Source organism: Chenopodium quinoa, unplaced genomic scaffold (genome assembly GCF_001683475.1).
Source record: "Chenopodium quinoa cultivar QQ74 unplaced genomic scaffold, ASM168347v1, whole genome shotgun sequence".
In the NCBI taxonomy this organism is placed as follows: Eukaryota; Viridiplantae; Streptophyta; class Magnoliopsida; order Caryophyllales; family Amaranthaceae; genus Chenopodium; species Chenopodium quinoa.
Genome location: NW_018743669.1, coordinates 926,329 through 1,065,191, shown reverse-complemented (window position 1 = coordinate 1,065,191; position 138,863 = coordinate 926,329). Strand labels below are relative to the sequence as shown.

General features: G+C 35.4%; 21 protein-coding genes and 1 long non-coding RNA gene across 27 annotated transcripts in view; 10 read left to right on the top strand and 12 right to left on the bottom strand.

Moving 5' to 3' along the window:
* LOC110683459 (SMR domain-containing protein At5g58720-like) overlaps positions 1–5,986 on the bottom strand; it is a 9,857-nt gene extending 3,871 nt beyond the window's left edge. Inside the window, exons 1-4 of the mRNA XM_021859837.1 lie at positions 4,985–5,986; positions 3,872–3,897; positions 840–934; positions 259–503 (exon numbers count right to left, since the gene is read on the bottom strand). Coding sequence (XP_021715529.1) covers positions 259–503; positions 840–934; positions 3,872–3,897; positions 4,985–5,555 — 937 coding nt within the window. The 5' untranslated portion in view covers positions 5,556–5,986. The remainder of the gene's footprint in view (positions 1–258; positions 504–839; positions 935–3,871; positions 3,898–4,984) is intronic.
* Positions 5,987–7,844: 1,858 nt separating this feature from the next.
* On the bottom strand, positions 7,845–12,524 carry LOC110683457 (inositol 3-kinase-like). Its single transcript, XM_021859835.1, has 2 exons — positions 9,710–12,524; positions 7,845–8,382 (listed from the first exon to the last, which is right to left on the bottom strand). Exons 1-2 carry the CDS (start codon positions 10,571–10,573, stop codon positions 8,086–8,088), a joined length of 1,161 nt encoding a protein of 386 aa, XP_021715527.1. The 5' UTR covers positions 10,574–12,524; the 3' UTR covers positions 7,845–8,085.
* Positions 12,525–12,659: 135 nt separating this feature from the next.
* On the bottom strand, positions 12,660–16,958 carry LOC110683458 (nudC domain-containing protein 2-like). The gene is made up of 5 exons (XM_021859836.1): positions 16,697–16,958; positions 16,446–16,594; positions 16,278–16,326; positions 15,469–15,611; positions 12,660–12,929 (listed from the first exon to the last, which is right to left on the bottom strand). The coding sequence occupies exons 1-5, from the start codon at positions 16,860–16,862 to the stop codon at positions 12,849–12,851; spliced, it is 588 nt and encodes a 195-aa protein (XP_021715528.1). The 5' UTR covers positions 16,863–16,958; the 3' UTR covers positions 12,660–12,848.
* Positions 16,959–18,411: 1,453 nt separating this feature from the next.
* LOC110683455 (vacuolar cation/proton exchanger 3-like) lies at positions 18,412–23,562 on the top strand. 2 transcript variants are annotated; one of them, XM_021859833.1, is made up of 12 exons: positions 18,412–18,553; positions 20,207–20,484; positions 20,646–20,713; positions 20,833–20,861; positions 20,948–21,144; positions 21,296–21,514; positions 21,676–21,798; positions 21,895–22,011; positions 22,113–22,166; positions 22,272–22,388; positions 22,497–22,596; positions 22,953–23,562. In XM_021859833.1, exons 1-12 carry the CDS (start codon positions 18,478–18,480, stop codon positions 23,009–23,011), a joined length of 1,437 nt encoding a protein of 478 aa, XP_021715525.1. In that variant the 5' UTR covers positions 18,412–18,477; the 3' UTR covers positions 23,012–23,562. The 2 variants fall into 2 exon arrangements, with proteins under 2 accessions (XP_021715525.1, XP_021715526.1); XM_021859834.1 differs by having other exon boundaries at positions 18,432–18,553; positions 20,194–20,484; positions 22,953–23,557.
* A 5,410-nt stretch (positions 23,563–28,972) lies between these two features.
* LOC110683454 (3-oxo-Delta(4,5)-steroid 5-beta-reductase) lies at positions 28,973–30,509 on the top strand. The gene has a single exon (XM_021859832.1). The coding sequence runs from the start codon at positions 29,214–29,216 to the stop codon at positions 30,369–30,371; it is 1,158 nt and encodes a 385-aa protein (XP_021715524.1). The 5' UTR covers positions 28,973–29,213; the 3' UTR covers positions 30,372–30,509.
* Positions 30,510–30,631: 122 nt separating this feature from the next.
* On the bottom strand, positions 30,632–42,041 carry LOC110683453 (ABC transporter G family member 31-like). Its single transcript, XM_021859831.1, has 24 exons — positions 40,948–42,041; positions 40,400–40,520; positions 40,218–40,306; positions 39,381–39,465; positions 38,732–38,894; positions 38,344–38,420; positions 38,093–38,237; positions 37,323–37,624; positions 36,943–37,224; positions 36,219–36,535; positions 35,968–36,128; positions 35,423–35,526; positions 35,186–35,336; positions 34,982–35,044; positions 34,736–34,863; positions 34,310–34,642; positions 33,901–34,191; positions 33,735–33,818; positions 33,277–33,410; positions 32,957–33,184; positions 32,317–32,488; positions 31,886–31,973; positions 31,421–31,587; positions 30,632–31,290 (listed from the first exon to the last, which is right to left on the bottom strand). Exons 1-24 carry the CDS (start codon positions 41,280–41,282, stop codon positions 31,024–31,026), a joined length of 4,287 nt encoding a protein of 1,428 aa, XP_021715523.1. The 5' UTR covers positions 41,283–42,041; the 3' UTR covers positions 30,632–31,023.
* Positions 42,042–43,261: 1,220 nt separating this feature from the next.
* On the bottom strand, positions 43,262–47,818 carry LOC110683452 (protein DAMAGED DNA-BINDING 2-like). The gene is made up of 11 exons (XM_021859830.1): positions 47,453–47,818; positions 47,227–47,317; positions 46,402–46,529; positions 46,089–46,211; positions 45,872–45,960; positions 45,617–45,737; positions 45,323–45,414; positions 44,831–44,960; positions 44,374–44,622; positions 44,087–44,283; positions 43,262–43,876 (listed from the first exon to the last, which is right to left on the bottom strand). Exons 1-11 carry the CDS (start codon positions 47,660–47,662, stop codon positions 43,669–43,671), a joined length of 1,638 nt encoding a protein of 545 aa, XP_021715522.1. The 5' UTR covers positions 47,663–47,818; the 3' UTR covers positions 43,262–43,668.
* A 4,032-nt stretch (positions 47,819–51,850) lies between these two features.
* LOC110683450 (dehydrodolichyl diphosphate synthase 2-like) lies at positions 51,851–57,388 on the top strand. Its single transcript, XM_021859825.1, is given in 4 exon segments — positions 51,851–55,150; positions 55,834–55,901; positions 56,591–56,696; positions 56,699–57,388. Coding segments are annotated over 4 exon segments (975 nt in total). The 5' UTR covers positions 51,851–54,736; the 3' UTR covers positions 57,086–57,388.
* Positions 56,183–64,397, bottom strand: LOC110683451 (RING finger protein 141-like). 2 transcript variants are annotated; one of them, XM_021859829.1, is made up of 8 exons: positions 64,288–64,397; positions 64,034–64,145; positions 62,531–62,681; positions 62,324–62,390; positions 61,873–62,107; positions 60,862–61,305; positions 57,929–58,041; positions 56,183–57,162 (listed from the first exon to the last, which is right to left on the bottom strand). In XM_021859829.1, exons 2-6 carry the CDS (start codon positions 64,102–64,104, stop codon positions 61,098–61,100), a joined length of 732 nt encoding a protein of 243 aa, XP_021715521.1. In that variant the 5' UTR covers positions 64,105–64,145; positions 64,288–64,397; the 3' UTR covers positions 56,183–57,162; positions 57,929–58,041; positions 60,862–61,097. The 2 variants fall into 2 exon arrangements, with proteins under 2 accessions (XP_021715521.1, XP_021715520.1); XM_021859828.1 differs by having other exon boundaries at positions 56,183–58,041.
* LOC110683311 (aspartic proteinase CDR1-like) lies at positions 57,972–60,870 on the top strand. Its single transcript, XM_021859658.1, has 3 exons — positions 57,972–58,038; positions 58,192–58,297; positions 59,205–60,870. The coding sequence occupies exons 1-3, from the start codon at positions 57,972–57,974 to the stop codon at positions 60,604–60,606; spliced, it is 1,575 nt and encodes a 524-aa protein (XP_021715350.1). The 3' UTR covers positions 60,607–60,870.
* A 2,138-nt stretch (positions 64,398–66,535) lies between the features above and the next one.
* On the top strand, positions 66,536–88,579 carry LOC110683446 (villin-1-like). 2 transcript variants are annotated; one of them, XM_021859821.1, is made up of 24 exons: positions 66,536–67,298; positions 68,575–68,680; positions 69,034–69,135; positions 69,237–69,336; positions 69,582–69,650; positions 69,785–70,021; positions 70,873–71,050; positions 71,327–71,459; positions 71,723–71,888; positions 72,227–72,377; positions 72,465–72,550; positions 72,633–72,788; positions 73,179–73,247; positions 73,539–73,607; positions 73,687–73,824; positions 74,589–74,717; positions 76,410–76,557; positions 76,698–76,708; positions 85,834–85,974; positions 86,761–86,886; positions 87,130–87,189; positions 87,312–87,531; positions 87,722–87,885; positions 88,155–88,579. In XM_021859821.1, exons 2-24 carry the CDS (start codon positions 68,625–68,627, stop codon positions 88,266–88,268), a joined length of 2,823 nt encoding a protein of 940 aa, XP_021715513.1. In that variant the 5' UTR covers positions 66,536–67,298; positions 68,575–68,624; the 3' UTR covers positions 88,269–88,579. The 2 variants fall into 2 exon arrangements, with proteins under 2 accessions (XP_021715513.1, XP_021715514.1); XM_021859822.1 differs by lacking the exon at positions 69,034–69,135 and having other exon boundaries at positions 66,537–67,298.
* A 452-nt stretch (positions 88,580–89,031) lies between these two features.
* LOC110683448 (non-specific phospholipase C1-like) lies at positions 89,032–93,205 on the top strand. The gene is made up of 3 exons (XM_021859823.1): positions 89,032–90,400; positions 92,021–92,197; positions 92,530–93,205. The coding sequence occupies exons 1-3, from the start codon at positions 89,299–89,301 to the stop codon at positions 92,841–92,843; spliced, it is 1,593 nt and encodes a 530-aa protein (XP_021715515.1). The 5' UTR covers positions 89,032–89,298; the 3' UTR covers positions 92,844–93,205.
* A 139-nt stretch (positions 93,206–93,344) lies between these two features.
* On the top strand, positions 93,345–95,743 carry LOC110683449 (ammonium transporter 1 member 3-like). The gene has a single exon (XM_021859824.1). The coding sequence runs from the start codon at positions 94,123–94,125 to the stop codon at positions 95,509–95,511; it is 1,389 nt and encodes a 462-aa protein (XP_021715516.1). The 5' UTR covers positions 93,345–94,122; the 3' UTR covers positions 95,512–95,743.
* Positions 95,744–96,218: 475 nt separating this feature from the next.
* On the top strand, positions 96,219–100,736 carry LOC110683444 (zinc finger CCCH domain-containing protein 42-like). Its single transcript, XM_021859818.1, has 5 exons — positions 96,219–96,597; positions 96,733–96,842; positions 96,945–97,132; positions 97,886–98,044; positions 100,045–100,736. Exons 1-5 carry the CDS (start codon positions 96,425–96,427, stop codon positions 100,561–100,563), a joined length of 1,149 nt encoding a protein of 382 aa, XP_021715510.1. The 5' UTR covers positions 96,219–96,424; the 3' UTR covers positions 100,564–100,736.
* Positions 100,737–100,978: 242 nt separating this feature from the next.
* LOC110683445 lies at positions 100,979–102,518 on the bottom strand. Of its 2 annotated transcripts, XM_021859820.1 has the most exons (3): positions 101,994–102,518; positions 101,652–101,837; positions 100,979–101,561 (listed from the first exon to the last, which is right to left on the bottom strand). In XM_021859820.1, the coding sequence occupies exons 1-3, from the start codon at positions 102,225–102,227 to the stop codon at positions 101,532–101,534; spliced, it is 450 nt and encodes a 149-aa protein (XP_021715512.1). In that variant the 5' UTR covers positions 102,228–102,518; the 3' UTR covers positions 100,979–101,531. The 2 variants fall into 2 exon arrangements, with proteins under 2 accessions (XP_021715512.1, XP_021715511.1); XM_021859819.1 differs by having other exon boundaries at positions 100,979–101,837.
* A 7,911-nt stretch (positions 102,519–110,429) lies between these two features.
* LOC110683310 (protein NRT1/ PTR FAMILY 5.10-like) lies at positions 110,430–112,323 on the top strand. Its single transcript, XM_021859657.1, has 3 exons — positions 110,430–110,547; positions 110,631–110,848; positions 111,016–112,323. Exons 1-3 carry the CDS (start codon positions 110,430–110,432, stop codon positions 112,321–112,323), a joined length of 1,644 nt encoding a protein of 547 aa, XP_021715349.1.
* Positions 112,324–113,161: 838 nt separating this feature from the next.
* Positions 113,162–115,083, bottom strand: LOC110683309. Its single transcript, XM_021859656.1, has 2 exons — positions 113,658–115,083; positions 113,162–113,586 (listed from the first exon to the last, which is right to left on the bottom strand). Exons 1-2 carry the CDS (start codon positions 115,081–115,083, stop codon positions 113,162–113,164), a joined length of 1,851 nt encoding a protein of 616 aa, XP_021715348.1.
* A 1,258-nt stretch (positions 115,084–116,341) lies between these two features.
* Positions 116,342–117,488, bottom strand: LOC110683443 (pleckstrin homology domain-containing protein 1-like). Its single transcript, XM_021859817.1, has one exon. It carries the CDS (start codon positions 116,881–116,883, stop codon positions 116,452–116,454), a length of 432 nt encoding a protein of 143 aa, XP_021715509.1. The 5' UTR covers positions 116,884–117,488; the 3' UTR covers positions 116,342–116,451.
* Positions 117,489–118,126: 638 nt separating this feature from the next.
* On the bottom strand, positions 118,127–121,778 carry LOC110683442 (probable NAD(P)H dehydrogenase (quinone) FQR1-like 3). 2 transcript variants are annotated; one of them, XM_021859815.1, is made up of 4 exons: positions 121,753–121,778; positions 121,556–121,649; positions 120,201–120,466; positions 118,127–118,663 (listed from the first exon to the last, which is right to left on the bottom strand). In XM_021859815.1, exons 1-4 carry the CDS (start codon positions 121,776–121,778, stop codon positions 118,438–118,440), a joined length of 612 nt encoding a protein of 203 aa, XP_021715507.1. In that variant the 3' UTR covers positions 118,127–118,437. The 2 variants fall into 2 exon arrangements, with proteins under 2 accessions (XP_021715507.1, XP_021715508.1); XM_021859816.1 differs by lacking the exon at positions 121,753–121,778 and having other exon boundaries at positions 120,201–120,478.
* Positions 121,779–122,515: 737 nt separating this feature from the next.
* Positions 122,516–126,030, bottom strand: LOC110683440 (anthranilate synthase alpha subunit 2, chloroplastic-like). Its single transcript, XM_021859812.1, has 10 exons — positions 125,580–126,030; positions 125,282–125,460; positions 125,001–125,190; positions 124,608–124,756; positions 124,312–124,427; positions 123,984–124,230; positions 123,726–123,785; positions 123,481–123,633; positions 123,126–123,203; positions 122,516–123,011 (listed from the first exon to the last, which is right to left on the bottom strand). Exons 1-10 carry the CDS (start codon positions 125,773–125,775, stop codon positions 122,691–122,693), a joined length of 1,689 nt encoding a protein of 562 aa, XP_021715504.1. The 5' UTR covers positions 125,776–126,030; the 3' UTR covers positions 122,516–122,690.
* A 107-nt stretch (positions 126,031–126,137) lies between these two features.
* Positions 126,138–130,280, bottom strand: LOC110683441 (general transcription factor IIE subunit 2-like). Its single transcript, XM_021859813.1, has 5 exons — positions 130,122–130,280; positions 129,373–129,657; positions 129,034–129,165; positions 128,813–128,929; positions 126,138–126,766 (listed from the first exon to the last, which is right to left on the bottom strand). Exons 2-5 carry the CDS (start codon positions 129,655–129,657, stop codon positions 126,425–126,427), a joined length of 876 nt encoding a protein of 291 aa, XP_021715505.1. The 5' UTR covers positions 130,122–130,280; the 3' UTR covers positions 126,138–126,424.
* Positions 130,281–132,340: 2,060 nt separating this feature from the next.
* On the top strand, positions 132,341–132,876 carry LOC110683439. Its single transcript, XR_002503612.1, has 2 exons — positions 132,341–132,472; positions 132,584–132,876. It is a non-coding gene; the product is annotated as an uncharacterized LOC110683439 (long non-coding RNA).
* Positions 132,877–138,863: the final 5,987 nt, after the last annotated feature.

Genomic DNA, 138,863 nt, shown 5'->3' with positions numbered 1-138,863 from the left:
ATACTTAGAATGAACATACTCACTCATGCCAGGCAGAGGAACAGAAGAAGATATAGCACCCAAAGAGCATAAACAATTGTAAAAAATGAACAGCAAAATCAGTAACGAGAAGATTTGACCATTAGGTCCATTACCCCCAGTCCACCACAACCGCATCGCGCCCCCCCCCCCCCTCCCAAACCAAAAGGATAAATGCTAACTTGCTAAGTATTCCGGTCTTCATAAAATGAAATGCCAGATAGGTAGCAATTTATATACCTTGGGTGTTCAATTCTCGTGCAATAAAGCTAGAAGGACCAAGTTGAACTCGCTTCTGTGCAAAAGACTCCATTTGTTTCGCAACATTCCTCCAGTTCATGGTAGATGGATCTTGCTCTGAATTCTTAGGAATATGAAACAATGATTCTAAAACTTGTCGTGGTAGCTCAGGTCCATCAGATCTCAAACTTGATGCAGCTGGATTACTTGAATGATCAGAGCAGGCAAGAGCTTCTGCATAACTCCTGAGGTCATAAAAGATCATTTTAATCAGATAACCTTGCAAATAAAGAATAGTTCAGACACGAAGATAAATAGAAAAGAATAAATCAGCATATACAGAATAATTAGGAATATAGAATGATGAAAAGTACATAAATTTAAACAAGATAGCATTCATATCAAATCACAAACTTATATACAACTTTGTCATACTGAACATTTCAATAGATAAGGAGAAAAGGGACCACCAGCCCTGCCATCTAAGTATCTAACAGAGCCAATACATCACAAAGGAGCCACTACCCCATCATTATTTGGTGGCCTTTTAGGTGGTAATCAACAAGGAGAGAAGTATATACCTGCCATTAAAATCAAGGAGCCGTAAATTATCCTGGAAGTCACCTTCAGAGGAATAAGAATTTGAATCAGATCCCCTATCAGTCAGTTGCCAAAACTATTTCAGACGAGCAAACAAAACATATTAGTATTTATCAGAGTGCAGTTACTGAGTTAAAGAAAAAATATATAGCCCAATAGGGCTTATAGCTTATTACAATTCACAAACATGGAGTTTGCAAACATAAAAAATTACAAACATAGAATTCGTAAACAAGGCAACATGTATAGGACTATAGGATATTAGTTGAACACTAAACCTGACTGGCTCATGCCAAAATACAGGTAGGAAAGTACTTGGAAAAGTATGAATATTAACTCATTTATTCCAGCTTTACTTGAAAACACACACACACACACACACACAAACTATATTCAACTCTAAAGACCAATTGAGGCATTTCAATATTGCTCTCTCTATTAGTTTGTGACAGGTAAAAGAAGGCAAAGCTGCATTTATGTCTAGAACTCCCCAGATCCTGCTCAAGAAGAAAATATGATGAGCTGTTCTTACAAATTTTGACAAAAAGGAAAAAATAAGACCACCTTGTATATGGAATACCTAAAACCTTAATTGGGCTCTGCAAAGGTCACTAAAATTAATCTTTACCACTCAACACTTGCAGGATATTGTTTCCCAAAGGATGAAAATAACATCATTTTGCAAGAGATATAGAGAAGGGAGTAAACAGAAAAAGAGACAGCACACCGTTCTTTGTAGAAAGATCCCACATGCAAGCAAATAGACAAATATCAGAATTCGTTTTGAATGTAGAGATGCTTCAGTACCCAATAATCATTCAATACAAAGAAAAAAAAAAAGGCAATTTATCAGACAAGCAGGCATGATGCTTCAACCACAAAATGAAGATATAAGGTAAAATCACTCACACCATCAATACAATCTAAATTTCTTGAATATTCGGCACTGCTTTAACTAGAGCTAGAATATTTATCACAGCCAGATGATTCACAAAAAGGTGCAGATAGATCAAGCAACACCTCCAGTGCCGGCAAAAGATTCAAATTTTATTGAACAAGCTGCAAACCAACATGTTATAAAGCTAAAATGATACTCCCTCTCTTTGTCTAGAAACAAATTTCAGTTTAGATTATTGGTTGAACTTGGAGAAAAACACATTACCAGGAAATCAAATCTCAGTTGCTATCAAAATTTTGATAACAGTTAAAATAAACTTAGAATTTATTCATGTTCATGTGATTCTATCTACTCTGTATAACGCTATTTCATCACAGGTCAGAAGTATATTAGATTTATTAATATTACATCAGAAAGGTATAAAATAGATATCAACAAGAGGTCAATCGATTGATGTGTGTTGGTATATATGTATTTTGCTACTATGAATAAAAGCAGTTAACAAAAAATCTGACACGATCCATGTTCTTTTCTAACTAAATAGAGATATGTTGAGTTTTTTTTTTGTTTCAGAACTTAGTTCTCAAGATAGTACCAACTTGTTTCCATCATATTAGTAAGGGGGGGGGGGGGGGTGGGGGGAAGGGGTTGATCAACAACAAATATGGGTACATTTCTCCAGTAAATTAGATAATCAAACTGAATATGAGCAAAAACTAGATACATATGTTCAGAAGGTAGTACAAAAAGTCAGCAGGATATAGGCTGTGTTCACTGTCAGTAACATCAAATGCATTAAACCCTCAAAAGTATTGAGTTGGAACGTACCTCTATATAAAGAGTTTATTTATCCTAGAAGGTGGAAAATATAACTTCCATTAATATATGGCATAATAAATGCTAGGGAATGAAAACCTTACGAAACCCTTATAGGACCTGTTAGATTTCAAACTTTAACTGATCAGTTGCTTCCCTCCTCAAAGTCAGGAACAGGAAGAATGTGTAAAAACCTCAGGAACAGGAAGAATATGTAAAATAAATGTGCAAGACCTTATGGGGAATTGGGGTTCCAAATTCATGAAAACCTCAGGAACAGGAAGAATATGTAAAATAAATTCGAGAGTATAGGTTACTATCAGAGTAAATTTAGGAACAATTTTAAATTCTCAAACTACAGCCTTAACATTTACTTGACCAGCTAAATCATAAAAATGGCACTATTTGGGATAAGATAAGGAATCCCCAAGTCACTCTAACATTAGGTTCTTCCTTTGAAAGTTATTGTTTAATAGGAACCCAAGGCTCAAATATAACCCAATCTAAATCATACACTTTCTGACCTCAGAAAAGAAATTAAATCAATCACTCATGTATTCAGACTTGCCTAGGCCAATTGACATCTAAAAGTTATAGATAAATCCCTACATCCACCCAAGACTTTAAATCTTGGTTTAGAATCAACCTCACCAACACCAGATCTGTCATGGGCGTTTTCCCTTGGAATGTCATCTTCATGTTAACCATCTGGCATATCTGAACTCTGGAAAAGATGAAACCCCAAGACACTAACTGCCAAAAGCATCTCTTCTATAAGGATTGGTACTTTACTCCCCACCAAACCCAGTCCTAAAAACAATGTTGATGCTACATTTTCAGGTGAACCACTTTAACATGAACTGATTGCAACAACGGAAACTTTACAATGGACAGTTCAGCAGAAGTGGACCAGCTGTTTCACATTCTCAGACTGCAAACAGGCACTGGAACTCATAAAGGGACCAGGAAATTTAATCAATACTAGAAATATTGTTACTGCAATAGTTCAAGTGTGCTGGACAAACCCCAGGACAGAGTTAGATTTGAGTAGGTCAACATGTAAAATGTGGTTTTAAATGGGGTCATAAAAAATGCCAGATTGATAGGTTTAAACTTCAAGTTTAATCAACAAAATAGCGAAGAACAAAATTTTGTTCATGTTTCTAATTGATTGAATCAACACAAACTACAAAGGTAATTATAAGGCACTCAGCATGCAAACAAATGCAATTAAAAAACAGCTGGAAAAAGAAAGCCAAAGACAACTAAAAGTATTCTAAATTAAGATGCTAAGGATACCTTCTCAACATCAAACCCACAATTACCTGCAATAACAAAATACACAACTCTTTTAGTATAAGGTGGCTACTATCCACAAGGATATTTATTTAAGATGCCCAAAAGGGGGAGGCATGAGGATAAGCAATCAAGCTTGACATCACACAAATGACATGCCCCATATTCATAACAATTGATGAAGAGAGAATAAAGTGAAAACAAAACGGAATAGACTAGATAGTCATCAAAAAGTAAGGTTAATTTTAAAATGATGGAGGCTACCTTTCATATTTTCATTATTTAGGCATGCAATATAACAAAATATATAAATAATATATAAATCAAAATTAAAAAATTTGTTTTACAAAAAAAAAAAAAATCTACCCAATTTTGACCCCGTGCCCAACAATTAGTTAACTCACATCCTTTCCCAAAGAACCAAAATGAACAATACAGAACAAAGAAACATGATCCAAAAAGACTTATTTTGAGAGCCTTGATGACCTACACGGACAAGAAAATCTGTAACATAATTACATAAGTGAATATTATGTCCCTTCAAAATCCAACTTTAGGAAAGGTAAAAGAGTGACATGATGAACAAAGCATATGTTGTTAATATTGTTGAGTGATCCCCACAATTGTTGTAAACCATCAAGCAGGGAGATGCCCTAACAAATATTTGGCAAAGAAAACCCTCTTTAATCTGCTCCTTGTGGCCTTGTTCAATTCACATGTACATACAGATTTTCTTCCATTATTTACAGATTCCCAACAAGTTCAATTAATAGTTCATAACAGGAATACACATGTATGTAACACAACATCCCAGGCAAGGAGGAAAACTGCAAAAAGCAATCATCTAAAATCCCCCTTCAATCCCTACTAGATGATCATGGTCTGTAAGTCTGTAGCTCATGATAGACAATTCACTTATAAGAGCTAATGTCCACTTTTGTAATCTAACAGTAATTTTACTCACAATCAGACCCAACAAATCCAGCAAATAACATAGATTAAGCATAAAAGAACGGACAATCAGACCAACAATTCCGAAAACAAGTTTTAACAGTTGAGCAAACAACATCATCATATATAGCTTAAATTATGCACAACAAAGTACAGAAGACTCACATAGCACATCTCTAACAACACCCATGTTGAGTTCACAATCGTCTCCGAGCATAGAACAGAGAAATTGCTCTGCCTCCTCCATATTAGCCTTGGCACCACCCAATCCTTTTTCCTTGACAAGATCCTTTCTCGAGCTCGAGGATACATAATCCTTCCCGAGAACCGCCGAAACCGTTCCTGTAGTAGCCACCATCCTTTTTCCTCTACTCCCCCTAGAACTCCTAGTCCTAGTGCTATCAGAAAAACTGCTTGGTTCCGGTAGACCCTCAGACGAATTCGAATTCGAATCCAATCCAAAACTTAGAGATGAACTAGAACAACTAGCTTGAAAAGCCTCAGAACTTTCTGATAAACTACATAGAATTTCAGCAGCTTTGTTTGGATCACCATTAGCTTCCTTATAAGCTGCTTCAGCTTCTTCAACAGAAGTCAATGAAAATGCTTCCATCAAACTAATTATGATCTTTTCTTCCTCACTCTCATCATTCGTTTTTTTGGTATTTCCAGAAATACTGCTACTTTGCTGCTTTGAAGGTTGCGCTCTTCTCTTCTTCCTCTTTGATTGCTTCATCTCTATTCAACACGAAGATTAATTTAACTGTACTGAACTTAGGGTTTAGGATTCGTCGACAAAATCAAAACAATTGAAAAAAAACAAAATCAAACTCGAATTCAACAACAGAATTTTAAAAAAAATTAGGGTTTTGCCCCCGATGAAAAACTATCAATTGGGGGAAAAATCGAAAACCCAGAAAATTGAAACAAAAATTGCAAGGCTAACGAGGAAGCAATTCAGCAGAGGAAAGCGGAATGGAAAATGAGGGAACCCTAATTGAGAAATCGATTTGGGGGAAATTAGAAAGAACAGAAAGATATTTGATGGATTCCAAAAATTGTTGGTGACGGTTGGCTGCCATTATTGAAGGGGGGTTAATATGCTTTTGAGGAGAAGATGAGAATGTCAATTAAAAAGTAGATTTTTGATCAAAATCCTACTTTATGCTAATTGTGGCTTAAACGGTGTTATTTAAACTCAAAAATAAACATGACCAAATACATTGGATTAAGGACTCTTAACAACAATTAACCGTTTTTTTCACCCTTATGAATAATTAGATAAAATATCTTTTTTGCCCTTATTGATTGATGTATATTAACAACCATAAACTAGTTATGAACAAAGCATATGTTGTTATGTTGTAAATTTAGGAACAATAAAACCGTTGAGTGAGATGATAGAACAAATTAATTTTTTATATGATCTTTTGAATACAAAATATAAATAAGGAGTATATTACATATGACATTATGAACAAAAAAATTTAATTAGAAGAAAACTGAATCATAAATTACAACATAATATGCTTTGTTCATATGACATTATGAACAAAGCTCAATTGTTTAACAATATAATTGTTTGAGCTTGAAAGGAGCCGCTAGTGAAAGCTAAAGTAGAGGTTCTATACATAGAATCTCTCATGGTATTGAGTTATTGACAGTTCCCAATGGTAATAGGCAGCGGTTCTATATATAGAACCTCTATTGGTATTAGCGGTTCTATATTGTCAAATTTCAAACCTAGAAACCGATCCTACGTGGACGGTATTGTGGAAAATAGTTTTTAAACCGACTTATATATGAAATTAATTTGTATTTTAGCATTATTTAGGAAAACCACTCATAAAATTGATCATATTTATGGAAAGATTGACAAAATCCCTTTTTAATAGCAGCATCAAAAACCAATACAAGTAATTCTTATCGCACAATACCATTTTCATTTGGAAAATGCTAATGAACGCCCCAGGGGCGTTGGATAAGCTAGTTAAAAGTAGAAAGATTAAATAAAAACTAACATTAATTACACCGATCGACGCGTGATTTTGTCATGCTTTCCCAAATTAATACCACTTTAGGTAAGATTTTAAATGGTTATCCAACACCCCGGGGGCGTTCGTTAGCAAGATCCTTTTCATTTATCTTACCTTTGAAGGTCATAATTTATTAAGATAGAATAATGGTGAAATTTGAGCTTTGATTACTCACTTCATACACTAGACGGGCAATTTATCTTTGTAAGAACATGTATCTTAGTAGATGTATCCTTGTAAGTTTCCGTATTTGAAGGAAAGAGTGCAATCAAAGAAATAATTGGTGAGTACAAGAGTGCTTTGATCAAATTGAACCTTGCTTTCTATAGAACTTTATTACATTAACATAACAATTAGAGAAAGCAAAATGTAGAGCATCTCCTTTATAGGACAACCCAAGTACACAATCTTGTTTGGTATCGTAGAATATACACCGCATTACGTACGAAGGTTGTAAACTTGTAATGACTGAAACAAAGAAGAATTTAAGTACTTGATCAAAGGTTTCGTGTAGAGAGCAGAATTCATGTTGTGTTCTCTAAGCAGAGCCTTCCCTTGTTCCTCCAAAAAGATGCTTTGTCTAACATTGCACATGTTATCTATGCAGCTCTAGTAAGACTGCTCCATGGAGTTCGACAACAGAAATAACCAGCATCCAATATGAATCTCAACATCAGGAGGATTAGGTCCGATCAACTCTACCATCATCTAGTCTAGAGGACTAACCGATGAAGTCAAGCCCGTGTTTCAACAGTAGTTTTGATGATCTTAACCACCACAAAACCTCTAAATATCACCAAAACCATACATGTGATATGAGATTGGGGCGTTTTGTTGATTCCTGTAAATGACGTTGTGCCTGCCTGCCTGGCAATAGCAATCATAGCACAGATTTCCATAATATTTTGATCCTTGTTCATATACAGTATTTGCTATAATCTGTCTGCTAATTACTCAGTTTGCATTCAGTAAACATAGGAAACAGGAAATGCATCAGTGGCAAGGCATCATAACACCTCATTGAGATTAGGCATTTACAAATTACAACAAAGAAACGGGATTCCGTTTCAATTACAAAATTTTCTAATTATGAACTAAAGTGACCTATTTCAGACTTTCAGAGAGTATGATCTAGTGCCCCAAATTATTCTAAACAGGATTGCTGCATTACAAAAAGATGACCAGCAAATTACCTAAAAGAGGAAAAGAGAGCATATGCTTTGGTGTCTATCATTGTGTACCTTTGAGGGGTTCAGCTGCTTCATCATATACAGGATCATGCAGGAGACTTTGCCCATTACACTGATGCTTTACACTGTGATTTACAGATGTAGTCTTAAGATTTTGCATATCTGGTAGATCCCTTCTACATTCTTGTACAGGCAAAGAAAATGTGTGTCTGATAGCATTAAGGGACTCGTGGAACTGCTCGTGACCAAGTGGTTTTGAAAACCAAAGCTCATTTACATCACCAGCTCGGTGTTGAGCACACTGCAATGATCTTCTTTGAACCTCATCTTTGACTCTCTGAGAATGAAAATAAGGACAAAAATTGTAAATAATCATATTGTCTTTCTTTTTCTTTCTGGCAGACAAAGGAGAATGGAACTATATGCTAAATATAGAGTATCAGCAAGTGTCCATAAGTGCTAATGCAAAGCAAAAGATGCTCCTAATGGTCCAACTTATAAGGTGCATGCTTTATATACTAACGGAAAAGCCAATGAAGCATTAAGATACAGTAATTATAAACAAATCAAAAAGCAGTATGTATCCTATACTCATGTTGATAAGAGGCAATATACTTCTGCAACACTTTCAATGGGTATGACAGAAACTGTGACATGGGAACACAAAACAGTTAAGAAAAATGTGATTGGGTGATTACATTGTCAAATTGTCTACATCATTGGATCATTCAAAGAAGCACAATTTGCCACCAAGTTAAGAGGAGGTGATAAAATAATTGCCAAAAAATTCTATGCTTTTGGTCCAAAATATATACCTATGACAAAGTGTCTAGTTACCAACACAAGTACTTCTAGTGGAATGTATAATCCCAGAAACATAGTTTACAACAATTACATAAAGTATAAAGAATAAATAGCCAGGCTCTACAGATAGCATCAGAGCTCATAAGAACCAGCTTGATTGAAATGCCCCTAATGTAGGGATGTCAGTGGGGCGGGTCGATAACACAGAGATCAGTTTCATCAGTCAGTCTCACATAACTTATCAGGACACAGGAACATAGATGCAACTTTAACATATGCCATCATCTCTGAAATCCATAACCCATCGATTATACTTGCCAACACATCTAATCTCAAAACCCCTAGCGGCACAACCAGCCCAAAATGACATTGCATAAGCAATTAAGCAACTCTGAGAGAGAAATTCACCATAACTTCTTTTCTCAAACACAAATTAATCCTAAACCTCATTTTCGTAGCATTAATCAAGCTGCCATTAGTGCAAAGCCTATTCAGTATTCAACTGTTCACCTAAACACCTAGCAGAACATCTCTGGAACAAGGTAACACCTAAAGAAATACCCTAAAAACTTTTCATATTCCCCAGCTTCTCTCTCCATTCTTTTTATCACTGTCCAATTCGAAGTCTTACAAATCCCATTACACAGCTCCATTTCAATAAACATGTAAAATAACTAGGAAATGAGTCAAGGTCACTAATGGCATGCTACCATTAGTCAGTCAACATATAACAACAAAACATTATACTAAACACAAATACGAAGAAGAAGCGTACAAATATTAATGCAACAACACAAACAATTCAGAATCAAAATCACAAAGACATACTACTAAATATGTTACAGAATCAAATTACACACCTGCAACAACTTGGAATCAAACTTAGGCAACCCAATTTGAGAAACAGTCAAAGACCCAAAAAAGTTGCCTAACAAAGCAGCATCAGGAACAGCTAAACCAAGAGAAAGCCCAGCAACAAACCCACCTAACAAACTATCCCCAGCACCAGTAGGATCAATCTGAATCGTCGAAAACGGCAAAATCTCAACCTCCCCATCTTTCCAGAACACTTTACAACCCTTCTCACCATAACTCACAACCACACAACACATCTTCCTGACCTCCTCAACATCCATAAACTCAGCTTCTTCAGCAGAAGCCTTTAAAACCCCAATTTTAGATAATAAAGGGTAAAATTTAGTCTCATTCAAATTAATCAATCTAACAGTACCATCAATTTCATCAAATTCTCTAATTAACCCTTGAACATCAACAAACACAACATCACAAATCTCAACCAAACCCTCCAAAGTTTCAGGTAAAATCTCCCCTCCCACACCAACAGCCATCCCAAAATCAAACCTTTTCCCCAAATTAGAGTTGGGCAACTCAGTGGGTCGAATCGGGTCACATGCAATGACCCGTTTAAGGGTCCGATCTGAAACGGGTTGCCCATCATTTTCAGGGAAATTAGAGTAGAAATGGGCATGAAAAACGGTGGTTTTTGAAGTATTAGAAACAATTGGAGAGCAGAAAACAGAGTGATTGTAACTAAAATCAGAACCAACAATTGAAATACAATCACAAGGAATTGAGAGGAGAGAGAAAATGTTAGAGATGAAGGAAGCAGCACCACCTAAGGATTCTGCAATTACGACGTCGTCTTTGAGGAGGACATCATGACAGTAGTTGCCTACTACCAAACTACGGCGGGGGAATCCCATTAAAATGGGGTTTGATTTGGTTTGGTTTTTCTGGGAATAATTAGAGAAGATGATCCAAAATTCCAAAGAAATTGATTTAAAAAATGGATTGGAGTATTTATATATCTGCGTCTGAGTTTCGTTATTGCCGTCTGTCGATATGTTCTGAAATTCTGCGCGTACACGGATTCTGGTAAAGTGGTAAAGAGTATCAAAACCGATTTAGGAGCATAATAAAACTTGCTTTTTTAAACACCAATTAATAATGTTTAGTTTTGTCTTAAATTGCTAAATGAGGTGAATCCACAAAGAAAGAGACACATAAGATGATTAGCTATTCTTAGTAACAACTTATAAGATGTGTTCTCATAAAAATGGTTTTTATATAATGGAACTATATAACACTTTTTTGTGTGACTAGTTACATCGTATTAGAAGGTGATACACATTAAAACACTGACTAGGTAACCCCTGATCGATGGATAACCCCTAACCAATCGAGTAAGTCCTAACCAACCAAGTAACCCATAATCGATCGAGTATTCCCTAACTGATCGAGTAACCTCTAAGGCCCTAACCACATAACCCCGGTCACACCATAAAATCTTTGCTCATTGATTTGTGCCAATTTTAATGGGGGCAACATTATCTTTGTTTTTGATAGTTTTTTCCTCTCTAATTGGAATATTGGAAGATAATAATGGGAGTATATAGGCCAAGTGAAATACTTTTTTAAGAAAATAGAAATGTTTTTCACTTCCTAGTTTGAAGTATATAAATCACGCTAGCATAAAGAAAATTATACCGAGGCAATGAGAGTAAGGAGCTTAGGTCTTGAATCGGGGGCATAATTTGAAATAATTCCACAAAGGAAGAAACCTTTGAAGATTCCATTAGTAGAACAAGGAAGAACACATAGAATTGAAAGGTGTGACTTGCTCTAATAGTTGTATCAGTTGTACATCATTAGATGAAAAATTCTCTCTCCTACACCATACATTCAAATTTCACGTGAAACTAAAGAAATTACTTGATCATGTAAGAAAAAGGTGTAAAAATAGTAGAGTACATCCTATCATTAAGTACTACGTGTCTACCTATTATAATAAGCTAAACCTCTAATTTTACCAGATTAGTTTAGCTTATCAACTTTAGACTTTGACTGATTGGCAGCATTTATTCAACGAACCAGCTATCTTTTCGATTAGTTTCGTGACTAGATTCTGTCAAACCAAGCGAGTGAGGAAACTGAGGAAAACAATGGAAGTGTTAACGAGTATACTACGTGATACAAATACAAGGACACAACTCAAAGATATAAAGGTGCCCAACTGCCACTTGTTAAACAGAGTCTATATGCGATGCAAACAAAACAAGAAAAGAGGGAAAGGGGGGGGGGGGGGGCAAAGTATGATACTCTGTATTCATTATTGATGGAGAATTCCTTCACGCAATTTGTTCGACATTTCCTCACCTCAGATGCTTTAGGATTGCCCCTCGTGAGGAGGGGGTCCTAATTCTTTCTTTTTTTCTTACCTCACCAAAAAAAAAAAAAAATGTTCGACATTCCCTTAAACGTTTATCTAGATTGCATATCAAGCACCCGAAAGTACCCAAAACAGTGCCCTATTTTGGTGCACAAGTGAGGGGGTGCTTGTCCACTACACGCTGGGGCCTGGGGCATGACTCAGTGCAAGACCAATGCCCCAGCCCCCCCAAACCCCAATTAGCCCTATGCAAATCATACTCCTGGTCTCCTGGACACCAATCCCCCCCGCCTCCCCAAAACCCAATCATCCCCGTGCAAATCATACTCCTGAACAGCACAGCATACTATTGCATATTTAGTATATTGTGGATTTCATTCCCTTCACAAGACAACAATAGCCATTTAACACCAAAGAGGCACTCTCAAGTATTCTCTCTGCCAAAACACCTGCATCTGACATATCCTATACAACCTTACTATTCTGGATGACATAAATAATAGGACAACAATACAAGTCTACAACTGTCAGACCAAAGAAAAGGTTAGTTTTGCACATTAACATGATCAGGTAGAGCAATGTCAAAGGAACAGAAAGACCAAGCAAGCCAACAACAATAATGAGCCTTGAGAAACTGCTACTGATGATGAATAACATAAGTTAGCATTACTTAAATTAGTTACTATCTGGAATCAAGCCTGCCCAATTGATGATTACAGTTAACATGAAGAATAAGAGTCATTTATTACTGACATTTATAGGGCTTCACAAATTATGCAGGTAAAACGCTCGCCATGCAAGATAACCACCTAGTGGATTCCACCCATGAATGTTCTAGGATCCGGACAATTCCCGCTAAAGTCTGCTTGCGAGAAGTCAAAACCTGGGTTCTGCAAAAAAAAAAAAAAAAAAAAAAAAAAAAAAAAAAAGAATTAAGACAGCTGAGTAGTGAAATGTACCATGGACCACACATCACAATTTTGTTTTATTGAATTGAAAGATATGGACAAAGTGAACAATTGCATCAGATAGGGTATACATGCAAAAAACATTTGAAAGTCCTACAACAAAACAAGACATTCAAGAAACTTGAAAGTCACACTATCTAACCAGATGAAAAAAAATCAAGTCTTTTCAAATAGGGATCACAGATGCAAAAAATATCCTATTCTAACAAGGGGAATATAGGAGCACATGCTGCAAGGCAAGCAATAAAAAGCCAAATAAATGACATGACACAATAACCAAACACAATTATATCCTTGCAATACACAGAAGGGTAGAGTGCAAGGCTTTCTACTTAAAGGTAGAGAAGTAGGGAATTGAAGCAAATAGGCATAATTACATCCAATGATTCTATATAGCCCTTACATCCAATGGGGATTGTAAATATAAACATTCATGTATCACCAACCTCACCCGGCCAAGCCTCGCATTGAGAATCATGACCAGGTACAAGAACGGTAATTAAACAAAATTAATCCCCCACCCACATCAAAGACATATTTACTTTGATAGGTCCTCAAACCAGCAAATTGATCAGGAGAGCCACTAATATAGAAAGACAAGCCAAGATCAATATATCATCTATCATAATGCCCTTTCATTCAAAAGATCACTCTGTTCAACAGATCAAGACATGCAATGGAGCATGATAAAAAGATGTACCAATACTGAATCCAACTGAAAAATATTATAAGCAAATATGAGAAAATTTTCACCCCTAAACCCTAATGATGGACATAACAATAAATTGATTGTCAATGCTCTTAGTCATAAGTCATAAAAGCAGCCTTAGGCCAATGCATTATAGCTTAAGTATTTAATTTAACTTCTATATCAATTAAATCTATTAGTGATTAAAGTAATTCCATTGTATTTTACTTTGTAATCCCTCCCCCCAACCCAAAGGGCCTAACCCCACCCCCAACCTCCCCCAAATAAAAATAAAAAACAATTATTTCACATGATCCGTGCCCACCCCCCCCCCCACCCCAAAACAACCTGCCCCAAATAAAATAAAAATAATAATTACTCCCTCCGTTACGAGTTACTCGCAACAAAGAGGGAGTTTGCGGACTCCTAGGCGAAATATCTTAAGTGTGATTATTGGAAAATAAGGGATGTGCTTAGTATTAATCTAATAAAAAAAATTAAAAAAAAAAACCTAAACACCAAGTACCACAACCACGAAACCACCACCACCTAGCAAAACCACAACCACGAAAACATTACCAGTCAGCGCGCCACCAACAAAACCCAGCACCACCACCACGTGCGAAGCCGCCGAACCCACTACAACCCACCACCACCCACCTCGAAACCCACAACCCACAAACCTAGACCCACAACCCCGAAATCCACCACCACGAACCCAGACCCACAACCGCCGAACCCACTACAACCCACCACCACCCACTCCGAAACCCATAACCCACGAACCCAGACCCACAACCCCGAAACCCACCACCACGAGACCACCCACGAATTCAAACCCAGAAATTCGAACCCACGAAATTCAAACCCAGCACCACCAAACCCTGAAATTCGAACCCAGAAATTCGACCCACCAAGCACCAAACCCTAAAATTTGACCCACCAAGCACCAAATCCAGAAATTCGAACCACCAAATGCACAACGAACTCAGAAAAAGTCAGATCTACAAAAGGAAGAGAGAGAAAACAAAGGTGTCGACAAGGAAGAAGACGACGGCGGTGATTTCCGGCGTTAGTAGCGATCGGTGGTGGTGGTGGTTGTTGCAAATGAAGGTGATGGTGGTGGTGGTGGTGATGGTGGTGGTGATGATGAAGAATTTAGATGGGAGGTGATTAAATCAATGTTAGGGTTTAACTTAATAAGATAAAATCAATAGTTTAATAAGGGTGTTTAGGAAAAAAAGTAAGGGTAATGTTGTAATATCACACAAAAAAAACTTACCATAAAAGGAAAGAAATAAGTTTGTTGCAAATAATGTGTACCGGCCATTTTTAGTAATTGTTGAGAGTAATTCGTAACGGAGGGAGTATTTAACATGATCACGGAATAACAGTAAAAAAATAAAAGATTTAAACAAGCAATGAAGCAAATGGTCACCCAAATAACAGCCGAGCAAGTTAGTTTTAGAAGACTTCAACAAAAAACAAAGCACAATGAATTCTATAAGCTTAAGCTGAATAAGTGAGATTTACACTCTATTGTTCTTGCATTTTTAGCATCATATTCATTTTCAAAAAAATACAAATAAAAATAAAAAAAATTAATTAATTAAAAAAAAAAAAGCCAAGTTCACATTATTGCAAGAATTCCACTTGATACGGCTTTACTTGATAAGCTCCACAGTGACACACAATTTGACAGACAAAACTGTAGCTAGCAGATGTACAAGTCTACAACTTGAAAAAACTTAAAACAGGATTAAAGTAAATGACCTCTTCTTGAAATCGCTGAAGCATCAAGCGCTTCTGCTCTTGATCTGCAGCGTAAGGATCCAGCTGACCTTGACCCACGATTGGTGAAGACCATGTCTGTCCTTTGTCCCTCTTTTGCAAGGTTATATGTAGTGAATCATCCTCTAGCATTCATAAAGAAATATCAGCAACTATGTACAAAGTGCAAATCTAACACTCAGACAATTAAACAAAATACTTGCATTAACTCAACCAAACATATTGTACACATTCCTAAAGAAAGCTAAACACAGCTGTATATACATATTACATAATTCAGCAAGAAGGATCCTCTGAATATAAGCATGCTTCACAGCAGCACATATGCATGCTTCACAGCAGCACATATATCAACTTATGCACCTAGTAACAAGATACCAATACAGCTGAAGCCATAAGAAAGAAGCTTTTTACCAAGCTGCTAGGCTGTTATTTGCTAACATAAAGCGATACACTGACCAAATGCCCGACCAAGCCCAAACATCACTAGGCACACATAAACTCATACACAAGTATTACAGCCTTTTCATATGTTTCACTTGACATGTCAAGTGTTTGGACTTTCAAGGGAACAAATACAATCTAGATAGAATACCAATACAATAGTTCGCTAATTATGTGATTTAGTTTACTAAGCATAATATTTCTCAGTTCAAATCATATTAGCACCTCTTCATCACAGCACACTTCAACTAATTCTCAGTAAAGATCATATGTAATTCACTAAATTATCATAATAAAAAACCAAATCAAAGCAATAAAATTACAGCTCACAAATATTATATACATACCCAAAGTCCAAAAAGAGGAATCAGTCTTCACAGGATGCTGCAAATCATGCTGAAAAAAAAAATACATAACAAATTCACATCGTCAACAATCAAACAAGAATTTCCATTTGAAATTTTAAAAATGATTAATCAACTAAAAATTCATCAAATTAATGCAAAAATACTAACATTAAGATAAGGAGGATTGCCTTTGATCCCAACTTCAACATGCTTAGACTGAATTTTGCTATAAAATAGCTTCGTCGGCACATTAGGAGGTAGTGCAATGTACATATTAACCTCATCTAGGGTTTGATCCCATTCAAAAACCTTCTGACCTAAAAAATTGTGATTAATTGAAAAATTGAAATTCCAGCCAGTCAAAATTAATCAATCAATTCATAAAATCAACAAGAATTGAAGAGAGTGAAAAGGATTACCGTTGTGAACGAAGGCGTGGCGCTTATCGGGGGCCAATTTTTCAGCCATAATTTTTTCGGAAATTAGGGTTCCGGTGAAGAGGTGAGATGAAATTTGGGCGTTCCCGGGAAATAATATGAAATTCTTGATTATTGACGATTGATAAGTTGGGGAACCAAGAATCATTCTCTCGAATTTTTCGTATTCTTCCTTTATGAATGGTCTTCTATTGTCTAAATGCCAAGAAAAAAATAAAATTGATTTGATGTTTGGTCGAGTGGTAAGAATTGTATTTTGTACTCTGTATTTTATTAAGAGCAATTTGAATTTTTGAAAGTTCAAATTCCTTTTAACTAGAGTCAAAGTAATATGAAAGGTTTCGATTTATTGCAAGTCCTGAAAATTTAATTTTATCTCTATATAATTGCAATTTATACAATTTTCACAATTGCTCCGATTTGAAATCTTTTATAATTCAATCCAACTCATAGACTAGGCACAACGAAAAGAGGATGTTAAAGGGTCATCATCATCAAATATTTCTAATAAAAATCGAAAAGGTTGAAAGTTTCATTCTTACCACTACGTGACTAATAGTGTCAAGGCATCCTCTATGAATAAAAATTATGCATATTGATTCTTAATTTTACATATTGTCAATATTATTGCATGACATCAATGTTATAAATATTATTCCATTGTTCTATGTGCATAGACACAATTTCAATCATACAGAAGTTACATGTCTATTTGTTGGGTTAGTATAAGGGTATAATTCAAAACATAAAATCAAATCTCATCTACATCACTTCCCTTTGTAACTCACATTACACGTTTTTAAAAAAAATCAATTTAAATGTCTACTATTTTAGTAGGCCAACATATTACAGGCATTACCTTAGATCTTATAGAGTAACTATAGCCTGCTACCAGGTATGAGCTTATAGTTGTCCATACCACAATATAAAATTATTTTTTTTTTTCCTTTTTTTTTTCCCCTTTCCTCTTCATTTCTTCCTCCCGTAAACCCTTTCCCCACCTCCATGGATAGCTCCCATTTTCGGCCAAGCCTCCGCCCACCACACCTCCACCTCCAACAACAAGTTACCACCCCACCAGCCACCACCTTGGTCGAAAACCCAGAATCACGCAACCACCTCCATTATAAAAACACTGGAAACGAACCGCCTAAAAAACATAATCCAAAAGCAGAAGACTGAGCAATGCTATGGAGTATTTTCGCTGACTTTCATGGTCTTCAAACATAGACAAGTTTCTTGTCGACTTACGACTCTAGTCATTAAAAAGGGTGAATTCTATGCTGGAAATTGTATGAGTTCGATCGAAATTGACGACGTTAATTGTTTGTCGGTGCTTAGTTATTATTGATTTGTATAATGTTATTATTGGTTTGTATAATGTTATTCTTGATTTATATACTGTTATTATAGTGTTGAATATTGTTATTAAGAGAAGAGAGACTACTTTTTAACATGATAAGTAATACGCGAAATTACATTTTTGTCACCGATAAAGGCCCAATAAGCCCATATCTGATAGGCTGATAGTGGTCTATCACTACTCCAATGTTACATCTAAAGTTTAACCTTCCGATATCAAATCTCGTCGACACCATATTAAGTTGGCGCACCCGTAAGCCAGGCCCAATTCATAAGCGGGCTATTAAATTTTTTGACTTGACAGATCCCAACAATTTTTTATTCCAACAATTATCTTCACTCCCACAAAATGAAGCTTTCTGCAGAGTCATTATCAACTTCAACTTCTTACTACCTGAAAAATGGAAGCATACACGAGGTTCAGCATCAGCTATATTACCCCATCTTTATCAGGTTTTTCATTTTCAACTGTATATGGTAAGTTGCTATCTTTTAATTTGATTATTTTGCACCATAATTTATTTTGTATTTTTGTAAATTTTGTTGCTAATTAGTATTATTTTTGCTCATAATTGCATTGTTGCCTGTACTGTATAAGATTCTTCAATTGTGATGGAAGTTTCAAGTTTGAAGTCGTAAACTATACTACTCATATGTTTTGCTGGATTTTACAGAATTTCATAATACTAACAAAAATTGAAAAGGGTTGTTATACTTTTTAATTTATTGTTTTTTTCCCAGAAAATTCTTGGAAATTTCTTAATCTATAACTGTTAGTGGTAATGTATGTGAGAAGAATACTAAGGAGTATATATTAGAAACAAGAAAGGGTTTAATAAGATAGAGATAAGCCTTTTCCCTATTTTTAGGATTGAAACAGGTTAATAGTGATAGTTCTGTGTCTTTGTAATACTAGTTGTCTAATTTAAGGATGCACCACATTGTTGGCGGAACTCCCTCACAACCCCTAAACACGAATCGAGGAATTGGGCAATCGTGAAAAAATGACAAATGAGCATAAAATAGCCTTGGAAGTATAACGGGGATATGGTGAAAACTGTTGTACCATGAAAGGCATGGATGTTGTAAAAAAACAAGAGTTGTTTTCTTAAGATCTTTTATAAGCTGATATATGCTTGTTTGGACACTTGAACCACATTAATTTTTGTATGGTTATGGTCTAGGATGATTTACTAGTTGTTTGGATAAATGTAGATGCCTTTAAGCTGATGATTAAGTGCAATGTAATGTAAAGTAACTTAATTTCTCCCAAGGGGTTAATAATCAAATTGTTCGAACCCAATGCTTTTGTTATGAGTATGGCCAATTATGAAATGATGTGAGAGTGTTAATGTGTTATGTTATACTCTTATTTTGGCATAACTAGTGAAACTCATTGCACATTTTTCATTAACTTAGCTAACTTATTCATATTGTGATTAATGCTAATTTCCAAAACATAGCCAAATAATCCAAAATTGCAATAAATACATAAGATAAACAAGCTAGTGGTTCTAGAAATCTGTAGAGGTTCATTACAATTACGGTGTAGTGTATAAGTATATTAGTATTGTTAACTAGTGAAAAAAGAGATCGATGCAACAAAATGTAAAAGAGAAGATGTTTTTGGTTCATAGTTCATTTTATATAAAGGTATTCCCTATTAATTGCTCTACCTGGACAGAATACATTTTGTTTGTATTTTAGACTACATAATGTAACAACAACAACAATAACAACCAAAAATAAAAAAGTAAAAATGATCTGGATGAAACTTACAAGCACATATTTAGCTTTAAAACATTTAACAGTGGATTAGTGTAACATATGCCTTCAATAGCATATTTTAGCAACTATGATATAAGGAGTAGGAGAATCCGATGGCAAGAAATGGTTTTAGACTGTGAAAAGCCAATTGCAATCGCCGCGAGATTTTTTTACCCAAATTCATCCCCAGGAAAGTTCCAGGAAACTGCAAGTTTGTCGCTACTGGTCTTCTCTTCAATCACATTAGCTTAAGCCTAGTAATTTGTAACAATTGTAACAGCCCAAGAAGTTATTCTGCTTGCCTCATTGTCAAAAAAACAAAAAATACTGCTAGTCTAATATTTACGTAGCGTAAGTGTGTAGGGATAGTCAAGGATATGGACTCCAATGAGGCATGGGATGCAGAAAATGGAATCATCAGTGACTCAAGCAACGAGCCTAAAATTATCAGGACGGCACATAGTTTGTCATCTTCATTGCTTAGGAAAAAGTCTGATGTGGCCCTGGGGTTGAACATCAAGTCGTTGTTGGTTAGGAGAATTCTGAAAAATCTTCAAGATGTTATCCTTGGAACCAAGATTTGTGCTCTCTTTGTGGCCATCCCCTTCGCTATAGTGGCCAAATATCACAATTTTGGAAGAGTAAGTGCACTTTCTTTGGTAGAGATTAGATAAAAGTTTGGATGACTTATAAAAGCCAATCCGATTTTAGGGTATTAGGGATTGATTTTATTTATTGATCGATTTTGTCATTCCAAAAACTTATTTTAAAATTAGTTCATTGCGATCTTGCATCTTAACAGCCCTGGGTCTTTGCTTTGAGTTTAATCGGACTTGCCCCTTTAGCGGAACGAGTTAGCTTTCTTACTGAGTATGTTACTACTTAATCGTAATGAATTTATGCTTCAATATGCTAAGAGTATATATATTCAAAAAATTAATGTGATTGTCATTTTCTCTCCGTGTCTCCTTTTGCATGTCAAATCCAAGGCAAATTGCAGATTATACTGGCTCAACAGGTACTAGCTGCTCTGAATGGCAATTGGCATTTATATCTTTCATTTTGCTATCATGAACAAATCAATTACTAAGTGCAAATTGGCAGTTGGGGGGCTGCTAAATGCAACTTGCGGCAATGCAACAGAACTCATAATAGCTATATTCGCACTCCACCAAGGGAAGATAGCTGTGCTGAAGTACTCTCTTCTGGGATCAATTCTTTCAAACCTTCTTCTAGTTCTTGGTTCTTCTCTATTTTGTGGTGGCTTGGCCAACATGAGCCAGGAGCAAAAATTTGACAGAGTAATACATTGAAATCCATTTTCGCTATTTTTTTTAAATGATTTGGCATGATGCGTGAGGCTGGCATATCATAACAACTTAAATTCATGCGCTTTCTTATCTTCTTACCCCGAAACAGCCTATGATTATCCTTTTCTCTTTCTCATGACAGAATCAAGCCGATGTAAATATACTTCTCCTCTTTCTTGGAGCTCTTTGTCATGCATTGCCTTTGTTTACTCAACATTCTGAGGATGCTGCAGGGACGGCATTCTCTGCTAGCTCCATACTCCTGCTGTCAAGAGTGAACAGCATTGTCCTGCTCGTGGCTTATATTGCATATCTGTTCTTTCAGCTGAAGACTCACCGACAGTTGTTTGATTCTGAAGAGGTGACTTTATTATATGTATTTGGTATGTAGCTTTTTGTACAGAACTCCTGGTTTGTAGCTTGTGGTATCTGGACTATCTGCCCCTAAAAGAGTACAACAGACATAAAAGGAGTCTAAAAAAACTGAATACTCTGCTGACTGATGATCGCAACAATATGCAGGAACCTGATGATAATTGTGAGGATGAGAGAGCAATAATTGGTTTTTGGAGTGCATTTAGCTGGTTGGTAGGCATGACAGTAGTGATAGCTTTGCTCTCTGAATATATTGTTGGCACAATTGAGGTACGAAACTACTCTGAAGCTTTCTCTTGCACTCATCTTCTGTACTCAAGTTTATTATGCCCAATCAAAAACTTAACCCCAAATACATTGAAACAGGCTGCTTCGATCTCCTGGGGCATTCCCATTAGCTTCCTCAGCATAATAATGCTTCCTATAGTTGGGAATGCAGCAGAACATGCAGGTGCAATCATATTTGCTTACAAGAACAAGCTGGTATGATCCTGACTGATTTATATTTCTCTTGAAATTCATGATATATATAGTACTTGCATTATAATTTTGTGTTAACTATGTGCTGTTAATTAATCTGACAGGATATATCTCTGGCAGTTGCCCTGGGCTCTGCCACCCAAATTTCAATATTTGTGGTAACACTTAAAACTTCTACATAAATAATGACCACATTCAATTCCTTTATACATCATATCTCAATTTTTAGAATGAAGTCCTAATACAAGAGCCTGCTACTATAGGTCCCCTTATGTGTGATTGTCGCATGGATCATGCATATCAAGATGGATCTCTCCCTTAGCGTCCTGGAAACCGGTTCTTTTGTTGTTTCAGTACTCGTTATAGCCTTCACTTTGCAGGTTTATTATCTACTTTGATCATTCATTTTTTTAGTCACATTGCATCTCTCTTTTGCTTCAAAAATTTTGGCTTAAACTCAGACACTGCTAGCTGCTACTATTAAACAGGATGGATCATCACATTACATGAAAGGGGGTGTTCTCCTCTTTTTTTACACGGTTATTGCTACAAGCCTTTTGGTCCTTCCATATAAAACTGATAACGATGGTAAGTACACTACAAAATCCACAATTTTTTAGCAAGGCAACTGAGAAGCAAACCATATGTAAATTAGAAAATTGCAAAAAAAATCTTGACAATGGCAGTCATCTATATCATCCTTGATTCCTCTCATTTAATTTTAGTTGCTGTTTCTTGAAAAGTTAATCATAAACCATTAGTATTATAGGAAATGTAATTATCTTTCCAAACATTCAATAAAATATAGTATGCGACTCTATTAATTCTAGATGGGACGAGAAGTATATTAAGGGTTAATACTTTGTACTTGGTATATTGTAAAATGTAAAGTAGTAGTCCATAAGATTTAGTACTGATATGCACTCTAAAAAAATGCATGCTAGATCAAGCGAATTTCATTGGATCAGGACTTATATCGTCAGTTGGATTTGCTGGTGCCTGATAATTTGAGATGTCAACTCTGGTGTCTCAAATAAAAGATTGTCCATTGTAAATTTTTTAATTCTTGGAAAACAGATATCGAATCTGAAAATTTTCTACTGTAGATTTTAATGTATGCCAACTACATTGGAGTTGCAACTTGTAATCTATCTGATGATATAAATGTGATTCTGTGGGTATAGCTTGAAGATTTTAGACGGTATCAAATAAGTAATGATTCTGTTGGTATTAAACTATACTCTAGTGGCTATTGTCCCAAAATAAAAAAATCTCTAGTAGTACTATTTGGAAATATGCAAAGGACTTGTTTGGTAATTAGTTGTTAGCCAACTTTGGGACGATTTAAATATGAAGGGAGTGTACGGCAAAATATAGCTGTGAAAGTATCTGTTAGATGTGAAGCTAGATGTTAGCTGTCAGCCTGTCAACTAGCTGTAGGCTGTAGCTGTGAAGATAAATAATTTAGGTATGCGTGTTCGTTAAAGTAGCAGTTTACTAGTTGTTACATATGTAATTCAATATTTTATATTTAAAACTATAGATTAAATTTCCAACAGCTACCTCAAAAGCTACATCTAACTTCAAAAGCTAATATTTCTAGTTTTTCATAAAAGCTACCTCTACCACTAAAAGCTATTCTAACCACTATTTTGTCAAACATTCACTTTTTTTTGTTAAGTAGTGGTTTGACTTGATCAAACCATGAAAAGCTACTCAAACACTAGTGCCAAACACACTAGAAAAAGTGTTTTTTTTTTTTCTTCTTCTTTCAATTTCAATAAGTTTAGAACAAATTCCTACGGAACATCTTTGTAAATAATAAACAAATCAATCGAATAATTAATAATACTCCCTCCGTTCCATAATGATATTCCTATTTAGAATTTATTTTTAATTTTTTTATAAAATTTACAAAAGTTTTATAATAATGTGCATAAATAATTGAATGTTAATTATTAAATATGTTAGCAGTCCATGGGAAAGAGTGCATGTAAGTGCAGCTCCATAACACCAACTAATCTTATATTATAAACTAATAAATCTACTCGTTTTTGACTTGATTGCCAGGAGGATTTAAACTTGAGCTACATAATTTATTTATTTTTTAAATGCAAACATTATTATTTTTTGGTCATATAATTTAGTGGATGAACATTGAATAAGCCAAATCCCATCTTATAGTATTATTATTCGTGAAGTAGGAGCAGTTATTGCTCATGCAATACATTGTTGCAACTTTTATGTCTCAAAAATTAGTGTCTTACCATGCATATTTCCAGTTATAACAACAATTAAATTAGTATAAACTTCAAAGTTGGGTTAAGATTAATTAAAGGAAGATAAATTCTTGCCTCCTTATTGTCTGCCTTTCAAACGACAGTTCAAATTAAAAGGTCATCAAAGAGTAACAAAGGTACTAAACTACTCGTTAATTAGTAGGTAGACCTTGGTCAACATACTCAACGAGTGTTGCTCCATTAAAACTACGTAAGTTAACTGATACAACATACAATGGATAGCTTAGTTGTCTTAAAACCTCTATAAAATGTCACCTCATATGACAAAGTGATATACGAAACCAAAAAAAAACAATTAAAAGAAATTAGTTAAGCAAATGATAACACTTTATAAATTTTTTAAAAATAAAAATACAAAATATGTAAAATATATACTGGGGAGTGTTGCATTACTACAGAACTTATCTAAATGTTGCAATTGAACAAAATCAAATCTATACAACGGAATTTTATTATTATCTGCAATGCCCTTGACAGTTGTATTTTGAAAAAATTGTATCATTATCTTGTTATCGCTCACAACACGATATTCATTCTTGTTAGGTACAACAGAAAAATATCGAATTGTGTAAACTATGCCTTTATATATATATATATAATATTAAAAGATAATATTTTATACTTAATTAATTTAAAATGGGAAAATTCATTCGCCAATTTTGCTTACGTGTCATTTAAATTAGTTAATTTAAAAAGAAATTAATAATCTCGCCTTTTTTTATGAGGCAATAATAATCTCGTATTTAATTGGCTACTACTAAAATTTATTATCCTATATGACGTGTTGAAAAAAATCAAATCCTACGTGGCTCTTTAAAAACTCGGGAAAAAACTCCCCTTTATATATACATGGCGCGCTGAAAAAAATTAAATCTTACGTGACTCTCTAAGAACTCGGGAAATTCCCTTTATATATAATATTAGATTTTTATAATAGAGAGATTTTTTTTTTATGAGAAAATAATAGAGGCTTCTTGAAGATGCATTATTGATTTGTAAATGCTAGATAATATGAAACTCCTCGATTAGAGTGATTTCTATTGATCAATATTTATAGGGTTACAATGAGAAACCTAATCATATTAGGTAACTATAAGATATGTACAGATATCAAAGATAATCTTATACAAAATATATCCTAAACCTAGGATGAGAATATTCTATGGATATTCTCTATCACACCCCCGCAGTCAGAGCGGGAGAAAATCGGATGCTCAGACTGGATCTGAATCACGCATCGAACGGTAAGGATAATATAATAACCCATGATCAAAAGAGAAAGTAGTAGAAATGTGCCGGTGATGACGAGAGAAGCAACAGCCACGACCTACATAGAGTAGAGATAAGCACTGCTAGGCCGAAGGAGAAGGAGAAGAGCCGCACACAGACTTGGGCTAAGTTGCAAATCTAGAGAAGAAGAAGCTAAGGAATCAAACCATCATCGGAAAAAAGACACTACACTATTACGTGAAATCACAGTTGAAGAAAAATAAATAAAATTGCGCAAGAAAAGATTAAATCCCACCGCTTGAAATTAATCAATTCTCAGAAGAGAAACCAGGTAGCAAGAAATAATACTCCACAAAGATTCCAAGTGCTGCAACAATAAAAGGAGCTAACTTGGTAGCAAAATAGATGTGCAAAAGTTGACCTTATTGTGATATACCACCACCCAAACAAAATCTATGTGATTTTGTGTTAAAAAAAACCAATGAGGCAATGTAAGAATCATTGTTGGTCATGGGGAGGTGGAAATAGAGTGCAGCACATGGAGTAGGTTGGCAGATATGGTTACTGCCAGTAGTGGGAGGCGGTAGTGTATGCGATTGCCAACAATGATGGAGGAGGCTTTCGCGATTGCTACTGTTGGTGGGAGGCGCAAGGTTACATAAAGATTCTAATTAAAAAAAACTTTGAGAAAAGAAAAAAAAAATCTATATGTGTGTTTGCGGAAGCATAAAAAACTTTGTATATCCCGCCGGTGGGTTTAATTTTCTAACCTACTGGCAGGGTGAGAATTTTTGTATATAATCCCAAGATCTAACCTAAGCTGTGATACCATGTCAGAGAATGTAAACTCCTCGATTAGAGTGATTTCCATTGATCAATATTTATAGGGTTACAATGAGAAACCTAATCATATTAGGTAACTATAAGATATGTACAAATATCAAAGATAATCTTATACAAAATATATCCTAAACCTAGGATGAGAATATTCTATGAATATTCTCTATCAGTAAATATAGAAAATGATTCATTTATTGTCATTTGATCACGCTAATAGTAGTAAAGAGCGCATTCAAGGGCCTCATAGTTAGGTACAACCGTCAACCGCACAAGCAAATACATAATAATGGCAATTTTGTAAATAATGACATTTTAAGAGTATTACTGAGAGACAATATTGTACTACTAAACATTCTCATTAATACAATATATGATTTCAGTAGTACCAAAAACACTTTGGGTAGTACAGAAAAAAAAAATCTCAGTAGTACTAAATACTAAAAGGACTTTCAGAGTTTCAGTAATACAAAAGGTTTTATGCAATTTTGTTTGTGTCTAATAGTGATTTATTAGGACTTTCTCACTGTTGCTTACTCACTGTGTTCATTTGTTGGGATTATTTTTATAATTAATTAATATATGATCCATATTTTATATTTTGAAATATGTTAAACAATCTTTATAAAATCTCACCCTTATGATCCTATACTATAGATTATAGAACGTTGTCCCGCCCCACATGGGAACACTTAAATATCGCTTTTATAACTTATTAAAGTCATCTTGTTAATAAATACACTCGTTTTTATACAAGATAGACTCTTAAAAAAGGCTTCTTCACATTTATGTAATTTTAGTTTAGTTTAGCTTCAATCAGTCCATTTCAGTGCACTTCAACACCTAATTTCCCTCTCTTATAAAATATTCATTTTAGCTCAGTTCATTTCAGTTCAGCTCCAATCAGTTCAGTTCAGCTCAGTTCAACATGCCCTAAGTAATTGCGAGGGTTGAACTTAGTGTCTATGTGAATCCAATATGCGTGTTAGAGTGTATAATTTGTATAGACATAATTCACAAAGTTTTCATGAAGATTTTGATCATTCAATTTCTAGGTGTATATTAGAAGAGTCTTCTCGAACATGCATTATTATTGATTTTGTAAATATAATAATGCAATAATTATTGTCATTTGATGATCACATTAATACCAAAGTACTGTATAATTTATTGATTTTTACTATATATTGACTTACTTCACTGTGTTCATGTGTTGATGACTATTTTGATTAATTAATTAACTAATATGACCAATAATTTACATCTTAATAAAACGGCATGATCCACTTTTTGTCTGGTGTGGAAGCTTCATAAGAGTTTCATGTTCCAAATCACCACTTAATTACAACGTATTTAGAAGTCAACTTAGTCCAAATTGCCAAATTGTGCAACTAGATTAAGATAATTAAACATGCATGCTGCTCATGTTAGAAACAACGACAAATGAGCTAGTAGAAGCTGTACAACAGTGTGAAACCATCAAGTTCCCTAAAGTACAGATTAAGCTGTCCTGTAAAGTGTAAAGTTTTGTAAACCTCACCTAAAGTTTCATTAAGAGTAGTGTACTACGGACGAACTTACTCTTGTACTGTTTTACTTGTGGCCGTGGCCGATTTTGTGCCAACACTTTTTAAAAGTAGGGTTTGATTGAGAAACAAAAATCGTTTATCTATTGGCATTTACATTTTGTTAAATATGAGCATTTATTTATTTTATGAAAATGTCATGCTGATTTATTAATCATGATTATGAATTGGGGCTTCCTCGTTCGTTTTAATCGGACGTACTATTAATGATATGTATGATACTGTAGCACGAGTAAAAATAAATTTTAGTCGGTAAAAATAAGATATTGTTCATAATACCTTCATTATTGGAATTGAATTAATAGCAAGATTTGACGTGCTCAACTTGCTAGAATGGTCTGTATACACCCTAATTGTGGGGCAAATTGCCCATCTTCACATCCTGTAATATGGGCTTTTGCTCGTCACAACTCAGACTTGCTAATAATTTTGAATGGCTTGTAATCAGCCACAAAGAGGAGGAGAATAAAAAAATGCTGAATTTATTGTTTTGCCAAGTTGAATCTAGATTATCGGAAAACAAGTAGGGTCACTGATTAGTATAATATGACACATGTTACTTCCAAATTTCAACCATTTAGTTGGACTAACAGACTTTACGTCAAGACTTATAGTTATGTTACACTACTAGTTTAAATTATTATACAATATTATAATATCGGTGATTTTTTAGAATAAAGGACATAACTAAGGTTGCCAATCTCGAGTCCAACTAAGTCAATTTTGAGGAAATTTAATCAATTCTTGTTCTTTACTGGTTTGCTAATCAAACACAAAATGTTTCAACTTCACTGAAAGAGTCAAAGCTGATTAAGTGTTCCAGCTTGCTTAATACTTCAGTAAGCTAAAAATATGGTTAAAAATTGAGTTATGCTGTAAAAATGATCAACATTTTTAATTACTTAAAGGAGTATTATATTAATACCGTCCATGTTCACATGAACACTTCAACGTAAATTACAAGGTTGCATAAATCTCCAGAATAACTCATTCCTCAAAAATAGGAGAACCATTAATAATAAGATGATGAGTAGGTACTTAAATATTTTATATTTTTATAAACAAAAACTTAAAATTATTATAATGATTAAATAATGATCAAGTGTAATGTTTATTGCCTACAAATAGAGATCCTACTCATACAACAAGTCCTACAAATCAGAAAAACAACTCATTCTTACACAACTTCAAAAACCATACATAAACCTCTTCCATTCACCCACCTTTTCTAATCTTCTGAAAACAAATCAAAATGGCCCTGAAAAAATCCAAGCAAGATCACGGAGGAGCTGCTAAGAAGCGAGTAGCCGCGATTTTTGGTGTCACGGGGCTAGTAGGGAGAGAGCTTGCTCGGAGGCTAAGCTCGAAGTACTCGTGGAAAGTATATGGCATAGCGCGAAGAGAGGAGCAAATAAGCTCTTTAAAAAACGGCAGTAATGATTACAACTTCATTTCCTGTGATCTTCTGTGTCCTTTGGATACACAAAAGAAGCTGTCTTGTTTAGAAGATGTGACTCACATTTTCTGGGTTACTTGGGCTAATCAGTTCCCCCTTGATAGCCCAGAATGCTGTGACCAAAACAAAGAGATGTTGTCGAATGCGTTGGATGCAATGCTACCGAAAGCCAAGTCCTTAAAACACGTTTCTCTTCAGACAGGTATGAAGCATTATGTTTCATTGAGAGGTCCAAATAGTTTAAGAGATGTTGATATCGCGGTATATGATGAGGATTGTCCTAGAGCTTCTATAGGGAATAACTTCTATTATGTACTAGAAGATTTGCTTGAGGAGAGGCTTGCTGTTAATAAGGTAGCATGGTCGGTCCAAAGGCCTGGTTTGATTACAGGGTATTCAAGCAGGACATTTTATAATTTTATGGGTTGTCTTGCTGTTTATGGAAGTATTTGTAAGCAATTGAATCTTCCTTTTGTGTTTGGAGGATCAAGGGAGTGTTGGGAAGAGGCATGTATTGATATCTCGGATGCTCGGCTAGTTGCTGAGCAACACATTTGGGCTTCTACTGATGATCAAGTATCCTCAAGCAGTGGCCAAGCCTTCAATGCCATTAACGGGGTTTGTTTCACATGGAAAGAGATATGGCCGGTGATAGGGAAAAAGTTCGGCCTAGAAGTTCCTGAAAACATGTTTTCCAACGATTTTCTATATTCCAAGGCTATGGCAGACAAGGCTGGAGTTTGGAGAGAGATTGTGGAGAAGAAAGGTTTGGTGGAGACAGAGATGGAAGAATTGGCTAACTGGCCATTTTTGGACATCCTGTTTCGATCCCCCATGAAGTTACTAGGAACGCGAGCGAAAGCTGATCGCCTGGGTTTCAAAACGAGGTATACAGCGTCAGAATCAATTTCGTATTGGATAGATAACATGAGAGATGAAAAATTGATACCTTAAGGCAGAGCCCGAAATGTAGCCAAACTTTGCATATAGAAAAGAAACAGAATTGTACGTATTTACAGCAGTAATGTGTAATAAGTTTCCTGCAAATTCCATATCCTGCATTAATATTCTAAATAAATCCTGATTTCAGCATAGCAGAATTCTCCTTTAATTGATGTTCAGATGGCTATAAATACGTGCATATATAAATCCTGATTTTTTAAGGCATAAACCTCATTTTATAAAACTGACTAGAAAGGGTTTTGTATTGGGTTAACTGGGACTACAAAGGGCAATAATGGAGACGAGATGGGTCCTAAGTCTCAAAATACCGCCTCCTTTCTCTTCCTAAAACAAATCTATTAGCTAAGCTAGTTGACTTCTGTGATTGGCATGAGATCCTAAAAATTGTCAGATGTGCCATATTGCTTCTGTAAGTTTCAAGCAGAAGCATTTGACGTGCCTATGCTAAAACTCTGCCTGAGAGATGAAACATGAAGTTGGAATTGGATCCTCAGTGATCCAAGTATAAAGTCCATCCGATAATTCCTTACAAGATTCATGTTTGTCTGTCCCCTATACTTTTCTCTTGGGCCTCCTCTTCTTTGGCGACTTGTAAAATTTTAATCTTTTCCTCACCAACAGTGGCCAACAAATGTGTTTGTTCTCATCTTTTCTGGAAATTCAGGAATCTGATAGAAGCCATAAAGGCGCCAGAAAAAAGGAGAGAAAAGCCAATAAGAACAACAGCTGATATACCAATCATTTCAGAGTTAAAGCCATAATGGAGATCCAGATAATCTTTGACCGAGCCCTTAAACCCTTCTGTAATGACGATGGTCTCAACATCAGCAAGCTGTGATGAAATAAGTCCACGTAATGTCCATGCCACAGGGCAGATGTAATAGAACCAAATCCACCAGCCAGGGATATACTAACAAATGAGTAAAAAAAAAAGACTTAGTACAAGATGTATGAAGTACATAAAATCAGAAGCCATGATGCCACCTAGCTTGACAGAAAAAAAAAATTGGCAGCAGTAAAAAGACGGAAACAGCACTTACACTCTTGGGAATAAGGAAGCCAGAAAATAGATTCCAAAGTGAGTAAGATGCAGAAGATATGACGGCTGCCATATGCTGCGTAGGTGTAAGGCTGACAGCCATCATTCCATAAAAGGTGAAGTAAGTGAAAGTAAGGAATGTAAAGACAAGGTACAGCAGAAATTTCCCTGCAAAACACACAATTGAATGTCAATAAATCTATCGGACCTCTTGAGAATATTTCAAATAAATGTTCGCTAATTGAGGTCTGCATTATGTTGTTAGTTCCAAATAAGTGTTTTTAATAAGATTGCAAGAGCAAAAAGTTGGCTCTAGCAAGCAATTAAACAGTTTCATAGGTTTAGTGCACCCAAACCCAAGTAAAATTTTCTGCAAAGCAAGGCCTCTTGAGAATGAGAATTAAAGAGGAAATGTGATAAAATAAATAATTAACTTAAAATGTGATAAAATAAATAATTAACTTACTTATTGTCTTTTCAAAACCAATCATGAAGTAAGTGATGATGCCATATGATAATGTCTGTGCAGCAATATATGGAATTTCCACAAGAGCCTGATTCAAAAAAATATGGAAGCAAATCATTCAATCTGATACATTCCGGGAGTATAAACAGTATCTATTTGATACTCATTCATCTCATCAGCATTAAGGAAATTCATTCAGTGACAAGAGATACTTCATATAGGTTTTCAATTCAGGTTTTATAACTTAAACATTTGTGATGTATCATCCCAAAAAGTTGTTGATTCATTCTGGCATACAACCTTTGGTGCTTATATCTATGCAAGTGTTTGTAAAGCTACATCACATAGGCGATCATGTTGTTTCTCTTATAGTTCTCAGAGAGTGTCCCAAGCATCAACCATGAAAAAATGGAATTAGTCATTAAATGTACCTGAGCAGCTGCATAAGCCAGAGGAGAGTACATTCCTGCAGCCTTTTCTCTGTAGAAAACTGTTCTCTCAATGGATATAACTGGTTGTACTGAAGAAGCATTGCTGACGCCCAAGAACAAACATGAAGAATGAAGGGCTCCCATGATTGTAAACAAGTTGATGATCGAATCCCTTTATGTTATAAGTATACAAGTCAATATGCATATTGTAAGAAGCCATTGTACTGTTAAAAACTCATTTCATACAAAAAAGGAATCATTAATACTGGAAGAATATTCCATGGTTCTATGAGAAAGAAACTGTTTGTAATTAGATAATCATTAGAATTTAGGTAAACAATCACAATCAGATTACAACACTGACACACCTTAGTGTTTTAAGCTTATCTTATGAGAATGGACTTCTACATTTTTTATTTTTTTTTGAATAATAAAGTATACGGTCCTTATATTCAATACAGGCATGTCTGTAAATTGTAAATTAGAGATTAGTTAATTAAAATAGTTAAGCTACTTCTGTACTGTAAATTTCTATAAAATTATTTTTTGAGAGACAATAATGCTAGTATATAAATCCTTCAAGTATAGTTGGTAGCCAAACATTTGTATGTGGAGATGGAACTGGATGAAAAGAACCTACCTTTTTGAACCAATATCCCAGAATATGGAGCCAAGAACCAGTCCACAGATTGTAGCAAGAAGGAATCTCACTGCATTATACTTTGGAGATCTCCAATATACAAGAAATTGCTTCTGAAGACAAAGCTGAAACTGGGATATGATATCTTGAGAGAATATTGTATTAAAATGTAATGGTTTTGATCCAGGTGGTGGTATACTCCCTTGCTCTATGAAAGCTTCTACCTCTCTAGAAATGATAGAAAAAAACATAGGGAAAAACAAAAGGTGATAATGAGAACACAAATTAGCAAGCAAAAGAAGCAAGCACCCAAAAATTACCTGAACTGATTGGAGTTTTGATAAATGTTAGCAAAATCTTGACCAAGCCTTTCTTCAACAGCAGGGGTAGTAACCTCAAGCATCCAAGTTGCAGGATTATAGCCATCAGGAATGGGAGGGATTCCATCTATTCCCTAAGAAATGAAAAATACCCCAAATTTCAATTAAATCTTGTTGAACAATATATTAGTTCAGGCTAGAAATTTTGTTGATTGCATTTAGTGACTATATTTCTACCCCATTCCTCTAGTTATTGCATACTCAACCCAGTCTGTAAAAAGCATTATGCATTTTTTCTGACTTAATATAGTTTAGTTCTATGAATAATGAAACCTTATTTTCACCCCAAAAAAAAAAAAAAAACAAAAAAATACCATGAAATTGTACTTATAATTCACCTTTCTGATCACTTGAACAATGAACCAATAATCTAAAGTGAACAGAGCTGAAACCCATACCTGAAAATAGTCTATCATAATGCAGGAGTGAAGTCCAAGTTTTCCTCCATATATAACTTGTCCACCACGTTTCATAAGAAGCAACTGTACAAATGGTAAAGCTAGGTGAAAATAGATTCAGATTGCAAAATCCTTGAGTGTAGATAGTGAATGAGCATAGCCGAACCTCATCAAATGCTTCAAATATGTCAATGCTTGGTTGATGTATAGTGCAGACCACAGTTCGTCCTGTGTCAACAGTATTACGGACTGTTCGCATCACTATAGCTGCTGCTCGTGCATCAAGTCCTGATGTTGGTTCATCCATAAAAATTATAGAAGGATTTGCAACGAGCTCTACTCCAATTGTTAGTCGTTTCCTTTGTTCTGTTGATAAGCCAGTAGTACCAGGCAATCCCACCAAAGCATGTTTGAGACTATCAAGCTCTACAAGCCTCATCACTTCGTCAACAAACTCCTGCAATCAAATTATAGCTTGCTATTAATAACAGGCTAAGTGCTAACTAAATTAGGATGGACACCAGGCCATGTCAATGAATAACTCTGCGAGTCAGAAATTCGGTTATAGAACTAACCTTTTTGGTTTCTTTACTAATTTCTTTTGGAAGACGAAGTGAAGAAGAGAACCAGAGAGACTCCTCCACTGTCACTTGAGGAGAATGAATATCATTCTGTTCAACATATCCTGAAATTCTGGCAAAAGTATGCTGCACTTTTGGATAGCCTGAGATCCTAATGTCTCCTTTGATGTATCCACCTGTTTTTCTTCCCGCTAGCACATCCATCAAAGTGGTTTTTCCTGCTCCGCTTGATCCAACTAATGCAGTTAGGACTCCTGGTGAAAAAACTCCACTCACATTTGCCAATAGCTGCAACTTCGTTTCTGGTACACCTTTTTCCTTCATAGCCTAAAATATATGCAGCAATAAGAATATATGCAGCAATAAATGATAAAGTTTTTTGAATATAAAAAAAAAAGATTGGAATTTGGTTTTTATTACTTTTGGCATGTCAACAAAGTAATTGACATTATGAAATGTCATACTCAGTGGTTCAAATGGAAGAATCATTCCCTTATTTTTGTCTGGTCTGGGAGAAACTCCATTTGAATTGAGAACCTCATCTTTGCCTGCATGGGAAGTAAACAAATTAAGGGACTGCAGTACTGTTTTTTTTTTAAAAAGGTATTATATGCTTGCTATCAAATGGAAGAGTCAGTTGGATGTTTGGAAGAGAATATGCTAGACCTTTATTGGGTGCACCATCGACTGAGATGTCAACTGGGATCACAGTCTGAGCTTTCTTTAAAGCTGCAAAGAAGTACATATAATAAGCAACTAAATTGCAACCAATTTACTTGGCTTGCTAAAAGAAAGCATAATTATGCGTTCAGAGCCATAGAATTTTACAACCCTTCCCAAGGTAAAGCAAATGGAACATTTGGCACTTACGATTCAGGTAGGCCAAGGCTAGAGTAACTATGCAGTTGAAAAGAAGTGCATAACATAATAACACAAAAATTCCAATCCAGTACCAACGACCATCTGTTGGCATTCCATGCAACTCAAGGACATTCTTTCCAACTGTAGTGTTTCCTGAGGGCTGGAAACTTATATAGGTTAGTAGTCCCTCACACATATAAATACTGTGCAGAGGGATGGAAGTGGAGAGACGATATAAGAGGGTACCTGCATCCATCTTGGTGCTGTAAATTCGTTTACAGAAACTGCATTTTGAGCATAGGAAAGGGGCGATATCCAGTATGCCCATGTCCACCCAGGTTTTATCATATCTAAATGTAATGATGTCAGTAAGAAAAGCTATCCATATACATATATATATATATATATATATATATATATATATATACATATATATGTATACATATATATATGTATATATATATATATATATATATATATATACATATATATGTATACATATATATGTATATATATATATATGTATATATACATATATGTATACATATATATGTATATATATATATATATGTATATATACATATATATATACATATATATACATATATATATACATATATATACATATATATATACATATATATATATATGTATACATATGTATATATATATGTATATATACATATATATATATATATATACATATATATATATATATATATATATATATATATATATATATATATATATATATATATATATATGATCTCATAGGGAGTCAAGGGGCTTACTTTTTGGAAGAATAAAACCACCCAAACAGAGTACAGCAAGCATTGAAGCTGAAGAACAAGTACTAGCAATGACCATATCTCTTGCTAGTGTAGCTAACATCCGAAAAAGACCCAATGCCATTTGATGGATCACAAATAGAAGCAGCATGAAACGGAAAAACCTGGAAAAATCAGAAGAAAAAATATTGCACATCTTATATTAAGTAGTTATAGCAATTAAGTCCTGAGAAAGTTTCATTAGCAAGATATACCTTCCAGCTTCAGGAGTAAATCCAACCAAGAAATATACAACGCATGACCATACTACAGATTCGATGATTGAATATGGAACACGTAGAGCCCAGCTTGAAAGTGACCATGCCCAAGCAGGATAGAAACAGTTGTCTCTTTGCTTGTAAAAGACTGGGAGTCTAAATATCATGAGAGACAGCTCGGAAAGGCCATTAAACAATATATGTACGGCCCCAAAGAAAAGGCAGGACATATACAGATTTCCGTAAGTCACATCTGTAGCATGTAGCCTTGTTTTGAAAAAAGTTGTTCCTGTGATTAACCCCACAAATGCGACCTACCAACAAGCATAGAGATAATGAAGGACAGAAAAGTGATACATATCAAATATTCCACCAGAAGGGACTTCAATAGACTTATCAGGTTTTTATTGAGTGAACATCAGGTCTCTTCATCCAAAAAAGAGATTGATTATGCAAGTAAATTGGAGATTTATGCACCAAGGAAACATACTAAATAAACCATCATTTTAATACATTTGGAACAGACAGGTAAAGAGAGAACATACTGGTTGAGAAACAGACTACAAGTATAATGAAAAGAAAGCATGCAGCTTGAGACGATGTTTTATACTTTGTATGACTTCCTACACTATAGCTACAATGGATATCATAGAAACATTATACTTGAGGTTATAACTGAAGTAAAATATTCTATCATAGTAAATGACAAGATAAAACATACTTGACAAGTTCGGAAAATGTAGAGGAAACTATGCCTTCGGATCAATAGAACTTCTCTTGAGAAACAAGCCTTAAAAAGCTCCAATTTCGGTACAGCAAACATTGTTCTGGACAGAGCTAAAGGATGACTCCGCGATTTCTCATATGGAGCAGATAGAGTATCTTCAACAGTCTTCCCAAATCTAGAAGTTTTGAATGCTTCAGCAATTTGTTCAGGACGAATGAACTGGTAAGGCTTTGAAGGATCCGCCCAATACTGCTCTTGGTCCTTCTTAGAAGTAACCTAGAGTAGCAGACATTCAAGAAGGCTACTATATTGAGCAAGAAAAACCAAAAAAAAAAAAAAAAAAAAAAAAAGAATGATATTGATTGGATAAATACCTCTTGTAAAAAATCTGCCACGCCCTTACGAGGGGGCAATCGAAAGCCTATTGATTCAAAAAATTCCAACACATCTGTTCGAGGACCATGATAGACCATATTCCCTTCTGATAACAAAATCAAATCATCAAAGAGTTCAAATGTTTCAGGCGCTGGCTGAAGAAGAGCCATGAGCACAGTTCCTTCCATTTGATGAACGAAGTTCCCTATGCATTTCACTATCTGGAATGTAGTTGAGCTATCTAGTCCAGTGGATATTTCATCCATGAAGAGAGTTTTCTTAGGCCCAACAATCATTTCTCCTGCATACAAATAGCATCAATCATTATTTCTTTATGTTCCTATCTTTAACTACCTTATTGATTTAAACTAAGATATCTTCACATAAAGAACACAAAATGTTAAAAGTCCAAACTATTCCATGTTCTTCCCTTGTTTCTTCTTTGGCTCAATTCCACTTTTTCACATAATGTTGGGAAAGTTTTAAATTCCAAATTAAAATCTCTCTAATATTCTTTTTCAATATTTTGCCCATAGAGTACACAACTACACATGTTGCTAAGATATCCTAACTTGTAAAAATAAAAACAAGTTGCAAAATATGAAATTTTAACTATATGAGTTTAAAATTACTCACATAACAGTTGCATAGTGCAAAATGTGAACGTTATCATAAGTCTGAGTTGCAACCTAGCTAAAGGCAAATTTGTAAAGCCATACCAAGGACAGAGATACATGGAAAAGAAAAGGTGAGTGAAAGATTTGACAACCTGAAGTAACTCTCTTTCTTTGACCACCCGAGACACCTCGATTCATGTCATTACCAACAACTGTATCAGCACATACATCAAGGCCAAGAACTTTGAGGAGGTAATCTGTTGAAATGCTGTGCTTATTTCCACCAACTGACAGTGCCTGTAGATTTCATCATATATTCTTATTATTTACTATATAGTACATATATTGTTAACTAGCTCTATGCAGGTGGCACATACATTGTCAATTCGAAAGCACAACTAACCTTCATAAACGCGTCAATTTCTGGGCTTGGACGTATATTTGTTTGTTTCTCCAATCGAACAAGTTCCTCCATATATCCTGCAAAGCAAATGAAAAACGAAAATGAAGTAAAAATTCAAAACTTCATGCTACATTGATAATATAAATCTTAAAGATCAAATCACTTCCCGACATAAAATGATAGATTACAGATACATGAAATATGACAACTTTTATTTACAAAGTGAGGAAATATAAATTTAGAATTTCCATTTCTTGCACAACATGAAGCACATAAAGTAATTTCAAACATTAGATAGACCTTCATTATAGATTAGAATTTAAATAATCAGTCTGACATAACAATTAAGTATATTGTTCATTTTATTGATACCTGCACCAAATTATACCTGAAAAGGATTCACTTGCTCCTTGGCAGCTAGCAGCAAAGTCAAAAGTTTCTCTCACTGTTAGCTCGGCAATGTGATTATCTGTTTGACCTATGTAAGCTGAAGTTCTTTGCACGCAAAATTCACTCATTTCATGGCCATTGTATGTAATTGTTCCACTTTTCTGTAGATGTAAAAGTCAATAAAGAATATGTATGGATACTATTAGTCACAATAAACTAAGAAACATTTATTTTTATAACTAAGACACTATAGTCGTTCTGACAGTACAGTTACATGAAGGCAAGATAACCAAGAAATGTAAAGTGTAGAAAATGTTGTGGTATAGTTGACCACTCGATAATAGTTTCAAACTTGCTAATCTCACCATAATTATTCCACATAGAAGTAAAGCAAACGTTTAGAATTATATTATGCTATCTCATAGACTGTTTAGATGCATGACAAAGAAGGGGTACGGTATGCATGAAATGCTACCATAACAAGTCAACAAATAAATCAAACCAACAGAATTTGAGCTACCTATTGACAAATGATGAAAGCTAGCCTAAATATTTCCACTGATTACTAGGATAGTTATTGAAGTAAACTAGCAATAAGTATTTATATAACATGAAAATTGCCTTATAGTCGAACAGGTGGTGTTCACCTTTAAGCTACTGTCAAGCTTTCCTGCAAGAGCCAGTAGCAGGGTAGATTTGCCTGCTCCAGGAGGCCCAAGAAGCAATGTCATCCTGAAAAATAACCGAACTATTAATTAATGAACACAGCTACTACTACCAAGACCACTTTAATAATAAAAATAAGTCAGAAAATTTTACAAGCAACAATAAACCAATCTCCTGGATACAAATTTTGTGACATCTTGAAAACATCTTGACATTATAAGGTTTTGACTTGAATTGATAAGATAGGTATGTCATAAACGTTATGAGGTTTTGACTTAATAATTAGATTGATTTTGGAATAAACACAATTGAGATCGAGCAATTAATTCAGATTAACAAGTTTAGTGACTCCATCCCCCATCACCTTCAATTCCTCTTTTTTCAACTAATTTTCATCATGTGATTTCTTATCTATTATATTTATACCACAAGAAACCTACATAATCCTAAAAGTTAAAAATAAAGCTTACAAGTTCTCATGTTACATGGGACACTCTTGGACACCTCCTAAGGATGTACTTATTACGCATTTTTAAGATGTTTGACGTGTGTATGTAATTCATGTTGCACTTGTGCTCATTGACAAAGATGCAAATCATAAAAGCAAATGTTAATACGGAGTAATATAATAAAATTAAACTACTCGATCTTACTCCAAATAACAATAAAACCACATAACTTTCGCACCATCATCTAATGCGTATGAAATCAAACAACTGGGATATGTAAACTAATTATACATTGCTAAAATAGCCTAAACATTTTAATTTTACTACTGTACAACTTTAGCAAGAAATTGCTAAATAAAAGTAGATTACCTCCCAGGCTTGAGATATCCACTAACATTATTCAAGATAGTTAATGAATGTCTTTCTGGACGATATAGCCTCAAAATTTTCAATATCGCCTGTAATTAAAACAGATATAATCAGGAATTTAGTGCCTGAAGTTTCTATATTCTCGTTAATTACATAATTAATTACTGGAGATTAGAGAAAACCTCAATTTTATCACGGTAAAAATTAATCAAAGTAGGCAAAGCTCGTTTGCCAGTCATTACTGCCGCTGTGATATTCAAGTCCTTAAACCTCACTTCTACCTTCGGCAATTCCAATCCAACTCTGCAATTCAACATAAATTCAATGAAATTAATGCATGTCTTCGGAAAGTGCAAAATTATGAAATTCAATTCCAGATTACTATAAATTACTCCAGAATTTAATTAATCCTCAAATTCATTTAAAATAAGTTCCAGAATTCTATAGAAATTATCAAACGTTCGAAACATTTATTCTGATTTTGATTTTCCAACAAAAAAAAAAAAAGGGAAAACCTAAAAGGATGAATAAATATGATTATGAAGCATCTTTCACCGCCAAAAATATATTTGCAGAATTTTTTGAAGGAACTACAAATTTGCAAAAATTATCTTGCAGAATTATGGCAACAATTATTGACAAAATAAATTCCTTAAAAATTTTCGATTAAAAAACATGTTCTGATATTTGATTATACAAACAAATTAGGGCTAAACTATCATCAAAATACCTTTTAAAACGTTTTTTAACACCAGAAACAAGCTTATAATTATCCTGTTCAGCAGTATCAAGCGCCTTCAAAACAACCATTTCACGACGATTACGATCAAGCTTAGTAACATCAATGGTGGAAATCAATTTATCACCTCCACCGCCATTATCATCGTCGTAAATAACAGCGAGTTTCGTCCGTTTAACAGAAGGAAGCCTCTCAAACGCAGCCCAAATTAGGTCTTCTTCATCTTTAGCAACAGCTTCAGCGTTAGAAGGTCGACCAAACGACGATTCTAACTCGCTATTACTCAGTTCTATCTCGAAGAACTCGCTGCCATTAGAGGCCGCCATTGTTATCCACCTTCAAGCTTTTTTCTCTCTCCTCTCTGAATTATTTTCTCTCTCTAGATTTTTTTTTTTTTCACTGTTATTTTGGAAATGAAATTGTGTAAAATTAGGCTTATGAAGGTTGCCTATATATAGGGAAGATATTAGAGAGTGAGGAAGTATGTAGTGACGTAATAGTGTATGCAATCTCAGTAATCTGGCTCTTTGCTGTCAATAATATTTATTTTTCCTTTTTTGGTAAAATAATTTGGGAAACCCGCGAATTTTTGAAGGAGGATTTATGAAATTACTAAAATAGCCTTGCTATGGTTTGTTACGGTTTGACCACTTTGACGGAGATAAAATTTGGTGCATACCAGCGTAAAGAGATTGGGGAACGAGTGTGAAAGCCATTATGATATAGAATCAGCATATAGAGATTGGAGTATTTCATTTGATTTTGTTTTACTCCTTTCGTTTTTAGCTTTTGGTGCACCCTTTTATTAATTTTAGTCAACTCAATACGTCGTGATTAGTCCAATTACTATTAACTTTATGTGATCTCTAATACACGTCTTAAGTACCTTTTAATATTAGTGGAATGTAAAGAGTAAACTTTTTTTTTTTTTTGACAATAGGAAGAGTAAACTTTTTACATAGTATGTAAGTTATATAAGTATAAATAACCATACTTGACCATTTGTTTAATAAGAATTCATGTGATATTAGTATTTTTTTTACACTACTTAAAAAAAATTAACGAATTAAAGATAGAAATTTAATATTTACAAAAATAGTAAATTTATGAAGAAATCTCATGAAAAAAGAGTGGCACAAAATATTTTTATCCAAACTTTCACGAGTTACCCCTAAATCATGTATTCAATAAGGTTATACCACATATCTTGTATATATATTAGCACATATATATATTATGGTATTTAAGTGGATGCTAAATGACTTGATTGTGTAAAGTCTTGGAAATGATACTTAAGAGTTAAGACTTGGGCATTATTGGTTTATTTATCTTGCAATTCTCTCTAAGCCAAAACAAGATATGAATTACGTTAAGCTAAAATAGAGAAACAGATAAGAATGTGAGACGAAATGAATAATATAAAGGAGTACTAAGATAAAAGGAACAAAGGAGTGAATAAGGAAATATCCTAATTTTTATTGAGAGCCAATATCAAATCATTCATATATACCAAATATACATTTTCTATGATAACTCTTCAAACTTAAAACATGTGCTCAAAAGTTGGAAGTTATAATTCTTCCAAGTTGAATGTATGTTGTATACATAAATAGACTAAAGAGTCATTTAGAACCTCAATTATAGTGACGTAAGGTAATATCTCACCAACAACAAAATTTTCCATTATCTAAAAGGTTGAAACCTTCAAGCAAATGCATTTCTTGAAATGCCATCGTTTTTGTGGTGTATCCTGTATGTTAGCTATATGAGCATATTTCATGATCATCTTCCTTACTTATAGTGATACTGCCTAGTTTCGGCAACATGTAATCAACAAATTGATAACTCTTATGAATTTATAACATTCATGTAATCGACAAATTGATAACTCTTATGATTTTATAGCATTTTAAGACCGTTATCATTTTCGATACAATATACTCGTAAGTGATTGTCCGTTCAAAAATAGAGTTTACTCATGGAATAATTCCCCAAATACCATCTAGAAATAACGTATGTATTAATCCAACTCTAGAAAGGTCTTAGGGTCTTGTTCTATACACCTCGATTTTACAATTTTATTAAAATATAAGGTAGAGGATACGTATAAATCTATCATTTAAAACGTATCTTGACAACATACAACAATTGGTCGGTGCCTACGTCCTGTACATATGATGAATGAACCACAACCCTCGAACAGAGGCAAAGTCATATCAGTAAACTAAGAGGAAGATGACACCAGGTCCAAAAGTGATACCAGCTAAAATGGCCTGAAGTAATCAAACCTGATGCAACAGTTAAGTTAAAGAAAGATGAAAAATATATACGTTATCTAATTATATTCATATATACAACAATTACAACCCACTGCATTTGCAGCTCATCTTATAAGCAAAATGATGAGGCTGATATAGCAGGCAACATAGAAAAGTTACACTAACCTAACCATTTTAGGCACATAATGTATAAGCTAGTTGCAGCTTTCTGCATTCCTATAATATTTGAAAAGCTTGTTCAACGTAACAGCAAATTGAAAATGGTTCTTCTCAGAAGAGCCAATGCAGCTTCATAACAAAAGAACTTGTTCACCCAGTTGAAAAACCATAAAAAAAGTTCAAGGACCATACTTTCGGTCTTATATTATGCTTAGCAGCAGCAACTCTTACCCTCAGGAGTAAGGAATGAAAGTTCAACAAGACTTCAGAAACTTCACCTTTTGACTTTTTTGGAGGCAGATGACTTTGTTTTGGACATCTTACCCTTAGATTTGAACGATTCATCATCCGATTCATCACTTTCACCACCAAATTTCTTTTTTCGTTTACTGTCGGTCTTCCCACAGAAAACAATTGTTTTCTTTTCATCGTTCTGTTGCACATCCTCAGCTTTATCCTTAGGCCTCCAGATAAATAAAGATCTGAAAGACAATACGATCACCAACTATTATGCTTTCCATACATACTAGAACTAGAAATTATCACAATGATGCTTTATGTTCATGAAGATGAAACCCACATTCTAAAGCATAATTTTTATTTCTTTAATCTACATGCTACACTATAAGAATGATAGATAAAAAGCAGAAAGATGACGGGAAAATCTGAGGGGATGGCCACCTAATACAAACCTTGAACTACCAGACGCCAGAACATCATCTCTGGGATGCAATTTATTAACAGGACTGATGGTCGTGATATTTGGGTCAATCACCTCAGCAACTAATTGCCCTGTGCTCACATCTATAAAGTCAATAGGATGCAGAGCAACACCATTATAGTTCTCACTGATGTAACGTCCAATAACAGCAAGAGATTCTGATGAATCCTGCCCAAAGGGGAAAAGGAGGAAGTATAACTAAGTCAGCAATGCCTAAAGAAAAGTGTGTAACTTAATGAAAAAAAAAAAAAAATCAACCTTGGGATCCCATTCAGCACGAAAAGCAGTCAAGTGGCGGTTGAAATCGTGGCTATGTACAATTTCACGGCTTGGTGACTCCATATTGCCATATATTGAATCCCAAACACGAATACGATTGTCCTGTGCCGTAGTGAGAATCTTACTCCCTGTATGCGGAGAAAAATAAGCAGAATTGACTACTCGCCGGTGTGCAAGGTTGCCAAGAGAAGATCCAGCTTCTAAGTGGCGGAGATCCCATAAGCGGGCCTGAAATGGTGCCAAACAAAGTAGAAAACACATTGGGATGAATATCTGAATTAACATAGATCAAAGATCACTTCTTACAGTTAAAAACATAACGAAGGTTCCATCCACTTGAAACAAAAACTAAGGAAAAAAAAAAACCACTAATGCTGATGTCCACGAAGCAGATGAAGAAAGAAGTCGACAATTTGAAGTCTAAGAAAAAACTTACAAAGTGATCGTTTCCACAACTCAAGAGAAGATCTGGCTGGATAGGGTTACAATGCAACCCTACAACCTTGCTACCCTTTTTATGTATCAAGACAGCCTCCCTTATTTTATCCTTTGTACGCTTATCCAACCTATAAGTATGGCATGAATATTATTGGCAAAAACATTTATGAACAGATAAAAAATTCACTCATTCATAATATTCATATATCAAACAAAGTTAAAACTACAAGATTATCAGAATTACAGAGTACTACAAAAATAAAAATTCACAAAAGAATAGTCACAAATCACAATAGAAGCTGTCTTAACATTTTTTTTTTATAAAAAAATACTACGATTTTATATATGTACGAACTACATAGTACCAGTACTACATAGAGTCCCCAGGTAACATGAGTGTTTTCCTATTCAAAAAGCTACATGTCACAACTACTAACAATTCAGTACTTCCCACAACTCATTCAAACGAAAGAGTAACAGATATACTTACATGTACATATAGCCGAAGTTATCAGCAACTAGAACAAGCCCCTTCTCTGAGTTGATATCTAAGCCATACAACATCCGCCAACTGCTTGGACCCTACATGTGTTCATGCATCCCATTAATCATGTATGCCTAACTATATTAGCTAAGTAAAAGCACGGTAACAAATTTGAAAAAGAGATAATGAAAAACTGCTTGGGCGTGTTGTCAATTCTCATTGACTTCTGAATGCCATCATAGCCAAATGCAAGCACATCTAATCAAAATAAAACAGCCATCAATTAAAAAAATGACATACATGCCAGCCATTAGGATTTAGGTTCATCAATGATTCTGAGATTCCAGTTTCTAAGTCAGTGCAGCTAATGGTTCCATCAGAGGATGCACCAAATATAGTTCCATCATTGACGGAACTAAATCTGCATAGCAGAATAAAATTGTCACAACCACAAGATAATAGAAAAGTATAGCTTACTCATAATAAAGAAGGCCACTAAAACAGAGGAAGTGTCAACAATGATGCAAAAGATCCAGCTAAGACAATGAAATTAACCTCATAGTGTTGAGTAAGCAAGAGTGAATATTTGTATAAACTCTTTTCTCGTATACTTTATCATAATCCCAGACTCCAAGTTGACCTTTCTGAAGAAAAAAAAGGGATAGAAAGATAATACATTAGACATCACTAATACAGTAATGCAAATTAAGCAATAGCAATAATCTACGACTCTATGGAGTACCAATTAGAGATTTTAAAGTTTGAAACTAACCTTATCACCCGATAAAAGTATATTATTATTAGTCGGATGGAATTCCAAACATGTAACTCGTCTACTATGGTATCTGATAACTGCTCGTGTCACTTGATCTGGTATAAGAAATCCTGGCTTGATCTAGATTAAACCCAAAAAGAAAACGAAAAGGAAGAAAAATTTATAATCAATCAGTTTGGGCTGCCAATATTTAAAAGCTTAACCAACAATCATAGCATACAATGCATAGAATTTCCATTCCCACCAAATAAAACCAATAAACCATAGGATTTAAGCTACTAGAAGAGTGCATGTACTACAAACAACTTACAGCAGGTACGTGTGGCCTAAGCTGGCGTTCGAAAATATAATCCACTGAATGACGAGTACTTTTACGAGGAGCTGGTATGACACCATGCTCAGTAGCAACACGGTGAGGGCAATTCATTGTTGTATGGCCTTCATCCACGATACACAGAAAGACGCGTTAAAAACTCAAAACCATCAGCAAACTACTACTCAACTCTACCTTACCCCATCCCGACCCTCAAAGGCTCAAATGCCAAAGCAATGAAAATTCAAAGGACCATTGAAGGAAAAAAGAAAAGGACATATTACTGTAACTCTTTCATGACGAGGATAACCTTGAAAATTCATTTGGGCCTAAGTCATTGAACAAAATACCATTTGAGAAATCCTAGGAAGTGCAGGAATTCAGGGTTGTTTGTTTGGCACAATCATGGGAAGTTGGCAAGTTGCACTTTCAGAGTTCTAGGAATAAGTGAATAACCATTTTGGAGTTTCGGACAAGATTAACAAACGGCTTACTCTAATACTTTCAAAATATAAAAAATAAAATAAATAAAAAAATCTACTGAGTAGTTCAAAAGCACACCAAAAATTATCTGTAAACACTCAACAAAAGTGTTAACAAATTACTAATTCATACATTTAAATTCAAACCATTCAACATTTGAGTGTATTGCACATTACAAAGTTCCATTTTGCTTTGAGGCGGGAAAAGAGATAAGTAAATTATTGGATAACATTCAATCCGCCAACAAAATCAACACATTAATATGGTAACATCATACATTAGAAAATACATTCAAACTTTAATAAACTCCAACATAAAAACCACCAAACGAACACTTACCAGGCAATTTGCAAAGAAAACAAGGCTTCATTGGACAATCAATATAAGTAGCCCCTTGAAACCCAGCTTGATGTCCTGCCTTCTTACATACCTAATCAACCCAAAAACACAAATAAGCAAATATTAAACCCAGAAAATTTTCAAATTTTCAACAAAATCTTAAACCCTAAAGTAGAATCCCAAATTAAAAATTGGGAAAATTTTATAATTACAAAAAAAAACTTACTTTGCAGAATTTTTTAAGAGAAATAGTAATGGGTTTTTTCTCTCTACTCTTAATATCTTCAATTGGTTCATCAACTTCATCTTCTTCACTTTCATAAACGACGCCGTTTTGTTCATCTTCTACTTCTTCATCAGAGGAGCTTTCTTCGGAATTTTCATCTCTCTCAATCACAATCTTCGGCGACGCTGCTCTCCTTGTTCTCGGGGGCATTTTCGTCAATTTCTATTACTGCTAATTTCGCTTTCAATTGGAGTTTCAGAGGAGAGAGAAAGAGGGAGGAAGAGGAAGGAGGGGGACAGAAAGAGGAACAGCAACCGCCTTAACTTGGGAAAATCAATTGCGGTTGGAATTTACTGTTTTACCCTTGGTAGTTACGGTAATGTTGGTAGGGAGAGGGGTAAAAAGGGAAGAATGTATGTTGAAATTGGCGGGAGATTACGTGGCTTGGTTGCAACCGTGCAGATTGAGACCAACGACCCTCGGCCTCATTTCATGTAACGCCCATTCATCTTTTTTTGAATAAAAAAAATTGCAAATGACTCTACAGTTTAATTTTAGTTCACTTCAATTTAGTTTCTAATTTCGTTCTCTCATAATCAGTTTAGTTCACCTCAACTCAGTAAATCATAATAGACCCTTGAAGTTACTTTTAATCTTTTAGTAGCCATATTTTTAAAACTGTATGTGTCACATGTTTGGCCCTCTTCTTTTGAGTAGTTATGGTAAGTTATGCTTTGTTGACACCTTGTGTTTCGAAGCTTAAAATAACATGACATTATTTTTCTTTATTTTCTGATAATAAAAGTCTATCAAGTATTGTTGTTAGAGATTGATTGGAAAAAATATAAAATTGTCTTTTGAAATGAGATATTTTGTTCTTTCATTTTCAAAAGTTTCACTCAATTTACAATTTGAGCTATATTTGAAAGTTAAACTCACTTTTACATATTTTTTATGTTAAATCTTATATCACGAATTGCTAACTTTATAAGCTCCAAATAGTTCGACTCTTTTATGTTTTGCTAGCTATATTCATTTATTGTAAACTTTTACTTGTAAAACTGTTGAATGAGTGTAAAGTTTAAAAGATTGATAAAATAAGATCCGAGAGAGTGAATGGAATTAATTAAATGAATACGAAGTACAAAGTATATATTATGTTAGACACCTGAATGGTCGAATCTTTGTCAAAGTTAGCATCAGAGCATTCTCTGTAAACTTTTTTGTTATAAAAGCATCGAACGTCTATTACCAACATTTTCACGATCACTAAGACCAAAAAGATTGTAATAACATGCATGTGATCAATGTAATTATAACGCATTGTGATTAACTAATTAATAATGCTTCATAACCATTATTTACGAGTTACGAGTTTACAGTTGGAAAGAAACAATTGAAGTACTCCATTGTTAGAAAGATCAAAAAGATTATCAAATCGAGTATCATCACGTACTCAAAAGTTTTGAAATGATAATGACATTCATGAGTAACGTACATTTTATGAAAGATAATTAACGATTAACATGCATCTGATGTGTGCCCTTCGATTTGGCTCTCTTATTGAACTCACCATGTCCATAATACATCTAAAAATTGTACCAAAAAATCAATATACTCTGTATAATATAATTCTACTACATTGATTTGATTCATTATGAAGATTTAATTGGCTAGCAAATAGCAATATAAAACTTGCACTGCATTGCAAACATTTATCATCATGCAAACAAAAGTCAAGATGGTTACTTAATTATAATAATCGCAACATTTAGACAAAAATAATACATAAATATAGAACTTAAAATAGTGTACAATTCTTTTAAAAAAAAATAACTTGTATTACACTAAGGGGGCGTTTGGTTCGCGCAGGGGAATCGGAATGAAATGAATCCAGGGAATGCAGGAGAAAGGAATGGGTTGACCCTGATTTAGCCTGGTTGTTTGGTTGCATCCAGGAAACGGAATGAACTGTTCATTGATTCCCTTTGTGACTGTTAGGTTCAAGTCAGGGAATGAAATTGTCATTTTTTAAATTCCTGTATTATATGATAAACCTGTGAAATCATGAATTAATACTTGAAGACCTTGTTATGAAAAAGTTAAGCAAAAAAAACTATAAAGACATTATAAAAAAAACTATAAATAACATTTTTCATGCTCCATTGATTACAAATCCAAATTATCACCTCATGGTGAAAATAATACCAAAGTACTTGTTCATAGATAAAAGTTCATACCAAAAGTATTCTAATAATATTGACATTCAACCAAAGTCTTTGCCAATAATCCTTCCTAATACAAAACCATACATAAAACCATAACATAAAATTTATTTAGGCACTACCATCACCGCTTCCTCCAAGAAGACTCTTAACATAAGCACCTTTCAAAGCATCCGGACACTTTGAAAATATCATGAGCTTGTTAGGTTGTGCGGTTAGAATGTTAGCCACTTCAAAAACTTGGGTAGGAGTGACACCTTCAAGATTAAAAGAGAGTAGTTCCTCTAGCACTTGTTCACTCTCGTATTGGAGTTGGTTTCTTAAGAAGAACAACATGTAACTTTAAGATTGCTAACAAACAAGCATGAGATTGTCTACTAATAGTTTCACCACTTCTATAAAAGTGAGCACCCATCATTCTATTTTTCTTATGGTGAGCTAATGTGTATAAGAAACCCGCAACCATCTCTTCCAAACATGTGTTTTTAGTTTCATTTAATCCGCCAATATCTCTAACCATTTCTAAAAGTACACCAAATGTGAATCGATTTATACGAAGATAGTTCCTACACAAAGTGTCACTTTCTCTAATCATTCTATTCAAATTGTGCAATCTCATCTTTCTTCTAGTTTTTTTATCTAGCTTTAGAGAATGAGAATTGTATATAGTTTTTCTCATTGTGTACCATATCAAATGTAGCAACACAACACAATTAATCATAGTAATTATGAAACGAATAAAGTCCCAATTTCTCTTCCTTTTCAAAGAAGTACCAATTCGAGCCATTTTCTGTAGAAAAGAAAATCAACAACACTATATCATTGACAAGTTTCAACCTAAACCAATATATACATGTATATACATATGAAATCAATATTGTACAACACATACTACAATACATCTCAACAATTCAAGAAACACTGCCTTCTTTCATACTTCATACTTGTCTACTACTTGTCTACTATACAAAATATAAACTCAGGCAGTTTGGATAACAAGTAAGAGAAAGACATGGCAACACCTTTGTTTGGATAACAAGTAATTGGAAGGAAAGGGAGGGAAAAGCAAGAACTTGTTGCATTTACAGAATGAATACAATTATACAAGCCTTTTTCACAACACAACACTACCATTAATACTTAAGTATTGAAAATTTACCTTGAAAAAATGAATGCCAAGCACAAGCATATCTTACTACAAACATAATAATGCCCATAAAAGTGAAACAAATAGACAATGTTACAAGCATAATTCAAACTCAGATATAGCTACTCAAAATAGAGATGACAAAATTAGCAAAAACCTTTCTACATAAGCATCTTTCCAGAGGAAACCATAATTTTAAATTTGAAAGGGCACATTATCTCCAAAAAGTAAACATGATGGACCAACAGAGGAGGAAGAACCGGGCTTCACAGTCGTGGTTAAGAGTTTTCAACTATAGCTAGTTGGACACTATAATTTGAAGACCACACATCATATCACAGTACAGCAAACAGCATAAAAGCTACAGGGGAAAGGCTAAATGCTACATGATGCCTATAAAATTATCTATCTACTACCAAAAAATTGGATACGATCGTATGAAAATATTTGATTTAGTTAATAAAAATCAAAATTAAATTAATGATGTCACTAACATTGCTCTGGAGTCCAGAGTAAAATCATAAAAAACTCGTAAGTTGTAACACTTACAGAAATACTAGAATACTTCCCACTCAAATTTCCATAGGGAACCAATTTATTGATCCTACTTCGGCTACATGTTCTTCCCCATAATTGGTTAATATATAAGAGTGTATCATAATGTAATTGCAGACTAGAAATAAGATGCCAACATTATGCTTTCATTATTGAAAACGGAATTCTCCACCCATGACCCATTTTTAGCAAGTATCAGAAGTTGCTACAAGTAGCAGAACATAGACAAACAGTTCAAGTAAAATTATCTGAAGTAGATAACATCTCAACACAATTTTAGCAAAAGTATCAGAAGTTGTTTACAAGTAACAGAGCATAGATTAGGGTATTATAATGAAATTTAAAATCAATCTAAAGATCAAATCTACCTTGAACAAACACGAAAATAGCGAGTTCTGAAGTTAGGGTTTACCTTGAACAAGCTGACGGTGGTCGCTGACGGTGGTGGTCGCTGACGGTGGTCGCTGACGGTGGTCGCTGACGGTAGTTGCTGACGGTGGTGGTCGCTGACGGTGGTCGCTGACGGTAGTCGCTGACGGTGGTGGTCGCTGACGGTGCTCGCCGAGAGGAGATGAAGAAGTGGGTAAAGAAGAGGGGTGCTCAGAGAGAGGAGATGAAGAAGTGGGTAAAGAAGAGGGGAATGGGAATGCAAAAGTCAGGGGGGGTAGGGAATGAGATTAGAGGGATTTTAGGTAAAGTGAAAAATAAAAAAGGGTAAAGGGAATGATTGAAATGGAAAAACAAACGACAAGAAACGGAATCATTCCCATTCCGTTTCCTGAAACCCCCAAACCAAACGCCCCCTAATTAGTTTAATTCTACTATAAAACAAAAACCTAGCTAGTTCATCTATTGAAAATTAAAGGCAACAAACACTACTAAACGAACGCAGCAATAATGTTTTCTTTTCACAACCCTCTTACTACCACCACCCCATTCCCCACACACTTGCACATTTCTCTCCGACCATCACCTCCTATGAAAGGATCATTCCACAAGCTTTTATCCACCACCTCGGACGTGGGACGGCCACCCGCCTTGGCGAATGAGGAGGTGGAGCTGCCACCAGGGCTACAACGAGAAGCAATGCCACGACACGTGGCCGTGATAATGGATGGGAATGTAAGGTGGGCTAAGCAGAGGGGGTTGCATGGAAGTGCAGGACAAAGGTCATTAACACAAATGGTGGCTTTATGTAAAAAATGGGGCATCAAAGTTCTTACTATCTTTGGCTTTTCCGTTGATAATTGGCGTCGCTCCAAAGTTGGTAACTTTTCCTTTCTCATCATTATCTTATCTGTTATCATATCTTTAGCCTTGCACATTTTGATCCTATATTTAAGCCTAGCTCGCACCAATTAGTACACTTCGGACACCATTCAAAACCGTGTAACACCACTAAGGTCCTCTAATAAAAAACGACTTGAAGATCCCTTGAGACGAGAAGATCTAGATTTTTTTTTTTTTAATTTTTTTTATTTTATTTTATTATTATTATTATTATATGACATTTTGGTAAATAAATCAATAATTTTATACCGTCATCATCATTATGAGGCTCGCTTTTAAGAAAAAATTATTGGTTTATTTACAAAAAAGTCATATTGTTTATCACAGAGATAAACTTAAATTATGAGTAAATGACTAGTTTTTACTCTAACCAAACTCCATAATTAGATAACCAATCAGCCACATGATTAACTTCTCCATAACAATTTCCAATGGTGACCAAATGTACAATGAGAGCTAATTATATAAGCTAATTAAGCTTTAATTTGTACATTATCAGTGCCGCATATCCAGTTTAGGTACGACCAAACAAACACCAATCACAAATTTCAAAGAACGTGATTAATTTAATTATGGACCATCAAATTTTAATACAAATTATTAACCCATTGAAATATCTAATCTAGTTTCGTTCCTACTATTGAGGAAGGACTAAATGACTAATACATCAATTTCATTCTTTAATGTACTACGTGATTATATATATACACACACACGGAGGCTAGGTGATTATATTTTTTTGTCTGGTTTTGTTTTTGGCATGATGATTATAATGAACAATGTTTTAATGACTGAAATTCAACCATAAGATTTTTTTTTTTTAGGAATTCAACTACTTTGTACTATTCCATATTGTGTTTATAATGCTTCTTATCAGTACTGTAATGTTTAATGGTTTATATTACCATTTATACTCCGTATTATTTGTAATGATTTGAAATAAAATATGTATAGAAATTGTCTAATTAATGTAGGTAGTACAACACGTAAAATACTGGACATCATATGGCCCAACTATCCTTAGCCCAAAAATAACGGGAGTCAAAAAATGCACCTCCCAAAATTAATGAGGGCTCGGCCCCACAACCTCACTTATCAAATAAAGAAATTTTGCAACGTGATAGTGTGATACTTCGTAATATGCGATCAATTAATCAAACACCTCATCCAAAGTCTTTATATCTAAGATTCTTTCAAAAAAATAAGTATTTATATCTAAGATTAATAAAGAACATGTGTTTTAATATTCTTAATTAATATTAGCAGTACAAATGTACAATTCAATTCAATTCTTATAATTCTTATATGTCTTCTTGTGAATTCAATTCAACAGGAGCATACAATTTTTCCTATTCTTTGTCCTGTTTTCACATCTTAAACTTCTAAAACTTCTACATATATGATAGTAAAATATAATAGAATGTATCATACTTGTATAAATTATCAATGTGTTCTAATGACTTTGTCGTTGTTGTCACAAAGGATGGCACTTCTTGTTGTCATTGACCAAACCGTTAAAATTGAGTTTAAAGAAGGCTGGAGGTGCATTTCATGCGACCAAGATGAAATTGGATGTAGGATGTGAGAAGTGGACAAGTGGTTGAATCTCATTAGCAAAACACACCATGAAAAAAAAAAGAACCTACATGAGTTATGTATTGCCACTAACATAATTTCAAATCACACAACATTTATAAATTTACTCTGTATGGAGTATGTAATTTCGTATAAGTATAAATTAGTAAATATAACATGTAATAAAATTGATGTGCACCACATACTAGGATATTATCACCTCTTTTAAACATGTGGGCATAATTTTTGAAGTTACTAAAAATTCAGAAAATTAATGCCTCATCAAATTTTTTAAATTAAAGAAAAAAATTGGCCACTTAATTTAAGAATTTGAACGAATTACGCTACTTCAAAAACACCTTCCTTTGACATTGACCTTAGTAAATTGTTAGTTTAAATGTGGCGGCAAAATCAACTAATTTTGCACAATTGTTTCAACAAATAAACCAACAGAATCAGTCCTCAGTCTTCTGAAAAACAGAGCCAAAAAAAATGTTATCTCTCCATCTTTCACCCACAACCACTTTCTCTCTCCTAAAATCCAACCCTCAAAAACCCACAAATCAATTCTTCTTACAATTTCACCCTTCAAGTTCTTCTTCTTCTTCATTCTCCAAATTAGATAGGCTTCCTTTCGCCACCGTCTCGGCGGCTCCCACTATGGGACCCGCCGTGGCGGTGGAAGAGGAGCTGCCACCGGGGCTGCGGCACGAAGCGATGCCGCGGCACGTGGCGGTGATAATGGATGGGAATGTGAGGTGGGCTAGGCAAAGAGGGTTGCCTAGTGGTGCAGGGCATGAAGCAGGGGTGAGGTCATTGAGGCGGATGGTGGAGTTGTGTGGGAAATGGGGTGTCAAAGTTCTTACTGTCTTTGCTTTTTCCTATGATAATTGGGTTCGCCCACAAGTCAGTACTCTTATCCCTTCGCTCACCTACTTGCCTCGGTTTTTTTATATGACACGTTTTGATTATACATTGTGAATCCAAATTGAAATATGATCATTTTTATTTAGATTTATTTAATTATTATATACTACCTCCGGACCAAAATTATTCTCGACTTTGGAATATTTTATATTTCACAAATAGTACCCCACACTTGCGAGTAATTTGGATCGGAGGTAGTATTATAACTTTATTTTCAGTTCAGTTCAGTTCCTATTAGTTCAGTTCTTAATTTCTTTCTCTTATAAAATATTCAGTTCAACCGAGTTTCAATAAATTCAGTTCAATTCGGTAAATCAGAATAGACTCTTGGTACTAATTGATGATAAATGTTGATTCTTTGAAAAAAAAAAAAGCGTGCCAATTAATTAGAATAGAAGCGCTTAAGTAAATTTGTTTAATGTTTGTTGTGTTTTTGTATCATAACTTATGAAATCATATACTTGTACATGATAATGAGATTGATAGTGTGGAGAAATCGGAAAACAAACTTAATGTGATTTCACTAGTTTGCTACGAATATTATGGAGTATTAATTTGTTTTATATTTTAGGATGTTAATTAAAATTATTCCAAGTGTGATTTTGTTGGACTAATAGTGGCAACTAACCCTAACCGAAATTAACGGGTATTTCCAAATGCAGGTGGAAGTTGATTTTTTAATGAGCTTGTTCGAGAGAGGAATTAAATCTGAATTAGACAACTTTATCAGGTAGATCCTTTAATAATGTATAAATTTTGTACATTTGTAGGATCTAAATGTCCTACGTTGTTCATTTCCCCACATCTTGATTAGGAAGTTAAATTATGTAATATGGATGATTTTGGTTGGGTTTAATTACGATATCTTGATTATTAATAGGATTCTAGTATGTATATTGAAAACGACTAATTGATTAGATGCAAAATCGATTCAATATGATTTGTGTCTCATTTTATTGACAGTTTAGGATAGTTCCTACACGATCAAACAATATTATTTTTGCAAGATTATTTGGGCAGAAAACTCATTTTATCTTCAAAAAAATTGTGGTTCACCAAATAATTATATTAGTTCAGAGTTTTTAAAAATGTTGTCTTTTTTTTTTTTTTTTTTGGTTTTTACCTGCCCTAAATTGCTCTCACCTAATACAAAGACTTGTGGATTAAGACCCTTTTGTCTTAGCATCTAAATGACATACTACTAGAACTTTCTTTGCTCTCTTGAGCCTCGACTCTCGACGGTCTAGCCACTTCCAATCATTGTCACCATTGTGCATTGTCAAAGTCATCATCACCTTCGCGATTATAGATAGAGACTACTAGTGCTGAATTTTATTGAAATTTAAGATCAACCACGAAAAAGGAAAATAATATGAATCAGATAAGACTTTGGTTGGCTAATAATATTTGGTTGAACAGGCAAGGTATCAGGATATCAGTAATTGGAGACACTTCCAAGCTGCCCAAATCCTTACAAAAATTGATAGCTGATGCAGAAGAGACCACAAAAGATTATACAAACTTCCAACTAAAGATTATACAAACTTCCAACTAATTGTTGCAGTTAGCTATAGTGGGAAATACGACATCATACAAGCGTGTAAGAACATCTCTCAGAAAGTGAAAGACGGTGCTGTGGAAGTGGAAGAGATTGATGAAGGGTTGATTGAACAAGAACTCGAAACTAACTGTACTGAGTATCCTTACCCTGACCTGCTCATAAGAACTAGTGGTGAGCTGAGGGTCAGTAACTTCTTGCTTTGGCAACTGGCTTACACTGAGCTGTTTTTTGTGAGGGCTCTTTGGCCTGATTTTGGAGAAGAGGAGTTTATAGAGGCCTTGATGTCGTACCAGCAAAGAAGTAGACGTTATGGTGGGAGAGATTTACAAGAATCAAGTGCTAATAGCCGATGATAATGATGAAAAACTTGCAGATAAAAGAGGTTATTCTATATAATCGAGCTTAATTGAGAGTTGAAGCAATACCCACCCTGCAGAGAAGATTGTTAAACATGCAGATAATTGGGTGTATACTGTAACTATGGGAAAAAGAACAAAAAAATTCCCCTAGACAAATATTTTGAGATCATAAATACTCTTAATGTAAACATAGACGAGAAATAACTGCATCTTGTCCTAGAATAAAATTCTTATGTATATAACTATATAAGTCATAGTAATAACATGAATTTGGTATTAAGAGCCTGAGGCTCCTACCTATGGCAGTATGACAGAAGTGTGATTTTATAATTTATCTCTGCCATACCTGATTATGGCTATAGAAAAAGAGTAGATATCTTTATAGTTTTTTCATAGCTGGTGGTCTGATCCAGGCCACGGCTAGGAAATCCAACCGAGGATATCAGGCCTGATCATACGCGTTCAGCTTTAACTGTTTTCTGAGTTATTTCTCTTAATACTTGCTGCTCAATTTATCAGTTTAAGCATTTACAGCAAGAAGTGCAGTCCTGACATAACTAATACAGAGTTCGCTCCTTTAACTGGTGGAAAAACTCATTAAGCATAGTATAGGTTTCAAACACATCAAAAAGTTAACTAATTATAAGGAACCTCATTCCATCTGTTAATTAATCATTCAGTCAAACAATTTACATTGCATCCTATTATATCTAATCATTCAGTCAAACAATTTACATTGCATCCTATTATATCATGTTTCCCTTGTATATTCTAATAATCTTTGAGCCTACTATAACATCAATGAATGATATATTGATCAACAAAAACTAAGCATACCTCCACCACCTTCGTTCACAGCACGTTTGATCCATCACACTACATGGGAACACAGGATGCAGCTTTTGGTTCTAGTGTCTTCCTTGCATCCATTGCTATATCAAAAGAGAGTCCTGTTATACAAAATTACAAACCTTAAAACCAAAACAATAAGCTTCATATCAAAAAGTTTCTAGCAACACTTCCCAGTTCAAAGTGGCTTTGTTGCACACTAATTAGAACTCATAATCTGTCTCGTTTCTATTACATTACTACCTATGCAGGAGAAACAGAAACATGGAGTATGAAATTAATGGAAAGTTTTACACAGTTTGCAGCTGAAGCGATTCAGACTTTTCACAATGAAGTCTTCAGATGTGCAACTGATAAGTTAGGCCATCGGATCCTTTTTGTACATTCCTGAATAAACATCTCATTTTCACTGGCTGGATGCAAACTGTATCAATCACACAAGTTCTTTTTGATAATTTACACGAAATGATCAAAACGGTAGATGATTGAAAACAAGGCATATCTAAAGCTCCAAGTTTCCATGATAAGGTATTGATTTCATTGAAATTTAGGGGTAAGATTTTAGTGGATGCAAATACTTCTAAAGCAACTTCATATTTATAGCTTCTTGTTACTTTTGTCTTTTTAGCAGAAGGCTTGGTCCATGCGTAGCACGAGGGCTCTTAAAGCAGGATCATACATGCCAAAAACATGCTGTATAAATGAGAAAGCTAATTAAAAATCAGAAACTGTAGGAAAAAATCTCTTACTTGGTATGTGTTACAAGAATTACAGAAATATGGTATAACTGGCAATGTAAGGCAATACTCAAACAAACAAGTTACTAGTTTAGTATCTTCGAAAAAATTATCTTTTCTAAAATTGTAATAACTTATGACAAGGCATGCAATCTATATGAAAATGTTCATATATAAACTTCTCTTTTCAAGACTGTCAAAGCTTACTGAATCCAACTTAACTCTGTTACCCAAAAATCAGAAAAATGGTTCTTTCTGTGAATTCATGTTTTACAGAACTAATTAGTTCAACCCCCTTTTAATTTTATTTTATTTTTTTAAAAAAAATTCTAGTTAAAAGATTGGATTTTAAAAAGATTGTTGTATTAAATACACCAGCAAACTTTCAATGATGAACAAAGTTACTGAATAGCAAGTACATCTGTTGTATATGTACAAGAGTGTGCACCTTTTAAAAAAAAAAAAGAGCTGATTTTAAAAATAAAATAGCATCATAAATTTAAATGCTTCAATGCATTTTTTCACAGTGCTTTAAATTGTCCATCAAAGTTCATCATGTTCTTCTCCATTATCTTTCTGATTATAACCTTAATCAACTCCCTTGATCAGTGTTTCACCTCATCATTATATCCCCCTGCAGAACCCTCTTTCAATCCGCCAAGGAATGGCGATATCATGTTCTCAGCGTCCCTCATCCATCGTAGCTCACCAGAATCCCCCTTCTATGACCCGAACTACACACGAGAGAAGCACATACAGGATGGGGTCCACACCTCTGTAGCACGAAGCCGCTACTTCAGCCAACTCAATACATTGACAAAAGACTACGTCGCAGCCCCAGTTTCTGGCTGGAACTTGCTTATGAAATACACCATGGGAACACCAGCATTCAATAGTTATGGTATCTTTGATACTGGAAGTAGTTTTACCTGGTTCCAATGTCGCCCTTGCGTTCATTGCTATAAGCAAGGAAATTATCCGATTTTTAACCCACAAAACTCATCTACCTACCGACATGTCCAATGTAAAGACCAACAATATTGTTCCATGGCACCTGGACATTCATGTGGAAGCTCTACTACTGAAGACCCTGACTTTCCCTTCTGCGTCTATCATGCTTCCTACATGGACAGATCATCAAGAGGAGTAGTCTCGACGGAAACACTAATTCTGTCAGCCGAGAATACCTCAAGGACCTTGAGCAACATGGTTTTTGGTTGCGGTCATGACCACCACGATAAAAGCCATAGTCCAGGAGTTGTAGGTGTAGGCAACAATAGTGTCTCCCTCGTTCGACAATTAACTGTCTCTCATTTCTCTCACTATGTGTTCGCCAATGGGACGCACATACGGGGGGTAGCACACTTTGGGCCTGGAGCATTCACATCAGATGTTGGGATGACAACACCTCTTTTACCCAATGATTATGGCCTCTACTACCTAAACCTAACAGGGATCAGTGTGGATGGAACAGAAGTCAACCTTCCAGATGGGATCTTTGAGAAATCTATAGATAAGAACGGAACAGAAGTCGGATTCATCATTGACTCAGGGGCCTCATATACAATGCTTCGAGCTGAAGCTTATGATATCTTGGTAAGTGTTATCATGGATTTCATGTCTGGGCAAACCCCCGAGAGCACTGAACACTTCGAGTTATGCTACAGGGATATCAGTGATGCTCCAGAGGTGGTTTTCCACTTTAATGGCCTTGACTACATGTTATGTGATGCAAATTTATGGATAAGACACTCAGGACTATATTGCCTGGCTATGATCAGGCTCAAAGAAAGCGAAGGTAAGGTATCGCTACTAGGATTTCACCAGCAAAGGAATGTTCACATTGGGTATGATCTGGAGAACAACTTGCTCAGCTTAATCTATACAGGAGCTTGTCCTGATGATGCTGCCGATTTTCTGCAAGGGTGAAGACAACATTTGCTGTATACAATAACAACATATAACACTACAATGACAAGAAGTTGATACTGAAAGCAGAGAATTTAAAGATAGACCAGATCCCAGTGCTTAATATCTCACATTTAGGGGTGTTGGCATAATACAGATGTAAAGAACTGAAGTCCTCTAAATAATCAGGGGAAATCTGATTCTTATGCTAGAAATTGCCTAAAAATAATGATAAAAACTGGTATAATGGTCTTAGCTCGAAACAAAAGAGAGTACTTTGGTTAATGTTTTTATTAAGTCAATTTTTCCCCTCTACATTGAATCACTTGCAAGAACTTGATCAAAATTCCATCCACCAATTAGCTTTAATCTGACAATCATAGAAAATAAGAACTTCATGTAAAACCAAGCAAAAGACAGACAAAATGAGAATGTAAGAAACACAAAATTGCTATCTATTAGATTATATATTGAATTAACTGTACATTAGAAACTTCCAATAAGCATGATAATTAAATGTGCCAATCATAGGATGTAGACCCAGGATATGGATCCACGAGAGGTAACTTATCTAAATAAATGAACAGCCGGTTTAAATTCTCCCTCATGATAACTGATAAATCAACAACATCACGGTCGCCTATGAAAATCCAAAGGTCACCTGACTTGACTCCTCTTAGACAATCTCGACAGAAAGGGCAAGACTGAGACCGAATAGACCTGCATTGAATAAAGGAAGAATCCAGCATCAGATTCCCACATCTTGTCATGGTGATCTGAAATCTTAAATAACAGAATGAGCACTCCCAATTGATCGAAATATCCAACATGACAGCCAAAAGGTCTAATAATGTAACACAATAGCTTTCATGACTCAAAAGATGTATTTGGCTGGACAAGAAAAGAATGTTCTTAGAAACTGCGATTAGTATAGTTTCCTAATTCTCAATATCCCTCCCTTCAGTCTTCCCCCTTAATTTTTACCTCTTCTCTCACTATCTTTTTTTTTTTTTTTTTTTTTTTTTTTTTTTTTATAATTCTGTACAAAAAAAAAAAAAAAAAAAAAAAAAAAAAAAAAAAAAAAAAGATTGGAAAGATGGGTAGACAGACAGTAAAAAAGAAATCCAAGGTACCAACTGCAGATCACACAAGGGCATGAGCTATAAAGAATGGTTGAGTGGTCCGGAGGTCTGATCCTCTGATATCTGCACTGGTTTCTCCCCTTTCAGCATAGAGCTAGCAATATAAGACAGATCCAACAACCGAGAAAGAAAACAGAGAGCTTACCAGTCTTTGTAACACTTGAAACACAGAGAGTGGTTGCAATTAGGGAGCACACCCTTGTCATTATTTTCCATGCATATGCCACACTCCGCTTCTAGCTCGTCTTCTAGCTCCATTGATTCAGGCTTCTCACACGTATCTGCTCTTCTATACTTCTGGGCACAGACTTCCTTTTGTTTTCTATCGTCCAATTCTGTAATCCCTTTTTCCAGTTGCAGCAGGGAAGGGAAAATCACACCTAACACACCAAGAAAAATAATTAGAAGCTCATTAACTTCAAAACCTTACTAACTGACTGCCTATCCCACTTTTTCCCCTCCCACTCACACCCCTCCACAACCAAGGAAAAAAAAGGGGCAGTAAAAGGGAAACCAGAGAAATTGAGAAAAGAAGACATGTGCACGTTGAGTATCAACTTGGGCATGTATGGTAAACATCTTTATTTATGACTCACCGTAAAACTGTCGAATGCTTGCTTTCTTTTCATGGACAGACATCGTGGTTTCCCCATCTTCATAAGTCTGCACAACAGCCAAATTGTGAATTGGTGACAAACTCCAAGCCATAAAGGGTATTTTAATACTTGGAAATTTTGACCTTAAACTGACTAATATACAAACTGTAAGAAAAGAGGTGATTGTAAGAAGATACTACGTATTACCATAAAAATTAGAATTCTGAGTAGCCCTAGGGCACCAGCAAGATAACAGTCAGTCCACTGAACAAGGAAAAGAAATAAGTGAGCTGCTGGGCCATAGGATAGTCTCATCTGGAAGCAAGCGCCATCAGGCTGTCTTCTGTACCCTGAAGCACTAAGAGAAAGAAAGAAATAGGGTGTGAGACAAGTTCAATTGAAAATTCAGCATACATCTTACAGAGCATAGTTGGTTGCACTGCATGGGACCAATTCAATGACATAATTTATATGAATAAAATCCAAGAACCAGAGTTCAACACATCCATCCAAGTAAGCATGGAAAACTTAGAGAAGGTACTACATATGGAGTATATGTAGTAAATTTCTACAGTATCATATTCTAAGGAGAAATGAGCATCAGGTCACAGCTTCTCAATCTATGACATACTGGGTTCTGGAAGAAATTTCTGGCTTCATTTGCTTGTCTAGCTTAAATTTGCAATGAACATAATTTCACACACTTTCCTCTTTGGACTATTGAATGTGGCCTCATGCCAAAGACCTAGAAGATACTTTGTACTTGACAAGCATGCAAAAACAAAAGCCTCAGAATATCAGTTAGTTGGTTCATGAAATCAACAAGTAAAATAAAAAAAAAAAAAAAAAAAAAAAAAAAAAAAAAAAAAAAAAAACTCAATCAAAATCAGAACATAAATTACATTTACTTCACTACCAGATGGATTCAGATCTTGTGTCAAATACACAAAATGCTTCTTTGCAACATGAGGTAGGTATTTGCTTCCACATGTAAAGTCCATTAAAAGCTAATTTTCCAGAAAATAGTCACTAGAAAAATTTACTTGCATTTAAACTACACTTGTCAAATATCAACACACCCCTCTCTGCTTCTGATGCACTAAATTACCAATTCCACACCACTAAACAGAATGGGTGAACTGCGCAAACTACGACAATAATTAAATTCAATAAATAACTGTAGAGGTAAATGTACCTCGGTGGCTGTTAAGCTAGCTCAACATGTCATTCTTTTTTCGCACAAAATCGATTTTAAGCCAGTCTATCATACTTACCCTTCAACCTCATATTTGCAAACAACACAAATTGTCGATCAATTTCCAAAATTCAGCTTAACAGCGAAAATAACATAGTTTTTGCTATAATAAATTACACATGCATTCACCAATCAGGCATCAAAATTCAGCTTCGCACAAACCGATTTGATATATACTTGTATAATACAATCAACACAAATTCGCAATCAAAATTCTGCAATTTCTATTTTATATATTTTCACAATCAATCCATGCAACTACAAATGACAGATTACAGAAATTAATCAAGCAATACAAAATTCAAGCACAAAAATTCAAATTATTTCTATAACTAGATTCAAGCTTACATAACAAAACACAATCAAATTCAAACTAACACAATCAAATTCAAACTAACATAATCATATCTAAATGAATAAAAAAAAGACAGAGAAATAGAGAATATAGAATTTACAGAGTATTAGCGTGCTGAATATCAGCTTCAAGAGCTTTAACAGATTCTCGAAACGATTTCTTCATCTTCATCACCAATCATACCAATCACTACGAAAAACCTTGACAAAAAACTTCAAACAAAAAATTCAAAAAAATAAAAATCAGTGTTACTTGATAATCGAAATCAGAAAGAGTATAAATTAGAGGAATCGAAATCATAAACCCTAGACAAAAATCAAAACCCTGGAAATTGAAGAAATCGAAGAAACTTACTTTATCACAATTCACGAGACGTTGAAGAGAGAGAAAGAGTGTGTATGAGAGTGTGGGATATTTCGTCGCCTTCCATACAGGAGATGAGCCCAGGTAGTTGTAACTTCTAAGCCTATTTATATTTTTATTTTATTTTTCATAAAATGGAAAAAAAAAAAATAAGTAAAGTTTCTTGGGCAGTAATTAAAAAAAGGTCAAAACGCAGCGCTTTATGGTATTTGCTAGGAAAAAAAGGGGGGGGGGAGAAATATGGAAAGTAGTGTATTTTTCGTTATCCTTTTCTTTCGGCAGACGTTATTAGGACGTGGTGCATTGTGTTTTGGTAGTTTGTGTTTTGGCAATCTTAAGGAAAATTCCAACTCAAATTTAGGAATTTTGGATAGATTAGAGTTGACAAAATTTAATTCGATGTGTTGATTTGATAAATTTATCCTATAATTAATTTGTTGATGACATCTAGCTCGAGTCAAAATACATGAACAACTTTCGTTTCCTAAATATTGCTTCAATTATGTGTTTTAATCAAGGAAGAATTTACAAATATGATTTAATTACATAAACTTAATTATAATTTTGTAATCTATATATCATTATTTATTTGTCTAGAAGTCCAAGTAATATTGAATCACCAGACAACTAATAAAGTTTCCTTTTTTTTTTTTTTTTTTTTTTTTACGGGAATAGAAGTTTCCCTTGAATATAAATATATACTAATCTGTTTCATATTATGTGCAACATTTACCAAAAGTAGATGCTACACTTTATTTGCAATAAATGTTTTCTTTCCTTTTATTGGTTGTCATTTCTCTATATCTCTCTACTCATCACATGTTTTTTATATTCCACTCTATATTTACCACTCGCATACAAATTTTGTCTAAGAGTCCGTGTCAGTGTTTTTGTTGCACATAATATGTAACAGGTAGTATTATTTTTCCAAATAATATGGTTGTACAACCTTAGTTTCCTAAAGTTGCACCAATTAAATTTTAAGTCCTAAAGTTGCACCAATTAAATTTTAAGGACGTTTTTACAAATATTGCACAATTTCTTTGTAAGAGAACTCGATTTCTTTAAATTCCCACAAAGTCTTATATGTGGCTGACCACACCCGTATGACAAGCCACTTTAAGGGTTACTTCACTAGTATAATAGGGGTTACTTGGTCAGTGTTAAAAGGGTTACTTCGTCATTGTTATAGAGTTACTCAGTCAGTGTTATAGGGGTTACTCAGTCGGTATTACATGGGTTACTTAATCAATGTTATAGGGGTTACTTTTAGTGGTCACACGGTGTGGCCAGCCGCACATAAGACGAGCTGATAAATTCCTTTCAAACAAAATATTTAAAACCTTTACTAAGGCATTTTAACCTTACTATTTCTTACTCACTTCAAGTTTATAGGTATTTCACCTTCTATATGTTCTATCCACTTCCTAATATCTTGTCTCCCCATGGTGTAGTATTAAAAGAGCAAAGAAAGCATAACTCAAAATGACTAAATGAGGATCCTATCCTATAAAAAATAAATAAATAAATAAAAATTCACAAATTAATAAAAAAAAAACATTTAGTTAAATGCATTTTAATTGTATTTGTTTAACACTTTTTAGACTAGTGATAGTATGATACCTTGTAATGATATACACTGATTATAGTTGTAACTGCATGTTCAAAAGAGAATACACTGATTATAGCTGTAACTGCATGTTCAAAAGAGAACGATCATATGATATTTTTACAGCATATTTAAACACTTTTTATATTTGATGTTGACATTTTTACATATGCTTTAATCAGATCAAATTAAACTCACAAGAATCACCCATATAACTCACAAGAGTCACCAATATTGGATCTAGGAATTTATATAGATTGTGATAGTTTTAAGGATTGTTGTTGGTTTCGAACTCCTAATCTACATTCAATGAAATGTGAGTAGTGAGCCACCAATATAGGGTCTGTTTTATTCACCTTATTTTCACTTATTTCAGGTGTAATAAGTTCAGATTAGTTAAGTTAAGTTCAGTCCAGGTTTAATAAGTTTTGATAAGGGTTACCCAAGTACAAATTACAATTAAAATAAGTTTAAATAAGGTTTAATAAGTTCAGATAAGTTCAGATCCGGTGAATAAAACACACCTTTAGTCAAGTAACCTTCCTACCATTCTACAACCAATTAGTGAAAGTTGGTGGCAGCGCATGTTAATGGCGGTTTTGGTAGGCAAGTTCATGGGGAGAGATTGATTGTGGTGGTGAGTGTTGGTGAAGGAAGAGGAGACTAGTGTGTTGGCATCGTCGTCTTCTTTGAGGACAACTATAGTAAAAGGTTAATTATTGAAGGAGAATGTTTGGATGGACTCATGGTATATCCATTTTACACAACACTTTTTCTTTTCTTTTTTCAAACAAATAATTAACATGAATTGTCATAAGGAACATCCAAAAAGGAACCAGTATAAATTAAGCTAAAATAAATTTAATTTACTCCATACCAAAAATAAGTCATGTTATTCAACAAAAAAAAAATAATCCAAATTAAGTTCAATAAGTTAACTTAATCCAAGTTTATTATTTCATCAGAAATCGACCCGTTAGACTATTATCATTCCTCGGAAGATACCCGGTCAAATAAGAATAAGCCATTGACCCCTCTTTCTCCCTTAAGTCAAGACATCGTTTAACAATTGTTTGCGACGGGGACCCAAAATTAGGTATGAAGACACCACCGAGGCACCGATTCACCATCCAAATAACTGGGTGAAAAAATTCAAGCATGACATTACATTGCCTTTTCCCACTCTTTCTTTCGGTTGGTTTTTTTTAATCATTGCTGTTACGACTTACGACTATTTTTTTTTTCTTTGACTACACTCCACTGTATTTTTCCCCAAAAAAAACAACTGAAAATTTTTCTCATAAAATCTACTATTTTCTCTGCTCCTTCATTTTGAGAAGCCAATTTTCTCAAAAAATCAGTTCATTTTTGAAGAATTTGTAAACAATTCGAGGTATTTCTAGTGTTAGTACTTGGTACAAACTATAGCTTATTTTTTTTTTTTTTGGTTGGTTATTTTGAAGTTCTGGGTTTTTAATTGGGCATGCAAAGTAAATTTTATGTATCATGTTTATATTTTTTTTTGGGTGTTTTGTATTTCATACTATGCTAGTTAATCATTGACGTTTAATTTGATTTTGAGCACATTTGCTCCTGCAGTTATAATGTATGAGTTGAATTCTCTTAGTTTTAAAGGATTTAGGTTAAATTTTTGATTAATTAGTGAAACAGAGAATTTATTTGAGAATTCTGATGCTTATTTGTGTTAAATTCAATTAGTTTGGTGAGTAACTTTTGGTTTACTTGATTTCAGCAAAAGTGTTATGTAATATGTAATGTAACGTGGTTCATTGTTGCTTGCTATGGTATTAATTAGCAATTGTAGGTAGATTAGGGCTTTATAATGTGGTAATTTTCTTACTGGATCATATGGTATGTATGTTGATGATTATTATGTGAATTATAATGGGTTTTATCGTCACGAGGAAATGTGGGTGTAAAATATAGTCAAATTGAGGGAAGAAACACGGTTGTTAATGGCGATTTGTTCCTCCAAATGCTTGACTGAGAGTTACATTGTGGAAATACAGGCACTTTACCATTTTAGTTGATTTATTGCTTCAAACCACACCATTTATGCATCATTTGTTTATTTTTATTATGGCGTTTAGTATAGAGGAAAAGACTCGGGCTATTGATGAATTTTGTAATAATCAACCATTATTTACTTTGTGTTTGGATGTCAGGATCAAGAGGGAAGGAGTTGGGAGGGAGAGGGAGGGTACATTTTTGTTTATTTTTATAGCAATAACTAATAATTGGGTTAAATTAGGATAATGGAAGTAAGAGAATAAAAAGAGTTTGTCTATAATTTCTTTGAATAATCTAATTTATTTTAGACTTGGAAAGATAGGGGAAGGAGATGGCACCGTTCCCTCTTCTTCCTTCACCTCATCAAATTATTTTTGTTGATGATATCTATGATAGTTGGTTTATGGAAAGGAAGCCGCGTGCTGTAGTGTATGATAATACGTGAGAGCTTCAAATCTTATGATACTCGAGGATAGCATTTTTTGTGCCTTTTGTTTCAGCATAACTTCATCATGTAAACTTGTTACCTTGTGTAGTGAGCACCAAATTTGGGCTTACTGTTAAGTTTTTTGAGGGAATATGATTGAGCTTGTTATTTTGTTAACACACTGTTAATGATTGTTATTTATGTGATGCAGCATTCAAGTATCGGGCTGATGGTGGTTAGAGAGTTTGGTCTCTAGATACAATGTCTCGTTTTGCTAAAGATGTAGATGTTGCTTTTCAGGGTGCTGGAACAAAAGTGTATCCTTTCATGTGCTTGGAAATAAAAATGCACATCAAGTATGACCTGTACATTTTTTTTAACAGTGGTGAAGATTTCGGTATTTGGTGGTTCTGCTCTTTAATTTCACATTATGCTTCTATAATTTACAGAAATTCCCTCCCCTTTGTTTATAGGCTAGTGTGTGGGAAGTTGATTTAGGATTTGGGAGAATTACGTGAAATTGTGAAACACTGGTTAGTGGTTCTAATATGAAATCCGTTAATCTGACCAAGATGCTAACTTCCTTGGTGTCATGTTAAAGCGTATTCAATTGTTTGAGTTAACGAATTCCATGTGCTTCAATCTATATGTCTTCATTAACTATGTTAAGGCTAAGCTCCTTGTGCTTAATGCGTTGGAGATTTAAGCCACATTGCTGCTTAGATATGGCTACATTGGCTAGGTGGTTCCACAGAAACTATGGAGTATGGAGGTCATACTAATAATTTTTTCTATAGTAGTTGAATACCATGTATAGCCTATGCTGTTCTGAATACTCCTATTTTGTTGCTGATTTCCTTGACCTGTGTTTAGCGGTCTAGAGGTTTGGTGTGTTGAGAATCTCAACCTGGTTCCGGTACCGAAGTCATCTCATGGCAATTTTTTTTCAGGGAGTGCATATTTGATTTTAAATGTAAGTTCTTGGTATTGATTGGTTGCGGGGACTTCATCTTAAATATAGTTGCTCTGGGTTGGGTGTTATTTTGCTTACTTTCTCATTTAATTTCCATAAGCAAGAATTATGGTTACACTCATGCTTGTTCATTATAAGCATTAATTTTATTTTTGTTTGCTTGGGGTTCTATTAGTTGCAATTTGAGTTCTGATTGAGGTTATGTTATTACTGATTTGTATAAGTTTTGATTTCTTTTGAGGCAGACAATATTGCTGAAAGATGGAATGCTTGAACATGATGTACATTACTGGTTTGGAAAGGAAGCAAATGAGGTTTGGGCCCTTTCTTCCATTTTCTAGATTGCCTTAATTTGTTTGCACAACCAATGTTGTTCTAGCTTAAATGATCTTTTATGGAACAACGGTTTTCTGCAATCTAAACTGAGCTAGCTTTTGTTCTCATGAAGGTGGATTCGCTGATGGTCTCAGATAAAGCGCTTGAATTAGATCTGGCTTTAGGATCTTGCACTGTGCAATACCAGGAAAAACAAGGTCAAGAGTCAGCAAAATTTTTGTCATACTTTAAACCTTGTATTATTCCTTGCGAAGGAGTATATACGTCAGGACCAGAGAGGTCAGGTAGAGGCACATACCATATGACCTTGTTAGCATGCAAGGGTGAACATGCCATTTCTGTCAAGGAGGTAAGACTTGTTGAACCGTAATTTTGTATGACTTTTAAAAGTCTTCTACAATATGTTCTATAGAAAAAATTGAACCGTAATCTGAGAAAAGTTCCTTCAAATAATCACCTTTAAAATTTTACTGATCAGTTTTTGAGATAACATCCAGAATATCAAAATTATTTCAGAAAACAAAAAGAAAACTCATTTCTACAAAAGCCAGTTTATGACTAATGTGAACGACACAGCCAGGCATTATCAGCCGGGAAATGCTGAGTGAACAATAGTCTTTAAACCAACCTACATTAATACAGGGCATACTAACCAAAAACCTCTTACACAAAGATCTAACTGAAACTTTATTACTGAAACGTTAAGTTCGTTTATATTGCTTTTTGTAAGATTCTTTGTGATTCGGCATTTCGACCTGTGCACTAACTGATGACCTAATTAACCTATCATCATGACTAAGAATAAGAGTCATACTCTTGTATTCAATTGTTCATCCTATAAGTATCCTAGCACAAAGGTATCCAATAAGACATGCTTTATATTACGAAGTAAGAACCACAGTTCTATGTTTGGCAAAACGTCATTTGGTTTAATATCATCAGAACTTATGCTGGCTTGCCTCTTTAAAGAAGGAAATGCTAGCATTCTTTAGCCTTTCCTTCAATAGCATTGAATTGTATTTAAGTTAAGGTATTAACTTTTTTTTTTTTTTTTTTTTTTTTTTTTTTTTTTTTTTTTTAAGTGCTGGTTTGGGTGGAATAGGGAAGAAGGGTTTAAAATTTGCTGATTTTTGAGTGTTTGGTACTTTGGTGTCTTTAGTATTGATGCTGATTGTGAACATTGTGACTTGTGGCACGCAGGTGCCATTTTCACGGTCATCTTTGAACCATGAGGATGTTTTTATCCTAGACACAGAATCGAAAATATATCTCTTTAGTGGTTTCAATTCTAGCATACAAGAAAGAGCCAAGGCTCTGGAGGTCATCAAGTATATCAAGGAAGAAAAACATGGCGGGAAATGTCAGGTGGCTACAATAGGTAATTAATTTGGCTCTCTTTCCCTGTCGTGATTTTTTTTTTTTTTATCTATTGTTTTCCCTTCATGATTTAAGTTTTAGTTAATATTCATTTCATCATAGCCAAAGATTTATTGAAGCTTTCCGTGCTTGGACTTGTTTTTTCTACTTTGATGAAAAATCACATATGTCGCAGAACCTAGATGGATAGATTTGATTTCCTTCATTGTTGCTTGATAGCAGTACTCTTTTTAATTTGGTTTATTTCTCAATTTATATATATTTCCCCATATTTCAGAGGATGGAAAGTTTGTCGGTGATTCAGATGCAGGAGAATTTTGGAGTTTTTTTGGGGGTTATGCTCCTATTTCCCGTGATTCGTCCTCATTTTTCAAGAAGCTACATGATGCTCCTTTTCTAAAGTTATATTGGTGAGCTGTTCTACTTATATAAGCAAAATATATTCCATGTGGTTTTCATGTTATATCTCAGTGTGGTGCACTCTTATTTATTAATAGATCTTGGAGAACAGTATCATCTGATACTACAAGAAATTGCCAAGTATTTGTTATTTGTCTGAAGATCAGTGTGTCTCCTCTTATATATCGTATCTAAAATCCCTTCCTATCCCTTATCCTCTAGTTGGTTCCGTAATTTAAAAAATTAAGTGTTTCAATGTTTTTTGTGCCAACAGGATAAATATCCAGGGTAAATTATGTGAAACTTCTAGTGGTTTACTTACAAGGGAAGTGCTAGATAGAGAAAAGTGCTTCATGTTGGACTGTGATGCAGAGGTATTTGTTTGGATGGGAAGTTGTACTTCAATCACAGAACGTAAGACATCGATCACTGCAGCGGAAGTAAGAAAATCCTCCTTTCTGCCTCAATTTATGACCAACAAAAAAGTGCCTTTTACATGTATCTTTTACACTCCTTCATTGGCATGTACATTCAGAGCTCTGATTACTACTTAAATCATTTAATCAGGCAAACTATTAGTTTTGTTCTTGATCATACCCAAATTTCAGCTAAGTCAAAATCTTTTTTCGGCAATTTTTAATTGATATAAGACTTATGAAGATTTTTGTAGTGTTTAGAGTCTTTTGAGAATAAGGATATAAAAGCGGTTCATTAAATGCGTTTGCAAATATTCCTGTTGTTTCCGAATATCTGTCATTGTCTTTCTGATCATTTCCCGGATTTCCTCAGATCCCAAGGCAGGTCAACTAGGAGCCTTGTAATTGTCTTGACAGAAGGTGCAGAAACACCCAAATTTAAATCATACTTTGTTGGCTGGCCTCAAACAGATAACCTCAAACTTTATGAAGAAGGCAAAGAGAAGGTAGCAGGTAATTGTGATTGAACTGACTCATAAAATAAACTCATTTCAATATGTGTTGATGATCAATGTGCTTTCTATTTTTTTGTTTTCTCAGCAATATTCAAGCAACAAGGTTATAATGTGAAGGAGCTTCCAGAAGAGTTTTGCCAACCATTAATAAATTGCAGGGGAAAGCTTGAAGTATTGTCTTTCTATGTTTTTGATAATTATGGCTCTGTTCTTAGAATAAGTATTCTTATTTTGAGTCATCTTGATGAATCAGGTTTGGGTGGTAAATGGTGAACATCTTTCTATAGTGCCTTCTGAAGGACATATAAAGCTTTTCACTGGGGACTGTTATATTATAAAGTACACATATCCAAGTAGTCAAAGGGATGAAAGCATATTGTATGCTTGGCTTGGCTTTGCAAGCGTCAAGGTAAAGACCAAATTTCTTAACTTACAGTTTGCTTATTATAATTTATCTAATGATGCTTTCTCTATAAGAGAGTGCTGAGTACTTAAGTCTTGAGGGCAGCCTATATTATTTCATTCTCCCTCTATGCCTCTGTACTGCACCATACTTTGTTGGCTGGAATTTCTGAATTTCTGTTAAATATGCAACTGCTAGTGTCCACCTTTATAACTCCCATAGTCCCATTCTGGAAATATACATGAAGCATCTAGTCTTTCTACAGAAGCTTTTAATTCTCTGTTGGATCTGTTTTTAATATACTTGGGTCACACAGATAGAAAAATTTACTGTTCTAGTTGCTTAATGTATGATCCATTTCCTGAGACAATTATTCATCTTCGTTTTCAGTTGTAGGAAGATAGAGTCGATGCTATCTCCCATATGATTGACATGGCTGATTCCACTAAAGGAACTCCTGTTTTGGTGAGGTTTCTTGTGTACTCTTCCATACTTCATTTCTTTATTTTATTGTTTGTGTTGTTTTGCTTAACATTTCACTTGTGAGGCCCTAAGATCGTCACATAATTAAATTTACTCCTGCTTCCTGATAGTTCTGTCTACTATATAATATACCTGATGCTAGAGTTACTTGAAACCTGGTTAGTGAACTGATGGAAACTTGTTACAACATAAGAAGTTAACTCTTTATGCACCCTTATATTTGGATTGTTTTGGTTTCATTGTCTACTTTTGGCCTGTACATTTTGGTTCCAGGTGCAAATTTTTGAGGGAAAGGAGCCAGATCAGTTTTTCTGGATTACCCAAAGATTGATAATATTTAAGGTTTGCACTCTAATGGCTGAATTTTTCTTCCACCCAAATCACAAGACCTTATGCTTTTGTTATTTCGGTTTCTAAACAGGGAGGTACGTCCACCAAGTACAGAAATTTATTTGCTGAGAAAGCCATTGAAGACTACACTTATAATGCCGGAAGCATGGCACTTTTCCGTCTTCAGGGATCTAGTTTAGAGAATATGCAAGCCATTCAACTTAACATGGTAAGAAGATAATTTGACTGCATGAAGTTCTTACACTTTCTGTGGTAGTAATTTGTAGTTGCTCCCATTACTTTGAGGGTAACCATTAGCTACAACTTGTGATGAACTATTTCAAAACCAATGCTTTTATCCATATTTGTGATTACTAAGCATTCACAATCAAATTATGTGCAAAGACTTCATATTTGGTATCAGAACCTTTTACCTTCTATTGAGAGTTTGAGATCATTGTTATTGTATTCAGCATTTCCATCAACCTTATTTGCAATCTAGCAGCATTTTGCATGTGTTTTTAATTCTTGAAAGGTTATCTTGAAGAATAGAGCGGCACTTTGAGTACAAGTTTCTTAATTAGTTAACTTCTACTGCTGGTAGTTCCATCTAATAACTATAATGATCCCTATGCTCAGAATTAGATATCAGTCCATATCATTTTGTCTCAACGCCTCATTATTAATACTAAAATACCCATTTAAATAAATATATCATACAGAGTAAGTGTATTTTGGTAAATCAAATACCTTCTTTATTTTAGGAAAGATGAGAAATTTTCTGGACATTCTATAATAGTATGTTATTATTGCACTTTCCCATCACACACAGTAAGGGTATCTTGGAAAATCAAGGTATATATATTTTAACTTGTCTTGGGTTTTGTAAGCTTTGTGTGTACTTGTTTTAATTTGGTTGCTAGTTAAAGTAAAGAGCACCTTGTGTACTTTAGCTGATTAGCCCATCTCTAACCGGTGTTCATCTATATCCAGGTTGCAGGTTCCTTAAATTCGTCATATTGCTATATCGTGCAAACTGAAGAAGCTGTTTTCTCCTGGACTGGAAGTTTAACTTCAAGCAGAGACCATGACCTACTTGACCGGATGTTGGAACTGCTTAATGTATGCACGCTGTCAACTTCTGCCTCTATTCTCTGCATCTCCTGTCTTCTTCTTCTTCTTCTTCTTCTTCTTCTTCTTCTTCTTCTTCTTCTTCTTCTTCTTCTTCTTCTTCTCTCTCTCTCTCTCTCTCTCTCTCTCTCTCTCTCTCTCTCTGTGCTGTGTGTGTTTTCAGTATTATATATTTTTTCAACTTTTACTCTCTCCTTTTACAATATTGTGGTCATTGCAGCTATGACTTCTTATTATGACTAATTGACTACCATTACTTTTCAGGGAGAGTAAACTTTTCTAAAATATTTTAGGAATGTATAGAAATTTAGACTGACTATGACATGACCTTGATGTAGATCACCCCCCCCCCCCTAATTTATACACATGACATGGCATTGGTGTGTATGTAAAAGAGGGATTGCTGTATATATAGAGCTCTCTGGTAGGCTGGCCTGGGTAAGGGGATGGTCAACTTACAATTAATTGTACTAGAAATTGAATACGCTGATGGGACCTGACCAGTGAGGTTCTTTGTCTCTCCCATTAACAAGTCCCAAGTAAAGTAAATTCTGAAGGAATTGTGTCTTCGATAAGTGCAATTACTAGATATATCAAGGATCACTATTATGGAGATAATAAGTTCGTTCTTTTGGGTCGTCATTATCTGTTGCTAGACTATGATCAATGATCTTTAGGCTAGTCAAATAGTCCAAAGCCTACTAGAATGGATCCTATGAGGTCACACAACAAGGGTATTGGGTTAAGCAAGTAAGAGGCCCATTAATGGGCCTCATGAGCAACTAACTAATCATGAAATGGATTGGGCTAGCATAGTTATATGAGAATTAGGTTTTGGGCTTTTGACATGGGCTCTTATTTAGAGATGAGATCTATAAATAAGATCCATGCCTAGGGTTGCTTGTAAGCAGTCATAATTCACACACAGTGTATTTTGACATCAAGGCAACCAATCCCAAAGACCCTAATTCCTCTCTCTAACTCACGGCTTTCTCTCTCCTCCCCTCGTCCGTACGGCCGGCCACCTTGGTGGCGCGTGTGGTGGTTCGTGGTGGTTCATGGTGGTTCGTTGCTCGCACTTCTCCATAGAAGGTCAATTGAAGTGTTCAATTGCAACTAACTAGCATTAGTGGAGGTCTTAATCTGTGTCACGCTTGAGGTTTTTTATCTCCCAATGTTCTTGCTCGATCGCACGTGGAATCACGCTTCAAAGGTACGATTATATGTTCTTTATGTGTTATGCATTAGATCTTGGGATTAGGTACTGTATGAATATGATTCATGTTTTTCCGCTGCGTAGTACCTATAATTCCCTACAAATTCTGATTAAGTACCAAATTAAGCATCCCCCTGTAAGTTCTTTGACTAGAACACTATTATTCTTTTCTTCAAATATGCATGCAAGCTCAATATGGATATTGTGAATAGAAGACGTGTTGAATATAAAACATGTTCTGGCATTTACGCCAGAGCCTCTTTTTTCTTCTCCTTTGTGATTCATCTTAATCATATTAATAAATTCAACCTATATAATATGCTTCGGTGCAAAGGAGTTGAGTTATATATGGTAGAAATACAACCTTGGCTTTTGCAATCAGTTGATGACAGATTCTTAAGATTCAGATTAGTAGTTTACTTTACATGTAAAATTTCACTAACATAATTTTATTTCTGCATCCACAGCCAGATTGGCAACCTAAATCCTTGAGAGAAGGGGGTGAACCTGATGAATTCTGGATGGCTCTTGGTGGAAAATCAGAGTATACTAGGGAAAAGGAAATGAGAAAGCATATAGAAGATCCACATTTGTTTGTTTGCAATTTTTCTGAAGGTAATCATTGGCCCATTTCCTTTTTATGTTTTTAAGATCATGTTGCTTGGTTATGATGCAGGCTTATCAGTTATAGTTGACTTTAGTTTGCTTCATGGTGTCTCATGATTCTCACTTGACTTGATTTGTTTTTCATGCAGATGATTTCAAGGTACGTCTGTTATTATCAAGATGGTTGTCAATGTATGGCTGCATCTATTTTCATAGGATGTCTTCTCTTGCCTTAATTAACTGTTAGCATTTTTTTCCCCGTAAGAATGGACTGAATATTTTTACTTTTACTCTAACCATTGCTTGTTTAAAATATTCTAATTTTCTAGTTAGTAGTCTTAGTACCATAGATCTTCTTTCTTTGCATTCATGGGGAAAGCAACAATTCATTTTAGAATAATTTCCTGCTGCTGGCTCTCCATTGAGTTAACCAGTAATCTCAAAAGAAAATCATATCTCCTAATATGCCAGAATGGTTTAAGCAGTTTCGTGGCAGAATAAACTTGTGAACCACTCTCCTTAGCTGTGAAAATTTGGGATACACAGGGAGTTTTATGCCCACATGGATTTTGGTTGTGCGTGACTACGTGGGTTCTTGACCACTATGACAAATGACCCCCCCCTCTCTTCTTCCAGCAACCTTTCCCCAAAGTATAAACTTCCTCCTGCTTAAGTTACTGAAAAATACAATTGCTATATGTAGATTTTCAGGCCTTTGCTATACGGATGAGTTGACAATAAGTTTAGGTGTAGACAACTTCTGTATTTTTCCAGATTCAAATAGCTAAGAGGTTAGGGCTCTTCTCATGGACCCCATGACACTCCTGAAGACCATTTGGGTGGTTGGAACCATCCACTATTCCTTTAAATTGCCAATTTATTCATTTACGCCTCCCTTAATCAACTCAAGGTAGCCACGAGCCTTTATGTGACCAACTAGTGGTCATTTATGGTTTCAAACAATATTATATGACCCCAAAATGCATCCCTTACTATCCCAAGATATTTCGACACTAGGTACCGAAACCTTCAAAAATTGGTCCAAAAGCGTGAATTATAGCCTTCAGTTTTTGATTATTTTTTTACTTTTTTGGATATGGAAAGGAATCAAGTTGAGACTCTTCTCATGGATCTCATGACACTTTGAAAGGCCGTTTGGGTTGTTGAGACAATCCACTTTAACTATCAAAGACATTTATGTACATGCCTTCCTTAATTAACTTAAGGTCACCGCGGGCTTTTATGTAACCAACTATTGGTTGTATATGGTTCCAAACATCATTCTATGACCCCAGCCATCTCGAGACTTTTCATATTAGGTCATAAAACCTTTACAATTGATTCTAAAGCGTAGAAGCCTTCAATTTTGGACAATTATTGACTGTTCCGGACCTGAAAAGGAAACAAGTTGAGGTGCTTCCCATGGACCCCACGACACCCTAGGAGGCCATTTGGGTGGCTGTAACCGTCCACTTTGCCTTCAAACTAACAGTTTATGCGTACGTCTCCTTTCATTACCTCATTATGTGACTAACTAATGAACTTATACAAATCCGAGATGCATCCCTTACAATCCCAAAATTCTTGACATTGGGTTCTGAAACTTTCAACATGATCCAATTTGTGTATTATAGCCTTCAAATTTGGCTTTCAGAGAACAATTGCAAGATTATGCATCGAAGTTAAACCTGAGGTTTCAAGAGAGTCTCGACCCTTCTGAGATGCCTAGTTGGTGCTCGGAAACATCTCATTCATGCCTTGGCCCACCCTATGTTATCAAGCCTTGTGATGCCTTCAATGTCTTGTAATGCTTTGGCTTGGTCTTGTGAAGCCTTCAATGCCTTGTGATGCTTTGGCTTGGTCTTGTGAGTTGTGATGCTTTGGCTTGGTCTTGTGAGTTGTGATGCCTTGGATTGGTCTTGCATTGCCTTGCCTTAGGCAAGCCAAGGTGCTAACCTCAATTGCCATAATAGCTATTTTTTTTAAGAATGAGGTGTTTTTATGCTTTGTCTTTGTGCACATGTCTTGTGCCATGCCCCATGCCTACAATTTGGTCGTGTCTTTGCTAGGCAGCATCATCCAATGCCACACTTAGGTGCTGTGCCTTGGACCAATTTCGTACTTAGCATTGTTTTTAGCATCGTTACCCTTGTTTAGCAAAATATAGGTGATTTTAGAAAATAAGTTTTTTTTTGTTTTTTTTTTGTTGGGTTTTGGGTAGAGCTGTCAAAAGTTGACCCGACCCGAAATACCGACTCAAACTCGATTATTAACCGACCCATCTGAACCCGAAAAAATGGTGACCCAAACCCAACCTGAAACCAAACCTAGACCCGAGTTGACCCGAGTTGACCCGAGTATGTGAGACCCGAACCCGAACATGAACTGACTTGGAGATGACCCGACCCAAATATAACCCGTAAATTATTAACTTGAACTGAACTCGACTTGAACCGAAATTGACCCAAATCTGTTTTAACCCGTCAAAACTCGAATTTAACCCGACTTGTTACTAACCTGACCTGAATTTAACCCGACCCTTTCCTAACCCAACCCGAATTTAACCCAACCTGTTACAAACCCGACCTGAAATCAACCCCACTTGTTATTGACCCGACTCGAATTTTACTAGACTTATTACTAACCCGACACAAAAATTCAACCCGATCTGTTACTAACTCGACTCAAAATCAACACGACTTGTTATTGACTTAACCCGATTGTTCCCGACCCGATTTCAGATCACCTTAAATGCAATTTAAACCACCTTATTATTGTTAATCAAAACATTTTGTCTAGGGAGACCAAGTAAGTTCAGACCAGCAAAAGAAAGGAGCATCATCTTCAAATGTAAGAGTTAAATATAGTATATATTTGTTGTATGGTCAAAGGAGATAATTATTTTCCTAAATTATAGACTATAGCACCCTAGTATATTGCCATATACTCTCTCCGTCCCCATTTGTTTGCCCCAAACCATAAATCCACTTTATTAAGGCTTTGGGCAAAAAATGGTGCATATGGGTTGACACAGATATCAATGAGGAGAGAGGTAGAGATACTGCAAGTGGGAAAACATGCCAAAACTAGTATGGGGCAATCTTTTGGGGACACCTTAAAAAGGAAAGTGGAGCAAACAATTAGGGACAGAGGGAGTATATTATAGACAAAGGAAATAATTAGCTTGATAAAAATGATAATTATCTATTTATAGTTAGTTGAATCCGAATATGACCTGACTTGGAAATAACCCAACCTGATTGTAACCTGCAAATTATTGACTTGAACATAACCCGACTTGAATCCGAGAATTACCCGACTTGGAAATGACTCAACCTGATTATAACCTGCAAATTATTGACTTGAACCGAACCCGACTTAAACCCGAGAATGACCCAACTTGAAAATGACCCGACCTGATTATAACCCACAAATTATTGACTTAAACCAAACACAACTCAAACCCGAGAATGACATTAAAACTCGCAAATTATTGGCTTGAACCAAACCTGACTCGAACCCGAGAATTACCCTAACCCGTTATAACCCGTGAAAACTCGAATTAAACCTGACCTATTGTTCACCCGACCCGAATGTAACCCCACTTGTTATTAACCCGACCTAAACCCGATAAGAAGTATAACCCGACATGACCCGACTCAAGCATGACCCAACCCAAACGTGATCCAAATTGTTTATGAAATTAATCCGAATTGACCCGACCCACTATTACCGACACAAATCCGACCCGTTTACCCGAATTGTCAGCTCTACCCGAAACCTCAAAAATTTCTCAAAAAGCGTGGATATTGGCCTTCAATTTAGGAATTTTTTGACTTTTTTTCACCCATATATAAAAATTGCCGAAATGTTTACCATGGTCCCTAATTCCCTTCGGGAGTCGAATTGGCTTGGTGAAGCCATCCAATTTTCCTTTAAACGACCAATTTACTGGTTTACAACTTTCACCGATTTCATTAACTCACGCATACCACGAACATTTAAGACAACATATAATGATCATATATGGTTCCAAACGACATTATATGAACATTAGCCTTCAATTTTAGAATTTTTTGACTTTTTTTCACTCGGATAAAAAAATTGCCGAAATGTTTACCAAGATCCATAATACCCCTCCGGGAGTCTAATTGGGTGGATGGAACCATCCAATTTGCCTTTAAACGACCAATTTACCGGTTTAGAACTTGCACCGATTTTATTAATTGAAGCCTACGATGAACATTTATGACAACATATAATGATCATTTATGGTTCCAAACGGCATTATATGACCCCGAGATGTATCCCTTAAAATCTTATTTCTTTTCGACACTGGCCCCGAAGACTTCAAAATTTCTCAAAAAGCGTGGATATTAGCCTTCAATTTTTGAATTTTTTGATTTTTTTTCGCCGGAAATAAAAATTGCCGAAATGCTTACCATGGTCCCTAATACCCTCCGGCAGTCCAATTAGGTAGGTGGAACCAACTAATTTGCCTTTAAACGACCAATTTACCGATTTACAACTTGCACTGATTTCATTAATTCAAGCTTAGCACGAACATTTATGACAACATATAATGGTTATATATGGTTCCAAACGATATTAGATGACACCGAGATGTATCCCCTTAAATATCAAGACTTTTCGTCAATGGGCCCCTAAACCTCCAAAATTTCTCAAAAAGCGTGGATATTAGACTTCAATTTTGGAATTTTTTTACTATTTTTGCACGGAAATAAAAATTGCCGAAATGTTTACCATGGTCCTTAAAACCTTTCGGGGGTCCAATTAGGTGTGTGGAACTATCCAATTTGCCTTTATGACCAATTTAGTTTACAACTTACACCGATTTCATTAACTCAAGTTCACCACGAATATTTATGACAATATATCATTATCATATATGGTTCCAAACGGCTTTATATGACCCCGAGATGTATCCCCTAAAATCTCAATACTTTTTGACACCGAGCCCCGAAACATTCGAAATTTCTTAAAAAGCGTGGATATTAGCCTTTAATTTTGGAAATTTTTAAACTTTTTTTCGTCCGGATCTAAAAATTCCCGAAATGTTTACCATGGTCCTTAATACCCTCCGAGAGTCCAATTGGGTAAGTGGAACCATCCAATTTACATTTAAACGACCAATTTACCGGTTTACAACTTGCGCCGATTTCATTAATTCAAGCCTATTATGAACATTTATAACAACAAATAATGATCATATATGGGTCCAAACGACATTGTTTGGCCCCAAGATGTATTCCCTAGAATTTCAAGTCTTTTCGACACCGGGCCCTGAAGATTCCAAAAATTCTCAAAAAGCGTGGATATAGCCTTCAATTTATGAATTATTTGACTTTTTTTCGCCCGGAAATAAAATTAGCCTAAATGTTTATCATGGTATCTAATACCCTCCGGAAGTCTAAATTGGTAGGTGGAATCATCCAATTCGTCTTTAAACGACCAATTTACCGGTTTACAACTTGCGCCGATTTCATTAATTCAAGTCTACCACAAACATTTATGACAACATATAATCATCATATATGGTTCTAGACGGTATTATATGACCCCGAGATGTATCCCCTATAATCTAAAGGCTTTTCGACATCTTGCCCCGAAACCTCCAAAATTTCTCCAAAAGCGTGGACATTAGCCTTCAATTTTGGAATTTTTTTACTTTTTTTCGCCCGAAAATAAAAATTGGCGAAATGTTTACCATGGTCCCTAATATCCTCTGAAAGTCCTATTGGGTGGGTGGTAGTATCCAATTTACCTTTAAACGGCCAATTTATCGGTTTACAACTTGCACCGATTTCATTAAATCAAGCCTACCACGAATATTTATGACAAAAAATAATGATCATAAATGGTTCCAAACGATATTATATGACCCTAAGATGTATCCCTTAGAATTTCAAGACTTTTCGACAGCGGGCCTCGAATCCTCCAAAATTTCTCAAAAAACGTGGATATTAAATTAGCCTTCAATTTTGAATTTTTTGACTTTTTTTCGCCCGAAAATTCAAATTGACGAAACGTTTCCCATGATCCGTAATACCGTCCGGAAGTCCCATTAGGTGGGTAAAACTATCCAATTTGCCTTTAAATGACCAATTTATCGATTTACAACTTGCACTGATTTCATAAACTCAGGCCTACGACGAACATTTATGACAATAAATAATGTTCATATATGGTTCCAAACGGCATTATATGACCCCAAGATGTATCCCCTAGAATTTCAAGACTTTTCGACACCGGTCCCCAAAACCTCCAAAATTTCTCTAAAAGCGTGGATATTAGTCTTCAATTTTGGAATTTTTTGACTTTTTTCGCCCGGAAATAAAAATTGACGAAATGTTTACCATGGTCCGTAATACCCTCCGGGAGTCCAATTGGGTTGGTGGAACCATCCAATTTGCCTTTAAACGACCAATTTACCGGTTTATCACTTGCATGGATTTCATTAATTCTAGCATACTACGAACAATTATGACAACATATAATGATCATATATGGTTCCAAACGGCATTGTATAACCCCGAGATGTATCCCCTAAAATATCAAACTTTTCTACACTGGACCACGAAACCTCCAAAATTTCTCAAAAAGCGTGGATATTAATCTCCTAGTGATTTCGTGATATCCGGTGAGTAAAAATTTAGGGTCAAAATATTACTTTGGGATATTGTTTTTGTTCAGGTCTCGAAGTGTCATTTTTGTGACCCGGTAAACCAAATTCCCCAACATGTCTAACATCATATAATAGTTTCATTAAAATCTAGAGTGAACCATGTATCTCTTTCTCACTCTTCATTGGTGTGGGGTAAGGGAGAAGAGAAAGGGGAGGGGGCAGGTGGGGGAAGTGGGGTTATTGTTAGGGCTACAGGGTAGATTTGTGATTGAAATTGGTGGGTGGGGGAAGTTTGGACATGCATTTAGTGTCTCTGTGTACTGGTGGAAAGGGGGAGGACAAAAAGAGTTTTGAGGGATTAAGGGTTGGGGCTGGGGGTTTGGAAAAAAAGGTTGAGCAGTTGGTGATTTCAGGTTTCATTTGGTGTAGCGTAATGATGATACCGATTACCATAGCAGCAGCTCATACATTGTGTCACTGTGGAGTGGATGGTTTGACTGCCACCTTGCACTGAGAGTCACCCTCCTAATTGTTCACTGGTTTCATTTCCTGACTTGCAACTATGACTAGAATGTTCTAAGAGCTATTGTTGATATTTTTCTACACCTCAACCACCTTTAGGATGTGGTTTAGGCTCTCATGTCCGAGTGTGAGATTTTTACACGAATCATTTTTAAAAATGTTTTATATATTTGTTTATTTGAATCATGTTAATGTTGATTTCAAATTGCGGTGAATAATCAAGTCTTGTTAGCCTTCAATTTTGGAATTTTTTGACTTTTTTTTGCATGGAAATTAAAATTGGCGAAATGTTTACCATGGTCCTTAATATCCTACGGGAGTCCAATTGGGTGTGTGGAACCTCCCAATTTGCTGTTAAACGACTAATTTACCGATTTACAGCTTGCACCGATATACCGATTTACAATGGCCAATTTAGCTAACTTGTATCGAACACGACTTGAAACAAAATTGACCCTAACCCGTTTTAACCAGTCAAAACCAGACTTGTTACTAACCTGACTTTAATTCAACCCGACCCGTTCCGAACCCGACCCGAATTTAACATACCCTGTTACAAACCCGACCCGAAATCGATCCGACTAATATTGACCTGACCCAAATTCAACCCGACTTGTTATTTACTAGACCCGAATTTTACCAACCTATTACTTACCCGACCCAAAAATTCAACATGATCTGTTACTAACCCGACTCGAAATTAACACGACTTGTTATTGACCCGACCTAAATTCAACCCAAATTGTTCTTGGCCCGATTTCAAATCACCTTAAATGCAATTTTGACCACCTTATTATTGTTGATCAAAGTATTTTGTCTAGGGAGACCAAATCGGTCTAGACCAGGAAAAAAAAAAGAGCATCATCCTTAAATTTAAGAGTTAAATATAGTATATATTTGTTGTATGGTCAAAGAAGATAATTATATTCCTAAATTATAGACTATAGTTTCCTAGTATATTGTCATATTTATATATTATAGTCAAAGGAAATAATTAGCTTGATAAAAATGATAATTATCTATTTATAGTTAATTGAACCCGAATATGACCTGACTTGGAAATATCCCGACCTGATTGTAATCAGCAAATTATTGACTTGAACATAACCCGACTTGAATCCGAGAATGACCCGACTTGGAAATGACCCAACCTTATTATAACCCGCAAATTGACTTGAACCGAACTTGACTTAAACCCGAGAATGACCCGACCTGATTATAATCCGCAAATTATTGACTTGAACTGAACCCGACTCAAACCCGAGAATGACCTGACCTGATTCTAACCAGCAAATTATTGACTTGAACCGAACCCGACTCGAACCCGAGAATTACCCTAACCCATTTTAACGTGTGAAAGCCCGAATTAAACCCGACCTATTGTTAACTCGACCCGAATGTAACCCGACCTAAACCCGACCCAAACCCGATAAGAAGTATGACCCGACGTGACCTTATTCAAGCATGATCCAACCCAAACCCGACCCGCATAGGTTATGGAATTAATCCGAATTGACCCGAGTTGACCCAACCCATAGCCGACCCGTTTACCCGAATTGACAGCTCTAGTTTTGGGGGTGGGGTGTGTGTGTGTGTGTGTGTGTGTGTGTGTGTGTGTGACAGATTGTAGCGGTATTGGGCTAAACCCAAGTGGATTGTGGCAGCAAGGCCAATTTCTATTCTATCATCTGCTATACATATTATTCCATAAACTGGAAACTTGTACTCTGGTTGCAGCTAAGCTAGCTGTAGCACGTATTTGTAATCATGTTCTCATACTAAATAGTGGGAACTACTATCTAATTGGAGAGGTTTTAGCATTCTGTTTATGGAATGATATGTTTAATCCTGATTAGAAGAAAGTGTTTCCCCCAAACAAAACACGTTTGCCAGTCTGGGACTTCCATTTATCAAACAAAAGGTGGAAATTAATTTTATGCCTACTCAAAGTTTGCCTGACAATTTTGTGCTTAGACTTGATAAATCTTGCCTTGAATGAACCATACCTGGAATCTAGCTGTCTACTTGAAAGGATTATAGACCACAGTATGAAATGTAGTAATTTTGCTGTCAATTGCTTATATTTCAAGTCACTGATTATTGCACTATAAATCCAGGTAAAAGAGATATTCAGCTTTACGCAGGATGATTTAACTACCGAGGATGTCTTCATTTTAGACTGTTACCTTGAAATATATGTTTGGATAGGCTCCCAATCAAATGTCAAATCAAAGCTACAAGCAATACAATGTGGCATGGTAATACCATTGATTATATTATAAAATTCCAGCTTTTCTGTATTCTTATGTGGAACTCTTTCTGTGATGCATCAGAAAATTGCACTTGGTGATGTTAGCCAATGTTGTATCGTCTCTCAATACATTTTTCCATCGAGTTCAGGATAACTTCATGATTCTATCTCATATATTTGTCCTGATGATCTGCATTCACTTTGGGTCTAATTTAGACTAAGCTAATCTCATAGTCAGTTGTAGAAACCCATGTAAGTTTATCACTGTAGCTTCTGTGAAGGACCGAGATATTGAGGTTGATGCATATTGAGTTATAGACTAAAGCAAGTATAACATCAGGGAAGGCGTCTTGTAACTAGATTCGTCCTGAATGTAACTAAAGTATAATCAAATACTTCTAGAGTTTCTCAACCTTTATATTATGCTTAAACACATACATATTGTTCTAAAAAAAACACATACATATTGAGCATTCTTGGTTTATTGCATAATATCTTTTCATGGAACTGTCCTTCTTTGTGACCTCTTGTGCAAATTTATGGATCATAATTTCATGTGGTCTTAATTTCTGCTGATTCAACCTGTGAAATTGAACATTGAGCTGTATTAGTTGTTTGTTACCTCGTAGGATCTACACTCGTGTTCATTGGATGCTCACAGCCTCACAGGGACGTTATTTTTAATAAATTTTACTTTTTGGTTGTTTGCACTTTCTCTACTATGGCACCAGTATATGTCACGGATACTGCTTGTCTTACAAATTATTCTTAAGTATTTCACTATATAATGCAGAATTACCTGGAGAGGGACATTTTAGCTCAAGGATTATCGTTGGAGACACCATTGTACATTGTTACAGAAAGACACGAACCAGAATTCTTTACTTGCTTTTTTGATTGGGATGTTTCAAAATCACATGTAAGGAATTAATCTATGCCTTTGTATCTGTCCTTATGTACTAGTTTGTTGTCATCTCACTGAACTTGCACGTGAAGCACAAGTGATACAAAAATGAAATATTTGTATTTTGCTGATATAGAATGTGCCAGACTGATGTACTATTAACGTTTTACTGCAATTTTTGTAGTCTCCTAAAATGAATATACAAAATGAACTTTTATTTGTGTGGCATATGACACTTTTACTATGTCCCTCTTTCAGATGGATGGAAATTCATTTGAGAGAAAACTCGCACTACTAAGGGGAGAAAAGAAGTTGGAGGTAAGTGTCCTAAAACCTTCTGGCTTGTCAATTATGCAGCCCAAAAACAGTTATTTCGTCTTAATTTTTACTCTCAATCCCAAACAATTGGTCCATGCTTCTAAAATGTCTTCTTTGTCTAGACACCTCCGAGGAGCTCATGTAGGGCATATTCCTCTGAATATTCCCAAAGTGGTTCAAGAAGCAAGTCTGTAAGTTCTAATAGAGTACCAAGAAGTGCATCTCCATCGAGTTTTTCAAAATCATACTTAACTTCTTCAAATGGTGGGGCATTTTCCAGTCCAGACGTTATTGCTAAGAAACTTTTTTCAGAACAATCTGCCGACCACAGCAGTACTGTTGGTGAGTAGGAGATCCTAATATTTTTTTTCCCATAACTTATAAATGCAGTATTCTGTAGCTGTGACAGTATATTAATTATATTTTAATTCATCAAGCCATTAGTATGAGAATTAAGGGTTTGTCTGATTTGATTAGTGTATCTTCATTATGAATTTCTCACATTGTGCAATTGTGGGTATGCATGTTGCAGATTTCCATAAACTGGACTTGGGCAATTCTGCTGAGACTGTCAATTCTTCACTGGTTGCTGAAAATGACGATGATGATGATTCTAACCTGCTAATATATCCTTATGAGCGCTTAATGCTGACTTCTGATGAACCAGTTTCTGATATAGATGTGACCAAGCGTGAGGTAACCTTCACATTGTCAGTGAAAATTGCACATATGATCAAGTTTCATTCGGAGGTCCATAAAAATTGCTTTAGACTGAAAACAGCAAATCTAGAAGTCGATGTTAGAACAAACATCAGATAAAGACATGAATTCAAACCTTACTTTTTTTTTAGTTTTACAGTGGCTCTATCTTGAACAAAGTACAATTTGCTAATATATGTGCAGACCAACAATTCATAATCATTTGCTGTTTATAGTTTTCACTATTCTGTCTTCATGATTATTAGGCGTACTTGTCCAAGGCGGAGTTCCAGGCAAAGTTTGGCATGACAAAGCGAGCCTTCTACACACTACCTAAATGGAGGCAGAATAATCTAAAGGTCTCTCTCAATCTTTTCTGATGCAAGTATGCAGCTATTCTGATCATTGAAGCCTTGGATATGCAATTTAAGTCATCCGTTGGTGTAAGAAATGAACTCAGTTGTTTTCTTCATTTCAAATATTGACAGGAGATATTCTTGTGATATTTCTTTAGCCTTCAAGGATGTCTTGTATTAGACAATCTCTGAACGATTGATTATAAATTTATAAGACTGGTGTGATTAATTCTAATTTAGGATTGTTATCACCTGATTTCAGGTGTAATTTCTTCTGTATTAAGTGCCTAATTGGCTATTACTTCAATAAAAGAAGTTATAGCTTGTTCTTGTCATCCCTTTTTTTTTTAAAAGCAATGTTCCTGTCATCCCTATAATTTTATCATTTCTTATGTTTCTGACTTTTTTCACAAACAAGAACAGTTTAAAAAACCAAATTCAGTGATGGCTCCTATTGATCGTATCAAGAATCAAGATATAGACCAAAAAAATTTAATGAACTTTTGAATTGTCCAATGTTGTTTCTGATGCAAGTATAAAACCTAAACTACCACAGAATATTCCATAATGTTTAACCTGTGTCAATTTTATGACACTGTTTATAAAACTTATTAGCCGTCCAAAAATTGGTGATAATATAAGTAGTACTATTAAAAACATTAAGAACTAAAAAACGACTCGTTTTTTATAAGAATATTCGTAACTCGATTAACTTATTAATAACGACCAAGAACAATCACCCTTTTGAATGATAGAGAAAAACAAAACGTTTGTTACACATCCATCACTCATTCAAATTCAGCCTTCAAAATGTCAATATCACTCAACATTTACATATATAAAAGTCATACCAACAAAAAACAATGGCGTGTTTGTATTAAACTTTTTGGTTAAATTATCTGCAAAATAATACAAGTGCTAGTCAAAGGTATCCAATTACTTTATCTTTCTCCCAAAAAGAGCATCCAAAAAATGTTCATTCCACTATTCTCAACATTATTCCACTAAAAATCACCGTATTCCGCCGTTCACCGAACTCCGGTCACCGGAAAATATGGCTCCTCCAACTTTCTCTCTCCTCCCCATTTTCTCTCTCCTCTTTCTTCTTCTCACTCCTCAATCTTCTTCCTTCCCTTTTCCCAAACCAAAACCAGAAATTCAATCACCCATCAAAACCATCGTCATTTTAGTCATGGAAAACCGTTCATTTGACCATATTCTTGGGTGGCTCAAATCAACCCGACCCGAAATTGATGGGTTAACCGGAAACGAGTTCAACCGGTTAAACTCCTCCGAACCCGATTCACCCCAAATTCACGTCTCAGATGATGCGGTTTTTGTTGACTCGGACCCGGGTCACTCAATCCAAGCTATAACCGAACAGATATTCGGGTCGACCCGAGTAATTGACCCGGCACCCATGAATGGGTTTGCTCAACAAGCTAATTCCATGTCAACCCACATGCCAAAAAACGTTATGAGTGGGTTTAAACCTGAGTTAGTTCCGGTTTACACTGAGTTAGCCAACGAGTTCGCCGTGTTGGACCGGTGGTTCGCATCGGTTCCTGCGTCAACTCAGCCGAATCGGTTTTATGTTCACTCAGCTACTTCACATGGTGCGTCAAGTAATGTAAGGAAAGATTTAATTCATGGGTTTCCACAAAAAACAATCTTTGATTCACTTGATGAAAATGGGCTTAGTTTTGGGATTTATTACCAAAATATCCCTGCTACTATGTTTTTCAAGAGTTTGAGGAAGATTAAGCATATAACTAAGTTTCATAGTTATAATTTAAAGTTTAAATTGCATGCTAAATTTGGCAGGTTGCCTAATTATGTGGTAATTGAGCAAAGGTATTTTGATAAGAACATATTTCCTGCTAATGATGATCATCCGTCGCATGACGTGGCGGAAGGACAGAAGTTTGTGAAGGAGGTGTATGAGACACTGAGGGCTAGCCCTCAGTGGAAAGAAATGGCTTTGTTGATAACATATGATGAACATGGTGGGTTTTATGATCATGTTCCTACTCCTGTTTCTGGGGTTCCTAGTCCTGATGGGATCGTTGGGCCCGAACCGTATTATTTTCGGTTCGAACGGTTGGGAGTTCGGGTTCCGACCATGTTGATTTCCCCTTGGATTGATAAGGGTACTGGTGAGTATTCTTGTTCTGTTTTGCTTTTTTGGTGGGTTTTGTTATCTGACTAGTTTTTGTATTTTTATGTTGTTATGTGACTTATTGAGGTTTATTCTTATTTTTACTGTGATTATGTTAGTAAATTTGTTGGCCACTAGATTCTCCAGTTATACTTCAATGTGAAGTTTGATAGATTGAGGTACATGTTAAGAATGGACTTTAACATTCTATCATGTTATAGTACAACTTAAGTGTAAGCATATGACAGATGTATGATCTCAATCCTTTATCATTTGTACCGCGGAGTAGGTGTTTATGATTTTGCCGACACTCTTCACCTTTTGATTTCATCACTTAATATGTTTTTTTGTACGTGTTAACTAGTGAATTTATGAGCAAAATTGTGACAGTGTAACCAACTGATATATTACTATATTAGCATGCTGGAGTGAAGATAACTGTTTATTTTAGAGTTGGTGTAGATAATAGGGTTGAAGTTGCACTTGGTAACGAACGAATTCGGACAAACTTTGTGGGGATAGGAGTTGTTTGTTTTTTATTAGAGTGTATATCTTTCTAAATTAAGTTCAACATAATCTGCGAATTGTTGATTAACGATGGCAGCATTTGTAGTTAATGTGTTTCATTAAGACCTGATCCAAGTCTTGCACTAGTAGAGTAGATTGGGTGTCAACTGTCAAGTACTGACTGTTGTGTGTTTAGATAGCAACTCCTTCCCTATGGTTCAGGCTATATAGTACAGAGTGTAGTTGTTTCAGGCCATTCCTATGTAATGTAAGGCTTTTTATAATGGAAGCTTTGCTGGATTAGTGGAGTGTGTAGTGCAGTAGATTCTGGCTTTTTTTTTTTTTTTTTTGGTGCTGAACAAAATTCTACCTAGCTCTTAGTCTTAGTCTGTTTGCGTCCGTGCTTGCCTTTTTATCCAAAAGAGTTTAATTTCAATATAGACTCTTTATTCACTCAAATGTCTTGTCTTTTATGTTGCCAACTAGTATTTGACTTGGACCCCCACAATGTAGTTTGAAAGTTAGCTTGTGACAAAGTTTTGGCTTCTTGCTAAAGTCATGACATTATGACAATTTAGTGTTGATAATACCCAGCAGCTTTGGTAATTGGTATTTGGTATTTAATGGTAATTTTTATTATGATTGTGTATTGTATTTTGCAAGAGGGGTGCCCTAAAAAATTGAAGGGATTTGGATTAGACGGGAACAGAAAAATAAAAATAAAGTTAAATTGTGCATAGTAATTCTTGAAATGATAGTTACTTGTTGCTTATTTTTGGATGGTTGCATTTTTCTATTTGAGAAGCATTTGCAATATGTCTTTTTTCTTCACATAATAGCTACTTTGGACTTTTGGTTGCTTATATATGTAAGGATTACATTACTATCTTAGCTTGAGTTTTGTAATAATGTTTGAATTCAAATTAGGTTCTGTATAAATTTGGCATATGTTATGATACATTAGGGCTGCCCCTAATAATAGACATGAACTACTGCAGCTTTTTTATATAGTGAAGCGTGAAACTGTCTTGAATTAGTGAATTTTATTTTATCTTATTCTCCATAGTGTCCAAAAATGGAGGAATAATTTGTTCATTATGGGTTGCTGCAGTGATCCGAAAGCCTGATGGACCTACTCCAACATCTGAATTCGAACATTCCTCCATTTCCGCTACTGTGAAGAGACTTTTCAACTTAAAATCGGATTTTCTTACTAAACGAGATGCCTGGGCTGGAAGCTTTGAAAAGTACTTTTATCTGCGTGACACTCCACGTGAAGATTGTCCAGGTTAGTTAGAATCCTTTTACTTTCCTCCTAATCAAGACATAAATGTTAAAAAAATATACTAATAACTATAGAGTTCAAGTTGTCCCAATAATTCATATAACTATGTTGTGGGCTTCTGTGAATTTCATATAACTAAAGAGTTCAAGCCTCTGTACTGTACTCGTGTTACGTGGTGCTTGATAAGCTGTGCCATTCATTCATAACAGAATTTGATGATGAGCCTTTCAGAAACCTAAGATTTTGTAGCTGGTGCTGTCTCATGTTTTGTTTTGACTATTGAGTATCTATTGATAACTTTCTAAATTGCAAGTATGTGTGGATCCCTAAAACAGAGAAACTGCCGGAGGTTAAGAGATCACTAAGGCCATTTGGAGCCAGAGAAGATGCAAAACTTTCAGAATTTCAGATGGAATTAATACAACTTGCTTCACAGCTTAATGGTGACCATGTTCTTAACACTTACCCGGATATTGGAAAAAATATGACTGTGAATGAAGCCAATCAATATGCAGAGGATGCAGTGCATCGATTTTTAGAAGCTGGGAAAGCAGCTATTAAAGCTGGAGCTGATGAATCAACTATTGTCACAATGAGACCGTCTCTTACCAGTCGGACTTCTGGTGGTAGCCTCAGCAGCTATCAATAGAACCATTGTTTCTTCTAAGTTACACTTTGTGAATATATTTTTATACTACGATCAAATGTACTTTTATGCAACTTTTGCTAAGAATTTAGTAGGAAAAGAGCATTGAAGAATATTACTATCATGTAAATATTACATCATATTGAAACAGTCTTCTTGTCTCTGGGAGAGGCATGCTTCTGAGTTCAGAGGCAATGGAGCATCTGTTGTGATTTGTCTATATATATTAGATTGAGATTTCAAGCTACTAAGGTAAGTTCCTTATAGACCTTATTCCATCATCTGTAATTTTCATATATCGTTCTCCAACTATAATGTCCTGTTGAAGATCATGAAAATGTATTTGATGTTCTGTAATTAACATATTCCAAAGCATCTTCTTTTGTTTGATTTCCTGTTGGCTCCATATGCAGTTTATAAGGTACTGAAGATCATGAAAATTTGTTTTGCTGGTATCTTATCAAATTTATTGGGCCCACTTGGTCCCTTAGTGTCATGTGGTTCAGTTTTACTTTATTTGTGTAAATATGAAAATGATATTATAAGTGTTGGCCACTTATAGCTCAATAGCTGATGCAGTAATCTGAGGGGGTTGATTATAGAGTTTCGCTTTTGTTTCTTGTCTATAATCTCTATATTCCCCCATAAGGACCTTTTTTTTTTCTTTCTGCAAGTCACTAAAACTGCCCCAAGATATGCAGGTTATTACTTTTATTTGCGATTTAAAGTCTGTCTTGTGTATTTGTCTATCATACCTTGTAGATGTGAAATATGCAAGCATTAGTTGTATAAAGAAATTAGGTAGCGCTGAGTTTGGTGCTTTCGAGTTCTGATGTATGAATGGTTTGATGATGTAAGAGAAATTATGAGGGTTAATTTTATCTGATTTTCCTGGAGGGTGTAGTTTCATACCCAAATTGGTCTTATAGTAGTAATTGTACACCAGCTTTACAAAGGATAAGAAAAATTCATGTTTGGGGCTCCAATGATTTTGGAAGTGGCCCCAATTTTTAGCTTTGGATTTACTTCCTTTTAACAACTCACCCCAAAGCTAGTGGTCAAGTTGCTGATATTTAACTGTCATTCTCACACTCTCCTATCAATCTTACATAATTCCTACAGCCACCATTCAACTTGTTGATCACCATAACCCCAAAAATGTAATCCATCTGTAACCTCATCATTTCTGTCTCTTCTAGTGCCAAATTCCTTTTATAGTTCCATACTTGAAATTCTCCAATCACCAATCACTTCTATCTTTGTGCAGTCTCTCAAATCCGTGATGGCAGTTTCATGGGAACAGAGTGTTACAAGCTCAATAAACGCCATATATCTCCTCTTCTCAGCCTACCTTGTTTTTGTAATGCAGCTTGGATTTGCTATGCTATGTGCAGGTTCAGTCCGTGCTAAGAACGCCTTGAACATAATGCTCACCAATGTTGTTGATGCTGTTGTAGGCAGCCTCTCGTACTACCTCTTTGGTTTTGCTTTCGCCTTTGGAACTGGCCCTGGATCCAACCCTTTCATCGGTACACATTTCTTTGCTCTCGAAGGTGTGCCTGATGGTGAATATGACTATAGTTTCTTCCTCTACCAATGGTCATTTGCCATTGCAGTTGCTGGGATCACCAGTGGCTCAATAGCTGAGAGAACACAGTTTGGTGCTTATCTCATTTTCTCTTTCTTTCTTTCTGGATTTGTGTACCCTATTGCAGCTCATTGGGTTTGGTCTTCCAGTGGTTGGCTTAGCCCTAGTTCTGCTAATCTGTTTCTTGGTTCAGGGGCTATAGACTTTGCTGGAAGTGGTGTGGTTCACTTGGTTGGTGGTATTGCTGGACTTTGGGGCTCCATTATTGAAGGACCGCGGGTTGGTCGGTTTGATGCATTTGGGAAGCCTGTTTCCATAAAAGGTCACAATGCAACTCTAGTGGTTCTAGGTACGTTTTTGCTGTGGTTTGGTTGGTTTGGGTTCAACCCAGGCTCTTTTGGTGAGATCCTAGTAGCATACCCAACCACCACCGACCAAGGTAATTGGACTGCCATAGGACGGACTGCTGTTACCACCACATTGGCAGGTTCAATGTCTGGAATAGTTACCCTGTTTGGAAGACGTCTGTTGATAGGTCATTGGGATGCACTAGATGTTTGCAATGGTGTCCTTGGTGGGTTTGTTGCCATAACATCCGGTTGCTCAGTGGTTGAACCATGGGCTGCTGTTATATGTGGGTTTGTGGCAGCTTGGGTCTTAATTGGACTCAACATGTTGGCACTGAAACTGCATTTTGATGACCCATTAGAAGCAGCTCAATTGCATGGCGGGTGTGGAGCCTGGGGTTTGATCTTTACAGGCTTGTTTGCCAAGGAAGAATTCTTAATCCAGGTTCATGACTCCGGCGTTGGTGGCATCTCTCGTTCTTCTGGCCTCCTGCTGGGTGGGGGTTGGGGCTTGTTCGGGGCTCAAGTAACCGAGCTTATAGTGATTGCTGGCTGGGTTAGTGTGACTATGGGCCCACTGTTTTACATCTTGCATAAACTGAGACTGTTAAGGATATCTATTCATGAAGAAGTTGCTGGTCTTGACATATCTAGCCATGGAGGCTATGCCTACCATAACCAAGATGAAGATGAACGTCCACAGCGTTATAATGACTATATACAGATGCGCAACTAGTCTTGAACTTGTTTATCAGAAGCTTATCAGCTCCTATCTTTCATCAATGATTGCCACTTGATTCTTATGTTTTCCCGGTCTTTCCTGCTGCAGATGTATATTGCATGTCTACAAGTTGAAATTGTGTTTAGTGTCTAAAAAGCTTGTTATTAGTGTGTAAGTGTGTAAATTTTGTAAATGATACCCTTCTTATATTTCTAAATAAATTTTACTCCGTAGTAAACAATATTAATTCTAGTCAAATTTTATAATATCACTTTGTAACATGCCATTAGATTGTTGTCCTTTGGATTGGTGATACACTGATACTGATTGAACAATTGTAAGCTTGAATTGAGCTCAATTGTGAAGTGAACTTACACCTATCATTGACTTGGTCTACTTACGGTAAATTACAAGGATGGTCCTTTACCCTATCACAGGAATAAGGGTTATGAGGAATCGAACTCCCATCACTTAAGAGGGAGATGGAGGGACTAACCATCCCTTCCATCTCCTCATTCCTCAAAGGCCAACCTCTTATTAGCAGTACAAGCTAAGGTCTAAGAGTATGAGCTTTATTTAAACAAATCGAACTTTCTTATTATGGTCTCTATTAAAAAAATAATTTTAAACTCTAACTAAAAAATTGATCAAGGACTGTCGCGTATATGATGATACATTATTGGGTGAAATTCAACTCCACTCGACTTGACATCAAATTTGATACTCCTAGCGTTATAGATTTACAGTACACATCGTCATATGGTGTTACGGAGTACGGAATATAAACTTATAAAGAGACGAAATATTAACATTTCATCGCGGGATTTGAGGTTTTAAAATTCACCCAAATTGAAAAACCCTAGAATTTCTCAACTCCGATTACTCTTCACTTCTCTTGCAATTTTCAGCTCTGAGAATCAATTGCAAGATGAATCCATTAACATTAGTGAAGAGAATTCAAAGTATAAATGCTAAAGAAGCTGATTTAGGGATTTCAGATGAAGCTTCATGGCACGCCAAGTACAAAGATTCTGCTTACGTTTTCGTCGGCGGCATTCCTTACGATCTCACCGAAGGCGATCTTCTCGCCGTTTTTGCTCAGTACGATTTTTATTTCATTTTTTATTTGAATTTTTAATTAATTTTACATTTTTGTTTGATTAATCGATTTGTATTGCTATTTTTTTATTTTATTAATTTTGATTTTTTTTTTTTTTCCGATTGGATTTTGTGAAGATATGGAGAAATTGTAGATGTTAATCTTGTACGAGATAAAGCCACTGGAAAATCGAAAGGTTTTGCATTTGTTGCATATGAGGATCAAAGAAGTACAACTCTAGCTGTAGGTGAGATTTTCTCTATTGTTATTATCGTGTTTCGAATTCGAGTGAGCTGAATGTAAGGTTTGAATGAGTTCAAGTGTTTAATTTTGTTGTTTTGGTCTGCAGATAATTTGAATGGTGCTCAAATTGGTGGCAGAACTATTAGGGTTGATCATGTTGCTAAGTATAAGAAAAAAGAAGAGGAGGATGAGGAGACGGAGAGGCAGAAGAGGGAAGAACGAGGAGTTTGTCGTGCTTTCCAGAAAGGCGAGTGTAAATATGGTGATGCGTGCAAGTTCTCTCACGACGAGCAAGTATGATTGTTTACCAAGTTTTATAAGTTCATTTCTGTTGGTTATGCTGTAAACAGATTGATCATTTATCTGTCTGGTTATTTGTGCCTGTGAAATTCATTGACAACTTGCTGAGCTGCTGCAATAAGATTTGATTTCATTGTTATATTGCGCATTCGTAGGATCACTAGCATGTGTGTGTTTGGGAGATAGTCCTACTGCATAGCTTGCTGTTTATTTGGGGCTTTCTTTTAACAGGTGAACCTGTGCTTCTTGTTAGCTTTACACTAGTACGATTAGCTTAAATTTTGGAAGGTTCACCAATCCATATGGATCTATTGGTAAAATTGAATCAATTGAGGGTGAGGACCCGTCAAAGATTATTCTAGAGGCCTTCTGGGGGTCGTGAACTTACTACTAACATTGAGTGACTAATGAATAAAGCCTAAAGAGGTAGGATGGGAGATTAAAGTATTAAGAGAAGAAATTTACTTAATGAAAGCTGTGTTAATGGAAGATCAGGGTATAGACAGAGTTTATATCAATTCACCAAGTTATTGTTTAGAAGTTAGAGAATAGGTTGTCTATCAAATAGATGGTTTCAGAAACATTAATGCTTTAAGTGATTGAGTAGGAGTAAGCTCAATCATATTAGACTATGTTGTTGGTGGTCTTTTGGTTCCTAACATCCTATGTGTCCCTTTTTAATTATTAGCAATTGATTCATCTGTTGCATAATCTCTCTTTTTTATCTAATTGCACCTTTTTCTGTAGAGAGCTGCAGACACTGGATGGGGTCACGAAGAAGATAAAAAGTCAAAGTGGGAAAATGACAAATCATCCTACCCTAGGAGAGAACGGGGTGTTTGTCGTGCCTTCCAAAAGGGTGATTGTACGTATGGAGATTCATGCAAATTTTCTCACGATGAGCAAGTATGTTTGTAGTTTTATCTTCAATCTGGCTGTTTGTATTTGTCTTTGAAATATTGCATGATTTTACTGGCTGGCTTTGTAGATAAAACAGGAACCCTTATCCAACATTGGAGACATCCTTCTGTAATTCCGTTAATGAACTCATCATTTACACTTTGTTTGGATGGATGGAAATAGAGGGAAAGGAAGGGAAGAGAAATTGAGGGATAGATAATCTCTCATTTGGATAGCAAATGAGGAAGGAAGAGAATTGGAGGGGAAAGAAATGGAGGGATAGAAATGCAAGAAATAATCTCTCCAACAATGTAGAGATTTGGAAGGAAAACTCATCCGTCTTCCCCTCCCTCCCCTTCTTTTCCTCCCCTCTAATCTATTAAAGTGTGTTTGGGTAATATTAATGCTATGTTTGGATAACAAATTAGAAGGGAAATGGAAGGGAGGGAAATAGGAGGAAGAGGAAGGAAGGGAAAGTGGAGGAAATGATGAGCTCCATTTTCCCTCCAAATCTCTCCAATTTTGAAGGGATGGTCTTTATTAAAGGAGGAGGGAAAATGGATCCCTCCCTCCCCCTCCCCTTCCCTCCCCCAACATATTACCCAAACAAGGAAGTTTGTCTCCCTCCCTTTCCCTTCCCTTCCTTTCCTTCCATTTTTTGTTATCCAAACATAGCCTAAGGGAAGGAAAAGAAGGGGAGGGAAGGGAAAGGAAGGGGGAGGAAGAAGGATGAGTTTTCCTTCCAAATCTCTCCAATGTTGGAGGGATCATTTTCTTAGAATTTAATCCCTCCTTTTCTCTCCCCTCCAATTCCCTTCATCCATAATTTGTTATCCAAATGAAAGATACTCCCTCCCTTCATTTCTCTTCCCCTCTTTTCCTTCAATCCAAACACACTGTTAGTGTTTATAATATTTCATACAATTTAGACTTCATGTGTTTCCTGATTTCCTCTGTTTCTTAAAGAAAACTTCCTGGAACATCTCAGCAGTTGCACTGATGAATCCTACTGTTTTTACTCCGTAGCTTATTGTTTATTTGGGGCTTTCTGTTAACCGGTGGGTCTTTGACTTTTTAAATATTTTGACTTGTGAATATTGTTAAATTTTGGTAAAGTGAACACCTTTCTTACCATTTAAACATATCCCTTGAGCTTGACAAACCTATTTTCCACCATCGAAGGGAAATTGGAAAGGTTGCTAATTCCAATGGATTTCTTGGTGAAATTGAAGTAGGGAGTGGATTCATCAAAGAAAATTCTAGATGCCTTCTAGTGGTGGTGTACTATTACGGGGCGTTTGGAAACAGGGATAGGGATGATGAGGATAAGAAGGTAGGATAAGGATAAGGAATTATTAGGTGGGATAAGGATAAAATTATGATATCCATTGTTTGGAATGAGTTGGGAATTAATTGGAATAAGTAGCAAATTTACTTAACTACCCTTACTAATTTTTCTCCTCTCTTCTCTTTCTTCCCTTTCATTAAGGGCAAATTTGTCTTTCACCTTTTAATTTTTATCCCCCAAACCTTATACTTGCCCCCTTTTGTTATAGAAATAGAGGGATAAGCCCCAATTCAGTCCCCATCCCTTTTATATGGAATGTTTTGTATCCCCTCAAACAAACAAGGGATAATGGGACATGAAGGATTATAAATCCTTATCCCACTAATAATCCCCACAAACAAACATGCTATTTAGTGGATATGCCTAAAGGAGTGGAATAGGAGACTGAAGAGTAAGTAGAGGACTTTCATCACCTGGAAGTTCAGGGCATAGTTCATCATTTTGAATGTAGAAAAAAGATGCATACCATATACTGTAGAGGATTTAATCAACTAGAACGATTTCATCAACTTTAGACTATGCTGTAGGTGGTCTTCTCCCTTCATTCCCCATGTGTCCTTGTCTAGTTTCAACTGCCAATTAATTTACTGCATACCTTATCTTCTTAGCTTTACTGGCAACTGGAATTTATTTATTTTAACTGCACAAATTTCCATAGAGAGCTGCAGACACTGGATGGGGTCCTGAGGAGGATAAGAAGTCAAAGTGGGTGAATGACAATCGTTCAAATGATAATAAAAGATCACGGGATGCTCCACCTAGTCATGGTCCAGAGCGGAAAAAACCTGATATTTATGGTGGAAGAAGTTCTGGAGGAAAGGAAATTGCTGACAAGAAAGTTGAAGATGGTTTTGACACAAGAGACGGGGGCAAGCGATCAGAATACAAGGATGATCGAGACAAGCGACCACTTGAAAGATCGAGGTATGAATCTGAATCAAAATCTAGAGATGATTATGACAGAAGGGGAGAAAAATGGTCAAGGAGGAGTGATACACAACCTTCTGTGAGGGATTCGCGTAATGAGAAAGACAGGGATAGAGATAGGGATAGAGATAGGGAGAAACGGTCATCCTATACTAGGGATTCTTCCCCTCAACGTCATAGAGACAGGGATGATGGTGATCAGCGCCGAGCCAGACGTGATGAAGATTACCATAGATCTCAGAGAAAATAGGAATTTTAACTTGTGTAAGCTTTCTAGGACCAGCATGATTTTCCCTCTTTTTCTTATGACGAGGATAAAGCATTGCTTCTCTGTTACATTGATGTATACATTGTACTGTTACTTACTTGCTTTATTAGTTTCTCCCTCAATTTTGGGATAGTAAATGCATCTGTTAAACCTAATGGCGTCTGCTATGATAAAATACTGACATAATTGATTTTCTGACATTTTCTCACTGTTGTCTAAAGCGCTTTTTATGCTTTTGGAGGAGTGTTTTTAGCACTGTTAAGGTTTCTATTGTCACCCACTTGACGAGAGGAATGCTAAAAATTAGTTTGGAGAAATGTTAGTTGTTGAAATTTGGAGAATATTTGCAGTTAGGATTCTAGGATCAATCTGCACACTGTGACATTGTAATTTGTAAACGTTATCAATTAATGGCTTGTTTCCTCATAACAAAGGGAAATTTTATTGCTACTAGTATTCATACTTCTTAATCAAAGTGGTACATCTGCAATCTGCTTTATTCTTGTCTCCAGGTGCGTCAGCACTAAATTATTCTCGGTGAGAACTAACTTTTAGTTTTTCTAAGCATTTTCTTCTTTAGAAGATGATACTAACTGAGTCAAGCCTGGCACAAGGACCGGACCTTCATCGAGGGGAACCAAATTCCCTCCGTCTCCTAGTTCAGCTGAATTTTTATCTGCCTTTGCCTGTCTTTCAAAACCTTTTCCCACTGCCACTTCTTTTGTTGGGGCCATATTGTCTGAATCTGGAATAGATGGTTCCTCCAATGTGTCAAGTATAAGTTCTTCATTTTCTTTGGTAGCTTGTTGCTCTTCACTTATATTGTGTGCTTCTGCATTATCCCATTCTTCAGTCACAGTTATAACATTCTTGGTCTCCCATGCCTGGAAACTCCTGTCTGGACCAGGTTGCCACATGATTTCACCCATGCTGTTCTTATGCAAGACTTTCTACTGGATAGGCTTCCCAACCGGCAATTCCTAACAAACACGGGAGCAGAAGAAGAAAATCTATCACAATTTTTTGGTTGCTAATTTGCATATGTATATCCAATTCCTATAGACTCTTACCAAAAACAGACTCCAGATGTGGCCTTCTGACCAGTTGAATGGTATGGCCTCTGATGGGTTCCATGACCCCAGAATTGGGTCATCGCCTACTATAAGAATTTGATCACCAAATTGGCACTCTTTCTCCACCGGAAATTTCACACAAACCGACTTGTAGAGCTCTGTTGTTTCAGCTCCTGCTCCAACCTACAAAGCCGAAGTTATAAGATACTTAGATTAAGTTCATCTCTCAAAAATGCTGTGCTTTTCTTTCATAAAATGAAAAAAAGTACACATCCCTAGTGTACTAGAATAAGGTACAAGAAGGAAAACAGTAATATTGAATTAGAGAGAAGAACTAACCTCTGACTGTAACAATGAGTGGCAGTGAAACAGTTTCCTAGTTGGAGATAAGCTTAGTTGAGGAAGATTGACACAATGTTGCATCATTCTAATACTGTCATTTGCTGCAAATTTCCTTGCAAGTTTTACAGTCTTTGGCAACAATAGGGATGTTCTTTGCTCATTTACGATGCGACGAGAATCGGCTCCAAACATCTTGGCAGAATAAGCAGTTTGCGATCCCATCACTTTCATTATGCAATTCAAACTGTTGTAGAGAAAGTATAGAGGGTTGAAGGAGAGGTTGCTTGATACTGTAGTTGCTTTCAGCTCAATAAAAACAGCTTTTTTTTCTGGCTAAAGATTTCTGGGAGTTAGTAATTTATCGTTACTTGAAAACTAACAAAGGTACAGCTTCAATTATTATGAAGTTGAATCTAGTACTTTCTTAAATACTACTTGCAAAATAAATTTCTTGGGAAACATGTTTCACGAATTTTGCTAAATCTACTATCTACCACAAATCTTAAAGTAAGGCACTGGTTTATTTTGTTCCCCACTTGAATACCACAATTTTGTTCCTTAGTTGAACTCCACTAATTTTTAGATGTATTTTATACTACCTCCGGTCCAAATTACTCGTAACTTTGGAATATTTTACATCTCACAAATAATACCCTAAAGTTGCGAGTAATTTGGACCGGAGGTAGTATTTATTTTAAAGACACTATTTTTAGCTTCTTCTGTGTTTTTTTTGTTTTTTTAACTGTATTTTCTAATGAATTATTCAACTTTGAACATGAATCTAGTTGATAAGAATTTTTATCCAAGTGACTTCCTTTTTACTCGCTATATAATTTTATAATAAGGGTGGAAAAGTGAAGAGAAAAAATTATTGTGTGTGTAACATTTGTGAAACTATTTTTAAAGATAATGAAAGATAAAAACATTTACCTAACTAAATAAAGCAAGCAAAATGGGGAACTTGATCATATGAAACGGTTAAGCTATATATCATTGTTTACTTTTTATTGAGGAATATATCATTGGTTACTTCACATTTGGAGGGTCCATTTATAAGTATAAATTATTAAAACAAATGCAAAGTGCTAGGGTATCTAGTCATATGAAATACTAGAGCTGTCAATTCGGGTAAACAGATCGGATTTGGGTCGAGTAAGAGTGGGTCGGGTCAATTCGGATTAATTCCATAACCTAAGCGGGTCGGGTTTGGGTTGGGTCATGCTTGGTCGGGTCACGTCGGCTCATACTTCTTATCGGGTTTGGGTCGAGTTAAAAACAGGTCGGGTTATATTCGGGTCGGGTGAACATTAGGTCGGGTTTAATTTAATTCGGGTTTTCACGGGTTGAAACGGGTTAGGGTAATTCTCGGATTCGGTTCAAGTCAATAATTTGCGGGTTAGAATCAGGTTGAGTCATTCTTGGGTTTGAGTCGGGTTCGGTTCAAGTCAATAATTTGCGGATTATAATCAGGTCGGGTCATTTTCAAGTCGGATCATTCTCGAGTTCAAGTCGGGTTCGGTTCAAGTCAATAATTTGCGGGTTATAATCAGGTTGGGTCATTTCCAAGTAGCGTCATTTTCGGATTCAAGTCGGGTTATGTTCAAGTCAATAATTTGCAGGTTACAATCAGGTCGGGTCATTTCCAAGTCAGGTCATATTCGGGTTCAACTAACTATAAATAGATAATTATCATTTTTATCAAGCTAATTATTTCCTTTGACTATAATATATATGGCAATATACTGGGGAACTATATTCTATAATTTAGGAAGATAATTATCTTCTTTGACCATACAACAAATATATACTATATTTAACTCTTAAATTTGAGGATGATGCTCCTTTCTTTTGCTGGCCTAGAATGAATTGGTCTCTCTAGACAAAATGCTTTCATCAACAATAATAAGGTGGTCTAAATTGCATTTAAGGTGATTTGAAATCAGGTTAGGAATAATTTGGGTTGAATTTAGGTCAGGTCAATAATAAGTCGTGTTAATTTTGAGTTGAGTTAGTAACAGATCGAGTTGAAATTTTGGATAGGTTAAGCAATAAGTCTGGTAAAATTCGAGACGGTTCAATAGTCAGGCTTAATTTGGGTCAGGTCAATAACAAGTCGGGTTGATTTCGGGTCATGTTTGTAATAGGTTGGGTTAAAATCGGGTCGGGTTTGGAACGGATCGGGTTGATTTCAGGTCAGGTTAGTAACAAGTCGGGTTAAATTCGGGTTTTGACGGGTTAAAACAAGTTTAGGTCAATTTCGGTTCAAGTCGGGTTCGGTGCAAGTTCATTAAATTGGCCGTTGTAAACCGGTAAATTGGTTGTTTAAAGGCAAATTAATGGTTCCACCCACCCAATTGAACTCTCGGAGAATGTTAGGGATCATGATAAAAATTTCGGCAATTTTTATTCTGGGCAAAAAAAGTCAAAAAATTCCAAAATTAAAGGCTAATATCCACGCTTTTCGAGAAATTTTGAAGGTTTCAGGGCCCGGTGTCGAAAAGTCTAAAGATTTTAGGGAATACATTTGGGGGTCATATAATGTCATTTGGAACCAAATATGATCATTATATGTTGTTATAGATGTTCGTGGTAGGTTTGAGTTAATGAAATCGGTGCAAGTTGTAAACGGGTATATTGGTCGTTTAAAGGCAAATTGGATGGTTTCTCCCACCCAATTGGACTCCTGGAGGATATTAGGGACTATGGTAAACACTTTGGCAATTTTTATTTTCGGGCGATAAAAAGTCAAAAAATTCCAAAATTAAAGGCCGTACGCTTTTTGAGAAATTTTGGAGCTTTCAAGACCCGGTGTCGAAAAGCCTTGAAATTTTAGGGGCTACATCTCGAGGTCATATAATGATGTTTGGAACCATTTATGATCATTATATGTTGTCATAAATGTTCGTGGTAGGCTTGATTTAATGAAAACGTTGCAGGTTGTAAACCGGTAAATTGGCCGATTAAAGACAAATTGGATAGATACACCCACCCAATTGGACTTTCTGAGTGTATTAGAGACCATGGTAAAAATTTCGGAAATTTTTATTTCCGGGCGAAAAAAAGTCAAAAAATTTCAAAATTGAAGGCTTATCATATCCACGCTTTTTGAGAAATTTTGGAGTTTTCGAGACCCGGTGTCGAAAAGCCTTGAGATTTTATGGAATAGATCTTGGGGTCATATAATGTCGTTTGGAACCAAATATGATCATTATATGTTGGTATAAATGTTCGTGGTAGGCTTGATTTAATGAAATCGGTGCAAGTTGTAAACTGATAAATTAGTAGTTTAAAGGCAAATTGGATGGTTCCACCCAGCCAATTGGACTCCCAGAGGGTATTAGGGACCGTGGTAAACATTTCATCAATTTTTATTTTCGGGCGATAAAAAAGTAAAAAATTCCAAAATTGAAGGCTAATATCCACGCTTTTTGATAAAATTTGGGAGGTTTCGGGACCCGATTTCGAAAAGCCTTGAAAATTTAAGGAATACATTTCGGGGTTATATAATACCGTTTGGAATCATATATAATCATTATATGTTGTCATAAATGCTCCTAGTAGGCTTGAGTTAATGAAATCGGTGCTATTATAAATCGGTAAATTGGCCTTTTAAAGACAAATTGGATGGTTCCAACCATCCAATTGGACTTCCAGAGGGTATTAGAGACCATGATAAACATTTTGCCAATTTTTATTTTCGGGCGCAAAAATTTAAAAATTGAACATTAATATCCACTTTTTTGAGAAATTTTTGAGTGTTCGTGGCCCGATGTCTAAAATTCTTGAAGATCTAGGGAATACATCTCGAGGTCATATAATGTCGTTTGGAACCATATGTGATAATTATTTGTTGTCATAAGTGTTCGTGGTAGGCCTGAGTTAATAAAATCGGTGCAAATTGTAAACTGGTAAATTGGCCGTTTAAAGGCAAACTGGATGGTTTCACCCACCCAATTGGACTCCCGAAGAATATTAGGGACCATGGTAAAAATTTCGGCAATTTTTATTTTCGGGTGATAAAAAGTAAAAAAAACTCCAAAATTAAAGGCTAATATCCACGCTTTTTGAGAAATATTTGAGGTTTCGAGACCCGGTGTCGAAAAGCCTTGAAATTTTATGGGAAACATCTAGGGTCATATAATGTCGTTTGGAACCATTTATGATCATTATATGTTGTCATAAATGTTCGTAGTAGGCTTGATTTAATAATTTGGGTTGAATTTAGGTCGGGTCAATAATAAGTCGTGTTAATTTTGAGTCAAGTTAGTAACAGATCGAGTTGAAATTTTGGATCGGTTAAGTAATAAGTCTGGTAAAATTCGGGACGGGTCAATAACAAGTCGGGCTTAATTTGGGTCAGGTCAATAACAAGTCGGGTTGATTTCGGGTCATGTTTGTAACAGGTTGGGTTAATTTCGGGTCGGGTTAAGAACAGGTCGGGTTGAAATCAGGTCAGGTTAGTAACAAGTCGAGTTAAATTTTGGTTTCGACGGGTTAAAACGAGTTTAGGTCAATTTCGGTTCAAGTCGGGTTCGTTGTAAGTTCACTAATTTAGCCGTTGTAAACCGGTAAAATGGTCGTTAAAAGGCAAATTAATGGTTCCACCCACCCAATTGGACTCCCGGAGAATATTAGGGGTCATGATAAATATTTCGGCAATTTTTATTCCGGGCAAAAAAAGTAAAAAAAAATCCAAAATTAAAGGCTAATATCCACGCTTTCGAGAAATTTTAGAGGTTTCGGGCCGGTGTCGCAAAGTCTTAAGATTTTAGGGAATACATCTGGAGAACATATAATGCCGTTTGGAACCATATATGATCATTATATGTTGTCATAGTTGTTCGTGGTAGGCTTGAGTTAATGAAATCGGTGCAAGTTGTAAACTGGTAAATTGGTCGTTTAAAGGCGAATTGGATGGTTTCATTCACCCAATTAGACTCCCGGAGGATATTAGTGACCATGGTAAACATTTCGTCAATTTTTATTTTTGGGCGATAAAAAATCAAAAAATTCCAAAATTAAAGGCTAAGATCCACGCTTTTTGAGAAATTTTGGAGGTTTCGATACCCAGTGTCAAAAAGCCTTGAAATTTTAGGGGATAGATCTTGAGGTTATATAATGTCGTTTAGAACCATTTATGATCATTATATATTGTCATAAATGTTCGTGGTAGGCTTGATTTAATGAAAACGGTGCAGGTTGTAAACCGGTAAATTGGTCGATTAAAGGAAAATTGGATGGATACACCCACCCAATCGGACTCCCGGAGTGTATTAGAGGCCATGGTAAAAATTTTGGCAATTTTTATTTCCGGGCGAAAAAAAGTCAAAAAATTCCAAAATTGAAGGCTTATATCCACGGTTTTTGAGAAATTTTGGAGGTTTCAGGGCATAGTGTCGAAAAGCCTTGAGATTTTAGGGAATTGATCTCGGGGTCATATAATTCCGTTTGGAACCATATATGATCATTATTTGTTGTCATAAATGTTCATGGTAGGCTTGAGTTGATGAAATCGGTTGTAAGTTGTAAACTGATAAATTGGTCGTTTAAAGGCAAATTGGATGGTTCCACCCAGCCAATTGGACTCCTGGAGGATATTAGGGACCATGGTAAACATTTCAACAATTTTTATTTCAGGCGATAAAAAGTCAAAAAATTCCAAAATTGAAGGCTAATATCCACGTTTTTTGATAAAATTTTGGAGGTTTCGGGGCTCATTGTCGAAAAGCCTTGTAAATTTATGGATTACATCTTGGGGGTTATATAATGCAGTTTGGAATCATATATAATCATTATATGTTGTCATAAATGTTCGTGGTAGGCTTGAGTTAATGAAATCGGTGCAAGTTATAAATCGGTAAATTGGCCTTTAAAAGACAAATTGGATGGTTCCACCCACCCAATTGGACTCCCGGAGGATATTAGAGACCATGATAAATATTTCGGCAATTTTTATTTCCGAGCGAAAAAAATTTAAAAATTGAACACTAAATATCCACTTTTTTGAGAAATTTTTTAGTGTTCAGGGCCCGATGTCTAAAAGTCTCGAAGATCTGGGGAATATATCTTGGGGTCATATAATGTCGTTTGGAACCATATGTGATAATTATTATTTGTTGTCATAAGTGTTCGTGGTAGGCTTGAGTTAATAAACTCAGTGCAAGTTGTAAATCGGTAAAGTTGCCGTTTAAAGGCAAATTGGATGGATTCACCCACCCAATTGGACTCCCGGAGGATATTAGGGACCATCATAAACATTTCGGCAATTTTTATTTTCAGGCGATAAAAAGTCAAAAAATTCCAAAATTAAAGGCTAAGATTCACGCTTTTTGAGAAATATTTGAGGTTTCGAGACCCGGTATCGAAAAGTTTTGAAATTTTAGGGGATACATCTCGGGGTCATAAAATGTCGTTTGGAACCATTTATGATGATTATATGTTGTCATAAATGTTCGTAGTAGGCTTGATTTAATAAAAAACAGTGCAGATTGTAAATCAGTAAATTGGTCGATTAAAGGCAAATTAGATGGATATACCCACCCAATTGGACTCCCGGAATGTATTAGGGACCATGGTAAAAATTTCGGTATTTTTTATTTCCGGGTGAAAAAGTCACAAAATTCCAAAATTGAAGACTTATATCCACGCTTTTTGAGAAATTTTGGAGGTTTCGGGGCACGGTGTCGAAAAGCCTTGAGATTTTAGGGAATAAATCTCTGAGTCATATAAAGTCGTTTGGAACAATATATAATCATTATATGTTGGCATAAATGTTCGTGGTAGGCTTCAGTTAATGACATCGGTGCATGTTGTAAGCTAATAAATTGGTCGTTTAAAGGCAAATTGGATGGTTTCACCTAACCAATTGGACTCCCGGAGGGTATTAGGGACCATGGTAAACATTTCAGCAATTTTTATTTTTGGGCGATGAAAAAGTCAAAAAATTCCAAAATTGAAGGCTAATTATCCACGCTTATTGATAAAATTTTGGAGGTTTCGAGGCCCGGTGTCGAAAAGCCTTGAAAATTTAAGGAATACATCTCGGGGTGATATAATTCCGTTTGGAACCATATGATCATTATATGTTGTCATAAATGTTCGTGGTAGGCTTGATTTAATGAAATCGGTGCAAGTATTTAACCGGTAAATTGGTCGTTTAAAGGCAAATTGGATGGTTCCACCCAACCAATTGGACTCCCAAAGGATATTAGGGACCATGGTAAACATTTCGACAATTTTTATTTTCGGGCAAAAAAAAGTTAAAATTTTCTAAAATTAAAGTCTAATATTCCCGCTTTTTGAGAAATTTTGGACGTTTCGGACCCCGGTGTCGAAAAGTTTTAAAATTTTATGGAATACATTTCGGGGTCATATAATGTCGTTTTGAACCATATATGATCTTTATTTGTTGTCATAAATGTCGTTATACGCTTAAGTTAATGAAATCGGTGCAAGTTATAAACCGGTAATTTCGCCATTTAAAGGCAAGTTGGATGGTTCTACCTACCCAATTGGAATCCCAAAGGGTATTAGGGACCATGGTAAAAATTTCGGCAATTTTTATTTTCGGGCGAAAAAAGTGAAAAAATTCCAAAATTAAAAGCTAATTATCCACGGTTTTTGAGATATTTTGGAGTCTTCGGGGGCCTGGTGTCTAAAATCCTTGAGATTTTAGGGGATAAATCTTGAGATCATATAATGCCGTTTGGAACTATATGTGATCATTAAATATTGTCATAAATGTTCGTGGTAGGCTTGACTTAATGAAATCGGTGCAAGTTGTAAACCGGTAAATTCGTTGCTTTAAGGCAAATTGGATGGTTTCACCCACCCAATTGGACTCCCGGGGGGTATTAGGGAGCATGGTAAACATTTTGGCAATTTTTTTCAAGGATAATTATTCGCAGAAAAACTCCTAACAAATTATTATTGAATTTATCTTTAGGTGATTTTAAGAGACAAATGTCAATAGAGTTTTTTTTTTTTTTTTCATTATTAGCACAATTATGAGAATAATAAAACCTTTTTGGTATAGGCGTATAGCCGTATAGGAGGCTTTATTAGGTTTTATTTATGTGAAAACAAGAAGAGAAAAAATATACCGATTTTAAACCCTGATTTCTTGTAAAATTGTAAGGCTCATAAACCTAGTATTGATCACAAGTAGCAAGCACTTCCTAAATATAGCAAGCGAGAAATGTTATATGAGTGGAAGTGAATTATTAAAGTGAAGTTGACAACTTCATAAATCTCTTTGTGCATGTTTTTCCATTCTCCGTAACTAACGGTTTGTCCTTATGAAAATTGTGCACAAGAAATAATCACCTACATTTACAATTCTGATCACATCTTAACAACATTATTGTTATAGTTGTGTTTAATTCACAATAACAGTGTTCTTCCTATACTCATAAACTTGCACTTATAATTCTAATGGAAGAACAACAACGATACAGCACGGTAAACACCGTGCCTGGCTACGTCAACTATAGGCATCGTCCTGCTGTAAGATCAAGGCATGGAAGTTGGATATCAGCCTGGTTTCTCATCTGTATGTAGTTTAATTTTAACCAGCCTTTTTCTTGTTTTTGAATATATGTGTAACTTAATAAGCGCGATTTTTATTGTTTAAAGGGTCAGAGGTAGCGGAGAGTGTTGCTTTTTCTGGAATCTCAGGAAACTTGATGGTTTTTTTGACGGATAAGTTAGGAGAGTCTACGGCAATGGCAGCTACGAATATCAATGCTTGGAAAGGGGTTGGTTTTATCCTTCCTATCGCGGGTGCTATAGTTGCTGATACTTGTATGGGCAGATACTTAACCATTGTTGTTTCTTCCATCATTTATATCATAGTAAGTATCACTTCAATTCATATATTATACATAGTCCTAGATGTAATCGAGGGCAGGGTGGTTTGATGTTTTATTGTCAAGTTTGTACTATGATACAAATGCACATAAAGTTGCTAATTATGTACTTGTATGTTTTTATGTTCATTTCAATTGGGATGGCTTACCAGGGGCTTGGCTTGATAACTTTGTCAACGGCGTTACCTACCCTTATGAAGGGTGGCAATCATGAATTGTTGCAGAAAATAATGTTCTTTGCTGCCCTGTATCTGTTTGCTCTTGGCAGAGGCGGGCAGAATCCTTGTATACAGGCTTTCGGAGCAGATCAGTTTGATGGAAACGATCCTCAAGAGAGCGAAGCCAAAAGCTCTTTCTTTAACTGGTGGAACTTCGGTGTTTCTATTGGTGCTTTGCTAGGTCTAGTAATACTGAGCTATGTCGAGGACAATCTCAGTTGGGGCCTAGGATTCGGAATCCCTTGCATTATCATGGTCTTTGGCACGGGCTTGTTCTTGCTGGGAACTATGACTTATCGGTTTCCTCTAAAAGTTGAAACCAAAAATCCATTCAGAAGGATTGGAAGGGTATATGCAAAAGCAGCAAGAAACCGAAATCTTGATCATCCTTTTTCTGAGCAACGACCCACTCGTAGACAGCTGAGATGCCTCGATAAAGCCTTAATTGTACGTGAAGATGATGTGGATGGAGGTTGCAGCGAAGAGGAAGTAGAAGAGGCGAAGGCAGTCCTTAGGCTATTTCCCATATGGGCAATGAGTTTTGTGCTAGCCATTGTGTATGCTCAGAGTGGGACTTTTTTCATCAAACAAGGCGATACAATGGATAGAATGATTGGATCCAAGTTACAGGTACCATCAGCATCCTTACAGGGTCTCATGAACATCACTATGCTTATCACAGTACCTATTTATGACTATGTGTTCGTGCCAGTAGTCAGAAGACTAACCGGAAAACCTAATGGAATAACAATGCTTCAAAGAATTGGAATCGGGTTGTCCATAACAATTCTTACAATGGGAGTTAGCGCGATAGTAGAGAGAAAAAGGCTAGAGCTTGCTTCGCGACATGGACTGCTTGATTCGCCAACAGCAACCATACCAATGAGTGTTTGGTGGTTGCTTCCGCAATATGTGTTGTTCGGATTCACAGTTTTATTTGCCTTGGTTGGCCTTCAAGAATTTTTCTATGACCAGGTCCCTAATGAATTGCACAGCGTTGGACTGGCTATCACTTCAAGTATACAAGGTTTAGGATACTTTTTGTGTAGCCTCATTGTATCGTTCGTCACCAAAGCAACCAAAATAGGTGGGAGAAAGGGTTGGATTACTGATAACTTGAATCGCTCACACCTTGATTACTACTATTGGTTGCTTGCTGGTATAAGTGCCGTAGATTTGGCTCTTTTCGTCTATTTTGCTAAATCATACAAATACTACAAACAAAGACATAGCTTCGAATGAGACAGACGATATCACAATGGTGTCAACTCCTTTGAGCAATACGGTCTCTCCCCAAGACTTAAACAAACAAGGGTCATATGTGAAGGTGTCGAAATGTCACTGCATCCCAAAATTTTATGGAAATTGTAAGGGCAAAATGTGAATACAAGGTCAAAATGAGTTAGCTTACTCTCTCCAAAAATCTACCATAGTTTTGATGTAGTATGGTTGATTTTCTATCTAATATTACAGCTAATGACAAATGTAAATATATATACAAAGTATTTAGTAATCAAGCACATGAATACATATACTCCCCTCAAGTAGATAATATAGAAAATCTTTCCTTAGAGCATTGCCACTAATGGGCATTTTTTTGGTTACCCAATCTCTCTCTAACCACTTTCTCACTCCTCCTCCCCATGGGCATTTTCTTGGTCATTTTTATTCTACACCAATGGTCAAAAATTATAATCCCCACCATTCTCTCTCCTATTTTTAACCCTATACCCCACCAATATTTATCTCTCCTACACATCATTAAATTTGTAATTTAGTATTTTTTAATTTTATTGTTAACAAAATTTTGTATTGATTAAATTATTTATGAGTAGTACAATATTAATTATTTTTAATATTAATTTTTGCAAAATGTATTTTTTAATAAAATAATAATATTTATTCTTAACTAAATTTTTTTATTGATTAAATTATTTATGAGTACAATATTAATTATTTGTGTCATTATTTTATGCGAAATTTCATTTTTCATTAGTACAACAATAACGATTACAACATTGGAACATAATGATCGTACACCAATCATACAAACCAAATAAATTAACGATTACAAAACTATTTATTCATTACGACCGTATTTTTGCCAAATATGCTCAACTAAATCATCTTTCAAAGAAAAATGGGTTTGGCTATCACGCAGGGTAATTCTTCTTTGAATATACGCGTCAAAATCAACGTTTGGTGGTCGGCCAACGTCAAATTCGAAAGGCTCGTTGTTATTCACTGTGGCACTTGTACTCGGACCGGACCTTTCTCTATGAAGCTGAGGGCGATCTTCTTCGTAATACCTTCTCAAAACTTCGGCACGAGTGTAATTGTGTCGTTCATCCTCGACAATCATGTTGTGCATAATGATACAAGCTTTCATTATGTCGCTCAAAATGTCTTCGTCGAAAGCAAGTGAAGGTTGTCGTAATATGGCAAACCTAGCCTGTAGAACTCCAAACACACGTTCAACGTCTTTCCGAGCTGCAGCTTGTTTATCTGCAAATAACTTGTCCTTAATTGAGGATATGTGATACCTTGTATAAATGTTGCCCAGTTCGGATATATACCATCTATTAAGTAGTATCCCATGTTGTACTCATGGTCGTTTACCATAAAACTAATTGGTGGTGCCCGACCTTTCAAAACATCGTCAAACACCGGAGCGCGGTATAGGACGTTCATATCATTACAAGAGCCGGGTATTCCAAAAAATGCATGCCAAATCCATAAATCTTGATCCGCAACAGCTTCGAGGATAAGGGTTGCATTCTTGCTACGACCTGCGTATTGTGCTTTCCAAGCCATAGGACAGTTCTTCCACTCCCAGTGCATGCAGTCGATGCTACCGATCATGCCCGGGAATCCACGCATTTCATTTTGGTGAAGGATTCTCCTTAAATCTTCATCTGTTGGACTTCTTAAGTACTCGGCCTCAAAATGCTTGATCACCCCTTGAGTAAAATGTTGCATTGATTTTCTAGATGTTGTTTGACCCATGCGTATGTATTCATCTACGGCATCCAGAGCAACACCATACGCTAACATTCTTATTGCAGCGGTGCATTTCTGCAGAGGTGATAAGCCAAGCCTACCAGCTGCATTCCTACGCTGCTGGAAGAACGGATCGCCCTCAACCACTTTATTCATAATCCGACAGAATAAAGGTTTGTGCATTCGAAATCGACGACGAATCTGATTTTCGGAATACACGGGATTTATTGCAAAGTAATCATTGTACAATTGCAAATGCCCTTTCTCCCTTTCTCTATCTCCCCTATGTTGCGGGACTGTTTCATCTTCATTTACAATTTCGGTCTCGGATGGAGGTGGTTGAGGAAGCATTATGTTAGGTAAGTGATTTGTGACAAATTCGTCAACTAGATTATCAAATTCCGCATATTGATCTGAATCAGAAGAATTTGAGCTTGAGGCCTTTTGAATTCGATCAACTTCGTTGAATCCACTTCCAGTTAACGGACCCGCTTCATCATAACAACTTGTCCATAACAGTACATCTGCCGCCATCCTTCTCCAACGGTTCTCCAAACTCTTCGCATTTCTGGGTGGTAGTATTTCTGGCTTCTTAGCTTGAACCATGTCGTACGCCGCAGATATTTGTCGCCAAAGTTCAGCAGCTTTCATGCCCGTACCCATTATCGCATTTCCACTGTATTTTAAATATAGCCCAATAAGAGCTTCATCTTCTGCGACTGACCAAATACGACTAGCTTTAGCGAGTTGTTGGTTGGAACCCACCCGCATTCTTTGAGTCGACGGAGGGTATTGAGGTGTCTCAGGCACATTTTCTTCTTGGCTATCATCGTACTGAGAGTTACTTCCTTGGTAGACAGGAAGTGATTGCTCGTAATCAGTGTTTTTAGTTGGAATTTGTGGAGGTATTTCAAGTTGTGGAGGTATTTGTTGTTGTGGAGGATTTTGCAGAGAGGTGTTGCTCAATCTTTGTAGGAAAAGTTGAAGTTGAGGTTGATTCATGAAATTCTCATCAAAATCATTACAATTTTGAGAAAGTAGAGTAAAAGGGGTTATTGGGATCCATATCAATTTTTTTTTATTAATTTCAAAAACTAACACAATAATAACAATAATAATAATAACTATTATAAAAATAATAATAATAATAATAATATTAATAACAAAAATAATAACGAACAACAATAATAATATTAATAAGCTAAAATAATAACAATAATAATTATACTTCCAATAATAATAATAATAATAATATTTATTTTAATAATAATAATAATATTTATTTTAATAATAATAATAATAATAATATTAAAAGGATGACTAATTATGAGGGAGAAATTGAGAGAAAATGTAAATACAACAAATTTATGTGAATTTTGAAAATATGAAAATATAGGGAAAATGGGTCTCTATTTGTAGAGAATTTTTTTTTCTAGCCGTTGGTATTTTTTTTTTTTTTAAATTTTATAAGCACAAAATACCCGTTACAAAATTGTTACCGTTGCAATTATCAGGAATTTCCTGATAGGTCCAACTCACCTGACAGGACGCGTGTCAGCGCCTGATTGGGCGTGCTGACGCGCCTGTCAGGGCTGCCAAAATCATTTTTTTTTGCTTTTCCTACCCTCAAAACGCAGCGTTTTGAGGTGAAGCAAAGCATATGCTTCCTCAAAACGCTGCGTTTTGAGGTATGCTTAGCAAAAAAAAATTTAAATGCGGCTTGCACGTGGGGCCTACTTCTTCTTGGTCAGTTTTTTAATTTTGCCCAAACTTTGATAAAAAATTGATTTGCCCATGGGCATTTTTAATTTAGACCATTGATGGGGAGTTATTTTTTGTTATTAAACCCCAAAAATTACCCATGGGCATTTTTCTCCCCATTGGTGAGAGTGCTCTTACATGGTGGTGTGTGACATTGATTTTTACTCTGTCAGTTACTAATTTAGATTATAAATTATACTATTAGTCTATTAATAAAAAATCTACCATAGTTTTGATTATGAAACGATTGAAACAAAATAGAGAGAAAAATGTTTAATCGTTACAAATAATATAAAACGGAGGTAGTATTAACCTATTACGAGTAAATAATAGTCCCGGTGCCACAGGTTAGATGATATTCCTGGTGCCGATTTGACCTCATGTTAGTGATCAACTGAAAACTAGCACAAATTACCAACACAAAAACCAAAACCCTAACAAACTTGTCAATTCCCTAATTCAACACCAAAATTCAATCAATAAAGAAGAAACAAAAAGCAAAATTAAACCACAATCAATCAATCCAAAGGCATACTCAATAATAAAAATATCATTATTATTAAAGTAAGAGTAATTAAAAAAAAAAAATTTACAAATAATGAAAGAAAATTAACGACGAGAATCATAGTCAACGACCTCGGAATCAGTGACAGATCTAGAGTGCTGAACAATACATCGACCAATAGAATTAATCCATTCTTCCTTCTCTTTATCAGAATCTGCAATGAAGTACATCGTACAACCGTCCGAGGTTGCGATCTCAAACGAAAAGGGTTTATTTAGCGTATCCTCGGCACCTTTCACGGTCAGGCAACGGCCCACTTCGATAACGCCACGTGGAACAGAGGTGCGGGTGACGGTTGATTCTTTGAACCACAAGAGCTTCCCTTGTTTGAGGACGAACCAACGCCGTCTCCAGGTTTTGATGTACTCGCCTTGTTTGTTGAGCCACCCGACCCGTTCTGGCTCGGCCCAGAATTCTAGGCCCATGTAGTCTTCCGGGTTTGGGCCCGACCCTAAAGCTCTCAATATGGTATCCATTGATTGATTTGTTCGAGGTTAGTTTCAGATGATTGAGGAGAGAGAAAGAAGAGAGAGAGAGAGTTGTTTCAGGGGCTTTTGCTTTTTGGTTGGAAAGATTGATGAAGGTGTTATTGAAAGGAGGAGAAGGTTTTGGTGTGTTGTGTCGGTCACGTGATTACATACGACGTCGTTTTTTGGCTTTTGTTTAGGGATTCGTTTTTACCGGGGAGAATAATAGAAACCAATGCTTTGGGTTGAAGGGGAGAATCAATGCGATCCATATATATAATGCATGTAGAATGTCACATAAGCATACCATATCGTAATTTAATCCCATAGAATTTTGATTGATTTAAGATGCCGTATATAATTAGATTTTAAGATAAAATAATTTATGAGTTTGATTTAGATACGAACATTTAAAAAAAGAGGGTAGATTTTACGAGTGACTTATGTATAATCATGTATAATCATATGTATTGGATGTATATTTTTTTATTTGGATTTCTATGGTTTATGGTTTAATGCACATAATTGATCCAGCACGGGCCTGGTCCACTAGGTGTGTGGGCCGCTAGGGCTGGACTTTTTTTTTAGGGGTAAGGGGTGGGTCCCTCCTTAATTTCCTATCATAGGAATATCAAGGGTGTATTACCGTATTACCCACAAGGGGGGGGGGGTAATGAGCCTCGAACCCAGGAAACTCCCACAGGAACCGAAGCCTAGCTTCACCTGAGCTATGGGCTTCTTGCTCTTTGTGAAGCCAAGATAGAGTTGTGAACTTGTGGCAAATTCAAGTTTTAGTTGACAACTACAACCTAATTCTGCAACACAACTACATAACCTATTAAAATCATCTTATCTTGTCTAGGTGATCCACATTATTCAGTCTTGATGTGCTGTTGACAGCTAGTTATATGTAATCTTAACAAATATTTTCATCACCAATTATTCTTTTTCTAATTTACTAAATGATTATATCTAAGCAAATCATATAATCCATCTATCAGTCCAGAGAAACATTCATGGTGACCTCTCATCTATCATTACTTCTCTTGGACTTCTCATAGGTCAAGTTAGGAAGCAATCAAACAAAGCAATTACTCGTAATAAAAAAAGCTTCTAATTTCTGATCACTGCTTGTAATTCCGTACTATCATAAGCATAAAAATACACTTATACGTACTTATGGAGAGTGATCAATTGCCTTCCAATATTCAATTTAGATCAATACTTGGATTATATCAAAGGACATTATCCCTAGACAATTCAAATGTAGTTTTGGAATAAAAATACGTAGTACTTGAGATTGTCTCATTTTATCATAGGAGAGTGGACAAGAGTTTCTACCCGTCACATTGGACAAAAGATGATGTAAACAACATTGCCCTTAGAATAGAATAATAGAGTGTTTTTTTAATACTGCATCAGAATGAAGATTTGATTCTTTATTTTCAAGAAATATAATTCAACAGAATACAGATTTGGAAAAAAATTCCAATTTTACACTTGGTATGTTATGATGTTATATACGTTTACGATGATTGATGAGCATGTTGCACAAACAGGGGTTTAACTTTTGAGCTTCTTTGCAACCTCGGCAAGATACTTACCTTGATAAAATGCTTGCTGAAGTTCCAGCTCCGATGGTTGACGAGATCCGTCTCCTGCAAATGTTCCTGCACCATATGAAGAGCCTCCCTTCACCTCTTCCATTTCAAATATGCCCTTCCCAAAGGTGTATCCCAGAGGAACATATAGCATGCCATGATGAGACAGTTGAGTCACGGCTGTGAATCTGTTAGAACAAGCAACAAATTCACAAAATTCTAGTTAATCTAACAGGAATTTCACATTAAGCTACAATTACATCAAAATTCCACAAGTCAATGCCTCCTATCAAGCAAATTAATACTTATGCTCTTGTATAATGATAGATTTTTAAAAAATAGCGAACTTTTACAAGCAAGAAGACATTACACAATTTGTTAAATTAGACACAAATCAAAATACACAGAAATAGGAAAGTTATGGATGTATACATACTATCCTGATTTCTTTCCTAGGATTATAGCAAAGAAGGTAACCAATAATTAGCAAACCAAGAACTAGCTATCATGCCTCAGACTATAATTACGGCATTCACTAATACTCCTCCCATCAAGAACAGATTATCAAAGGCAGAATTTAATTAAAAGACCTTTTTAATAATTTCTCTATAATTCCTCTACCGTATTCAAAGATTCATTCTTTGGAAGCTAGGCACGCGACTTGATAGTGCAGGCACAAGACAAACAAAGAATAGCAAGGTCATTCTTACAAACCCCTCATCATATAACATTGATGAGGATGTTTTTGCAAAGTCAATTAGAAACCATTACTGAATTCTATTTTAGAAAAAAAAAAATGACAATTTCGTTCTAGACATTATAAAAAGAGTAGAGTACACAACTGTTAATCTGTTATACTTTGGACAAAAGACCAAGGATATAGCTTAGACTTGTAGAAGAAAATCAGGACAAGTTTGGGTGCAAATATGAGTCCTAGATTGGTTAAATCAAGGTGTTTCTCTATTTGGTCCAAATTGAAGTGCACATTTAGCGATCATACAGATCATATGAGCACATCAGCAGATGAGGATAAAAAAAATACCAAGTAGCTCATAGAAGACGTGAAATGTGGCTCTTATTATGGTAATTTTATAGATGATTTTAATGTTAATACTGGACAAGCTGTGAGCTTATATGAAATAAAGGTGAATTGGACAGAAATTCTCAATCTTGTTATTGGAGCTTTTATTTTGAAGCTCTGTAGAGCACATTTGCATAATTTTTGGAGAAAATTTTGCAAACCAAATAATGGGAAATACATACCTTATTTATCATAGTGCAAAAGAAAGTATAAGCAGATTGTAAGAGGAATAGTCCAAACAGAACTTAGCTCAAAGAAGGATAATCAACCCAGTCTGCTGCAGTTATTAACAAAGAAGGATAATCAAACCAGATCAATAAGGTAATGATGTGCATTACTCTTCTAGAGGAAAATGCACATTATACAAAAAGTTCCATAATCCACCAAAGTCTCAACTCAAACAATGCAAGTCAGCAGCCTTTATAGCTCTTTAATTTCACACAGTAAATAGACTGACAAATTGAGATAATGCATCTTAAGCCAAATATGTCAATCCACTAAGTTATCATAAAATAGCAACTATATCATTCATGTTAAAGGTTTTTTTTTTTTGGCAACAGCATGTTAAAGTTAAAATTAACATGCAAAAGTATGCATTGTTTTCTCATGCCCCAAGGCTACAATAGTGTTTATAGGGAACTTACGCAGAGTTTTCCTGGCCTCCGCCATAGAATCCAGTACTCCAAAAGATGCCAGCAGGTTTACCCGCAAGTGATTGAGATTTCCATAAGTCATGTGTGGAATCAAAAAAGGCCAGAAATTGAGAAGGCATCATTCCGAATCGAGAGGGAAATCCAAAAAGAAACCCATCTGCATCCACTAGGTTTTCTGGTTTGATTTCTGTAACATCACTTGGTCTTGGAGGAGCCTTCATCTTTTCCAATATCCTTTGGGGAAGTGTCTCGGGCACCTATTCAAACAGCTACTAACTAATTAGTAATGGATATGACATCAACATTGCCCAATAACCTCCAAAGATCCTCCCACCCCAGCTAGGACAAGAAAATCAAACATTCATAGCTATATCTATCCAATTATAGAGTCATTGTTCAAGTTAACCTATAATTTGATACATACGTTACATAATGATCAATTGATTGTTCAGAAAAAGTAAAATTAAAATTAATAAAACACTATGCAGACAAACCTATGCATCAACTACAAAACAAAATTTAAATATACAAGATGTTGCTGAAAGCCATCAATATGCCAAATTTTAGTTCATTACATTGCAAAAATTGCTGGGTTATTAGTTCTCCCTAAGCCTTTAACCCACAATACAAGTTCAACTTATCTTCCATATCCATATGATCAGCACATTAAAATATTGATGCATTATTACTTATCAGTTTAAAGTTTCAAGTCTTTCAACCATTAATATTACTTAATTTGGAATGAAAGGAAATACTTGTACTAATCAACAACATTACAGTTAGCTGATGTTGGTTGAGAATAATTGATGTTGTACAATCCCAATCACCCAAAAATCGGAAATTTCGTAGATACAAACTACAGGTAGGCAATTCTGGGAAAATAATGAATATGTAGGGTTTGTAATTCAGTTCTTCTCAACCAGACATACATGTCTTAATCAACTAACACAGGGAAAACACTAATAATGCAATAGATGAGAGTTCTATTCATTTCAACCGAAAACCCAAGTGGGGCTAATTGATTAATCACGAAACGCGGAAGTATTATAAAGATCATAACTATCATCCGGACAGAATTGAGCTAACTACACTAGCATGAAGTGCAATGAATGAAATTGAGCTAAATGTACAACATACAACCAAGGGAAATAAAAATTGCAGAATTAATTTATACTTGATAGTTGATAAAATAACCAACTAAAAGGGGGAAAATATGGTTAGGTCTAGGGTTCCCAAATTAAATGCTAAAATTTTAAAATTCCCACAAAATCAAAGGTCAAATTTACAGATAAGATATAATTATTGAAATGGGAAGAAATTAAAAGGGAAATTAGAAAAGAAAATACCAGCCATAATGAAGCTTCAACATCTTCAACTGAGCTAGCTCCTCTGTGTACTTCTCTAGCCATAGTTTCGACATGCCCAAATACAGAGTAAAACCTGAGGAATTTGAGAAATTGGAGTTGAAATCGATGACAAAATTTTCATGAAAATTAAGAAGGAATTATGCAGTAGAAAGATTTTTGAGGAGAGAGAAACTTACACAATGTAGACTTTGGTAGTAGACATTGCTGCAATTCTGCAACAATGGAGAAGAAAAAGAACAACAACACATTGTATTGAAAATATTTTGGATGGCCTAATTATATACGTAACGTCAGTGTGAATTGAGAGTATTTAGTTTTGGGGTTGTTTGGGAACTTTGAAAGGGGCATTCTGGAAAAGCGACTAATTATTTCTCGAGTTATAGAGGTTGTTATTCGCTAATCATAAATTTAGTGTTTCCCGAGTCATGCTTTAAGCGTGTGGAAATGAAATATTAGACATTAATTATATTTAAGGACATGCAAGCGCGGTCCATATAAATAGTTACAAAAGTTGGGAAAAAAGGCTAAAGGCAAAAAAAATACCCGTATAAAACATTATGGGATTTTCATTTTACGTTGTATATGGCTTTGTTGGTGATTACTGATTAGCTTATAAAGTTATAATCAATGATTAATGCTAGTGATAGACATTGTTTTAGCTCTTTTTTTAAAGGAGACAAAAATCAAGTATTGTTGCACCAAACCAATTAAAGAAACAGTAACAGGTTCACATTATTCACAAGAAAACTTTAGTTAAAGATCACTATCAAATAATCAAATGTTGCTTTCAAATGTTAATCTTTGTCATACAAATGTGATAGACATTGTTTTAGCTCTTTTTTTAAAGGAGACAAGAATCAAGTGTTGTTGCACCAAACCAATCAAAGAAACAGTAACAGGTTCACAACATTCACAAGATAACTTTAGTTAAAGATCACTATCAAAATAATCAGATGTTGCTTTCAAATGTTTGTCTTTATCATACAAGTATAATACAATGAATACTTCTTGATGTTACAGCAGCACAAATATATGAATCATATCCTAGTTAGTAAAAGAAGTTAAGAAGCTATATATGTGATACAATAATAACACAGGTAGACAACTTCTAGTCTTACTGAAGAAATGATGACTCAGCAAGATCAATGGCTCGAGAGAGTGCTGCAGCTTCTTGCTCACATTGTCTCTGCTTGTCTGCAGGATCGCTGTCTCCCATGATGTCAGCTCCGACTTGGAGATGAGCAACCCATTCTCGTCGTTTCTGCAAATTTTTGGAATGATACAAATTTTCAGAGGCTTTACCAGTCGGAAACACAATGGTTTTTGAAGCTAGGGTGATGTCCATGTCCTTAGAGAATGAAATGCAGCCAAAACTTCCACCATATGGCCCTCGCCTTTTCTGTTCAAGCTTATCTATCAGTTTAACTGCTTCAATCTGTATTTACCAAATTGGTTCATGTCAAAAGAATGCAGAAATGGTATGGTAAGCATTGAACATTCCTAAAGGCCGTTCAAAGATTTGCAGAATATTTGCAAAAAAGAAATCAACCTTTGGTTCTCCAATGAAAGCATCTGAAGGCAAGGCACCCCGGAGAGCATCCCAGCAAGTCGAATACACATCAGTAGCCTACATAAGAGAAAACCCAATATAAAGGTCATGCAACAGAACTTCAAAAATCTTAGTTGAAGAGACATCTTCCCTTTAATGCCTAAGACCAATGGTTCAATTATTTGAAGACTACACTTGCTCAAAAATCAAGCTGTCATCAGTAGTGAAATTTCTAAGTTTTAGGCAGGCAGAAGTATTAGCTGCCTGTGGCGGTAGAACCAGCATAACATAGGCCTTATTTTGTTGAATTTTCATTTTATGAAGTAGAGTAAGCCATAGAATATAAAAGATAAACCTTTTTGCAACTGTTGTTTCCCAAGTCAGCAAGCCTGGTGTTCTCTACATGATGTTTATTGCCATTGATAAGCGGCCTTCCTAACAGAATATTCTCCTTAAATATCTCAGATTTTCTCTCAATGGTAGAAAGAGTTGAATTAGTAAACTTTCCCTGCAGAAAAATAAATATATATCAGGCCATCAGTGATTTGAGAAAATAAGGTTATTCCAGAAGCTAAATATACACTACTGTAACAGTTTTACCTTTTTATCAACATAGTTGAAAATGTGAGGGCTTGAAGCAACAAGAATACACCCTCTAATCTGTTGAATCATGAAGATGAGAGCTACATGAAGTGTTATTGTAGTGAAAAAAAAAATTACAGATTTTAAAATGATTCTCTACAGTTTTTCTCTTATGCTATCACTGGCCTGAAGTGTATTTTACTGATCAAAAGATTCGAAATTGACTGCCACTGATTGTAACTGAAGTTGAAGAGAATAGTTTCTGAGTAAGCTTACTTGTATATAAGCCATAAAAGAACTTGGATCCACAATACTCAATGCCCTATAAACTTCCAATGGATCCGAGAAAGTTCTCCTTATAAACTGCTGACTTAGAACAACTTGGTGTATGTCACCATCTAAAATATGCTCCTTGGCCTTTTTTATTGCTGTCTTATATGCTTCAGTTGTTAGACGCAAAACCTCTAACTTGTGATGTTGCCTCTGAGCATTTAGTTCTATTGAGCCAGAAGATAGCCTTGGACTGATCAAAGAGCACAACAAAGAGCTGATGAGGTTATTTCAAGAAGAGTAACACACAAAATGAAAGAGAGAGGCTGCTCACTTGTTTATATCATGAACCTTAGACAACAAGGAATCCAAGCATTCCATTCCATTGTCCAATGCCTCATCTACTGATGAAAATCGATCCAATTGAACCCAGTGAATGGCATGAATTTTCTGAATTCACAATAGTGGCAAAATATTATGACAAGTGGGAGTTATTTGATAAATAGAGAAATGAATTGCAGTATGCATCATGATAACACTTTAAAAAGAAATTACTACTCTGAAAGATTAATGTAATATTCAGGAATTAAGGTAGCAACAGAAGGTATAAAAAAAAAAAAAAAAGGATACCTTTTCAATATGATCAAACACAAGCACATCATCATACAGACCTAGATGTACATCAGGGAGATCACTGTCATCTGCTGGGGCACTTGAAAATGCGAGGCTTTTCTCTGCATAACGCACCGTATCTTGAGAAAAATATCCAACCCATCCACCTGATGCACCAAAAAAAAATCAGGCTTTTTCTTACATTTCTCATTCCATTCACTAATCAAATTCTAAAAAACATTGAAAAGATATTTGGTTGAAGCTACAACTCAATGTCAACCAGACAAGTACTAAAACACGTGAACATTAGTCGCGTGAATGCTATAATAGATAAGGCATGAAACTGGTATTCGATGGGGCCCTTGACCAGTAAAGCAAAGGATCACCCCCTCTGAGCCAATATTATCATACCACAAAACACTTGAGGAAGCTCATCAATGCACTGAGGAGTCCATTTCTCTGTAATTCTACGAGGAATTGACAACGGATCTTCCAAAAACTCCTCTCTCCTCCACCCATCACGATGATTAATCACGGTAACAAAATTCTCCATGGCTATAACTTCCATTGCTGGATTAGCCCCAACGATACTATACCTTCCCTACAAGTAATTGACATCAAGATTGTAAGTTTTCTTGCATAAATTCAAGAAAGCGTAATGCTAACAAATAATGATGATCATTGATACTTACAACAGCATGTAACCCTGGCTCCACAGACTCAAACAAGAAGCTGGGTGCTTCATGATCATTTTCGTTTACTAAACATCGATATGCAAGCACGGGTGTCAACTGATCAGAGAAAATGCACTGCGATAATGGAACCAAGTTTCCTCTTCTAGACTTTTCCACAAACTTAGCAGACTGGTCCACTGTACTCATGACATAATATATCAGCAAATCTTAAGTAATATGCTTGTAAACAACAAATTAAGAATTCAGTATGAAAAATTAAACTAGTTTGGCTATTTAGAAGGTTATATAGTGTTACCTTGTGATGGAGAGGAAAGAACTGAAAACACTACAAACTGTGTAGAATGAACAGGCGGATGGTTAAACGGACGGATTGACAGCATTGAGCTGCAAGACTGAAAAGACGACGACAGATTTCGACGACGGCAAGTAGACGGCACAAGAGGCAGAGTTATTGCTACAGCCATTTTCAAAGATGAACAGCTGAATTTCATTGAAGGTCAGCTCACTATGATATTCCCAACTGCTGCACAAGAATTTTAGTCCCAATTGTCTTGTCACTTGTTTGTTTAAAGATGTTGCTTCCATGAGCTTTAAATGCTGAAGCATGGACTTGTTTACTGGGTAGTTCTGGCCTTAAATTTCATGTGGTTATTTGTTGGCATTAAACACCTCTGTTTTCACATATGTTTATCTTACAAAGTGCAGTAAATTTTCCTTTTTACTGGCATAAAAATTTGCCATAAACCATTGGTCAAACAACAGCTTGTCAAGTTCTATTTAATTGCGGAGTAATTCACAAGGTAAGCGTGCTCTAGAGAGAAATTTTACTTTTGGTACAAAAGAAAGCAAGCAATAGAATTAAATGCTCAAGCAAAGCATGAACAATTGACATTGGAATATATATCCCGTGAGTTACGCAACAAAGAGATAGGATAAATACTCAATATTCTCGGGATATAGAGTACAATATTCGATAATTACATTTTATCCACATAAAAAGTGCAGCAGCCTATGTAAATGCAATAATGCAGGTCTTCCACAAGAAAAAAGATAAAGAGTATCCAGGCTAGGAAAGAAGAGTAATTATGGGGAGATCTCGGCTAGGCAATTGGTGACCTCACCAACAATCAACAAATAATGTTACTGTGTTGCGAGGTTCTGAAACAACTCTGGAAGATGAGCATTCGTGAGCTTGGTCCTTTTGCTAATTTCGTGCTTCTTCTTCTTAGGTTTACCTTTGGAGGAAACGCCTTGAATCTGTGCTGCAGCCCTTCTCTGGGCAGTGTTTGTAAGAGGCTTGATTCCAGTTTTCTGAAGTTCTTTCTCAACATCAAGAAAATCGCGTGGCAATTCAATGCTCCGGAAGAGTTGTTTCAGATCATCATCTACCTTAATAGGAACTCGGGGATCATTTGGATATACTATATCTTCCTGGGAATCAAAGTTTGAGAGCAACCAAACTTTTCGATCGGCCTTCAAGGCCTATGGAGAAAATACACTATCAGCAAGTTTTTACAGCAGTAAAATAAGGTTCAAAATTTTGAAATCAATGACAGACTAACAGTAAAACAACGTTGGAATTCTGCTTTTTAAACTAAAATATATGATCCATCCTTAGCAATCCTTTAAGCTAAGAATCACTATTGACTAAAATCCACCATGAACTCAGCTTCAACAAATGGAATCATATTTTGCATTCATGGAGAAAGATGCTTCAACAACAGGAACTCAGGATGATGCTTTCGACAACAGGAACTTAGGATGATGCTTTCAAATATAAAGGAAAATGATTCAAAACAAAACTACCAGAATGCTAATTTTGGTTGACATGACACATGAGATACGACCAGTAAACATAACAGGAAAGTGATACATTGCCCCCTTAAGTTGATTCAAGTGCAAGATAACCTCATTAACGTATACAGGTACCCAATTGCCCCCTAACTTATTCACTGAGGCAAATTAGTCCTTGCCAACTTTCTACCAATCAGTATTTCAAAAGGCATGTGATTACCAAAGGTGATAGGGCTCCTAACTTCCTACAGCTTGGGCTTACAGATAGAGGGATGAGCTACACTAAATTACCCACTGCCTCTAGAGAAGTTATTTCCAAGAGCAGGGTAATGAGGAATCGAATTATGCAAAGGCTCATTTTTGTTTGTTGGGTCAAGGGATGAACTTTGGACCGAGCACCTTATCAGATTGGAGGCTGAGGCGAAAGGGTCCAAATCAATGTATAAAAAAGCTCAAGGCGCGCTGAAGCGATAAGGGTTATGCAGCGCCTAAGTGTGCCTCTTTGAAGTGAGGCGCACTATATAAACACTTAAAAAAATTGGCAGATATTTGCTTTAGGTGCGCCTTATTGAAAACGCCTCGCCCAGGCCAAAAAAAGCACTTACCCCCTATTGCCCTGTGACTCAGTGCCGCTTTTTCAAACACTGGTCCAAATACTATTTAGGACAAAGAACATCACTCACCCTTTCAATAAAAAATTATAAGTTCCCAAAATGATTTGGGGTCAACTTATATGAATCTTCAAAAGGTAACATAACAAAGTTTTACAAAAAGGGCTAAGGAGATATTAAGAGAAAACCCAACAAGAGGACATAAAATATGAAATTTATGAAAGTTTTATAAAAATGGCTAAGGAGAGATTAAGAGAGGAAAAACATGCAAGTAAAAGCACTAAAAAGGTAGAAAACCATAACCACCACCACCACCTGAATCATGTCCTTAGCTGTGTGGAGTTAACATCATACAAATCCAATGATCAGCAATCAACTGGCCAATTACTCATAAAAACAAGTCTCCCCGTCATTTTCCACACCATCATCATCATACTCAATTAGTCATCGTCATTCTCCTAATCATTGTCCAGTGTCCTCTTCCTCAGCATCAAGAACATCATTCTAAGATTCCTCATATTCCTAACTCTTCTCACAATATTAAGGAACTTTTTGAATTGGTGGGAGATCATAGAGATGGAAAGGTTGAGCAGGGAGTGTGTCTTAATTCATTACCTCAATCAATACCAGCACAGAGTTACAATTTCATTCCTTTACATTTCCTTGGCAGCACGTTTCATTATTTAATTTTATTAACTCCCTTTCCTTATAAAAGAAAAGAAACTACAATGGTAGAAACACATGCATAAAGCCCAATACCAATAAATGAGAAATAATAAAAATATACATAATTAGACTAGAAACTAACTAACTACTAAAAAATTAGAAGTGCCAATTTTGGGTGGAATCATTGTCATAAATCATGTGGAAACCATTACATGCATCATATATAATATAGGGTAATTGACCTCAATTAAATGTGAATAAGGGGGTTTAATTCCTATGAAACAACTATCAGAAAATTTTGCCAATTTTCTAGTTAACATTCTATATGTGTATATCACATAGAGAATATATATATATATATATATATATATAAGAATCCACTGGCACGTTGAAACTGCTATTACAATGATACTCAAGATAGGCTAGGAAGAAAAGATTGAGAAGAAAACTTAGATACCTGCAAGTCCTCCATCACATTTATATAAGAATCCTTTAAATCAATGATTGGCATGCCTTCTGGATATCTCCGTATCAAGACAAGCAATTGGTCCTTGTTCTTAACTTCATGCTTTGACTGTAAAGATAAAGGAAATCAAACAATTTAATTGGTAGGAGAATAAATGGTTTCACTATCAAACCCAATGAGGTGATAAATAAAAATAAACCATTAAGGCCTACCTTGTAAGAGAAACACTGCCCATCATAGCTCACTTTTGGGTTATTCTTCAAACTTTCAAAAACAGTCTTATTTGCATAAACATCGACATGGCATACTTGATTGATTTGCTCAGGAGTTAAGGCTTCCCTCCGCTGCAATCAACCCAAAGACATTATACAGAATATCCAGCCAACATGTAATACAAGATTATTCCACCACTTATGTTCTGGTCTTTGCTTAAGCACATTCAATGTTAACAAAACACTGTCATCTATTAATTAACATAATTCTCTTGGCAATTAGCCATAACTCATTGTATAATTTTGACATGTACAAGTGCAACACAACACAGCGCGTACCTCTAGAAGCAGATCAATGACACGCTTAATTTGAGCTCCAGCAGGAGCCTTTCTTATGCTATTAATGATCTGAAGCCTCTCGGTATCATTTGAGAATTTGACAGGAGGCCTTGCATTTATAGATGGTGATGCAGTTGGCAAAGTTGATTTTTGTACACTAGAGTTATGCTTTGATGAATTGGAGGACTTGGTTGAAGCTTGTTTTTCAGAAGCAATACTCGAAAGAGTTGACTGACACTTCTCTTGCTGTTTCCGAAACCTCGCTAAATTTTCTTGGAGTGACATCTATCGCAACAATGGCATAAAGGGAAACCAAACAACACAAAAGATCAAAAGCATGGCAAACAAATTCAAATTCATCCAAACACGCAATTTGATCATCCAATGTTTCAACAACGGATAATACTCACATACATTGATTCACACATGCTAACTATTACAGTAGCTAACAAACACATAAATCTGATAACAAAATCTTGTTTCCAACAACAAAAGGAGAATACTAAACAAATTCTGAGAAACTCCTAACAGAACAAAAAGGAGGCCAATTAGAAACCCTAAAAAGTTTCGATTATTGGCCTGAGGCAGGGCAGGAGGGAAAACAGCTCTGATTTCATAGTTAAATCCTAACATTAAATTGTTGTGCAATACAATTTGATTCATAATTATTATAGGGATATTTGATTCAATTATCGATCTCATAATTTTAGGGATATTTGATATGATGATAACAAATACAAACAACTTACCTCAGAAGCTGCTTCAATGGGGGATCAAGAACTAGATTCAACGGAGAACGCCAACTGCGCTTCAATGGAGAACGTTGAGTGCGCTTCAATGGATATCTGACTATTTTGAGAGAGAGCAATTCTATGGATCCCTTATGACCCCCGTCAGGGCCGTCACAGTTATTTAAGGGATAGATCCGTCTAATAATAATAATAATAAATACGGAGTCTTTATATGATCGTCCAATTATGGAATAACGCAGGGCATTTAGTTCGTAAACTGATATGGGGTTGGAATCAGGAATGAAACCATAATGGTATGAGTTTGGAAATTGATTCTTAATACCATATGTTTGGTATGCTTATGAAATTCAATATTTTTCTTTTATTTGATACCTAAAAGTATGGGAATGAGCCAAACCGACCTCCCACCCAAGGTTTCTAAACCTCATACCTTGAGGGTTTAAGGTATGGGTTTAAAACTCTTAAGGGGGTGTTTGGTTCGCATGGTGGTATAGGTTTGGAATCAGGAATACTGAAATAGGGTTAAGGTGGTATCGGGTTGGAACTTGATACTTAATACCACGTGTTTGGTTCAATTCTGGAATGGAATATCATCCCCTTAATTTCATATATTTGATACCTAAGGGAATAGAATTAACCAAACCCACCTTCCCCCCAAGGTTTCTAAACCCCATACCTCATGGGTTTGAGGTATGGGTTTAAAAATCATATTTTTGATAACCAAACATATGGTATGAGTTTTGGTCATTCTAAACCCATACCTAATACATATAATCCGCGAACCAAACGCCCCCTAAAATCATAAAACAAAACATAATGTATGGGTTTAAACCATTCTAAACACATACTTTATACCTTAATTATGTAAACCAAACGCCCCTTTAAGGGTTTAGAGAGTAAAACTGTTTTAAAAAGTACGGAATATGGAGTATTAGTTTAAATTTACACTTCCTTTTCCCTAACGCGCGCGATGTGCGTGCCATAGTTAGTCATATCCAGAATCTCTTTCGGTTCAACCTTACATCACAAATTTAATAATTGGCAACATAATGAAATAAAATATATAAATATATATTTAGGGGTATCAATGTCCACATTAATCTTAAGAGTTAAAAATGAAGAGGTAATAATGATAATGAGGGTAAATACGTAAATAAACATTTTAAATAAAGACATTGCATATATACTAATATACATATCTATAAATATTACTAAAGTAGAAACCGTTGACATCATATCATCCACGTTGCAGCTTTATAAGAAAATTTTTCCCACCTAAATAAAATTTGATGTCATTATATTTTCTTTGGATCTAAATTTCAAATTTAATTTCTCGTCTTCTCAATTTATCTATATTCTTTTATTTATTTATTTTTCTTCTGTCACCAACTATTGATTTCTGATACATCTTACCTTATGCTTTATCGAACAAAATACTTTGATGTATATATTTATTTATTCTATATTTATTTTAATATATTTCAAGTTTAAAATCATATTTGCTTAATTAAAATTGTATAGTATAAATCTAACTTTTTTGTATATGCTCTAATTTTCATATTCGGTTTGTTCTTCTTCAACATTAATTTTATAAAATTAGCATTTACAATTGATGTTTATGTCTCTATAACTTTTCAGATACGTGGTAAGAATGCATAAAATATATATTCTATATATCAAATAAATGTGTGCATCGCACAGGACTAATCTAATATAAATTAAAAGATTGTCTTCTATCCTTTAAGGGAAATTAGCACAAGGCTTACTTGACTCTCCATATCCCAAATGGTTTGAAACTCAAGCAAGTATCTAACGTCTTGAAGGTTCCATACATGCACACATAAGTGAGTATTTAGTTATTTTAAAATAAAAATTGTAACCTTGACCCGACTAGTATACAAGTTTTATCATTCCAACTAAATACTTGACTCGACTTGACCCATCGAGTTAGACTTGGGTTCAATTTTTTTCTCACCCAACATGTACATTTATTCGTTCAATATACAACACGATAACACGACCAAACTCGTAATCACATCTAGCCCTCGGTCCTTCCCTATCCCAACTTTCTAAATCCCAAGGCACTCAAGCACACTTGACTAGAAATTGTATTTGTATAAACTATTTCGTATAAAGGTATTTTGGGCTTTGTTCAACTAGACAGCCCAACTCGACCCAACAAGGCCTAACCCAAACACTCCAAACTAGGGTTTCACTATAAATAATCATAAAACCTCCATATTATCTTTTCCTCTTGAAAACCTCCCCTTTCTCTTTCCTCAGTATTTTCCATCGATTAGGGTTTTGAAGTCGCCGCTTTTTTTCGTCTGATCACCATGAGAGCCAAGGTAATTTTTCAATCTCCTCATTCAATTCATCAACTCCAAATTATTATTAATGTCCATTAATTTCGACGCTTTTTTCCATTGATTTTGATTATTTTTTCGTCGATTTTGCAGTGGAAGAAGAAGCGTATGAGGAGGTTGAAGAGGAAGCGCCGAAAGATGAGACAGAGATCTAAGTAGAACGTTGTTATCAACTGCTGAGTTCGATTTTAGATTTCCGTCGTTTGTTTCGTCTTATTTCATCAATTTTTCAGCTATTTTTGTAGCTTATTGACTGGTTTTAGGTACTCAGTTTATGGTTATGTATGGTACGTTTTGTTAAACATGATGATATTTTCGGTATTTTTACTGGAGTATTTTACATAATTTTCGAGTTTTATCCTTTTATATATATGCTTAATTTCGTATTGTTCTTGGATCTATGATTGATTTTTTTTTCTAATTTCAATAACTTATTTAGAATTTGAATTAAATAGCGAGCGTATACTATATAAATCTCATCATAGCTTGAATAATGCTAATTATAATTTAGTTGATATCAATGATTGTTTATCTTCACTTGATTGGAGGTAATAAATTGGATTAGGGTTTTGTTGTTCGGGATGTCTGTTGTGTTTTGTTCATAGTCATTGAATTGAACTGTAAAGTGTTTTTTTTACACAATTTTTCTGTCAATGCATGTTACCAATGAATTTTTTTTATTAGAGATAGTATTTGAAAGGGGGGATATGGATTCAATTTGTCTGCAATTCTGTTTTTGTTTGGGTGATTTGGCTGAATGTCCGTTTTCACAATGGAAAATGATGATTGATTTAATATACTACATTGATCCTTTAGGACAGTGAAGTATTCGTAGATTAGTTGTGTTGTGGAATTGTTTGCTACAACTAGTGATCACTAAGTGTGAAATATTCGTAGATTAAATGTGTTTGTGGAATTGTTTGCTACTACTAGTGATCTCCTTATTGTATAAGAGAGCTATGATGGTAGATTAGTTTGTTGTATAGCTTATATTAGTATTGTTAAGTGATATTGGAAAGGCTTTATATCAGATGTCTTTTTGAGGACGATTACAAAATTTTTGTAAATCTTTTGCGAGTAATTTGGGTACGAGGTGATTATGCTCACAAGGTTTATATTGATTGAGAAGCTATTGATAGCAAAGGTTTAATTGGGTATATATGCAAATTTGAAGTATTCTTAGTTAGAGGAAAATCCTTTGAGAGGTTATTGTACAAAGGAGTACCTATTAGTTGATGGAATTAAGGAAGTGCCATGAAGAGTCTTCTTGCACTTTGCTGGTGGTTTGGTATTTATTAATGATTATGTGTTTTCCATGAGGTTAATCTTGTGTAGAGAAACTGCTGGTTTGGTATTTATTAATGATTATGTGTTTTCCATGAGGTTAATCTTGTGTAGAGAAACTGCTGAAGTACGAGAAAATATCTGGCTAGAGGGAGGAGATTAAGATTTCAGTATAAAATTACGTACTCGATGAGGATTGTCCTGTCCTTGTTTCCATTTTGGAGTCTGGAGGAGAGAACTTTGTCGTAGAAAGCTTTTGGATATTCATTTTTTGTGTCCCTTAAGTTTCTAAATACCTAGTATGAATTTCAAGAAAGCATGGTGTGCTTGTGCTCCCAAAATTATGATCTTCAAGTAAATGTCTGGTCCCTGTTGATGTACCCGGGTATTCATTCCACAGGACAGGACCATATAGTATTGTATACAGGATCATATATGTTCAGTGGTATACTAATACTTCGTGTCTCAATTATTATCTGTTTATTGCTAAACAGAAGTCCGGACTCCAAAGACCCCTAATTTGCATGGATGAATTTGGGTTGTAGTTTATTGCATTTTCCTATTTTTGTTGTTTATGGAAATATACAAGTACTAGATTATTCTTTAGACTGTTCTCATTTATATTCATTAGGCCTTCTTTTCAGTGAATGAAAGCAAGGGGCAATTTTTCTGCAACAACAATTCCTAAAACATGGCATTGGCTCGATTGGTTCATGACAAAATAGATTGTTTGGCAGAGTTTTAGTTGCATAAACTTGAAAAATAGATGCAAGTACTCCAAAAAATTAATCAGTGCTCTTGTAATTGCGTTATTTAGGAGGAAAATTGGTTTAAATGTAAGTTACGTTGGTTGATTTACAATATGCAAATGTGTATCCTGAGCATAAAGACCAAAAATGTGAAGGGATATCAAACAATCATATTTATAGCTCCTGACAGTTTATAACCTAATTTACCACCTAAATGGTTCATGCTTGTTGATTGTAAGCAATTTATTAATCTCAGCAATTCGGTAACTTTTTAAATTAAATAAAGCAATATTATACGGCAATTAACCAAAAGGGAAGGGTCTAATTAAAATCATTGCATTTCTAAACCATATGGACCTCTAATGAGCGACGCAATTTAAAAACTAGTTTGCTGTAAAACCTCGAAACCCAGTCAATTCCAATTAAGCGCTCCCTTAACCCTTAGATACTAGTTAAAAACCTTGGAACACCGTGCTAAGAATCTCCTAAAAATACATTTGCACTAAGAGCCCTCACATCAATGTGCATTATTTTGCTCATGAGCAAAATTGATGAGCAAAAATAGGTAAAAAGTTACTACATCAATGAGCAAAGTAGCATTTTAGAATTTGCTCATAGGATGAGCAAAATTAAAGGTGAACAGTAAAAGTGGGCCCCACAACTCCTCCAAAGTGGCGCCATTTTTTTTTTGCTTCTGCCACCCCAAAATGACGAGTTTTGGGAAACACCCACAACACCTCAACACCAAAACACAACGTTTTGGATGGCTAAGAAGCAAAAAAATTTAAGGACAACCGCTGACAGGGCGCGTCATTCCAGCCATTGGGGAGCTGACACGCGTCCCTGTCAGCCCTCTTCATCCAATCAGATTTTTGTTACCGTTTTAAAAAGGTATTAACTCTAAACGGCTATTTTGGCCGACTTGTAATTAAAAAAAAAAATATTTATTAACGGTTGTAATTTTTTTTCCTCTACAAATAGAGATCCATTTTGACATATTTTGGTATAGTTTCAAAATTCACAAAAATTGTAATTATTAATTAATAATTGTATAATTGTAATTTAGTAGCACTAAAATGTCATTAACCAAAACATAATTAATAATAATATGGTGATGTGTAAGAGAGAAATGTTGGTGGGGTATGTGAAAAAGTAGGAGATAGAATGATGAGCATTTTTTTTATTACTAGTGGGATAAAATTTGCTCACCAAAAATGCTCATGGGTGTGGAGAGAGAGAAAGTGGCTAGAGAGAGAAAGAACAATTTTTTTTTGCTCACTGATGTGAGTGCTCTAAGGCTCTAATTAGTTTGAAAAAAAAAATAAAATAAAAAATAAAGAAAAATACTTTTTTCAAGGTACATGATTGCAAACTGTCAATTCGAGTAAACGGATTGCTTTAGGTCGGGTCAATTCATAATAATTCCATAACCTATGCGGATCGGGTTTAGATTAGGTCATGCTTAAGTCGTGTCATACTTTTTATCGGGTTTAGGTCGGGTTACATTCAGGTCAGGTGAACAATAGGTCGGGTTTAATCCGGGTTTTCACGGGTTTAAACGTGTTAGGGTAATTCTCGGGTTCGAGTCGGGTTCGGTTCAGGTCAATAATTTGGGGGTTAGAATCAGGTTGGGTCATTCTCGGGTTTGAGTTGGATTCGGTTCAAGTCAATAATTTGCGGATTATAATCAGGTCGGATCATTCTCGGGTTTAAATCGGGTTCGGTTCAAGTTAATAATGTGCGGGCTATAATCAGGTTAGGTCATTTTCAAGTCGGGTCATTCTCGGATTCAAGTCGGGCTATGTTCAAGTCAATAATTTGCAGGTTACAATCAGGTCGGGTCATTTACAAGTCAGGTCATATTCGGGTTCAACTAACTATAAATATATAATTATCATTTTTATCAAGCTAATTATCAAGCTAATGATGCTCCTTTCTTTTGCTTGCCTAGACCGACTTGGTCTCCCTAGACAAAAATACAAAATGCTTTGATAAACAATAATAAGGTGGTCTAAATTGCATTTAAGGTGATTTGAAATTAGGTCAGGAACAATTTGGATTGAATTTAGGTCGGGTCAATAACAATTTGTTTTAATTTCGAGTCGAGTTAATAACATATCTGGTTGAATTTTTGGGTCGGGTAAGTAACAGAAGTGGTAAAATTTGTGTCAGGTCAATAACAAGTTGGGTTGAATTTGGTTCAATTCAATAACAAGTCGGGTTGATTTCGGGTCGGGTTTGTAACAGTTTGAGTTAAATTCGGGTCAGGTTAGGAACGGGTCGGAAATTTGATGGTTCCACACACCCAATTGGACTCCCGTAGGGTATTAGGGACCATGGTAAACATTTCGCCAATTTTTATCTTAGGACAAAAAAACGTCAAAATATTCCAAAATTGAAGGCTTTAATATCCACTCTTTTTGAGAAATTTTGGAGGATTCAGAGCCCGGTGTCGAAAAGTCTTGAAATTCTAAGGAATGTATCTCGGGGTCATATAATGCCGTCTGGAACTATTTATGATCATTATTTGTTGTCATACATGTTCGTGGTAGGCTTGAGTTAATAAAATCGGTGCAAGTTGTAAACTGGTAAATTGATCGTTTAATGGCAAATTGGATGGTTCCACCCACCTAATGGGACTTCCATACAGTATTAGGGATCATGGGAAACATTTTGACAATTTTTAATTCCGGTCGAAAAAAAGTCAAAATTTTCAAAATTGAAGGCTAATATCCACGCTTTTTGAGAAATTTTGGAGGATTCAAGGCCCGGTGTCAAAAAGTCTTGAAATTCTAGGGGATACATCGCGGGGTCATATAATGACATTTGGAACCATTTATATATTATCATTATTTGTTGTGTCATAAATGTTTGTGGTAATCTTGAGTTAATTGGTGGAAGTTGTAAACCGGTAAGTTGAACGTTTAAAGACAAATTGGATGGTTCCACCAACCCAATTGGATTCCCAGATGGTATTAGGGATCATGGGAAACATTTCGTCAATTTTTATTTTTGGACGAAAAAAAGTCAAAATTTTCAAAATTGAAGGCTAATATCCACGCTTTTTGAGAAATTTTGGAGGATTCAAGGTCCGGTGTCGAAAAATCTTAAAATTCTAGGGGATATATCTTTGGGTCATATAATGCCGTTTGAAACCATATAAGATCATTATATGTTGTCATAAATGTTCGTAATATGTTTGAGTTGATGAAATTGGTGCAAGTTGTGAACCAATAAATTGGTCGTTTAAAGGCAAATTGGATGGTTCTACCCACTCAATTGAACTCCGGGATGGTATTAGAGACCATGGTAAACATTTTGGCAATTTTAATTCGCGGGCGAAAAAAGTAAAAAAAATTCCAAAATTAAAGGCTAATATCCTTGCTTTTTGAGAAATTTTGAAGGTTTCGGGGCACGGTATCGAAAAGTCTTGAAATTTTAGGGGATACATCTCGAGGTCATACAATGCCGTTTGGAACCATATATGATCATTATTTGTTGTCATAAATATTCGTGGTAAGCTTGAGTTAATGAAATCGGTGCAAGTTGTAAACCGGTAAATTGGTCGTTTAAATGCAAATTGGATGGTTCCACGCACCCAATAAGACTCTCGGACGGTATTAAGGATCATGATAAACATTTCGGAAATTTTTATTTCCGGGCGAAAAAAAAGTCAAAAATTTCAAAATTAAAGGCTAATATCCACGATTTTTGAGAAATTATGGAGGATTCGAGGCCCGATGTCGAAAAGTGTTGAAATTTAGGGGATACATCTCATGGTCATATAGTGCCGTTTGGAATCATTTATGATCATTATAGGTTGTCATAAATGTTCGTGGTAGGCTTCATTTAATGAAATCGGTGAAAGTTGTAAACCGGTAAATTGGCTGTTTAAAGACAAATTGGATGGTTCAACCCACCCAATTGGACTCTTAAAGGGTATTAGGACCATAGTAAAAATTTCAGCAATTTTTATTTACGGGCGAAAAAAAGTCAAAAAAATTTCAAAATTGAAATCCACGCTTTTTTTTGAAATTTGGGATGTTTCGAGTCCGGTGTCGAAAAGTTTTGAGATTTTATGAGATACATCTCGGGGTCTTATAATGCCGTTTGGAACCATATATGATCAAAATATGTTGTCATAAATGTTCGTAGTAGGTTTGAGTTAGTGGAAGCGACGCAAGTTGTAAACCGGTAAATTGGCCGTTTAAAGGCAAATTGGATGGTTCCACCCACCAAATTGGACTTCCGGGGGGTATTAGATCCCATGGTAAACATTTCGACAATTTTTATTTCCTGCCAAAAAAAAGTAAAAAAAATTCCAAAATTGAAGGTTTATT

Excerpts from the sequence above, each read along its gene's own strand:
- LOC110683457 (XM_021859835.1), bottom strand. The coding sequence starts at position 10,573 with ATGGGATTCCCCCGCCGTAGTTTGGTAGTAGGCAACTACTGTCATGAT. Across the intron at positions 8,383-9,709 it reads TTGATTCCAAGTTGTTGCAG|AGAGTCAAAGATGAGGTTCA; the intron begins GTGTGTAATTTG and ends TTTCATTCTCAG.
- LOC110683458 (XM_021859836.1), bottom strand. The coding sequence starts at position 16,862 with ATGATTCTTGGTTCCCCAACTTATCAATCGTCAATAATCAAGAATTTC. Across the intron at positions 16,595-16,696 it reads CCACGCCTTCGTTCACAACG|GTCAGAAGGTTTTTGAATGG; the intron begins GTAATCCTTTTC and ends ACAATTTTTTAG. Across the intron at positions 15,612-16,277 it reads TTCCTCTTTTTGGACTTTGG|AGGATGATTCACTACATATA; the intron begins GTATGTATATAA and ends TATGAATGCTAG.
- LOC110683455 (XM_021859833.1), top strand. The coding sequence starts at position 18,478 with ATGGAAGCATACACGAGGTTCAGCATCAGCTATATTACCCCATCTTTA. Across the intron at positions 21,145-21,295 it reads AGGAGCAAAAATTTGACAGA|AATCAAGCCGATGTAAATAT; the intron begins GTAATACATTGA and ends TTCTCATGACAG. Across the intron at positions 22,167-22,271 it reads CCCAAATTTCAATATTTGTG|GTCCCCTTATGTGTGATTGT; the intron begins GTAACACTTAAA and ends CTGCTACTATAG.
- LOC110683454 (XM_021859832.1), top strand. The coding sequence starts at position 29,214 with ATGGCCCTGAAAAAATCCAAGCAAGATCACGGAGGAGCTGCTAAGAAG.
- LOC110683453 (XM_021859831.1), bottom strand. The coding sequence starts at position 41,282 with ATGGCGGCCTCTAATGGCAGCGAGTTCTTCGAGATAGAACTGAGTAAT. Across the intron at positions 38,895-39,380 it reads AGCTTGACAGTAGCTTAAAG|AAAAGTGGAACAATTACATA; the intron begins GTGAACACCACC and ends TTACATCTACAG. Across the intron at positions 34,192-34,309 it reads TTAGTAAAGAAACCAAAAAG|GAGTTTGTTGACGAAGTGAT; the intron begins GTTAGTTCTATA and ends ATTTGATTGCAG.
- LOC110683452 (XM_021859830.1), bottom strand. The coding sequence starts at position 47,662 with ATGCCCCCGAGAACAAGGAGAGCAGCGTCGCCGAAGATTGTGATTGAG. Across the intron at positions 45,961-46,088 it reads TACTTTTATCGGGTGATAAG|AAAGGTCAACTTGGAGTCTG; the intron begins GTTAGTTTCAAA and ends TTTTTTCTTCAG. Across the intron at positions 44,961-45,322 it reads AACTTCGGCTATATGTACAT|GTTGGATAAGCGTACAAAGG; the intron begins GTAAGTATATCT and ends CCATACTTATAG.
- LOC110683311 (XM_021859658.1), top strand. The coding sequence starts at position 57,972 with ATGGGAACACAGGATGCAGCTTTTGGTTCTAGTGTCTTCCTTGCATCC. Across the intron at positions 58,039-58,191 it reads CATTGCTATATCAAAAGAGA|GAGAAACAGAAACATGGAGT; the intron begins GTCCTGTTATAC and ends CTACCTATGCAG. Across the intron at positions 58,298-59,204 it reads TTCAGATGTGCAACTGATAA|TGCTTTAAATTGTCCATCAA; the intron begins GTTAGGCCATCG and ends ATTTTTTCACAG.
- LOC110683451 (XM_021859828.1), bottom strand. The coding sequence starts at position 64,104 with ATGAAGATGAAGAAATCGTTTCGAGAATCTGTTAAAGCTCTTGAAGCT. Across the intron at positions 62,682-64,033 it reads ATTCAGCACGCTAATACTCT|TGCTTCAGGGTACAGAAGAC; the intron begins GTAAATTCTATA and ends TCTTTCTCTTAG. Across the intron at positions 61,306-61,872 it reads TTCAAGTGTTACAAAGACTG|GTCTATTCGGTCTCAGTCTT; the intron begins GTAAGCTCTCTG and ends TATTCAATGCAG.
- LOC110683446 (XM_021859821.1), top strand. The coding sequence starts at position 68,625 with ATGTCTCGTTTTGCTAAAGATGTAGATGTTGCTTTTCAGGGTGCTGGA. Across the intron at positions 69,136-69,236 it reads AGAAACTATGGAGTATGGAG|CGGTCTAGAGGTTTGGTGTG; the intron begins GTCATACTAATA and ends ACCTGTGTTTAG. Across the intron at positions 85,975-86,760 it reads AAGCAATACAATGTGGCATG|AATTACCTGGAGAGGGACAT; the intron begins GTAATACCATTG and ends TATATAATGCAG.
- LOC110683448 (XM_021859823.1), top strand. The coding sequence starts at position 89,299 with ATGGCTCCTCCAACTTTCTCTCTCCTCCCCATTTTCTCTCTCCTCTTT. Across the intron at positions 90,401-92,020 it reads TTGGATTGATAAGGGTACTG|TGATCCGAAAGCCTGATGGA; the intron begins GTGAGTATTCTT and ends GGGTTGCTGCAG. Across the intron at positions 92,198-92,529 it reads TCCACGTGAAGATTGTCCAG|AGAAACTGCCGGAGGTTAAG; the intron begins GTTAGTTAGAAT and ends TCCCTAAAACAG.
- LOC110683449 (XM_021859824.1), top strand. The coding sequence starts at position 94,123 with ATGGCAGTTTCATGGGAACAGAGTGTTACAAGCTCAATAAACGCCATA.
- LOC110683444 (XM_021859818.1), top strand. The coding sequence starts at position 96,425 with ATGAATCCATTAACATTAGTGAAGAGAATTCAAAGTATAAATGCTAAA. Across the intron at positions 97,133-97,885 it reads AGTTCTCTCACGACGAGCAA|AGAGCTGCAGACACTGGATG; the intron begins GTATGATTGTTT and ends CTTTTTCTGTAG. Across the intron at positions 98,045-100,044 it reads AATTTTCTCACGATGAGCAA|AGAGCTGCAGACACTGGATG; the intron begins GTATGTTTGTAG and ends AAATTTCCATAG.
- LOC110683445 (XM_021859819.1), bottom strand. The coding sequence starts at position 102,227 with ATGAAAGTGATGGGATCGCAAACTGCTTATTCTGCCAAGATGTTTGGA. Across the intron at positions 101,838-101,993 it reads ACTCATTGTTACAGTCAGAG|GTTGGAGCAGGAGCTGAAAC; the intron begins GTTAGTTCTTCT and ends TCGGCTTTGTAG.
- LOC110683310 (XM_021859657.1), top strand. The coding sequence starts at position 110,430 with ATGGAAGAACAACAACGATACAGCACGGTAAACACCGTGCCTGGCTAC. Across the intron at positions 110,548-110,630 it reads ATCAGCCTGGTTTCTCATCT|GGTCAGAGGTAGCGGAGAGT; the intron begins GTATGTAGTTTA and ends TATTGTTTAAAG. Across the intron at positions 110,849-111,015 it reads CTTCCATCATTTATATCATA|GGGCTTGGCTTGATAACTTT; the intron begins GTAAGTATCACT and ends ATGGCTTACCAG.
- LOC110683309 (XM_021859656.1), bottom strand. The coding sequence starts at position 115,083 with ATGAATCAACCTCAACTTCAACTTTTCCTACAAAGATTGAGCAACACC. Across the intron at positions 113,587-113,657 it reads GGGATACTACTTAATAGATG|ATAAACAAGCTGCAGCTCGG; the intron begins GTATATATCCGA and ends AGTTATTTGCAG.
- LOC110683443 (XM_021859817.1), bottom strand. The coding sequence starts at position 116,883 with ATGGATACCATATTGAGAGCTTTAGGGTCGGGCCCAAACCCGGAAGAC.
- LOC110683442 (XM_021859815.1), bottom strand. The coding sequence starts at position 121,778 with ATGTCTACTACCAAAGTCTACATTGT. Across the intron at positions 121,650-121,752 it reads ACTACCAAAGTCTACATTGT|GTTTTACTCTGTATTTGGGC; the intron begins GTAAGTTTCTCT and ends CAAATTCCTCAG. Across the intron at positions 120,467-121,555 it reads TTGAAGCTTCATTATGGCTG|GTGCCCGAGACACTTCCCCA; the intron begins GTATTTTCTTTT and ends CTGTTTGAATAG.
- LOC110683440 (XM_021859812.1), bottom strand. The coding sequence starts at position 125,775 with ATGAAATTCAGCTGTTCATCTTTGAAAATGGCTGTAGCAATAACTCTG. Across the intron at positions 125,461-125,579 it reads TCTTTCCTCTCCATCACAAG|TGGACCAGTCTGCTAAGTTT; the intron begins GTAACACTATAT and ends TCATGAGTACAG. Across the intron at positions 123,012-123,125 it reads CTTTCATTGGAGAACCAAAG|ATTGAAGCAGTTAAACTGAT; the intron begins GTTGATTTCTTT and ends TGGTAAATACAG.
- LOC110683441 (XM_021859813.1), bottom strand. The coding sequence starts at position 129,657 with ATGTCACTCCAAGAAAATTTAGCGAGGTTTCGGAAACAGCAAGAGAAG. Across the intron at positions 129,166-129,372 it reads TCATTGATCTGCTTCTAGAG|CGGAGGGAAGCCTTAACTCC; the intron begins GTACGCGCTGTG and ends GGTTGATTGCAG. Across the intron at positions 126,767-128,812 it reads ATGTGATGGAGGACTTGCAG|GCCTTGAAGGCCGATCGAAA; the intron begins GTATCTAAGTTT and ends TTTTCTCCATAG.